This window comes from Mercurialis annua, linkage group LG2 (assembly GCF_937616625.2).
Source record: "Mercurialis annua linkage group LG2, ddMerAnnu1.2, whole genome shotgun sequence".
In the NCBI taxonomy this organism is placed as follows: domain Eukaryota; kingdom Viridiplantae; phylum Streptophyta; class Magnoliopsida; order Malpighiales; family Euphorbiaceae; genus Mercurialis; species Mercurialis annua.
Window position 1 is genome coordinate 9,113,094 of NC_065571.1, and position 112,063 is coordinate 9,225,156.

Genomic DNA, 112,063 nt, shown 5'->3' on the forward strand with positions numbered 1-112,063 from the left:
ATTCTTTAATCGATACTTTGGTTCTTGACTCGTTCTTCTTCGTTTTAGCATCAAATTGAGATCTGTCTCGTCTTAGCAGTAGTAGACATAATCCTCTACAATCCCAAAGCTTCGGAATCGAATTTGGTACGTTATTCTGTCCGTTCTAGTCGCCGTCGTTTCACCGCTTTTGTTACTTTTGGTTGATGTTACTTGTTCCTTTCTGCTGATTGTTTTCTTTCTCTATTTGGGCTGATTATGATGTTCTTAAGCTATAAACTGATTAAGATTGTTGTTTAGTAAATTGCTTTAGTGTTATTTCTTAATGTCGTTTTTTTGGTTTTGAAGAAGCGACCATCTGATATTCATTTCTTAAGAATAAGGAGTGTTATGATCACTTTTATGGGGTTCCTTCTTTTGTTTATGATCCATGTGATTGGGTTCGAACATATTGCGGTATGGCTTTGGAGTTATAGCTGTTCATGTTTTTTTGATTATGTCTATGGCTTCTTGGCGGGTTTTGTATTTAATTCATTAATGGGTTGTTTGCTTACTGTTCTATCGATATAGCTTCTTTCAAATGTTGGCCATTGTTTTTTATTCAAGAGTAGCGACTGCATGTGTTTTGTTCATTATTAGAGAAATAAAACGTTAAGGTGATTTCATGATTTTTAGTTTTCATGATAAATAGTTGGCGGGATTAATATTTTCAAAAGTGAGGTTGGCATGGTGATGAACTATTTCTATATGTTATAGCATGGAAATTTGTTTTGGTTATAAGTTTGATAACCTGTCAATTTTTCATTTGTATGTTGGTGGCAGTGGTTGTTTGAAATGGAAGTGATGGCTAAAGTGTTAATTAGTCACTGATTTATTTTGTTTTAATCAATTGAATTCTCTAAGTTAATCACCAATTAATCACATTTTATCTACCGCTATTTGTTTTTGACTTAACTTTCGGATTTCGTTTCGATTTATAATTTGGCAATTTGATAGTATTATTTTAAATCTAAAAATAATGTTAATTTTATTTATAATTTAAATTATTTTAATTATTATGAATGAAAAGTAAATATTTACTATTTAACCTATAATTTTATAATTACTCGGGTGATAATTATTATTTTGGAAATTTTGGCTAAGTGTGCCAAATTGATTAATTTATAGATTATCTTTTAATTTATTTTCTTAACTTAGTTTAGTTAAGTAATTGCCGGTAACTATTGGTTACTTCTATTTCAAGTTATTGAGTTTCGATTTTAAGTAGTAATTATTATTTTATCAAAAAGTATTATTTAAGTATTATAAACTCTGGTTTATATTTTGATAAAATATTTTGGGTCGGGTTAGACTTGGGTCACCCGACATATGAGGTAGCTTGGTAGTTATTGATAACTCGGCTAACCCAATATTTGAGGAAATTGATTTAAGTTATTAATTATTTATTATTTAAGTAATACTTTTCAGAACGGATTTTAAAGCGGAAACCCAATAGACTTGGCTTATTTATTTATTTGAGTATTGTGTTACTCGTTGTGGTTCATTTTTGACTCGGGTCATTACGTGATTAATTGTTCATTCTATTCTGGTTACGTTTATGCTTAACTGAGTATTGTGCTAGTCTTATGTGGTGTCTAGTATTCTTAGAGTTAGGGGTTGAATGGATTTTAACTTATATATTATTTTAGACCCGTCCACTGCTCGTGTTTCGGAGTCTACGCAGGGTTAGCTGGTTGCCAAAAATCACGTGGATAAGCAAGCTGTGAGTTTGTAGTGCTATTTACCGCTTTATTAAGTACCGCAATTTATTTTAGTATTATAAATGTTTTCGAATTGTTTTAAGCGATTATGGATCTGGATTGAAACGAGCTACTCGATAGGCTTGTATCGAGACTGTGTGCACCGGTAAGTACTCTGGGATCGGCAGACTAAGGTCTTGCTTACGCTGGTAATTTGACGAGGATTTGTTCCTGTCCACTTTGGGTTTTCAGTATGCTATGTCATACTTACGCTGGGATCATTTCAATACTGTTATTCCATAATCATATTATATTAGTATAAAAATGTTTTGATTTAAGGGTTTTAAACTTAATAAATGTAAATAGTATTGCGAACTCATCTCAGTATATCTGACCCCGTTGTTTTCCCAAATTTTCCAGGTTTATGATTTGAAAGCTGGTCCACTCCGATCCTTTTATTCTTCGGAGGTTTATTTTATTTTAAATAAATTGTCAAACTGATTTTTATTCTTAGACCGCAGTAGTAAACTAGAAGTCCATATTATATTAGATGTTTGTCAGATTGGTCTGATTGGCTTTATTTTATGCTTTTGCATACTTATTTGTTTAACTCTGGTTATTTATTATTTAATGTAAGTAATTATATTTCAGTTGTTATATTACTTTGTATGTTTGATTTTTATCCGCAAGGCTTGCTACGGGTTTTGGTACAACCATACCCATACCCTAGCGCCGGTCGCGATCCATGAATTTGGGTCGTGACACTTAACGTGTATCCTATTGAACCTCTGAACTTGTTAAATAATTCTTTTTAACCCCTAATGCGGAGATTGGGTTTCAGACGCGCTGACGTGGCAAATGACCTTTGACCGGGCTGCCAGCTCGTTTGCCACATCACCAAATATATAACGCTTAATATATTATGTGGCCCCTGAATTTATGCTAATTTACCTATTTGACCCCTAAATATTTTGTTTAACACATCACACCTCTAAACTTATGAAATTATATTCTTAACTCATGACTTGAGAGTTTAAAATTTATTTTAATTTACATTTTATTTTTAATATATATTTAGTTTAATTAATAATTAATACTAAAATATATTATTTTTCCATACTTAAATGATACCGTTTATTTTGTATATATTATCAATTCTAATAAAACTCCAACAAAAAATAGTTATAATTTATTAAATAATTATTTTTACTTAATTAAATATTTATTTTTAGTTATTTTAATTTATTTTAATTTATTTTTCAACTGACGGGATGAAATTTGAATGATTAGGTGAGACTTGTTAAATAAATATTATATAAAAATAAAAATAAAAAATAAACAAAAATAAACTAAAATAACTATTAAATTAAATGAAAATAATTACTATATAAAGTATAACTATTTTTCATTAAAAGTTTATTAGAACTGATAATGTATACAAAATAAATGCAAAATAAACGATGTATGTTAAAAAAATATTATATAAAGTATGGAAAATGAATAATTATTTTATATAAAATTATTTTATTAATACTTATTAATTAAATTAAATATATATTAAAAATAAAATATAAATTAAAATATATTTAAAACATTCAAGTTTAGGGGTTAAGAAGGATAATATAACAAATTTAGAGGTCTGATGGGTTGAACAAAAAGTTTAGGGGTCAAATAGATAAATTAGTATAAGTTCAAGGGTCAAACGACGTATTAAACAAATTTATTTTGTCCACCTAAGCTTTGCTTTTCTGCACTGACGCGCCAATTTTTGTTTGAACACACGCGCCAAAGTCAGGTGGACGAATAGGGGTTAAACGTCTATAAATTATCAAATTTAAGGGTCAAAAAGGATTAGTTTAACAAGTTTAGAGGTTCGATAGGTTAACCGTTAAGTTCATATGTTAAATGGTTAAAATGGTACAAGTTTAGGGGTTAAACTATGTATTAAGCCGTTATAAATTCTTAGATTAACTCATACATTTTTAAATAATTTTCTCAGATGGAGTAACTGCATGATTTAAAAGTAGCAAAATCCATCCTAAGGCCCCTTTACTTTATCATTTTTATTTTTTGAAAGTTGCTCACGGCCGAATTCTTTTACTTTCAAAAATCGCATTTTTACGCCCTTACGTGGATGGAAAATGGAAAGTGCGTCTTACTCTCCGTAATGTGAAAGTATAAAAAACATTTGTCTAGTTTTTTTAATTTTGAACCCTCCTACACAATGGATAAAGTACATATAAAATAAAAGGACCTCAAGTGGACTTTTTCCTTTTCTTCTCCACTTCTCCAAAACCAGTATTCAACTTCCAAATTTTGAAAATTAAAATTTCATAATTTTTTATACTTTAAGCCAAAACTAAAACGCCCATAAATTACATTTTCATTCAATAGCTCAAATGGTATAAGCGCTAAGCAGAAAACTGCTAGATCGTGGGTTCAATTCCTCCCACAAACGCTCCTCTCCCCAAAATTATCAAAAAAAAAAAACGCCCATAAATCACATTTTCATTCAATGTAAAAAAAACATAGTAAACTAAAATGCATGACATCTAATTCTAATTTACAATTCTTTGGGTAAGTACTATTGTCAAGAATCAAATTAACAACTACTGAATAAATAAATTAAATAATCGAGCAAAAACAAAACAGCAAAGTAAGCATCGGCGGGATCGTTGAGGATGGCGGAGGCGAAAAGGCGGCCAGTGGCGGAGATTAAAAGTAGGAGAGACACGGTAGGCTCTTTTAGCGCAGGGAATAAAACGGCGGTTGTTGAAATCGGATCGACATCACGGCCGTTGGGTCGGGTATGTTATGGGTTAGCGTGGATGTAAATGTGGTAAAGATGTTGATGACCAGAGTTAAAGATGTCGTTGACCTATTTATGAAAGGTTTAACATAAGAGTTAAATTTTGATTGATAGTTGACAGGACAGATATGGCGGAGATGTTGGTTTTCAATTGGCAGAGGCGGCGGTTGTTTTCAGGTTGGTTTCAGGCACCATAAAAATGAAGCGGAGTTTATATTTCAGTTCGCAGAAGCGGCAGATAAGTTGTTGAGCTGTCGAGGATGGTAGAGGCGATAGGACGACGGAGAGGCGGAGTTTGATTTTCAGTTTGTTATAGATGTGCTTTGGAGAAGACGATGTTATGAATTTTTTTTGAGAAGATGGTGAAATATCAAGTTCCTCCCTCAAATTTTTTTGATTAGAAAAGACATGCATGTTTATGGAAGAAGATGATGGCAAAATAATAATTTTGCCATCAAATTTATTCTATTTTGCACTTTTTATTTAAAGTGTGATTTTGTGTGAAACAAGTCCTCAAAATTAATGACACATCATCGTTTTCTGTTAATTAACGGAGAGTAAGTCGCATTTCCCATTTTCCGTCCACGTAAGGGCCTAAAAATGCGATTTTCAAAAATAAAAGGGCTCGGCCGTGAGCAACTTTGAGGTAAGGGCTTCTCGAATAAAAATGATAAAGTAGCGGCCTTAGAATGGATTTTGCCTTTAAAAATCACAAAACTTAATTATATATAGATGGTGCATCACATGCAAACAGAGTCCATAAGAATAGACGACCTATGACAGAAAATATATATGTGTGAAAATCAAAAGCAGAAAACAAAAATGCTGGTTATGTGAATAGTACTGAAACTTAAATCATATTCTAATTATTATTTCTCAACTAACTAATACTTTTTTTTTCTAATTATTATTTCTCAACTAACTAATAGTTGAATAGTAGTAGTATTGTTATTGAAAAGTAGTATGGAAGGCAACATTATAAGCACAACTTATCCAAGAAATACCACTTTAAAATATAAACTAAAATATATTAATTTGACTGCAAAGTTGAACATCTAACTTAACAAGAAGCATTAAAAACATGGATAAAAATAAAACATTTAATTAACTAGTAGATCCTTATTTTTAAAATAGGTATGGATTATATATTATCAAATGCAGTATGATATAAATGAAAATTGTGTACATGCTATAATGTGAATTTATTTGTCAATTAAAGGCAGCTCATGCTGTGATTTTTTTTTTTTTTGGTACAAGGAAGAGAGGCAAAGCCTAAAACAAACTAATACACAATGTCTCTAGTATAAGAAGTCCCATGCAAATCATGCAAGATCCATGGGATAAGACTCGGGGGAGGGCTATCATGAACTGTTAAGCCAATAATATAGTCGTCGCCGAGCGAAGCGAGATGGTCCGCAGCAAAGTTGGCTTCTCTATAGATATGATGGATTTGGACAATCCAATCTCGGCTTAATATTTCCCTGATAGCTGCCAAAAGGTTCGAAAACTCAGCTGCATCCGAATTGTTGTTTATCTTGTCCACGACCACTTTACTGTCAACTTCCAGGATAACTCTATTCAGACCCATCTGCCATCCAAGCTGGAGACCATGGAATACACCTCGCAGTTCAGCCTCAAGGACTGAACCCTTTCCAATAGTCGTCGAGAAACTAGCAATCCAGTTACCCATGCTGTCTCTGATGATTCCCCCTGCCTTAGCAATATTAGTCGTCGAACTAAAAGCCCCATCGGTATTAATTTTCTTCCACTGTTCGGGAGGGCAGAACCAGCTTATATGAGCTTCTCTTCTGGTTTGATCAGGCCTTCTAGGCACCCGCGCCTCATTCATTGCTAAGGCAATATAATCAACTCTCCTGCAGATATCCTGGAGGATTTGATTAACTGAAGACTGCTTGTTCCCCAATACTGTGGAGTTACGCCAATTCCAGATACACCACAAAGCAACCCCAAACATGCAGTTCCAATTCTTGCTTTGACTAAAATTCGAAGCTTTAGACAAGTTGGATAAGATCCAAGCTTTGAAGTCCAGATTGAAAAACCTGTTTTGTAAATCCTTGTCCACCAATCTATACCAGATTTGTCTCGCATAAAAGCACTGTCTAAGGACATGGTCAACGTCCTCCCTCTCAGCATAGCACCTCGGACAGGAGCTATCAGCAGTGAGATGTCTTCTACTTCTTTCAGCATTACACAGGATTTTCTCATGGAGCGCTAGCCATAACAGATGTCTCATTCGTTCAGGGCCCTTCCACTGCCAAACAGCTTTCCAGCAAACATCATCATTTCTCCAGTCAGCCTTCGCAAGTGCTTCATAAGCTGATTTAGTAGAGAACTGCCCCGACGCTGAATAACCCCAATACATAAAATCACATCCAAACTCAGGCTTCGGAGGAATAAACTTAGCAATTTTTAACACCCATGAATACGGTAATAAATGAGCAAAATTATCCCAATTCCAACAGCCATTCGCATCCACATAATCACTCACTTTTTGATTTCTCAAATGATCCGGAATAGTGGTCAATGAAACTTGGATCAGAGTATTGCTTTCTCCAAGCCAAGGATCAGTCCAAAAACAGACTGTTCTACCATCACAAATGGCCCATCTAATACCCTCACACGCTTTATCCCAAATCTTATACAAAGCTTTCCAAAGGTGCGAACTACATGAGCCTCTCCTGATATTAACAATGCAGTCTTTGTCCACCTTGTATTTGGCTTTTAACACCTGAACCCATAGAGTTTTTGTGTCACTGATGATAGACCAGGCTATCTTCATCAGCAGCGCATTATTCATATCAGACATATTTTTAAAGCCAAGGCCTCCGTGAATCTTAGGTTGACGAACCGTAATCCAATCCACCAGACTAATCTTCCTCTCCTCTTCCGTAGACCCCCATAGGAATTTCCGACAGCTTTTTTCAATTTCGTCACAATTACTCTTGGGGAGCGATAGAGTTTGCATAGCATAGACCGGGATCGCTGAAACGACCGACTTTGCCAAGGTAGCGCGGCCAGCTAACGATAGCGATTTCACCTTCCAATTAGACAAGCGAGTTTTAATGCGGTTCATAATACCCCCAGTATGTCTCTTCGTGAGTCTTCCATGCAAGAGGGGAATCCCAAGATAAGTACCCAGATCTAAAGTAACAGAAAAGTCAAGCTTACCAGCCACCGCATCTCCCAAACTTTTGGAGACATTATTCGAGAACAGCATTTTGGTCTTCTCCTTGTTGATCTTCTGCCCAGAACTAGCACAAAAATTAGAGAGGACCCTGTTAATAACCACGGCCTGATCCAAAGAAGCTTCACTGAAAAGAAGCAAGTCATCCGCGAAGAACAAATATGACAAGGGAGGGCAACCTCTACTCATGACGAAAGGCTTCCATCTCCTATTAGCACAATCTTTATTGATCAGGTGAGCCAATCTCTCGACGCAAAGGACAAAGATATAAGGGGACAAAGGGTCCCCTTGTCTCACGCCACACGACGGGGAAAACGGTTCCAAAGTACAACCGTTCCAGAGAATGCTCATGGTTGGGGTAGAAACACATTTCATAATCACATCCGATAAGTAGCAAGGAATGCCCGCATCATCTAGCGTATCTTTGATAAACTCCCATGAGATTCTATCGTAAGCTTTTTCGAGATCTATCTTAATAGCCATAATACCTTTTTTACCTTTCTTCAACCGCATGGAATGCATGGCTTCTTGGGCCAAAATAATATTGTCTGTGATATTCCTCCCCGCAACAAAGCTCGTTTGAGCCGGATTAATGATAGTTGGCATAATATTCTTGAGTCTATTCGCAATGAGCTTTGTGATAACTTTGTAGGAAACATTACACAAGCTTATAGGGCGAAATAACTTCAGCGAAGACGGGTTCACACACTTAGGAATAAGAGTTAACAAAGTATGATTTACCTCCTTAGGGATAGGCTCCCCGTCGAAAATGCCCTTCACAAACTTGCACAGGCTATCTCCTACTAGGCTCCACTGGCTTTGGTAGAAAAAAGCGTGCAGACCGTCGCTTCCCGGAGCTTTGAAAGGTTTCATGTCCCATAATGCTTGCTTAATCTCCTCCAAAATAATCGGAGCAGCTAGGTTCTCACGGCCAGTGTTATCAATCTCAGGGAAACTCCCTGTAATAGGGAAAGGAGCAGCCTGAGAAGGACTTTTAGAATATAAGCTGGCATAGAAGTCAGTAGCCATCTTCTTCAGAACATCCTGGTTATCAACAAAGGTCCCATCTGAATTTTTTAGCACAAGAATTCTATTTCTCCTCCTTCTCTCCGCTACTTTCTTGTGAAAAAATTTAGTATTTCTATCTCCATCCCTTACCCAATCATTTCTGGATTTCTGAAACCAAAAAAGTTCCTCTTGATAAAGAACTTCATCGAGATCATGAGTGAGTTGGACCTCCAACTCGATAAGCTTTTGAGAGTTATAATGATCCCTAGCTCTTTGAATCCCGTTAAGACGTTTCATCAAAATATCCTTTCTTCTAAAGATATTCCCAAAACCATCTTTGTTCCACTGTTTGGCACGGCTGATGAAGTTATTAACTGAGCTTGCAAAAGAGTCCGAGTTCTCCCAACTCTGACGAACAATCTGCTCAAATCCGCTGTCTCCAGACCAAGCTGCTTGGAAACGAAAAGGTTTACTTCCCATATTCACAAGGCGATGGGTGTTAAATTGCAAGAAAATCGGATTATGATCCGAATGAATTCTCGGAAGGTGGAGAGTATATTGGAACGTAAATTTACTGGACCAGGCTTCATTGCATATAAACCTGTCCAATCTTTTAAGCAAATTACCACGCCTCCAAGTAAACGGAGAGCCGCAGTACCCTAAATCAATCATACCAAACTTATCAAACCAGTCTTTAAAAGCTCCACAGCCTCCAGGTCTGCCAATAGCACCCCCCTTCTTCTCGTTATTGTGAAGCGAAGCATTAAAGTCACCCCCAAGAACCCAAGGGTCCGAAATAGAACTCGCCAAATTAGCCAAATCATCCCAGAGATGCAGACGAAGATGGGCGACAGGGCTAGCATACACCACAGTAAGAAAAAACGAATCTCTTCCTTCGAAAACTTCCATATGAATGAAGTATTTGTTATTCTCTAAAATAGAGATAGATATACCATGCCTCCAAAGGACCCAAATACCTCCTGAAAAACCGATCGCTTCCACTCTATGCGAGAAATCAAAACCACTCTTATCAATGAAAACATCTGCCTTATCTCCACTTATACGAGGCTCAAGAATGCCAACGATATCAAATTTATACTTACTACAAAGACTTTTAAAAGTTCTATTAAACTCCTTCGATCTAGCTCCTTGAACGTTCCAAATCATAATCTTTTTGTTGTCTATCATCAAAAAATTTTGGGATTGAAACAAACTAGACCTGGGCAACATCGTCCCCATGCATCTCAACATCTTCGCTAGAATTGACATCGATAGTCTCAACTACCTCCTCCATCGAGTCTACCTCCACAATATTCATATCATCTTGGTTTCCACAGTTCGACTTAGTGATCAACTCTCCAGTTTTGATTGTATTTCCCGCCGGAGGTCCAGGGTCATCCAACATCTGGCTATGTCTGTCCTTGGAACCATGAGAAGAGACGGCTGGAATGGAATTGTTGTTCTCCTTAGCTGAGGTGTAATATACCGTAACAGCTGAGTGATTTTGCATGTTCAACGACGTATTGGCCTTATTCACAACATAACGACTTTTTCCTGTGTTAGATGGGCCCGTGGCCCTATTAACTGGGCCAATAACGTTACTCACATCCTTTAGAATGTCACTTTTACCTGTAGGGGCAGTAAAGTCTTTTTTTGCATGAGAAATGCGGTCAGTGACCTTGCGAATGGTATGCTGAAAGTTAGGAACCAAATCTATATACTCCTCGCCCACGTTCTGATCTTTAGCTGGGATATTCAAATCTTCATCATTATCTCTTTCCAAAATTTGAAATCTCGATCCCCTCAGATTTGTTCCTTTACTGGAATTCTCCGCTTGGTAATTATTCTTTTTACCTTGGAAATTGGTTGACCTTCCTTTTTTACTGACCATCATCCAAGGCCCAAAATTAGGGTTTGTTTCACCACCAGTAGTAGTCACCGGCCTATCCTGACTCACCTGACCTCCTTCACCGCCACCTTGCGCTGGTTTATCTTTGACAATGATCTCTGGACAAAACTCTTTCACATGGCCAAACTTACCACAACTAAAACAGATTCTGGGGAGACATTCATATTCAACCATTTGAATTTTCCCATCCAGAGAGAACTGAGCTACAAGAGGCAAACTCAGGTCCAACTCTACCGCAATACGTGCAAATTTTCCCCTTTCCGCAGATTCCGTGCAATAGTCTATTTTGATCACTGTTCCCACCATCTGACCAATATATCTGAGAACCTTCTTATTGTAGTAATGGATAGGCATTCCTGGAAGTCTAATCCAAGCTTGAATCTTCTGTATCCTGTCTGCTCTACAATCAAATTTTGGGCTCCATGATTGAACTGATAGGTAATGTCCTAACATGACCCAAGGACCACCTGTGAGGACTGCTTCAACATCTCCACCACTTTTGAGTTTAACCAGAAAATAGTCATTTTCGAGATCGATCACATCGAACCCTTGAGTGAAATTCCACATAGACTCTAGGCGATTACATAGGCTTCTGTATCCAATAGAACGCCCAAGCAGTTTAACAATAACTGTGGCTTTCCACTGCTTGGACAATTCTTCTTGAACACGATTAGAGAAGGTGATAGAAGGCATACTACCTTCTCTGTAGACAACAACATCTGAATCGGAAACCGTAAACTCCTCAAAATCCCCAGCCAAAGAACCTGCTCTTTCCCTGTCAGACTGTAGAACTTTGTCCTTGAAGGACATGACCGGGGGGTTGCTGGACTGAGACTCCCCTTCTCTAAATCTAGCTTTTTTAGTCGACCTGTCTTCCGACGGAGGTTCTCTAGGATCTTTCTCGAGAGAATCGCAGCTCATCTCCATTCTTTTCCCTGAGTTCACTCTACTTCTTTTTTAACCAGCTGATGTTTTCTCTTTATCTTCAAGAAAATACCACTTTCAATAAGAAGAAAATACCACTTTCGAATAGTGTTTGTAGGGTTTTCAATCCTCTTGATTTCAGCTCATGCTGTGATTGATTTGGCTGTGTCGCATGCATGCATATATAATTATATATGGCAAGTGGTGACTTCTAATGATAAGGTAAGATCACACTTAGCTCCTTGTAATAGTGATGGTTTTAGTCGACTGATCAGTAAAAAAAATAAAAAAAATTTACAGAATAATGGAGATAGAGATAAAACATAGATTGATATATATACACAAAAAAAACCATTTAACTTAAGCATGAGACATTTGATTGTACGACATCTTAACATGACGAAAATTGACTATAATCCAAAAAACTCGCTAAACAATCATCGCTAATGAGCTGCACCTGGTCTATAGCCTAACCGAAAACCAAATTATTCTAGTCATTACTATAATTTGTAAAATGGCAGAATCAATCAATATGAAATAAACAAGGAATGCTTGTTTATATAACGCTAAAGATGAAGGGATAGAATCTATCCGGATAGAACTATTAATACTATAATTAATGATGTAGAAAAGACTAATCTACCCTATTTGAAACATCATCATAATAATTGTTATTTTTGCGTAACTTAAAACAGCAATTTATGTGCCAATTTAATGGGTTGATTTTCCCACTCCAACCATTCATAAATACACTCCATATATTTATAATTAGACTAATATGTCCTTCACCAGTTTATATTAATCTAAAAATGTACAGGACCTAAACAACCATTTCTAAATTTCATTTTTATTATAACAGTGGTTCTTATTTTATGCTAAAAAATTATACGTTATAGGAGTATTAACAATTTAAATTTTTCTTTATTTTATTTATGGTCTTCTTTCTTATATTTTTAAAAGGTTCATAACATCTACTTAAAATTTATAAATTTATTTTTAAAAAAATACTAACATATATATACTTTTATCTATATAAAATTTTATAAAAATGGTTGGTTGAGTTTTACATAACATTAAAATGAAAAAAAATCATGCTAATTGTATTAATATTATTATAAATTAATTATCTATTCAGTGACTTACTGGATGTTTCCAAAATAAAATGGTACTCTCGGATCGGGTGAATTCAATAATAGACGATTGTTGGCATTTTAGCCTTCCTTCTCCTTTCAGGGTCTATCTGAATGAGAATTCAATACTTCTTGGTCGGTGGATTGTTAGTGTGGACGATTTGAAAAATATAATTGGAAGATATATATGGTTAGGTTCCATTTGTCTATTGGGTGGAATATGGCATATCTTAACCAAACCCTTTGCATGGGCTCGCCGTGCACTTGTATGGTCTGAGGAGGCTTACTTGTCTTATAGCTTACATGCTTTAACTGTTTTTGGTTTCATTGATTGTTGATTTGTCTGGTTCAATAATACCGCTTATCCTAATGAGTTTTAGGGGCCTGCTGGCACAGAAGCTTCTAAAGCTCAAGCTCCATGTTTTAAAAATACGGTTAACCAACATGTTAACTAATCAATTACGATAAATTGAATCGGATTTTGCAGTTTTTTCTTCTGCTGTACTTTACTTTGTTTTCTCAATTAATTTTAAAAATATACATTTTAAAATCCATTGTACTACAAATCCACTTTTTAATAGCAACGAGAATAAAATTTCAATAATTGAGATAGAATATTTATGTTCAAATTAATTTCAAAAATTAATACCATTGTAATAATTTAAATACTAAATTTGATAGAACTATTATTTTTATGTCATTTTTTATTGAAATGACCCTTGAATTTAATTGGCTTAAATATTTAATCTTTATAGTAATAAAATCATCTAATTTATAGTTCTATTGAAAGTTAAAAATACGAAATAACGTAAAATGTAACGTTACAAAATCGGAGTGCCATTGAAGAAAAAAAGTAAAAATCGGTAGTTTTTCAGCTTGATAGACATTTTAAAACTATAGTAAATTAACTCAAACATTAATCTAAATAAAGTTAAAGTTAATAATTAGCTATAAAAATAAAATGTTAATATGATTTTGAGATAAAATCAGAAATGTTATGAAACTTTAGGAATAAATATATAATTATGAAAACGTCGATTTTTAAGTTATATAATTATAGTTGGATCCATTCTTTTTGAGCTAAAAATAGAACTAATCAAAATAAATTTAGCATATTTGATATAAATATAATATAATTATTGAGCATTTAATGATATTGATCCATAATTTATAGTAAGTAGTACTCCATGGTAAATAATTTGTTAAATCTACTAAAAATAATTTTAATAATTTAGTTGGAAAATTTTAATTTTTTTTAAGATTTTTATCTAAATTATTAAAAGTAAAATTTAGTAAATCAATTTATAAGAAAATTATCAAAAATAAATAAATTTATACAAATGAAATAATATAGTTTTTTAATTAGAATTAATACCATCAGTCTATTTTTTATAAAAGACTTGTTTTTATTAAAAAAAAAAAGATAGATTCTAAATCGGTAAAGAGACACAAAATTTATAGTAGGGCATGTAAAATGCACTATGCTCAACTCACAATAAATAAGGAACAAAAAACGATGGTGCAGAAATCAGAATCCAATTATCTCCATTAATGTCTCAATGCATATACTCTATAAGGGCATAATAGTAAACGTAATCACCAATTAATGTAAAAAGGGCTGTTTGCTGGTCTATTTTATCCTTTTTGTCCGGATAGATTCTATCCTATTATCACTATTCTTTATATAAATACAGTCGGCCCTCTAATAGTTAATATTCTATAAATTAATAATTCTATTAATTAATAGAAAATTAAGAGAATCAACTTCGTTCCACGTCGGATAATTAATAATTCTATTATTTAATAATTAATAAAATTTAAAATATATTTTACATGAATATTAATTATTAGAGAGATTTTTTTAAGAAAATATATAACAATTTATGATTTATTTGAGGCAATATTAACCTTAATTCATAAAGTGGAAGTTAAAATACCATCAGATTATGACTTTCTTATTTTTTTGAGAAATTTTAAAAGAAATTATTAGATAAACAAATTAAAGTAAGTAAAGTATCTCTGGTATAAAAAATATTAAAAATTATTTTACTTTATTCATACAACTTTTTAATAATTATTTTTTGTTTTGATATCAATTGATATTTTTTAAATTAAATATAAAATTATTTCTTTTAAATTGTGTGTTTGTAAAGTGTATTTAGTTAGTTTTTTTATAATATAATATTACCATTAGGTCTATTAATATAGATGCTTTAAAATATCTTTTATAAATTTTTTTATACAAATTCTATAAATTAATAATTCTAATAATTAATAAATTTTTGATCCACCATGTGTATTAATTATCAGAGGGTCGACTGTACAATTAAAACGATAAAATACGAATTAGGGTAATATTGACAAGTTTTTAATGTCAAGATAAGATCAAAAAGAAATTATAAGGTCAGAGTTTTTTTATGGTATTAGACATATAAAATATTGTGATGTTGTCCACTATTTATAAATTTACGTATTCTTATTTCTATTAGATAAATATTTTATTGAGGAAAATAATTTTTTTAAAAAACATTTATATATACATATATGCTTTTAAAATATGAATATATTCTTAAATAAAATATCTTATATACACACAAATATATTTATAATTATAATTATAATTTACAAAAATATATATCATTTATAAACAGATTAATCGGTTAACCGTGATTTAATTTTAAAATTTTAAATCCTAAACCTAAACCATTAACCATAAAATTTTAAAATTACTCTCTCTGTCCTGTAAATATGGAAAGAGTAGGTTCTTTTTTTTTTTCTCACAAAGATAAAAAAAATAGTGTTGATGAGATATAATATTATTAATATACTTTTAAAATATTAATTAAATAATAGTTTCAATATATGAGTTATACATCTAAAATTATATTGGTTATTTGTATAGTAATAATGTTGGTTTGTGTGAATCACTAGTTGATTATAATTTAGTTCAAAAATTCGAAAGGACAAATAACAAAAATTATTATAAATCACCAATAATTAACCATTTTTTTAATTGTTGAGAACAGTTTATCTAGTTTATCTTTACGGGACGGAAAGAGTACAATTTAAACACAATCTCAAACCGATTAAAATTTTCCATTTAAATTGTTCAGTTTTCGTTCTATTAATTGGTTTTTTTTATCCCTCTATATATCACTACAAATTAAAGGTCTTTTATAATATCCTTTTTATCCCTTTTTATTTATTGTTTTTTAACAGTTTTTTTATTCATTATTGTGCATCTGTTGTATTATTTAAAATTAATTTCTAAACATCCATAAATAATATACTTTTCATTAATTATTGTTATTTAATATTTCTGTGTCATATTAGTACACATATTCACTTTTTTTTATTGAATATATATTGACTGATTTATCATTCTTTTATATTTCTTTTAGTGGTCTCCATATATTTTTCAAAACATGCGTAAAGATAGACGATTTGTAAAAGTTCAGTCCATAAATAAAAATAAATAAAAAATATAAGATAGTTTTCAATAATTAAGCACATTCTATATGTTATAATATTAATTTTAATAATTAAAAATGTAAGTTAAACCAATTGAACCGGCTTCGTAAAACTGGTTTAATTTCTGGCCCCATCCTATAAACATTGCATGAAGAGCGTCCACATGTGCAAGCAGAGTTAACTAGTTGCAATGCCAGGTCATCCAACAATGTTATCCTACGTGGCAAGTATTAGGTTTTGACCCATCTTCCTGGGTCCCACACCATTAAATAAAGAAAAAAAAACAAACACTTTTGTCTCGTCTCGCTATCCATTAATATAAAAACCCACCACCTTCACCTCCATCTACGCCAACCAAAGAAACAACAAAACAAAAATCAAAATGGGTAACTGCATACACCGTGAATCCTCCACCCAATGGGGCGGCGACGACTGGGGATCATCACCGGCGCCGCCGTCAGACAACATAGAAGGTCAGCTTCTCGGAGATCTTAACAGAGACTTCACAAAATCTCCATCTGCAGCTACTAAGACATCGAATAAAGAAATAAAGATCAAAATTACGAAGAAACAGCTGGAGGAATTGTTGGGTAGAATTGATACGGAAGAATTATCGATAGAACAAGTTTTAGGTCAGTTGATTAGTGTTAGTAATCAATCGTTTAATGCGCATCAAAGATCATGGAGGCCTAATTTGCAGAGTATTCCTGAGTGCGATTTATTAATTAGCTAATGGTGTTTAATAAATATTTAGAATGTTTTCTGGTAGATCCATGAATTTTCAGAAATTCAATTGTGATGTAATTTTGTTTAGCATGTATAGACCAAGACTGCGTATATATTGTGTATATACATAAGAAGCCAATAATTTAGAGTTTGATAAATTTGCTTTCTATTTCAGCTTCTTTTTTTATTTATTTTTCTTTACCCTCAATGCATAATTATTTATGAATTAGGGGAAAAAATCTCATTTCAAAAGGATTTTGTTACAAAATTACTAATTTTGATTTCAAAATGAATTTCTGTAAGTATTCATTTATAGGCGAAGCTAAGTAAAGAAGAACGGCACCTCGGCGTCCAACATCTTTCCAGCAATCGACTTATTAAGACTATAAGCTATTTTATATTTTTATTTTTGTAATTTCTGTAGTTTTCTTTCTTTTGTATAAGTATTATTATGTTTTTAAACAATCCTTAATCATTATTCATCTCCACCTGCCTTGTGGATAAGGAAATGCATGAGTCGTAATTTGATTGTTAGGGTTGACATGCTCCGCGCTTGTGCATCGAACTGTATTCCTGCAATTTTTTCACATTCTCTTGAAAATTTATCTTTCCCTTTCGGCTATATAATTCCACGATTCTACGGCATTAAAAAGAAAAGAACTCTATATAACTAGTTTAAATTTAAAATGAATCGGCCAACATAATTTTAGAAATAGAACTAATATTGAGGTGAAGATCTAAACCACTCCAAAAAAATTGTGAACAATTGAAAGTGGTAAGTAAGTATATGATGAGTGAGCTTGCAATAAGTGGAATGGGGCATTAAGTTGAACATGTCATGTGCATATGTCATTGTCAATTCAACCACTAAAGAAAATAATGTGCTCAATATCAAATCACATTATAAAACCTAGATGGTTGGATCATATATTATTTTGTACGGTTCAAACTTTGAATACCCAATATTAATATTAATTCAATTACTCCACATTTATTTAAGCCCATTAATGAAATTGAGCTAAGTCAATTCGTGGGCGACTAAATTGGTTGCTGTGTCTCTAAAATGGTTGGCTGGCTCTAAATGACCAACTCACTTTTGATGGAGTAGCAAAATATGAGCGGTGTACATGAAGAAGAAAAGTATGCAAAAATAAGGCTATTAATTAATTATTGGATTTTCTTTTCAAAGAAATGCAATTATGTGAGATTTGTATTTGTAAGGTTAAGCATTCTAATTTGAATTATTAATCTAAAGTTCACAAAAACATTACAAGTTATTCATTAGGTGTTTATTTAATTTATAATAGTGGAATGTCTTTTATTTTTAATTTTTTGGTCCATTGTAAAATATTTATAATAGGTTTAATAGTGCTAACAAGTCAATTTTTTTAATTGTTTTTAGAGATAGTTATCCATATTTTGATACATACATGTATCAAGAAAATCTATAACGTTTGTTTTCTTCTTAAGTTGTTATTTGTTGATTTTGTTATAAATTCATAAAATTATAAATACTTTTTCCCGCTGGAGTAATTGAATGATTTGGAAATTATAAAAACTTAATTATATAGATGGTGCATCACATACAAACAAAGCCCAAAAGAATAGACTAAAATGACGAAGAAAATATGTGTGTGAAAATCAAAATCAGAAAACCCAAAAAAGCTGGTTATATATGTGCTTAGTAATGAAACTTAAAATCATATTGTAATAATTATTTCTCAACTGACTAATTGTTGAATAATGGTACTTTATTGAAAGTAGTATGGAAGGCAACATTATAAGCACAACTTATCCAATGAATACAACTTAACAAAAATTAAAAATTAGTATTAATCTGACTGCAAAGTTGAACATCTAACCTAAAAAGCATTAAAAACATGGGCAAAAATAAAACATATAATTAATTAGTAGATTGTTATATTTTTAAAATATGTGTGAATTATCATCAAATGCAGTACGATATATAATGTGAATTTGTTTGTCAATTAAAGGCAACTCATGCTGTGATTAAATTGATTTGACTCTGTTGCATGCATGCATATATAATTATATATGGCAAGTGGAGACTGCTTATGATAAGGTAAGACTACTCTTAATTATCTCCTTCTAATAGTGATGGTTTTCAAAGTGTAGTAGAATTTCCTACTAGTTTCTCAACTCCTCTCCCAAAATTCTAATTAATACACCAGCAACTAGGGGCGCAAATATAGATGGGGAGTAGAATGGCCTCCCTATCACTATTATGATTGAATTTTGGCAAAAAGTTCATTTTAGTCCCTAAAATCGGACTAAAAAATAAATAAAATTTTAAGGTCGAAGTTGACTCACTTATCACCCTAAAATTGTCCAAAATATAGTTCACATCACATCGAATGTTGCTTTGTTAATTTTTTTCCGTCTAATGATGACGTGGTATATAGGAAAAAATTTCATCCTTAATGTTTAAAATACTTACCAATTTTATATTTATAACTTTTTTAATCATTTTCACCCTTTTCTTCATTTAAATTAAATAATATTTAAAATTAAAATATTTATTACAACAATCGAAATTCAATAAAATACTTCAAAAATCAATCAAATAAATCGAAATTCAATACAATACTTCGAAAATCAATTAAATAAATTTCATCCTTAATGTTTGAAATACTTACCAATTTTATATTTATGATTTTTTTAACCATTTTCACCCTTTTCTTCAATTAAATTTAAATAATATTTAAAATTAAAATATTTATTAAAACAATCGAAATTCAATAAAATACTTCGAAAATTAATCAAATAAATCGAAATTCAATTAAATCAATCAAAATTTAATTTAAATCTAAGAATAAAAGTCTTAGAGAGTTGTTGCTATTTTTTTGCTAAAATATATCTTTCAGATATAACAAATGTGTCTTATAGGGCGATCTACGAATCAAGCCACGCACTTGTTAGCACATGATGCTCGTTTTTTGTCTTGGTTTTCGAACTTTCTCGAATTCTTACGCATGTAACTGTTTTCGCTTATCTTTCTATGAAAGATCGATTTGAGATTCAAAAAATAATAATACGCCCTACAGTTTATTTAGTTGTTTTTCATTTTACATCTAAATTTTTGATTGCTTTTTTTCTGAAATAAAATTTTGCTTTCTTCATTATATTTTGAAATAGTTTTTTTAATTGTCATTCATTATGGATGATAATTGTAATAGTTTTAAAAGTATTTAAAATCTTTGAACTTTTATAGAAAAACTTTCTACAATTTCTACAATTATGGACACATAATTTTTCCATCTTCAAACACATTAAGAAAAGCAAAAATAAAAACAAAAATCTTCACCATGCTTCTATCTATTTTCGAAATAACCAATAATTTAAAGAAGAAAGAGTCAACTCGCCCCTGAACTTATGACACAAGATCATCTAATTCAATTTATTTTTTTGAGCAATTAACCCCAAAACTCTTCATTTTTGGATCAAATAACCCAAAAATTTATATTTTTATTTCAAAAAATAGATTTAGGATAATTATATCATAAGAAGTAGAGAAGTATGTAATTACTTTTTTACATTCCTCATCTCTGATTTGTATTTTACGCATTAAAAAAAATTACAATAATGGGTTATTTGACCTAAAAATGGAGAGTTTTGGGGTTAGTTGCTCAAAGAAGTATAAATTGGGTTAAATGACCCCGTATCACAAGTTTAGAAGGCGCGTTGAACCTTTATCAATAGCTTATATATAACATTATCAATTTTACAATGTACAGAATAATAGTCGAATAAATTAGGTCATTTCAGTCCATAAAGTATCATCATATATAATATTTAAAATGGCTAAATTTAAATTAATTGATTCAGACACATAAATAAAAGGACCGGAATGACCTTTTAGTTTTACTCCAAAAATTAAAAACCCATGGAAGAGGGAAAATAGTACAATAAAAAAAATCCAAAATCCAAAATTAGCGCGCCAATCTGAACCCTTCAAAAACTTAATTTCGTCCACTTCATTCTTCCCCTCTCTCAAAAATGGCGATGGAGCCTCCCTCTTTCTCTCTCGGCTTGGACCTAGAACTTGAATCCGAACCCGAATTCATACCCGAAAACCCACCTCCCACTCAGCTGCAACAACAAGTCCGGCAACACTACTCCGCCATCAATGTAGGTTCCACCTCCGGCCCCCTCTTAAACGACGGAAACGATGATTTCGGGCTGCAGGTTATGGATTCGGATCCGGAAAGCGGACCCAGTTCCCCTCGGGTATTCAAGCGGCTCAGAAAAGGACCCGGATCCGCAATTAATGAATTGGAAGTGAAGAAGAGAGTTAAGGAAGAGCAAGTGTTTTCTGTGAATAATGGTGATGATGACATTGAAGAGTTTTCTTCACAAGAAGATTTTATTATTAAAGGTAATTAATTAACCCTGTTTTATCAATTTCTCAAATGGGTTATGCTCTTAATCTTTGCGGGTCTTTTATTGCTAATTTGTTTTATGCGTGATTAGGGTTTATCTATTGAACTTTTAATTGTAGCTTAAAAAGTTCTTAAAATGTAACTCATTAATTGTCTGAACTCCCTCAAAAAGAAAATTAATTGTCTGAATAAATGATTATTTTAGAAATTGGATTGGTACATATACTGCAAATCATAAGCTCATTGTTACGCACTTCAAATAACTTAAGAAAGGCTTTAGGATAGCATGTCTGATTCTTTTCATTAGACATTAGCTCGATATCTAACTGAACTAACCGTTCTTTCCGAACTTGTTTTTTTTCTTTAATCTATATGCTAGCAATGAGAATGCATGAGCTACTTATTTGTGCTAAGCTAGCTTGAGCTCAAGTGAATTTTGGCTACGGAAATGGTTTCATGATAGGTAACTGTAGGAGTTTAACTCGATCAATTATAACGAAAATAAACTGGAGTTGCAGTACATGTGATATTTGATGTCCCTTTTGACACGGATACGTGATTAGCATTTGCTTATACTGTTCTCATGTTTTCTAAGAAATAGTATTCTACCATTTATGTGAGTTATAGATTTTATTGATGCTGAATTGTGGTTTTTGTAGATTTCTGTTCGTACATGGCTCAACTATTTGCTTGAAATGTGATTTGGTGAATTGGATTTTTCATTTCGTGAATGACTAGACGTTTGCTTACATGAACATGCATAATCTTTGGATATTAACAGACTACTTTGCACCAATGCCAATAACTACACCAAATGCAGTTTTTTTGCTATCAAGTTAACATTCTTTATTTGATTCCTAATTAAAAACCTGTTTTCAATCAATTTCAATATCTCCTTAATTTGTTGTTTTTCTTAGATTAGACTTCATAGCCCAAAGATTTGTATTGTAATTTCAATTGCAGATGCATACCCATCAGCAGAGCACACTTCTGTGTGTAGCAGCTCAAAGGTCCCACTCCGCAGTGTCAGGATTCAGACTACTCAATCATTAAACCAGTTGAAGGAAAAGAAAAAGGCTTCAGATGCTCCATTTTCTTCCTCTTTACAGACAGGGCACAATGGGCTGATATTTCCAAACTTAACTATTAGCCCTCTTCGAAGATTTCAATTAATTGATTCAGACTCTGAGGAGCCTTCTATGATTAAAAACGTGAGCCGAAAGGTTCCAACAACTGATTCATCCTCGAAAGACCATAAGTCTGCTTCATATGAACAGAAGAGAAATTTAGTAACAGAGAAGCATCGAAATGAGGATTTGTGGAAAGATTTTTGTCCAAAGAAGAGTTCTCACGTTCCGACTCCTGTTTTGGATGAGGTCTGTAAAGAATATTTCCAGTCCCTCCGAGACAAGGATTCAGCTCAGAAACTGGGAACTGGTATACATAGAAGTGACAATATAGGCTATCATCCAAATAAAACTACCATCACGGGCTTTGAGCAAAGCTGGAACTCAGTAGACCCTCTTCCTCCAGCTCATCATTACTTCTTTCACCATGATTCAAGGATTCAGTCACTAGTCCGTCGTCGCTTACCTAATTTTTCCCCACTTGGCACTGTTAACAACAGGGAAAATCATCAGCCTAGTGAACCAGTTATTAATTACATGTAATTTGCGTTAGGTTTCCTCTACTTCAGGTTTTTTGTATGTATTTTTACAGCCATTGTAATGTGTACTTGCTGCCATTTCAGGAGCCAGTTCAATGCAGAAGCTTCTAAACAAAAGAGGACTCAGACAAACAACAATGGGAAAGGTTCAAAAGGAGGAAGAAGCAGATCAAAGAAATCAAATTCCAAAGAAGCTCCACAATCATCTCAAGGTTGGGTAGATCCCAAAAGAAGTGCTGCCATTCCAAAGGATGCTGGGAAAAGACGTGTTCAGGCAAATGGTCAAGCTGCCGGTCATTGGTTCACATCCCCTGAGGGGAAGAAGGTAATGGTGAATTACTTGATGATGAAATTTGAACTCTTTTATCAAAGTCTGATATTTGTAGTAATTAATTCATAGCAAATTGGTTCATTTACCATAACTGTTTAAATTCAATTTAACTGTGAATTTTTCAAACCCATTACTCAGTTGACTGTAATTATAGCACAAGCAGAAGGGAAGCTTCTGAAAATCATCTCGGCTTTAAACCTTTTTTACTACAATCCTATATGAAAATGGTAGTGGGGCTGCTATTTTTGTGGCCATAAAAAGTGTCCTTTCAATATTTTGAGTAATCTATGATCTAATCATGTTCATTCTGACTTGAAGCTTTCCTGATCAAGTATTCCTTAAATAACTGTAGGTTTACATCTCAAGAACCGGGCAGGAGCTGACGGGTCAAATGGCCTATAGACATTATAAAAAAGTAAGACCAGGAAAACATCTTGTGTTCGTTTTTCTTTGCTTTAGCTCTCTCTTTCTCCGTAAATTTCTCTCCTGATGTGTTAAGTGATGCTATCCTGATGATATGTTGTTAGTTGGTTTGATTAAAATTCTTTCTTGTTGACAGGAGAGTGGAGGGTCTAGAAAGTCGAGAAAGAAAACGAATGTCAAGAGGAAGAAGAAAGGTTGAAAGTAATGGAAGCTAACATACATACACATACACCTTTTCTTTTCTTGTCATTTGTACTTCATATTTTCCATAAACATTGTAGATTTCAGTTTGTAATGTTGATCCACTGCAATCAGGTTTTGTCTAGTTTTATCTGCCGATGGTGTCCTTTGTCTAGATCAATCAATCTCATTTTCGTTTGCAATTTGTCAATATTGAGGCGAGAAAAGTTCATTGAGGTCAAGTCTTTGTTGAGATAAAGACTTGCAAAAGTTGAGCATTTATCGGAGTAAGGTCTCAGAATCGCAGAAGATAGGTGGAAAGTATTTTCAGGTTTCGCTGTTTGACACTTCTAATATCATAATATCGGAAAAATATGGCGTAGTCATTCTCTAAGAAAAACTAGAAAGGTCCTGCAGAAAGAAAGATTATTTGAGATTAAATGTTTGGTCTATTAGATAAAGTAGTGTTTTGAAAAATTATTGTAATAACATTTATTAGAATTCTGGAGCTTGCAGCCTAATTTTAATCTCTTTAGTTAAATGGAAAAATGTACGTGCAAAAGAATTTCTGACAAATCTAAAAGTAGTTCTTCACTGGGGGTTAACAATTTTTTTTTTGCAGTTTTATTACCGAACTTCAAAATGTAACATATTGTTTACCGTACTATTCAATTAGTGACTCCAACAAAGATGCTTCTGATTTGTATAATTAATATGGAAGTGAGAAAATTAAATCACAAATCATTGCCATGCATGAATTGACCAAATTTGGTTACAAATTTATCACTAAAAATATAGTACGAAACTAATTTGTTATGTTTTGAAGTTCGATAACCAAACTCTAAAAATGAGAAGTATTTTCACTTAATCTAAAAAAGGCGCTTTGAGTAAAAAAAAAATCCATTTTATCTGTAAGTTAAAATCTCTATGCATATTTATACAGTCGACCCTCTAATAGTTAATATTCTATAAATTAATAATTCTAATAATTAATAGAAAATTGAGAGAACCAACTTCATTCCACGTCGGATAATTAATAATTCTATTATTTAATAATTAATAAAATTTAAAAAATATTCTACATAAATATTAATTATTAGAGAGATTTTTAAAAAAAAAATATAACAATTGATGATTTATTTGAGGCAATATTAATCTTAATTCATAAAATGGAAGTTAAAATACCATCAAATTATGACTTTCTTATTCTTTTAAGAAATTTTAAAAGAAGTTATTAGATAAACAAATTGAAATAAGTAAAGTATCTCTAGTATAAAAATATTAAAAACTATTTTACTTTATGAATACAACTTCTTAATAATTATTTTTTAGTTTGATATCAATTGATATTTTTTAAATTGAATATAAAATTATTTCTTTTAAATTGAGTGATTGTAAAGTGTATTTTTTTTTATAATATAATATTAATATTAGATCTATTATTGTAGATGCTTTAAAATATCTTTTATAATTTATTTTTTATACAAATTCAATAAATTAATAAATCTAATAATTAATAAATTTTTGATCTACCATGTGTATTAATTATCAGAGAGTCGACTGTACTTCAAAAGTACATTTTCGATACATTTCTAACTCGGCAATGACAAAGCAGGAACCTTCAAGTGTTACGTGAATTAAAACATTTTAAAAATATTTTTCCCTTTGAGGCCTTTTTAAAATTTTCCCTAATAGTAATATTAACCCAATCGATTACCCACGGTCACTAGGGCGAGATGAGTACTGGTCTATTGACGCTATAACTTACAACAGCTAAATAATGATAAACAACATTAGCACAGGAAATTTGAAAATCATTCAAAATTGCAACCCCTTTGTTTGTACATCAATAAACATTGAAACAGAGTTCAAAACGATATCCTTTGTTAGGTAATCTATCCCAGTAAACGCCTCATAATCCACCTGTGTAATAGCGTGTTCCGCTTTACTAAGCACAGGGAAAACAATACCACTAATATTACTAATAATCTTGTAAGTTGTCAATGGCAAAAAATTGTATAATTAGGCCGTGTGTAGACTGTTCATATTGCAAATGTCTATTAGAGTGAGCTTCCACCAGACCTTCAACACTGCAATCCTATGGTTCGTCTTCTGCATCCTCCACATTCTCCGGTGGATCCTTCTTTTCCAGTATATGCTTACAAACCCTGAAACCAATGCACAATAGAGAAATTACTAAACTCCGAGAAGATGGCTGATTATAATCAGACATAAATGCTGGGAAGAAAACATAACCAAATTGAATAACCGAACCGATAAATGTAATTCAGGTCAGTTTGATATCTTCAAAAATTAAGTTTTCCTGTTTGGTTTTAGAAATAAAGAAATTTCAGTTCACTTTTGGTATAAACCAAACCAAAAAACCAAATGAACTGACCGGTTCGTTCAGTTTGAAATATTTTCAATCATTATAATTTCAGTTGGGTTCGGTTTTGAAAAATAAAAATCAAACTTTCAGTTTGGTTCCGTTTGAACAAAATGATCACCCCTGCTTGAAGCATGCATGATCTATATTTACAGTACTTATATTCTAAATATACAAGTAAAAGAAAATCATGAGAACGTAGAAGAAGAAGAATACGAGTTTAAGTCCTCCGTCCTGCTCTTGATCTCCTTTGACCACAGAACTGGGTCGATGTTCTTGGGTAAGGTATCTTGTAGTTGAGTTCTCTCTCTCAGCCACTGCTCTGCTTTACTGCACTCATTATTGATCTGAAAAGAACAAGGCCACAATTCAGTCATGCAAAATAGGTAAATACCACATTTACAGTTCATCAAATCAATAAACATACCGATTCCGAATCCTCAACTGGAAGAGAGTTAACAGCCTTTCGATAATCCACAATGCAATTTAACAGATCTTGTATAGCTTGTGCTCTTGCTTCTTCATCCTTATACCGGTTCTCAATGGGATCCACCAACTATTTAGAACAAGTATATAGATTAGGCAAAAAGAACAGAAACTTTTTTTTTAAATCTGAAAGACCTAAAAAAGAAATGATAGTTACCTTATTAAGATCCTGCAACTTTGAGCTATAAGCATCCTCAGTTTCATCATCACCATCTTCGTAAAGCCACTCCTCTGTCTCTTGAAAGCTCCTGGAAATACCTTCTCTCTCTTCATCATTGGCAAAGCTCCGATATGTGTTGAAAAGCTGCTCAAATAACATCAAACCAAAACGATATGAAGAAATTTTTAGTAACTGTTATCAGAAGGCCCCTTAAGAACTATCCGTTTACCATACCATATACTAGTGTGACACAGATGCAGTAAAAAGTCAGCAGTCTAAAAACAGGCATGCCCTTGAAACACAAACAGATGTTGATAAAATTTTGAGTCGGTCTATTAGGGTAAAAGATATAGCCATATCATAGAAATCTTGTGCAAACGCATCCACTAAGAAAATAAATTTCTACCTTATTGCGCATATCATAAACATAGGACTCCAAGGCATTCTTTCGCTCTTTAGCTTGTTCAACAATTTTATCCTGCTCAGCCAACTGAAGTTCCTTTTCTTTAGCTTCTGAAAGCTCGATCTCTGTCATTCCACCATAAAAAAACTCCCTAACTGGTATCTCGAGCCTTCGGCTGCCTTTATCTCTGATTGCACCATTAGCCTATAGAAAGAAATGGGGGATTTATCAATTTGAAGATCATGAGGATTTGTAGTTAGGTAATACAACATTATATAGCATAAAAACAAGTATAAGTTTCCATGAGAAACATGACACCTATTGTTGAATTCTCACCCACGAGGCTTGAGCTTTAGCCTTTAAATCAAATGTGCTTAAATGATATCAAAGCATCTTTCACCAAGTAGTCAAGAACTCGAGTCCTAGATGGTCCATTATAGTATTAGGGGTAGCATGTGCTTGTTTATGTCATTTTTATGGAGGTGAGTTTCATATTTAAGAATCTATTATTGCTTGTGTACTCATCAAACAAAATTAATTTTTTCAATCTCGGGGATTCTTCCATAAATTTAAATCCATAGTGAAGATAATTAAACTCAATAAATAGCAAAAAATATCAAATCTTGTACTAAACTGAGACAAAAAAAACACCAATAAATGGTACTTTCTGAGTCCTTAGGACAAGAATAGCAATAAATAAAGATATTACAATGTAATCTAGGGAATTCAACAAATGGTATAGTTTACAGGGAACTCACTGAAGCATCTGATGATCTTAAATCAACTGTCACATCATTCTCATCACCACTTCCAGAATCAACCTCCATTTTGTCCATTTCTGATGGAGCATTAGCCCTTCTAACAGGATCATCTATATGCTTTTCCATCAACTGAAGCCATAATATGATTAGATTAGACCACACAAGAAATAACTCAAAATGGATGAAATTAAAATAAATATAAAATATAAATATAGTTCATATATACCATTGCTGATTCAACAGTTACAATGCCATGAAGATTCAACTGAACATTAACTTTAACCCTTGCATTTTCGCTATGGGAGCCTGGGAAAGGACCAATCTGCATAAAAGTAGTTACAATCAACTTAGAAGCCATACAGTCCATTTATACAAGACATTTCCCATCCTAGCATGAGCTCAGTATAGATTTACGTGATTGATAGGTATCACAGCCAATGTCAAAGGTAAAAATATTTACATATTCCACAAACTCTTATGTACCCTAAACCATTGTATTTGTAAGCTAATGGATCTGTTCCAAAAAATAAATCCACCAATATTTGGATGAGCAATGTCTGATATTCTAGTTTACAATAAGCATGCCACATTATACAATTGTCTTTACAATACATGTTGCCATTTTGTCCATTTAAAAATTAATTTGTATTGTCTGTATCAGACTGTTAAATGAATCATCCTCATAAAAATATTCCAAATCGAATATTCTTTCACCATCTTACAATCTCAATTGATATCATCTCACCTCCAAGCTATAAAGAAAATCAATGAAGATGCAGCCAATCCATGCTAATTTACAGATACTAAAGTATTTTTTGCATCTCCTTTATAATATACTTTATTAGTTGTCAGTGGCTCTTACATAGTCTAGTTGTAGAGTCTAAGATTACAGATGATTCTCAAACTGCTTAGAAATTAAACTCTATTCACATAGCAGTCTCTAGTCTTTTTAATCCATTCACGTAGCATGTAGCCAATTTTATGTTCCTATTTTTCCCCATTAGGAACAATTTCCAAAGAGTTAATTTCCCTATCATTAGAACTCTAGCAAACTCAACGGAGAGATAGTTTTCTTAAGGATCATTACAATTTCTACACTGATCGCGTGTGACTACAAAAACTATCATATAATACTCTGCCTGAGTAAACATGTACCTCATTTTGAGAAATAAGATACAGTATAATGGTCTGTGCACTTACGTTCCAAGGGCTTCCGCATCACATGCATGAGCTAACAGACAAACACTATGCCCAAATCCTGAATTATTATTAAGTTCAAGAATTGGAAGATATTTTCTACTGGGCAAGGAATGCAGATCTAATTCATCTATAAGACTACAATTAGGAGAAAATAACTTAAAAAGTGATGTATGCCTTCATAAAAGGCCTTGTTAGATCTAATTCATCTATAAGACTACAATTAGGAGAAAATAACTTAAAAAGTGATGTATGCCTTCATGAAAGGCCTTGTTGTACAAAGAACATGAAGAGCAGCACTGAATGCGAGTAGAAACTACATCAGTGTCTTAAGGCAATCATGAGAGAAGCTATTCATAGTTATCAACAGGAAGATCAACTGAAAGCATAAAAGCTAGCTATGGCGGGAAGGAGGATAGAACTTTGATACACTTACAGTAAAAGAACTAATTTTCGCGGATACACCAGGAGGCAATTCATTCACATTGGCATAAAATGCTTCCAAACGAAGCAAATTACTTCGTTGAAATGTCAAATTTTTTATACTTGGGATAGATTGGGCTTTTGGAAACAGAATGCCATTTAATCCTGTGCCAACTGGGCCTTCATCTGACGAGAATCCAATCGAAAAAGGAAATGAATCTTGAACCTGCACAAGACATGGACTGCAGTTACATTTCTATTTAAGACCGAGCAATAGTAAAATATACGTTTCTCAATGTCAGAAGATCTTCCTTCAATTATTGCAAATCTTTTTTTTTGGGTATTAATGTGCAGACAAAAAGCCAGATGCTTGTCTATCACACAATAAGATTTTGTAGTTAGCGACTCCAGCAGTAGGAAAGAGTTTGTCATAACAAAAAGCACTGCTTGATAAGCAAGCAGGCCATATGTACAAGGCAAGGGCATCCAAAGTTAATGTTAATCATTACTGACCAACTCGCTTAAGGCTTCAAATAATTGAATTGACCCACTCGCTTAAGGCTTCAATAAATTGAATTGACCAACTTGCTCATGAAAATAGTCAACAGCATAAAATTATTTGTCAATATTTTACTTCAGCTACGCTAAATTGCATGGATATGAGTACACACAACTATCACGAGAATACTCAACAAGCATTATCTTACTGAGATGGAAAACATTATTTGGCACGACAATGCTTCAAGTACTCATACTTCATTTTCCAATATACATACCTCGTATTCTCTCACTCGAAAAATTGGACTAAGCATTGCACACTGTAGGGCACACCCACGTGCCACACATTCACTTGCATTCAGTGTTCGACAGGGTTCTTTGCCAAAAAGAGACGCTAACTGCTTCATAATAGCTGGTATTCTGGAACCTGAGCCAACGAGCTCAATGGCATGAATCTTTCCCACTGATATTCCTGAATCAGCTAATGCTTTTCTGCAAGGAACAGTAATCCTTTCCAATAATCCTGAAGCTAGCTTCTCAAATTCTTCCCTCTTTATAAAACCTTTTACATCTTTCTCATCCATCAAGCACTCAATATTTAGTGGTGCCTCAGCATTTGCACTTAGAACCTTCTTCAACTTCTCACATGCAGTCCTTAACCTTACACATGCTCTGACATTTGTATACACATCTATTTTGTACTGCTCCTTAAATTGTTCTGCAAAATAACTAAACAAAACTTCATCGAAGTCCCTCCCTCCCAAGCTGCTATCAAAAGCATGTGAAAGAACTCTCATATGCCCAGCCTCGAATGATACAACGGATACTTGCATATCACAATGTCCAATGTCCACAAATGTGACATATGTTGGCCCTGAGTTGGAGAGATCTGTTTTGTAAATCCCATAACCCAGTGCTGTTGCAGTAGAATCGTGCATTAATCTCAAAGGCTTCAACCCAGCAATTGCTGCAGCATTCAAGTATGCCCTTCTCTGCAAGTCTGAAAAATACGATGGTATCCCAATGACACAATCTCGAACTGGCATTTCAAGATTTTTCTCTGTTATTTCTTTCAAATGTGAAAAGAGCATTGCCATGATCTGCACTGGCGTAAATGTCTGCTTCTCACCCAAATATTTGAAGTGAATCAAAATGCCACCTTCTTTACCTCCTGAAGTTTCAAATGGTAACATTTTCAGCTCATTTTGCACATCAGGATCTGCAAAATTTCTGCCAATCAATCTCTTCACCTGAGAAATGGTGGATTTTGTGTTCATTGTAGCAGATGCAGCACCAGCAGCTCCAAGAAATCGCTGCTTCTCCCCAAAGCATATAACAGCTGGGGTTTCACGATTTGATTCATCATTCAATAACACGTCAATACCCCGTTGCTTAACAGTAGCAATAACACAGTTTTCATTACCAATATCAAATCCAACTACACTCATTTCAGTTTGCTAATATAATACTGTCTATCCTCTATAAGGCAATAACAACACAACCCCCGCAAAAGAATCAAATCCTCGTAATTTCTCCTCAAAATTCGCTGCACGGATTCAAAAATAATTAAACCAGTTAACAGTCAAACGAAAATTGGCCTCTACTAGGTCAAATTATTATAAAACATAAACAACACTAACTATTTTTTTAAAAATTGATCATAAAATGTAGGCTAATAAAAGAGAAAAGAGTTCAAACTTGTATTCTAAATTCTACGAAATCCAACAGCCTTTCAAGAATTGGTCCATCTTCAAATATTTGAAATTGAAATAAAAACGCCCATAATACCAAAATTTAAGCTTTTCTTCCACATTTCCATAATTTTCTCAGCAGCCAAACAAAAAAACCATAAACAGAGCATGAAAAATATATAGAATCATAGAACTTACATTACAGAGAGCATAAAAATAAATGAGAAAATACCTGATTGATTAAAAAGAATTGGGAAATTGAACCCTAGAGCTTATTTAAACGTCAAAGGGAAGGTTGAGAGACAAAGCCTCTCCTAAAGGTTTCAATTTGTTTACAGGTGCATAAATCTTTTTATTTCTTTTTGCTAGAGATACCTTTTACTATTATTTTCGAAACAACAAATAATAAAACAATTTAAATAAAAAGAAATTTCCTATGTTACTATTTTCTATTTTGTTTTACAATTTTACAATGTCTTTTTGTCCTTATTTTTCTAAAATAAATTTATAAAAAATACTTTTTTTAAAATTTTATAGATATTTTTTCACTTTTTAATAATCTATTTTTTTATTGATATTTTTTGATATTTTTTTATTTTTATCATATTTTTTAATGTAATAATGGTGTATTATAGTGTATATGTTGTGTTTTTTTAATGTAACTATTGTGTTTTGAACAAAGGGTCAACGCGCCCCCTGAACATGTGTCACGGGGTCATGTAACCCAATTTATATTTTTTTAAACAATTAACCCCAAAACTCTTCATTTTTGGGTCAAACAACCCCATAATTATATTTTTAAAACGCATAAAATACAAATCGGAGGTGAGAGATATAAAAAAGTACTTAAATACTTCCATAATTATTGCGATGTAATTATCCTAAATCTATTTTTTGAAATAAAAATAAAATTATGGGGTTATTTGACCTAAAAATGAAGAGTTTTGGGGTTCATTGATCAAAAAAGTATAAATTGAGTTAGATGACCCCGTGTCACAAGTTTAGGGGGCGTGTTGACCGTTTGTTCATTGTGTTTTTATAGTGTAATAATAGTGTATATATAGTGTATTTATACACCATAAACACTACAAATGCATCATAAATATACTAAAAACACGGCAGAAATACACCAAAACATATAGATATACCAAAAAAATACTAGAAATACACTAAATACACTAAAATATACTAGTATTACATTATAAAAACACTGTAAATAAATCATAAATCAATTCGTTCTTTACAAAATAAGTAGTATTAAAATAAATAAGCAAATCTATGAATAAGAAAAAGACAAAATAATTATATGAATAATAGAACAATTTTATAAACAAAAAAAATCATAAATCTGTAATAATTTATTTATAATATGTTTAAATCATCACAAAAAAATCTAAAAACGATGTCGAGAAATTTATAACGCGAACGAAAGAGACGAACGGAAAAGCACGAATGGAAAAGCGCGAACGAAAGAGACGAATGAAAAACGACCGGAAAAGACGAGAAATCCATTGGAAGTAGACGAACAGAAGCGCGAACAAAAGAGACGAACGGAAAGTCAACTGGAAGAAACAAACAGAAAATTAAACGGAAAAGAGTAAAAAAAGATGAGAGAATTTTGAGAGAAAGAGAAAGAAAAGAAAGTGTGGCTATATAAAATTTTAACCTAAAATGAGATAAGATTTCTATATATATAAAGTATTTATGTAAAAAAATTTATTAATAGGGTAGAGTGGAAAATTATAAAAGATTGTCTAATTTGTTGTCAATATGTTTCAAAATGAGATATTTTAAAAATAATCTTTTTTAATAAATAATAATGTATTTTATAATTTTGTGTTTTAAAATTATATTAATTAGATATAAGTAATAAAACATAAAATACAAAAAGTATAAGATAAAAAAAAGCTATTCTTTTGAGAGGAAAAGAAGCTATTTTTTTATTTTACTAATTTTGCATTGCGTATTAAGTATGTGATTCGTCAATTGATATATTAATTAAATTTATTTTAATTATTACTAATTTACCTTTTCTTTTATTATATACGCACCACCATTCCTTAATTTTCGGCCTCTAAATTTCTTTTTAACTCCCCTCATCCCATTCATAACTATACTGAATTTTATGGTGCAATCAGATTGAACTTCCAACATTATTTTAAGTGTGTTTGAATTTCAAACACAAAGTATATCAAATTATCATGAATTTAATATGGAAAATTCATATTTAAAACAATAATGAATTTTGATCAATCAAAGCATGCAAATCAACATAACAATTATGATGTTGATGTTAGATTATACGAAAATTAAATAAAATCGTTTTAGTAACTTACATTTTGATAATTCCACAAGCTTGATTGAATTTTCCATCTAGGCTCCAGTATTTTTACTACAAAAATACTTATAATTCACCACTTTATTTACTACTTTTATATTGTATATATCTTGAGAGAATATTTGCGTTGTAGAGTTAATTATCGATATAACATGAATGCATATATATAAAGAATTAAAGACCGTCATAAATAAATATAACTAAGTTATCATCTTTAATGGACTGTCAACCTTTCATTAAAGGTATTGCCTCATTTTAGTGCAAATTCATATTGTTAATATAAATCGAATCATTTTTTCATAGGCGGCTCGACTCAAATACCAACATTTTCGTAAACAAACTAAGCTCGATCTTAATTTAACACTCATCTATTTAAATGATTCAAATATGAACATAGTGGCGTTTGACTCGTTTACGTTCACAAACTGCTTATGTATGAGCTAATTAATTGTTCATGAACGATCTTGTACATAGAGGTGTAAACGAACCGAGCTGATAGTGAGTAGCTTGGTGTTCGACTGATAAGATCTCGGATCGTGTTCGTTTGTATACTAGACGAACCGAGATCGAGTTTGATTTATGTTTGTTAATTTAAACGAACCGAACATAGAGTAGTGTTCGGCTCATTTAGGTTCACGAACAATTCAATTAGTGGTTAACGAATAAGCTTGTGAACGAGCTCGAATAAGTGTTCGTTTCGTGAACGAGCTCGATTCGTGAATGAGCTTGAATAAGAGTTCGTGAACAAGCTCGTTTAGAAATTCGATTAGGTATTCGCGAACTGACTCGTATAATTTGAATTAATTTATATAAGTATCCTATATAATTTTAAAAGTACATAGGTTTAATAAAACTACAATTTTGACATGATATAAGAAACTATGTGCTAGTGAATTTTAAATGTTTTAGCTGTTAAACGAACGAGCACGCGAACAAACTCATTCGGCACTTATCGAGCTAGTTGGTGAGCTTGTTTGCGAGCACGTTTACAACTAAATGAACGAGCACGAGTTGAACACGAGCCAAACATGAACACTATAAAATCTAAACGAACCGAACATGAACACTCCGTTTTAATCTCAAACGTATGAATGCCTTGTTAGCTAAACGAACTGAACATGAACACTCTAAAACTTAGCTCGGCTCGGTTCATTTACACCCCTACTCATATATGTGTTTATTTAAAAGCTCATGAATTAACTTTTATATGAGCTCAATAAAAAATTCGCGAACTAATTCATATATAAGCTCAATTAACAATTTGCAAACTAACTCATACACAAGCTCGATTATATGTTTGTTCTCATACTTATATTAGATAATACTACATCAATTTTTAATTTGATATAAATATCATATAATTATATTGGATTCATTACATATTAAACCGCCTTTACACTATTTTCACGTTTTTTTAAAGTTGTCAAATACAACCATCAACTTTCAAATTTTGCAAATCTATCACCAGTTTGAAATTCGGTGAATTTGAGTTGACTGGGCAAACAAAACGTGTCATGGCATTTCTTGAGGGTTAACTACATATTAAATCACTAATTTTATATATTTTTTCAATTTTAGCACGACCTTTCAAAAGATTTCATAACTATCACGATTTCTTCATATGTAGATTCCAACGTCTTCTCCCACATTATTTTTCATTTTTCCAGTCAAATCAAAATCGTGAAATTTTAAAACGATGATAGTTTTAATTTTTTTTTAAAAGATAGTGTTTTATATGACAATCTTTTAAGAACATGATTAAATTAAAAGGATGTCAATATGATAGATTTACTAAATAATTAGTCCTAATTATATTTATAATTTATTTATTTTAAGTATAACCATAACATTTTCATTTGAACTATTAAAATTGCGTAAAAAACTATGTCATTTTTTTAGTTCGTCAAAACTAGGAATTTAAAACTCGTGTTCGATCATTTAATTGTTAACAAGTGGAGTTCGTGTGCAATGTATTAGGTACTAACGAGCTTGGTTCGAGCTCACTTTGTTTAAAATTAACACCATTTGAACTAGTAGCAGTTGGGTTTTCCTGCATAATTTTAATGATTCCCAAACCGAATCAACAGACACCCACAACACAGAAACAATACATAATAAAAAACCATCACCCTTTTCTTTCTGCCTGTCTCTGAATTCTGTTGGGCGGCACAGCGGAAATTCAATTAATTATGCTAGTGAATAACGTATTGTGCTAAATAACTATACCGGAAAAATTCCCAGGAAAGATTGGAGGGTCACGAGCGGACCACTTAAGTACCAACCTCCTAGACAGAATTCAACACGATATAACTAACTTCACAATAGGGAATTCCAACTAGCCTAATCGTTAGCGTCGAAAATAAAATTATGGACGGCAGAAACAAAATAAATGACACCGAGAATTTTTAACGTGGTTCACCCAAATTGCTGGATTACGTCCACGGGACAAAGTCCGAATAATTCTTCCACTATTAAAATAGCAGGCATACAAAGAGAGTACTTTTACAGAGAGATCTCATCAAAATAATGACACTCAAGTGTTTCCCACACACCCGTAAACTCACTATTTTTATCTCTCAATTCTCTCACCCCTCACCCTTTAGAGAAAACGTTTCTCTAGCTCGCCTATTAGCCTTGATGCTAATAACTCTCACAAAACCTTTGTGAAATTTGGTGATATTTTTTTCATTCACCTCCTTGCCTCTATTTATAGGCAAGGAAGTGAGTTGCCTCCAAGCAAAATTGCTTGGAGGCCACGGCAATTTGCTTGGAGTAGCCTCCAAGCAATTTGCTTGGAGGTTACTCCAAGAAATGTATTTAATTTTTTTTTTTTTTTTTTTTTTTTTTAAACTAAATGTGGGCCCACATGTGGAGGGACCCACCAACAAATCTCCCCCTCCCGACTACATGGGAGGCACCACCATTCCGGCTGCCTGTCGACAATATTCAAACTTTCCCCGCGGAAGAGCTTTGGTTAACATGTCAGATCCATTTTCATCGGTATGGATCTTTTCCAGCTGTAGCAGTTTCATCTCCAGTACATCTCGAATCCAGTGATATCTCACATCAATATGTTTAGATCTTGAATGAAAGGAGGAATTCTTCCCGAGGTGAATAGCGCTTTGACTATCACAAAACAGCTCGTACTTCGTCTGGTGGAAACCAAGTTCACTTAAGAACTTCTTCATCCATAGCAACTCTTTACAAGCTTCAGTTGCTGCAATAAACTCTGCTTCTGTTGTTGAGAGCGCAACACATTTCTGTAGTCTCGATTGCCATGACACGGCTCCCCCTGCAAATGAAATCAGATATCCTGATGTAGACTTTCTCGAGTCAACATCGCCAGCCATATCTGCATCTGTGTAGCCAACTAACACAGGTTCTCCATCTCCAAAAGATAGACACATTCTTGATGTACCTTGAAGGTATCTAAGAATCCATTTCACTGCAGCCCAATGTTCTTTTCCAGGATTTGAAAGGAACCGACTCACTACTCCAACCGAGTGAGCAATATCTGGCCGTGTACATACCATGGCATACATCAAGCTCCCAACTGCTGAAGCATATGGAACTCTTTCCATCTCCTCCTTCTCTTTCTCAGTAGAAGGGCACTGTTCAGAACTCAGTCTAAAATGATTAGCAAGGGGGCAGCTAACCGCTTTAGCGTTATCCATGTTGAACCTTTGAAGTACTTTCTGAATGTACTTCTCCTGTGATAACCATAGCTTCTTGGAGCCTCTATCTCTGGTTATCTTCATGCCTAGAATTTGCCTTGCCGAGCCCAAGTCTTTCATTGCAAAAGACTTGCTCAACTGCTTTTTCAAGTTGTTGATTCTTGAAGTATTCTGGCCAACGATCAACATGTCATCCACATAGAGCAGAAGTATAATAAAATCCTCATCAGATAATTTCTGCACGAAGACACAATGGTCTGAAGTAGTCTTCTTGTACCCTTGCTCCCCCATAACAGACTCAAACTTCTTGTACCATTGTCTCGGTGCTTGTTTTAAGCCATATAGACTTTTCTTCAACTTGCAGACGTACTGCTCTTTCCCCTTTTCTTCGAAACCCTCTGGCTGCTCCATGTATATCTCTTCCTCCAAATCACCATGAAGGAAGGCAGTCTTTACATCCATCTGCTCGATCTCCAGGTCGAGGCTTGCTGCTAACCCTAGCACTGTACGAATGGATGTCATTTTCACCACTGGTGAAAAAATCTCATCAAAGTCAATTCCCTTTCTTTGGCCGAATCCCTTGACAACTAGTCTAGCTTTGAAACGTGGTTGGAGACCGTGTTCCTCATTCTTTATCCTGAACACCCACTTGTTCTTCAAAGCTCTCTTGCCTTTAGGCAACTTCACCAGCTTAAAAGTATTATTATCATGCAAGGATCTCATCTCATCTTGCATGGCTTCAATCCATTTCTGCTTGTGTTCATCATCCATAGCTTCTTCAAAGCTCTCAGGTTCTCCCCCGTCAGTTAATAACACATACTGATCTTCTGGGTATCTGGTAGATTGTTGTCGAACTCTATCAGATCTCCGCAGAACTGGAGAATCCACATCTGCTGGTGGTTGATGAGCACCATAGTCATCAGCATTACCTGGTTCATAATCAATGGGAGCATCTTGACCACCTATCCCCGGTTGGTCGCCTTCTTCATCTCCAACACGTCTATGAACCGTTGTTGGAGGAATCAATTCCAAGTCTGTTGAATCTCCATCGGATCCCTCAGAAACATTCTGAGCCTTTTTAATATCCTCAATGGTCTGACTTTCAACAAAGACGGCATCACGGCTTCTGATAAGCCTCTTATGGACTGGATCGTAGAATCTATAGCCAAACTGATCTTGACCATAACCCACAAACACGCATTCTCGTGTCTTAGCATCAAGCTTGGACCTCTCGTCTTTGGGAATATGCACAAATGCTTTGCACCCAAACACCCGCAGATGACCATAGGAAACTTCTTTTCCCGTCCACACTCTCTCTGGAGTATCAGACTGTAGAGGGATACACGTTGAAAGGTTAAGCACATACACTGCTGTCAGTAGAGCTTCACCCCAAAACATCTTAGGCAACTTTGCATGTGAGAGTAAACATCTAACTCTCTCCATCAAAGTCCTGTTCATCCTCTCAGCCAAACCATTCAACTGCGGCGTTTTAGGAGGTGTTGTTTGATGCCGAATACCATTATTTTTGCAATAAGCATCAAATGGTCCAATGTACTCTCCACCATTGTCTGTACGGATGCACTTCAGCTTCTTGCTGGTCTGTCTTTCCACCAGAGTTAAAAATTGCTTGAAAACTTCTAACACCTGGTCCTTCGTTTTCAAAAGATACACCCATGTCTTCCTTGAATGATCATCAATGAAAGTCACGAAGTATTGAGCACCACCAAGTGACTTTGGCATTGGTCCACACAAATCTGAGTGAATCAGATCTAAAACATTCTTCATTCGAGAAGGAGGGGTACTTTTGAAAGAAACTCTGTTCTGCTTCCCTGCCAGACAATCAGTACATTTCTCCAGATGGACTCGATCCAATCCATGTAACATATTTCTTTTGGCCAATATCGACATTCCTTTCTCACTCATGTGACCGAGTCGTCTATGCCACAACTCAACTATATCATCATTCTCCACTGTATTGACATCGTCATGGGAGAGCTTCGCCTGCATCATGTATAGTTTTGAATGTCGTTTTCCCCTGGCCACCACCAATGAACCTTTGGTAAGCTTCCATTGGCCATTGAAGAAGGTGCTGCAAAAACCTTCATCATCCAGATTTCCTGCCGAAATTAAATTCAGGCGCATATCTGGGACATGCCTGACATCCTTCAGGACTAATTGCGTACCATTCTCTGTTTCTAGAGAGACGTCACCTTTGCCTACGACTTTTGCAAAGTTCTCATTTCCCATTCTTACAGTGCCAAAATCGCCTGATGTGTAAGATGAGAAGAATTCCCTTCGAGATGAAGCATGAATGGTAGCTCCAGTGTCAATCACCCAACTCGTCTCGTGGATTGCAAGATTGACAATATCTTCATCATGGACTACGTTGAACTCCCCGACAACATTTGCTTGTTCATCATCACTGCTGTCATTTTTCCTCACATCTTTGCCTTTGTTCTTTTCTTGGTCTTGCTTCAACTTTCGACAGAACATTTTGATGTGGCCCTTCTTCTTGCAGTAATGGCACTCAGTATTGGCATATTTGTTTGACTTTCCTCTGCTTTTGTGTCTGGTTTTTGAACCCCTAGCTTCACTCCTCCCTCTAGATTCTGCAACAAAAACATCTGACTGTGATGAAGAAGAACCTTGTGATCTTCGTCTACTCTCTTCATTCAGGATGCCACTTTTAACAGCTTCCATATTGACTACTCCATTTGGTGCAGAATTTGTTAGTGAAATCTTCAAAGTCTCCCAAGACTCTGGTAGAGAGGCAAGCACGAGGAGAGCGAGCACCTCATCGTCAAACTTTATGCTCATACTTGATAACTGATCCACAATCCCTTGAATTGCATTCAGGTGATCAGCTATAGAAGTCCCTTCTCGATATTTTATCTGAATTAATTTTGTCAGATAAAATAGTTTGTTGTTGCCGGTTTTCGACGCGTACAGCTCCTCAAGCTTCTTCCATAATGTCTGAGCATGAGTTTCATTACAAATGTGGTTGTACACATTATCCTCGACGAACTGTCGAATGTAACCACACACCTGCTCATGCTCGAATTCCCATTCTTCATCCGTTTTTCCTTCGGGTTTATTCGTTGAAAACACCGGTAAATGCAGTTTCGTCACAAATAGGAGATCCTTCATCTTGTTTCTCCATATGTGGTAATTTGTGCCATTTAAACTGACCATCTTGCCAGTCTTTGCCTCCATATTTTCGACAAGTGCCCAGTACTATAAATATATCTAATTTATTTTCTGATGTGGAGGATCCACTATCTAGTGGAAACCACAGAGCATACGATAAATAGATATATAAAAACTCAAACCGGCTCTGATACCAGTTGTTGGGCGGCACAGCGGAAATTCAATTAATTATGCTAGTGAATAACGTATTGTGCTAAATAACTATACCGGAAAAATTCCCAGGAAAGATTGGAGGGTCACGAGCGGACCACTTAAGTACCAACCTCCTAGACAGAATTCAACACGATATAACTAACTTCACAATAGGGAATTCCAACTAGCCTAATCGTTAGCGTCGAAAATAAAATTATGGACGGCAGAAACAAAATAAATGACACCGAGAATTTTTAACGTGGTTCACCCAAATTGCTGGATTACGTCCACGGGACAAAGTCCGAATAATTCTTCCACTATTAAAATAGCAGGCATACAAAGAGAGTACTTTTACAGAGAGATCTCATCAAAATAATGACACTCAAGTGTTTCCCACACACCCGTAAACTCACTATTTTTATCTCTCAATTCTCTCACCCCTCACCCTTTAGAGAAAACGTTTCTCTAGCTCGCCTATTAGCCTTGATGCTAATAACTCTCACAAAACCTTTGTGAAATTTGGTGATATTTTTTTCATTCACCTCCTTGCCTCTATTTATAGGCAAGGAAGTGAGTTGCCTCCAAGCAAAATTGCTTGGAGGCCACGGCAATTTGCTTGGAGTAGCCTCCAAGCAATTTGCTTGGAGGTTACTCCAAGAAATGTATTTAATTTTTTTTTTTTTTTTTTTTTTTAAACTAAATGTGGGCCCACATGTGGAGGGACCCACCAACAAATTCTTCATAATATTTTGTTTTACCTGTCTCTCTTTCTTTATCCCCATCAGCTTCTTCATATTTCTTTCATATTCTACCATTTCTTTTATCATCAACTTAATAACCCAATAAAAGAAAATTCACATTTGATAAGTTTAGCTTAGTGGGTATCTGTCAAATTTAATTCTTGTGTTTGGTTTCCCAGAAAATCAAGCATTGCAAGGATGAATGAGGAAAATATCCAAAGCAGCCATTTGCATGCAGAATTTCGCTGGACTTACTAAGTATTTTTTCTTGGTTTGCTTCTTCTGTTCTGGACAGGAGAAAAACATTTTTCTATGTTGTTAATATTTGGTTTACACTTTACAGGTATTTGGATGATGTTGTTTCTTTATTTTTCTATCTGTTTTTTTCTTGGTGACCAAACAGAAAGTTACAGGTTTGACTCATTTTCACGTGAGTTGAGGATTAACTAGTGATAATGGTCAAATAATGTATTTTTGTTGAAATTTTCATTTTTTTGCTAGAAAAAGATTTTAGCTTTTCCTCTATATAGTGAGTAAAAAGATGTAACTGTAAGAACTTGAAGTTCTTAATTTGGTACTGTTAATCATATAGAAACTGATTTTAGTTAAATTCATTCATTTTCTTGCATTTATATACGAACCGATCACATTGTTGCTTATGTTAGAGTCCCACCAAAAATATATTGAATAAATTGATTATTGTACATAGTATCAGATTGTAGAATTTTATAAAATGATATACTTATTCACAATGGACATTCGTATGCAGGGTGTGTTAGCGATAATATTATTGTTGGAGACTCAACTGACAATTTAATTAAGCCTCCGAGTGAATTGATTATTTGACCATTGTTCTCTTGAGTTGTTTTACAATTTTAGTTAACTCCAATGAAGATTATGATTAAAACTTATTTGGGTTGCATCATTATCTGACAAACTACCTTTGTTCTTGTGCAAGGTATAATCTTTGTTTCAAATAGGAACTAATGGAGCATAGTGGAGGTAGTTATTTTATGAGGAATAGGAGACTGGATAGTTTTATCAACACAGACACCATCCAAACTGTGAAAAAAACACCAAAAAAGTTTGCGAGGGAAGAATTTGAACAAATTAGGCCCAAGAGTACTGATGTTTATGTTGATGATGATGGTTGGATTTTTGCGGTGATATCTTGTGTGCGGATTGTTATATGTTTCATGTCAATGATGGTTACTACATTTATTTGGGGTTTACTCATGCTTTTACTGCTGCCGTGGCCTTATGAGAGGATTCGACAGGGGAATATATATGGACATGTTACTGGTAGAATGTTGGTGAGTTTTTTGTTTATTTTTTCATAGTTTTTGTGTTTCAGTTGCATAGAGTTGAATATCACATTAATTACTTAGAAATTAAGATTGCTTATGTTCTTAATCTTTTTACCCTTGGTACTATGAGTGAAATAAATAACACTTGCGTTGCACAAAAATAAAAATGCTGAAACATTTTCAAGGATAAGTTATAAATATAAAATTTTAAAGTTTAGAAGCGTTTTCAGAAATATAAAAGCCGAAATATAGAACTCGTCATGTTTTTTTGCACTATGATATTGTATTATATGGTGTTCTGCATCTTCCAATCTCCAACATCTGCTAGACTGTAGACCAATGTACTACATTTTGTTTTCTTGGCTCTTGCTTACTTGTTGAAAGAGAGACTTGGGAACTAGTTCTAATAGAAGTTCTTTAACATTAGATAGCGGACGATACTGAGCTATATTGTACGGAAAATTATCGAGATGTATGTTTCGGCCTTTCACTTATATTTTCAGAAAAGTTTCTAAAGCATTGAATTGTATGTTATTTGTCATCTATTTTCCTAAAAGTTACAGTTCCGCTGTTCCTGTTTCGGCGTTTTCTGTTTTTGTGTTACATTGGTGGCGAGGCGTGGATATCTAATCACTTTATGCTGATCATAAACTTTTATTTCTTTGACATTGTGGATGTAAATGCGTGCATATTTATGGTAGATGGTTAAAAATACAGGATTTTGGGTGCAGATGTGGATCTTGGGGAATAGTGTAAGGATGGAAGGTGTTGAATACTCAAATGAGAAGGCAATTTATATAAGTAATCATGCTTCTCCCATTGACATTTTCCTTATCATGTGGCTAACTCCCACCGGCACCGTTGGCGTTGCAAAGAAAGAGGTACATTCTCAGTTAATAGGATCATGTTTTTTAATAGTTTCAGCTTCAGAACTAATAGATATAATTCTTAAATACACAGATTATATGGTACCCATTATTTGGACAGCTCTATGTTTTGGCCAATCATCTTCGAATTGATCGCTCCAGTCCAGTTGCTGCAGTTCAATCCATGAAAAAAGTAACTATCATTTCTCTCTCACATTGCGAATAATGTTGTTGCAAGTAAATTTATCGAGTTTAACGTTTAGTTTTCATAAAGACTTCTAAAACTCTGTAATTTATTCTCGTAAAAAATGTAACGCTTTCGATGTGTCATTTTCGTGCTATATAGTTTGTTCACATAACTAATGCTCAAATTTTGATTCTATCAGGTAGCTTGTGCAGTTATCAAAAACAATCTATCTTTGATTATTTTTCCGGAGGGAACCAGGTCCAAAAATGGACGATTACTCCCCTTTAAAAAGGTAAAATAGATTTATTTCATCAAATGTAATGTCCATGAGTGGCAGGCGGTTATTTTCGATTATTTTTATACTTCTTCCGACATCATTTTGCTGCTTTAATCGCCTCATTCCGTCCCCTTTTAAATTACCAACGCTTGCAGGGTTTTGTTCATTTAGCATTGCAAACACGGCTACCAATTGTTCCGATCATCCTCACAGGTACTCACCGAGCATGGAGGAAGGGCGGTTTGCATGTCCGGCCAACGCCGATAAATGTCAAGTTTCTTCGACCCTTGAAAACTGAAGATTGGACAGCTGATAAAATTGACGACTACATCAAATTGTTGCATGATAAGTACGTTGATAACCTTCCAGAGTCTCAAGGGCCTCTTTGTTAATCCTATAGTTGAAGTTGTTTTTTCTGTAACTTTAACAATTTACTAAGGCTAAATGCTTTAATAAGTATGATAGGAAGACAAATTATGTAATTTTAGATTAGTTTAGCTAGTGATGTTTGTAGGTTAAATCATCCATCAATTTGTCAAAAATAGCGAATATACCCCATTTTAACTTGAAAAAGGTGAAGTATGTAGCTCAAACTTCACTTAAATACTGATTTGCTCCTCAAACTTTCTCAGTTACAATTTCGTCCAAAGTTTGTTTGCTAGCAAATTAACATAGAAATTGCATAACCAATTTCAATTAGTTAATTTTTTTTTTGGAATAAATAGTTGATCTTGCTTTTCTTTTTTTATAATTGACAAAAAGAAGTGTTAGATGGGAAGAATCGGACTCAGGACCTGCCTAAGACTTTTACCATTTGAGTTATAACTCATTGATATAGTTGATCTTACTTACATCTTTTATAAACAAAGTAATAAAATGTTTTTTTACCATGCGCTTTTCAATTGAAAAAATATAATAATAATGATAATATATGGGATAATTATTATAAAATTATGAAGTAAAGTCAAACTAATTAAGTCTACCTTTATTCGTTAATTATTACATCGGTTTTATGTTCGTAGAATTGTAATGCGAAGGAGAATTTCCGATTGTCATGGAAATTTGCCTCTAATGAAAGATAATATTTTTTGATAGACTCAATTTATCATGTCATTCGTGAACTGAGTTAATAATATTATAAAATGAGAGTATTTTTGTAACTTCGTTTATTATTTTTTATACTTTTAAATAATGATATTATAAGAATACTGTCATTTTAATGAGATGTTTTAATATTATTGGCTCAATTCACGAATGACATGTTGGGCTAAATCTACCTAAATATTTTTCTGAATGAAGCGAGAGATCTCTATTAATTAGTTCAATAGGTACAAGGACGGAATGGAGTTTACTTTTAATTTAATTTAATTTGTATTAATATAAATTTAATTATAAAATTTTATACTTTTTAAAAGAGTTCGGGGATATTTTTGTACCTTCAACCTTAAAAAAATTAACATATCTATAGAAAATTAAATTTAGGGGCCGTTTGATTCAAGGTTGGGAATGGGAATCGGAATGAGAATGGGAATGAGAAGGAATGGGAATGGGAATGATTGTTTTCATTTTTTGTTTGGTTCAAATTTAGTGTAGGAATAGGAATGGATAAAGTTTAATAAAAAAATTATTTATTATTTATTAAAAATACTTTTTTTATTTTTTTTAAATATTTTTTTATATAAAAAAATAAAAATAATTTTAGAAAAATTTAAAAAAAAATTTAAAAAATAAATTTAAAAAAATAAAAAAATATTTTCGAAAAAATAAAAAAAAATATTTTCGAATTAAAAAAATTATTTTTTAAAAAAAAATAAAAATTATTTTTTAAAAAAATATTAAAAATTATTTTTATAAAATAAAAATTATTTTTAAAAAAAATTAAAAAATTATTTTAAAAAAAAATTAAAAAATTCTTATTTTTTTAATAAAAAATATTAAAAAATAATTTTTAAAAAAATATTAAAAACGTTTTTTTTATTATTTTAAGTATATTTTTTTAAAATAAATATTTTAAAATAGTTTTTTAATAATTATATATTTATTATTTATTATTAAAATATTTGTAAAATTTTGATTCCCATTCCCAAAAGTTCATTCCCATGGGGTAAGGGGGGAATGGGTGATTCCCATTGAGGGGGTAATCACATTCCCATTACCTAGTACAATTTGACAAAACAAACATAAACAATGGGAATCATTCCCATACCCATTCCTATTCCCCCTTTTTATGGCGAACCAAACGGCCCCTTAAAATGTACTGTTTTTCACTAAGAATCTGACTCTCAAGCCACCAATGCTCACGTCACAAAATTCATTTTGCTGTCGACAACACTCTTAAATATCACAGATCGTGTCAACTTAACATCGATAAACTCACAACACCAAAATTTCTATACATTTTTTCTTTTATTTCTCTATTCTGTACTTTTTATTTGGGCAATACATACCAAAATTTTATTTTACTACACAATCTAGATTTCCTTCTGTAAATGCTTTATTAAATCAACCAACTGTTGACTGTATTATTATTAATTAATTTTTGGGTTTTCTCTTTTTTTTTTCTGCAAAAAAAACTGCTACTGCAACAAAGGTATGTTTTTTCTTCTTAGTCTCTAGCTTCTCCATATTTATTTATTTCTATAATTCCAATTTACATAAGTTGGGTTTGTTTTAATTATTTTTACATAAGTTTGATTTGTTTTCCAAATGAAAAAAGTTTTCCTGGCATTTTCTCAGCACCCAAACATTGATTTTAGGGTTTTGTGAGACGGAATTAATGTCAAAGTTGAAGTCTTTTCCACCTTTTCCTTTCTGGGCTGGGTCAAATTTTATGTTGTTTCAGGTTGCTAGCTAGCTGCGCTGTAGTCTGTTTACTCTTAGAAGTAGTTCTAAATGGGTGTTTCGGTTACTTTTATATTTGCATTTTATCATGTGTTTTTTGAATTCTTTGAGTTTCAACATCATGATGGTTTAAATTAAAATAAAATTGTAATTTTTGTTGCATGATTGTGAAACTATGTTATTTCAACTGTTGATGTAATTAACTTGTAAAGTATTTGTAATTTGAACTACTGTAGCTTTATATTTATCCCGATTAGCTCATATATCGGGTACTCGAATGAGATTGTTGTGCTTCTTTTTTCCACGGAAATATTCAGCTCGGGATGATAAGTCGTTAAGTGAGCCCCAATGAGTGTACCCTTGTTTTGACCACCAAAGCTACTGTAGAGTCTGTAATTACTATTCAGGTTAAATGCTAACTTAGTTACTCTAGAATTAAGATCCAGTTTCTCAATGATACCAAATTTAAAACTTATAATAAAACTTTTCCAATTGCCTTGTTGAACAAATATGTTAAAGTAGTCACTTTTCAAAATCGTATAACGATTAACTTAAGATTTGAAGCTCCAAGGCTGTCCATGTTGTATTCTTGCTTCAGCTTATGATTGTCAATACATGTTCTGTAGGATTTTGCTCGACTCTTATAAATAGTTTTTTGAAGCCTCGGATATTAGATCCTGATATTTGTTTGTTATTATCGTAGCACATGCTATCCATTTTTTTGGGAATGGAATAGGATTTTCATTCTGTTTTTAATTTGGTACACTAATTTATTAAAACTTTGAAATTATAATGTTAAATAAATTGAAATGTCTATAATTTTAGTGAAATTTAATGCATACTTATTTTGTATTATTTCTAGGAAAGTTATTAAAGTTTTTTTCATTATCTAAAAAAAAAAATTAACAATTTATAGAGTTGTGGTTAGCTATCAGGTAGTATGTTTCAATAGTTACATAATATTTGACTTGATATCTAAGAGCCGGAGCTTGGATAATTTTTTTAAATTTGCATTGTGAAGCAAATGGAATATTAAAATTCTTAGAGTTGCCAAACTCTGTCGAGAGGGAAGTATGTGCTATTTTGTATTTAGGTATTAGGTTGTTGTACAAACATGCCTAGAAGTGTTCGCATAAGCAAGTGTTGATCTGTTAGATAATGCATTTAATCAGTGCACTGAGCGTCTCTATGAATGTTTTTTTTGCTGCCAGATAAAGTGACAATCACCATTGCTTAATTTTATTATTGATACTCTAATTAAATTAATGTTTTTGACACGTTGCATGAAATTCATGGTTGGTTGTGGTCTAATTTACTTCTTTAAATTCAATGTCAGTAACTCTTTTCACTGCAGTGACGAGGAGCCAGAGAGTAGCTTGTGTGGAAGGCACAGGTAATTAATTATAAATCTATTAGACATGAGCGAAGCAAATCTAGGGAGTAATCCTGATGCATCAGCAATTGTCCCTGTTAAGCGTAAGCGAGGCCGTCCACGTAAGTATCCAAAGTTAGATCGAGGTGTCTATTTTCATGGTCCAAGGAGTTTAAACCCAGATCACGGGGGTTCTCGTGTTCCACCTGGGTTTTTAGGGGTCAGTGAAAATCAGCCCCGTCAAGTAGATCCAGTTAACGATGCAACTGGCGTCATGGTGGGTCAGACAGTTCATGGTGTCATTGAGGCAGCTTTTGATGCTGGTTATTTGCTGACTGTGAGGGTTAGCAACTCGGAAACTACTTTGAGGGGTGTTATTTTTAAGCCTGGACACTATATTCCTGTCTCCACGGATAATGATGTTGCCCCAGGTGTTCATATGATTAGGAGAAATGAGGTTCCTTTCCCAAGAGAAAGCTATGCTCAGGTGCATAGCCATAATTCTCGATCTAGAGAGAGAAATGGAGCTATTCATACAGCTCGAGTTTCTAATTCCGTGGCCTCCAAAGGCAAACATGTTCCTTCTATGGCGACTGATGTTTTTTCTCCTGCGAACTCAAGAGGCAATGTGGTGCCAGTTGTACTTCAGCCGATCAATATATCAAATGGGGTTGCTGGCGAGTCATCTTCAGTCGTAACTCAACCTGACCATGCAGTGGCCTCTAAAGGAAAACAGGAGCCAGATGATTCTCGTCCATTAAATGGATCGACAACGACAAACCAATTTCATTCTCAAAATAATAACCAGGTAACACCTTCAAGCATACCAAGTTTAGCCGGTTCAGCACAGTCGCTGCAAGAGGCTGAAGCTAAATCAATGAAATTAGCTGGTATGCCATTTGAGCAACTGTTAGCCGAGGTCAGCAAGAGAAATCAGGTTCCTGCGCAATCAACAGAGACTGATACCAGCTCAGCTGGTAAGTTGTCTACAGATGACGTCAATGATGTGGATCAGGCGCTTTCTGTTGAGCCCCTGCAAGCTGTACAGCCTGATCTTAATAATCACTCTGCTGTTGCGTCCATGCCTTTGGAGAATTATCGAACTGGTAGAATGACCGAGCTGTTGCAGGTACATAATGCAGATGAATGTTGAATTCAGTAATGTAATGTGCATATAAAATTAATGGCTTATAAACTGATATTTTGGCATTTAAGAAGGTTTTGCAGGAAAAAATCAACTGAGAACCAGGCAGCTCAGCCGCAGTCTGCAACTGCTGATTCTAGATCCGAATGAGATGAATTGAAAATCAAAGATACCGAGGAATGGAGATGAAGACAGTAGTCATTTTTCAAAATGTTCACGGGGCGGGTTATCTTTTAGAAGTTCGTGCTATAGTTGGAAGTTTGTATATTGTAGAATATGCATATGACCTTATGCTTAGATAAATGTTTGGCTCACATGCATTTATCTTTAGTTTGAAAAAACAAAAGAGAGCTTTTGACAGATTACTTAACCCAGCGACCTGCTCACAGATTACAACTGTGCTTTTGATAACTGGCCATAAATCAAAATTACTTGCCAAAACACATGCTTGGATTCTGCACTTGGCCATTTTTTAGCATTGAATTCTTGCTTTTTTATTTATCAATATTGAATTGCTCCGGTTAAATAAAAAATTGAATCCCTATATACTTTTTTATTTTATAAGTTTTTTCCATAACGAAAATATTTTGTGAATATTCATTTAGTCCCAGCATTTTTTTTAAATTATTATTTTCCAGGAAAGAGTTAATGTTTACAAAATTAAAAAATGTAAGGGCTCAATGTTCATGAACTTAAATAGAGAAATTCAAAACTAAAAACAGGACAATTGCATGAGACCAAAATTGCATTATGCCAAGATAAAATGGAAACTTTCAAATGGCATTCTATATCAAAACATTGTCGGTGTTTGTCTGCTTTACAGAAAAACAAAAAGGAAGAGCTTAGCCCCGTATACTGCTGATAGAACTCGAGTTTCATCTACTACATATTATTTCAAGAAACCTATGGATCAAAATTTTATTGTTCAAGGAAAAAATCACGAATTTATAGCAAACATAAAAATATTCACTGGAACTTGGTGGCGAAGAAACCATTACATCCTGGGACTGGAATGGGGCAATTAGCAGGAATATGAGGTTGCAGAAGAGGAATGTGGTTTGGCATTGCAAATGGTTGCTGGACACCCGCCATTAAGGGCGGAGGTGCACATATTGGCGAAGCGTGGCCTGCTGCACTTCCTGCAATCCAAGTAAAACTGGTAAATGAAGACTAACCACCCGGAAATTCATATGCATAATGCATGATAAATAATGATGCTTATATAGGCATCCGGACTGGATCCAATTATTTTAATCTACTATCATTTGACTCATTACATGTGATGCGTGCTAAATAATAATGCAATAATGTCTCCTGAAAACACTAATATGTTACACAAGAAACTAACGTTAAGACCAATAGATTACTGTTCAAGAATCTCTAGAAAGAATGTTAATGCCACATTCATGTTACATATCTTTCTTTTGTTCGACTTATTACATAGAATTTAAAGTTCACTTTAACAAGTCTTGAGATAAAAACGGACATCTTTGAAACAATGGCTTTTACAGATTATGATCATGCCAATGCAACTCAAGTGGGTAAAACTGACTTTCTATTTATACTTATTTGGGGAATTTTCGTCGATTATTAGCTGCATGTAGGCCCCAATACGTGGTAAATATACATCAAAGTAAAAAAGCCTAAGGTCATCTGCAGGTGCAGAATTATCCATGGCATCTAGTAGAAAAATGGACCATGAAAAATTGAAAATACACAAACAAATGAGAACTTGTACCTTGGTGCTTAGGATATTGAACATGATGCGGAGTCAACAGAGGACGTGCAGATACAGGTGAGATACTAGCTGTACTGTGTACCAAATCCTTCAGATGTAAAATGAAAAGCACTCCAGATTATTATCAAGAAAAATATTATAGGATAAGAACCTCATAAAAAAGTTAATAAAATATATATCAAAAGTAATTGTTATATAACAAAATATTATAGGATAAGAACTTCAGGGGAAAAAAATTAACTAACAGAATAAGTAGCTAAAGAGATTGGATATTGGACTAGTAGCTCAATATATGAGGCATCAATAAAATATACTTAAACCAATTTCCATCATGATATCAGATTCCAGATTATTTGGTACAGGCAGTTAACTATTTACCAAAATAAATTTTTATATTAAAATGCAGTTAGTTACGCACATTACACACTTTTCGAAGTAATCAAATTGTTTTTCATATTTTCTTAATATAAGAAAGGCTTTGACTTTAAGAGACCCTTCACGTCAGCCAGACACTAGAGTCTGGCGGTGGACACCTAATAATTTTTATACACCAATAAAGTAAAAACCAAGGCTAAAAACATCACCAAATTGAACTGTTTCAGTACCGGTAACAGTGTATCGGAATCGGACTGAATCAAACTGTATAGGAGCGTTCTAACATGAATTTTATAAAATAACTACCCAAATGAATAGTAAACCGAGAATATTGTTACTTTTGGTACATTAATGCATTGAAAAACTCTAATGAATATAGTATTGAAATAAAAAGGACATAAATAATTTATAGAACTACTAGATTTAATTGAAAAGAACACCAAGTCAAAGATTAAATTCATTTGTATGTTCCGACAAAAAAAAATTCATTTGTATGAGCTGTATCAGAAGACTCAACACTGAAATTTTGTGCTTCTTTATTTAATGTAACAAATCGGGAAAAAACAATTTGGTCTTCAACTGATACGCCATTTTTAAAATCATGGATGTATAAATATCAATAAGAGGACGATGTATACACTTCTTCAATTGTCCTAAGCGCTTTGTTTTGGTCTATTAATACATACTTGAGTTTGTGCCCCAAAATAGAATCTATATGGCTATAGCTAAATACACTATAACATTACGACCAATGATATGCAAAAGAACTAACAAACATCAGATTGCAAGTACTTTTGTGAACAATATATCTTACATGAGGAATTGGCTGCATATAGACAACCTGCCCAAGTCTTCCAATCATAACCTACAGAAAGAAAAAAAAAACAATGTTAAAATTGCATCAATCACCAATGCAGCAGAAAATAAAGCTGGAAGCCTCAAGATGCAGAAAGAGGAAACATGTATTAACTGCAGAATGAATATCACAAAAAATCTTCTTTCACTCACTGCTTGAGAATTTGGAGGCACATATGCCGGTGCAGCCTGTACAGCATGATATTGACCAGCATACCTAAGCTGCTGTGTCCTGTTCCCCATGTGGGCAACAACCTGAATCAAAAAGAACCTCTATGAAAATATAACAGCATCAAAAAGTTAAAAAAAAAAGCAGCGACTCTGCTGAACCGCTTTGGGGATAACACATGGTACTATTGTCTACCATTGGAGAAAAAAATTAAACTAATGGACATGCCTCGAGCAATTATCTTTTGTTCGTAACCACTGAACTAATTGGCCAAGTAAATTGCAAACTTATAAACCTCTTAGACAAGTTGAAGTCTAGCCAACACTCTTAATTTTGAGTATAGTATTCTTCTATCAACTAATGATGTAAATTTTACTGATTAAATTCAGTCCGATGTTCTAAAACTAAACCCCCAAAATGGAAATATTATGTAAGAATATTTTAAATAATGGAAGCTGATAAGGGACAAGTGCTGATACTTGAAGAAGTGAACTAAAGGTAGAGTCTAAATTAACACCAGAAAGTAGTAAGCATATAAGTTCACAAATGCATACCTGTTGTGAAAATTGAGGACCATGGCCTCCATTTACAGTTGTCAAGTTAGCGTATGGATTAAACTTAGCAGTGACTGATGGCCGAGCAACAAAAGGGCCAATTCCAACTTCTGGCCGAGCAACAAAAGGGCTAATTCCGACTTCTGGCCGAGCAACAAAAGGGCTAATTCCGACCTCTGGCCGAGCAACAAAAGAGCTAATTCCGACCTCTGGCCGAGCAACAAAAGGGCTAATTCCGACTTCTGGCCGAGCAACAAAAGGGCTAATTCCAACTTCTGGCCGAGCAGAAACAGCAACAGCAGGTACCATAGGAGAGTTTCCTGGTACATAAGCCATGCTTGAAACTGCAGGTGCTGCTGTATTGGCTGATATTGGAGTTGCAAAAGACGGACAGAAGATTTTTGCTCCAGGATTGAGCTTGAAATCCTGAATTAAAAATATCCCATGTGTTTCAAAATAATATTTCTGATTATCGAAAATATAACAAGATGTCACTAAGTTCCCAAGGCAACAATATTTCACAACAGACTTGTGCAGTAATGATCTAGTGACTAGCATTTAAACTTAGCTCATCCATGCAGCTACTCCAACAAAGGGAAGCAAACACCGGCCTTACCTTAGAGGTTCTAGTGGATTCTAAACTTTGTGGAGTGACCAGCTCTGCTGAAGTAGATAAGGCACCAGAATGTGATTCCTGAGTCACCTCAACACGAGGGCTGGTAACAGTTGATATACTTGAACAGGGAGAATTTCTACAAAATACTCCATTAGGTAACAGTTTCCTTGTTTGTTGTCCTTCCTCACTAGCCTTTGCTTCAGAAAGACACAAGCTCGCTGCATTAAAGAACTAAACCATTAAAACAGGACAAATTGGAATGCAGAAAAGATTATTCTGAGTGTAAGCTCAGAAGTGAGTAATGCATATATATCATAAGAAACGTAGTGATAATCAATCGTGAGAGTTTTAGTAAATTTTCTAACTTGAATGGTAAATCAAATTATTAAATTGCATTTCATTAGAGTCAAATTATAAGATAAACCATGCACACAAAATTATGTTCATCAATTTTTAACAAGGGATTAGACTCTGATATGTAAGTCCAAAGGTCTATTGGTTAATGATTACCATCATCAAGCTCATGCAACAAAGCGTTTAACAGCATGGACTTTCATTTTTCTCTCCTGGCCGATATACAGGTGAATTAATCGAATGACATTCATCATAGTAATCATGTTTTTCCTTGAACCAAAAATCATCCAAATAATCAAATATTGAAGACAAGAAATGATTTTCAAGTCAAATATTTAGCCTAGTTTCGGGGCGTTGAACTTACAGATTGAGCTTGAGCTTTGAACTTCATCATCCTGCATAAAACAGTTCCACAGGTAAATATCTACATAAGTCAGTTTTCAAATCCAGCAACCCTGAATCTTATTAAAAAATCAAATTAGCCTATCATGACTTACATTCATCTCCCTTTCAAGTTGAAACTTTTGTTTGTGATGATCATGCTCCCCTTGTGATCTTTCATCTACAATCTGTCTGTCAAAAAAATAATTGACAGAATTCTTAAAGTTAGAAAGAATTTACAGTTACGGAAATGATTCGAAGAAAAACCATTGCTGAATAGAGATGCTATGCCCCAACCAAGATGATGCTATGAGCAATTATACCAGTGTTTAGGGCAGATCTGCATGCCCTCGTAAAACTAGTGAAAGACAAATAATGCTAAAAAGAACCAAAGTTTGTGTGGTCCTCTGTACAACCATCAACTGATAGACTAAAACTCAGGGAAGGCGAGCGAACTGTACCTTCCAGAAACTGAGGCATCAGGAAAGCTCTGCAACAAGGAAATGTAAATCAAAACAAAACAACAAAAGAAACGCTAAACACATATTTAAAACTTTCCAAATTCCATCTCTCATCTCAGACCATTTGACTGGGTTCATCTTAGGGTATGTCAAGCCTAAGAAAAAATTCCAAGAAGTATCTAAAATGAATAAACTAGTCACCCGTTATAGCTAGTCGATTCAGCTAGTGACAATCCAGAATGTTTCTTAATATTGTATGGATTTCGGTACATCTTCTGATATGCAATAAAAGTTTTAGTTCTTATAGGACCTCCTCTTTCTCGATTAAAACTAAAATTGAAAAATATCTAGCATATATAGAGATAAACCCAACCTTTGAAACGTCTACCACATCTTGCTTCGGGAGTTCAACTTTTGTAGCAATTTCTGATCGATGTGAAACTTTTCTTCCATCAAGCTCCTTCCCAGCTTTTCTTGGCACAAAACCATCAGCAGAAATGATCTTGCTTTTGGCTGAATTCCTAAATTGCTAATTAATGTGAGAACTTAGTTCAATTGTCATAATCAAACAAAAAATATAACTTTGGTAGTTAAAATTTAAGACATCAATCTTCAAAAATATGTAGATACCTAAGCAATCTCATTTTTTCATTACCTTCACAAGCATACATTTCCTTTCATTTGTTCAGAAAAAAGTGAACATTTTTTTTGCATATGTAAACAATCTCATAAGCAACACATGAAAGGAAGAAACCTATATACATCTCATCGTTAACATGCAAAATGATAAAAGGAACGAAAAAAGCCCCATTATAGAACATCAAATTATTAACATAGCCAATCAAAACTTGGAAAATCTATCAGTAATATGAATCCACCATAAGACAGTACCTGTTGTCGTTAATCTTCTTTTTATCCACACCATACTTGTTAGATTCCTTGGCCTCACTATCGAAACTCTCAAAACAATGAACTTTGACAGCAACAGCTTCTACGTGATCACTAGCTACATTTCCATTTACACCATCAGAAGGAAACAGAACTTCCTGTAGACAAAGCCCCCACACTCATCAAATGCCGCATCTCCATATTACTAAAACAACTAACCAAGATCTAAGAAAAATAAACTCACCTTAGCCACAACTTGAACAAGATCACCCGAACGAATCACAAGAGTTTCTATCACACTCCCGTTAACTACATTTGCAACAAGTTTCCCTTTCTTAGCCAATTTTGCTTCCTTCAGTACAATAGCTGCATGAAATAATAGCATAAAAATTCAGAAAATTTCAGGTGGGAAATTGGAAAAGCAAGAATCTTGACGACTTGATAGACAATGAAACAAGACATAAGCAAAACCCAGAGTTAGAATCCAATTTGATCCCATCAACACTAAAATTTAAAACCCAGATACAACTCCCTACAAGAATCATAACCCTTAAAAGATTCTAATCAAAACCAAACACAACCCACAAATCTTAAACTGATCCCAATGAGAAAAAAAGAGCTTACCATAGTCTTTATCAACAGAGGCAGTGTGGAAAATACCAGAATAAACAGAGCCATCTCTGACATGAACATCAACAGGGAGTCCAATTAAACACATGGTAGCAAACAATAAGGATTCACTCAAACATGTCTCTGACTCTACTTCTCTTCTGCTTTTCAATCCCATTTTTAATCTCTGTGTGTTCTTGTGAGTATACATACAATCCCACCAAACACTTGGTGAAAATGTTTGAATGTAAAATATGAATTAGAACGACTACAATAAAGATGGTCTCGACGTTAATAGAATGGGAGATGGATCGTAAAATAAAAGTGAGTTGGTTTCTGCTACTTTTGTTTTTCGGGCTGAAACTTTCTAGCAAATTGTTTTGTCTTTTCAATTTTTTAATCGTAAATAAATAAGGTAATTAATAGAACAAAAGATCAATTCAACCCCTCAAGTTGGCATGAAGTATAAAACAAGTCCATTTAACTTTTGCCATTTTGTATCAAATCTCCTTTCCCTCAGTTGCAACCACGAGAATGGAACACATGCACCATTTTAAAATGAGATTCTTTTTAAAAAAAACCCTTAATGTTTAGTCGATTTTTTAAATTGACATTTAATGATTTTCAAATTTTAAGTATTTTATTAATAATTTTAATTTTTTTAAATATATCGATGTGAAATAAAATTAAAGATATTTTCTACTTTTTTTTTTAATTTTGTTCTTCTTCGCATCTCTCTTTATGCCGCCTACAACACCAACATCGACAACAGTTTGACACATGATACCAACAATTTGACATTGTTGTCGTACGTCGAACTCATTCTTCCATTCATGAATAATTCGGCATTAATGCAAGCGATAGATGCGGAAGTAGTGGCGGCACCAAAGTTAATGACGACGACGGTTGAAGAAAAGAGGTTAATGAGTATTTTAGAGTTAATTAGAGCTAGTAAGGGTTTTAATAAATTATGATTAATTAATGATTTAATCAATGTTTAAATTAATTAGGGGTTATTCAGGTTAATTATGATTAGTTAAGTGTCCCACTTTTTTTTTGTAGAAGGTTGAACTGCTACAGTTCAGTAAAAATTCGGATTTTTGACAAATTTTTGTAAAATTGACTTTTTAGATACTTCGTTTCAATTTAAGAAAGGTAATTGATCCTTTGTTTGTGATTAATATTTTAACAAACAAAGAGCCACATCGGTCCTTGAACTTCCACATCATAGTCATTTAACACGCATTTAACATTTTTTTAAACAATATTAACTTGCATTTAACATTTTTTTAAACAATAAAGGATAACATTATTTTTAGATCAATTAAGTTAAATTAATATAAAATGGACAAATTCAAACACCAGAACACTCAATTTATTGTTAATTGACAACAACATTGAAAATATTATCATTAACAGACTTAAAAATAGAAAAGATTATCCTTAATTAATTAAAATAAGGTATTTGACTTGAGACAATTTAGTATTTTTAATTGTCGATATTACTCGTGGTTGTGACATATTTCGAAATGGATATCTCCATTGAACTAAAAATAAAGAATAGTATTAATTTCTATTGACTTAAAAATAAAAACTATAATTTTAAATTAATTGAAATAGCTAAAGTATGAGTTAAATGGTTCTCTTCTCATTTATATTTTAAAGGGAAAAGGGGCAAATATGCCCTTATCGTTTAGGGTATAGAGCAAGTAGACCCTCTTTGAATTTAGGATCTCAATTAAGCCCTTAACGTTTCAGAATCAGATCATATAAGCCCCTCCGTGTAACAGCGTTAATGAAATGTTAGTTTCTGCCTACGTGGAATGTCCATATCATATCCACGTGGCCAAACGGAAGCAAATATGTCCTTATGGTTTAAAATGAGAGCGAATATACTCCTATAGTTTAGAGTGGAAGCAAATAAACCCTTTATGAATTCTCAATCTCAATTAAGCCCCTGAAGTTTTAAAATCAGCACATCTAAACTCCTTTCTCTAACATCGTTTACGAAACGCTATATGTCATTACATGGTTACGTGGAATATCCATATCATTTAATATCTCGGATAAAAAAATCACATAATTTAAAAATCATTTTATTTTTCAAATAAAAGTTTAGAGACATTTTTAGCCCTTTTTCATATTATATAATTCTCTTCGACTCTTCTCCTTTCTTTTGTTGGTTATCCACCATATTTACCACGTCTTTTTCCATCTGTCACATCAATTTACAACCATCTCTATTTGTCGATTCGAATCTAGGTAGGTTTGAGCTAACAAACACATCATATGTATGTCATCAAATCCAGCTGGGTTCAAAACAGACAACAAACAGACGTAAGCATGAAGTAACAATATAGAGCGTTTCGTTAACAATATTAGACAAAGGGGCTTGGATGTGCTGATTTTAAAACGTTAAGGGCTTAATTGAGATCGGAAATTCATAAAGGGCCTATTCGCTCCTTCCGTAAACCATAGGGACATATCTGCTCCTGTCTTAAACCATAAGGGTAAATTTGCCCCCTTTTAGCCACGTGGAATATGACATGGACATTCCACGTGGACCAAAAATAATGTTTTGTTGACGCTGTTACACAGAGGGGCTTATATGGTATGATTTGAAACTTTAGGAGCTTAATTGAGATTCGAAATTCAAAGAGGGCCTATTTGCTGTATACCCTAAACGATAGGGGCATATTTGCCCCTTTTCCCTATTTTAAAATACAAATAAGTTTTTTAATTTGGGATTCCTAAACCAAAAAGGAACTAGAAGAAACCGAACACACCTACAGCCTACAATATATATAAACCCAAAGAACACTAAATTTAATACTCTCTATACCTCGCAGGTTTTTGGGTTCTCTCTGTATTATCTCTGGGTTTTTGTGTATTAATATTGTTTTTCTTGCCATTCAATTTGCGTTTGTTTTTTAATTTGTTTACCTAGGCTTTCTATAGAAATTTCTTAATTGTTCATAATATGTCGGCGGCCAAGCTTGATGTTTCTTGCGGATGGGAGTTTAGTAATCAATTTCCTAAGAAGCATTATTGCAGGAATGCTGTTCTCGATTTAAGCGAGAATTTGTTTCTTTTAGGTTTATCCAATGTGGGTAGTGCACAAAATTGTAGTTTTGGAAAGGAAAATAGAAGGGTTAAGGATTGTGAAATTGCAAAGCTTTGTGAAGAAGATGGAATTAAAATTCCTTTTCAAAAGAAAAAGAAAATTTCCCCAATTGAGTCTCTGCCTGTAATAGTAAATCCAGGTCATGGATCGAACCGTCCCATGGTTGATCTTACCGAATATGAGGAAGAGGAAGTTAAGATTCCTAATGCAAGTCCTGAAAATAGTGTTATCTCATCAGAATCTGAAGGCCAGGAGTCCAATTCAAGTGATGTAGAGGACGAACCTATAAATCCCGGTGAGGTAAGAATTGATATGCTTCAGGCTTGTAGAAATGTGTTCGAGTATGAAAAGGTTAACAAAATAAATGCAGGTGCGTACGGGATTGTGTACAAAGCCAAAGATAAGAAGACGGGGGAATATGCAGCGTTGAAGAAAGTGAAGTTAGAAGGAATGCGAACGGAGGGTTTCCCCGTGACAGCTTTACGAGAGGTAAACATTCTTTTCTCTTTGCATCATCCTTCAATTGTGAATGTGAAAGAAGTTGTTACAGATGAATTAGATAATATTTATATGGTGATGGATTACATGGAGTATGATCTCCGCGGATTGATGGATTCGATGAGGTATCCGTTTAGTTTAAGCCATGTTAAGTACATGATGCTGCAGTTATTGGAAGGTGTCTCTTATCTTCATGATAATTGGGTGATTCACAGGGATCTCAAGACATCTAACATCCTTTTAAACGATGATGGGAAATTGAAAATCTGTGATTTCGGGTTGTCACGCCAGTATTCGAACCCACTGAAGTCTTACACGCCTTTGGTAGTTACCCTATGGTACAGGGCTCCTGAAGTTCTATTAGGAAAAGGACAGTATTCAACAGCAATAGATATGTGGTCTGTTGGTTGTATAATGGCTGAACTGTTAACTAAGGAGCCTTTATTTCGAGGTGAAACTGAAATTGATCAGCTTGACAAGATTTTCAAAATTCTTGGCACACCTAATGAGACGATTCGACCTGCGAATTTTACGTTTAAAAGGTCGAAAGCAAAATTCATTCAGCAGCCATTTAACATGTTGCGCAATAAGTTTGCTGGTACAACTTTTGGAGGCCCTCCGGCACTTGGTGATTTAGGACTTGATCTGCTAAACAAATTTTTGATCTTCGATCCAAAGAAGCGAATAACAGCGAAAGATGCTCTTCGCCATGACTGGTTTCGCGAGTTCCCTCCTCCAAACTATGATTTCAAGCCGGCGTTACATGTCCAGCGTAGCCGAAGAAATTACCTGTAACTGCTTTTTTTGTTCTTGGAAATGTGAGTGTAAAGGATATGTAGTTTTGTATATTCCAAAAATTTTCTTTCCTGCAATTAATAGTGTAATAATTTGTGGTGCCATAACTATAGTTGTTTTGTTTGTTCTGCTTATTTACTAATTGATTGTGAATTGCATTATGCAGCATCTTGTTTGATACAAATGTGGTCATTTAATGATGAAATGCTGTTTTTGAAGATGAAGGTCATGGTGGATTTGCTCATATTTTCTTTGCTTATTTTGCTGTAGAAATGGCAAAGATAATATATGATGATGGAATACAATTAGCATTGAAATGCTAAAACATGAAAATCATAAAATGTAAATTTTAAAATGTTTGCAAATATATACGAGTGTAGTTTGACTAAGATTCAAGTTGGTACGATCTTTTTTGTCCAATTCTCAAATAGGTAAAAACAATTAAATTACTTTTATAATTATTCTGGGGTACTTTACATTGTGTCTCTAAATTTTAATTCATATTTCGATCGTTCATAAACTTTACTCAATATTTGATCGTTCTTGCTTCAATTGTAATAACGTGGTATGCCAACTTGCATCTAACATAGACGCCTAAAATTGTCATATCGTGACGTGTGGCAAAAATTAAATTTTTTGGCGTTTACATAGATTTTAGTTGTTGGCTTGTCGTGTTATGCCATTAAAATTGATGAAAACGTTGCAAAAATAACAATTTTTATAAATAATTAGAGTATGAATTAAAATTTAGAAACATAAAGAAGAAAAAAACGGTAGTTCATGAACTACTATTGATATAAATCTTGATTTTCTTATTTTTAATATATTTTTATCATTTAATTATATAGTTTATTGAACAAAATAAACGAATAAAATATATTTACCGTGGAAAAGAATAAAATATAGAACACCTCATACCCTGTCCGTTAAAAAAAAAAAATCAACTAAAACCCTAAACCCCCAGCAACTCATTTGCCCAGCTATATTCTTTTGCATCTTCACGAATTCAAAACCAAACAAAGCTCAATCTTTTAACTGTAAGCTGAAATACCCAGCGATCAAAATCAATCAATTTTACAATGAGGATGTCAAAATCAAAGTCCAAAGAGAGAAAAAAGCAAGTCAGAAACGTAGAACAAGAAGAAATCAAATTACTCAACGAATGGATCGAATCTCAGAAACCCGATTCGGGTTCCAACCCGCTAGCTTTACCCGCACTGCCGGAGAAGTCACCAATTGGCCGCCTCCAGGACGGGAGCTTTTCGCGGTATGCAGGCTCCACAAAGTTTAGGGAACTGCCAATATCTAAGAAAACAATGGATGGATTGAAGAAATCGAAGTTTGTTAGCATGACTGAGATTCAAAGAGCTTCTTTGCCTCATTCACTTTGTGGGAGAGATATTCTTGGTGCTGCTAAAACTGGGTCTGGCAAGACTCTTGCATTTGTTATTCCTGTGAGTTTCATTTTTTGTTTTTTTTATTTTGATGTTGGTTTTAGTTGTTGGATTAGTTAATGAAATCTGATTCTATTATGTGTTTTGTTTATGTAATGTTTGATTGTGGGCAGCGGCGGACATAGAAATGATTGTACTGAAAGTTTATAAAATGGGCCAAAATGACAAACTATAAATATTAAGGGTCAATACTAGAAATTTTAAGGCGGAAAAACTAGTGTTAAATTCTATATATTCAAAATAATACGGTAGGCAACTGCCCACCATAAGCTCTTTCCAATAGGATAGTGATTTTAGGAAGAAGTGTTTCTAAGAGGATAGAAAATTTGGATGTGTTGATGCAATTACATGAATGTACATATATTTGGTTCTGTTTTTCTCCGCATAGTTGCCAGTTGTTTTGTATGCTAGGAGAACATGTAAGGATTAAGTACTATAGTGTTCTTATGGAATAGATTGCCGCTGTCAAATTGGTCTGAGTTGTGAAGACAAATGCTGACTGTGAATGAATCTCTTTAAGGCTCCTTTTTGACAATTTATGGGGTTTATGTCAGATTCTGGAAAAGTTACATAGAGAAAGATGGGGGCTTCAAGATGGGGTGGGCAGCATTATAATATCCCCAACTAGGGAATTAGCAGGCCAGCTTTTTGATGTGTTGAAAGAAGTTGGGAAGTTCCATAACTTTAGTGCTGGACTTCTCATTGGTGGACGTAAAGATGTCGACTCTGAAAAGGAGAGTGTTAATCAGCTGAATATTTTGGTCTGCACTCCTGGCAGGTTGCTTCAGCACATGGACGAGACTCCGAATTTTGATTGTTCTCAACTTCAGGTCAACATTTGAGTTTCTTCTCATTTCGTTTATGTACATGAATAATTATGAGTATGTCTTGTCTATTTCTGATGCCTATGACGTCACTAATTAAAAAAATGCGTGTTTTGGTCTGAACATCAATCAGCTTTTGTCATTTTGTTGAACTTAGCACTACCTAGTTATTTTTTTACAGTCAGATTCTAATATTTTGCTTGAGATTTTACTTCTCCGGTCCTTTTTGTATGTCTGACCATTGTTTTTTTGGACACTTTATTATCTTTTTCTGCACAGCTGATTTCGGCGTAATTCTGTGGCTAGGAAACAGGTTTTAGTCCTGGACGAGGCAGATCGTATTCTTGATGTTGGCTTTAAGAAGAGCTTGAATGCAATCATTTCACAGCTACCTAAGCACAGACAAACCTTGCTTTTTTCAGCAACTCAAACAAAATCTGTTCAGGATCTCGCGAGACTTAGTTTAAAGGACCCTGAGTATGTCAGTGTGCATGAGAAGTCTGAAACAGCAACCCCCAATCGCTTGCAGCAAACTGCAATGACAGTTCCTCTTGAGCAAAAGCTGGACGTGTTGTGGAGTTTTATAAAATCACATCTCAATTCAAATATACTTGTGTTTCTTTCAAGCTGCAAACAGGTACGTTTCATGATTTTTTGAAATTAAAGAGGTGGTCTTCGGATGTTAAGGCTTGTCTAGGCCACTAGAAATCTTTTTAAAGTATATTTCTGTCACATTAGTCAATGCTTATGAAAAAAAATTACGACAATTCTGTAATGATTAGTTTTGGAGTTCATTCTTGGCCGGGTCGTTGCCTTCTCCCGCTAACTGATCTCGTAGATTGTACTATCAATGGTCATATGGCTTTGTTGTTTGATTAGTATGGTATTTGCACTGACTTTGTCATAATTACATACTGTTGTATCTGGCATCTTTAGAATTTGGATTTATAGACATGAAAGTACTCTAAATAATTTGGTACTAAATACGATGCTCTCATGATGGGATTGCAAAATATGATGCTCTCATGATGGGATTGCATAATCTGTTGAAACGAACAATCAAAAGCTTGATGGTTTTAATTGTCTCTGTGACAGGTGAGATTTGTCTATGAAGCATTTAAGAAATTGCACCCTGGAATTCCATTGAAATGTCTTCATGGGAGGATGAAGCAGGGGAAAAGAATGATAATTTATTCCCAGTTTTGTGAGCAGCGTTCAGTTCTCTTCTCAACTGATGTGGCTGCAAGAGGTCTTGATTTTAATAAGGCTGTTGACTGGGTTGTCCAGGTTAGCTACTGGCTGTGCACAAAGTTGAGACGCTTAATGATCAATTGATATTTAAATATATTCTCTTTTTCATGGCTATAGGTGGATTGTCCTGAAGATGTTGCATCCTACATACACAGAGTTGGTCGCACAGCTCGTTATCAATCTGGAGGGAGATCAGTTTTGTTTCTACTGCCTTCTGAAGCAAAAATGCTTGAGAAGTTGCAAGAAGCAAAAGTGCCAATACAGTTTATTAAGGTAAGATATCTTGTTCAAGAAATTAAAAAGGATTCTTCAATCATAGATGACGAAAGTAGCTGATTAATTTTCTCTTGATGAAAAATTACTTTTGGAAGGATGGATGCCGTGATGTTTTCAAGCGTTCTAGTAATTACTTCTTTGTGTACTTGATGCTAGCCATGCTTTTGTTTTCTCTGATTTTCAGGCAAATACAAAAAGGTTGCTATCCGTTTCTGGATTGTTGTCAGCTTTATTGGTCAAAGATGAAGATTTGCAGAAGCTGGCTATAAGAGCCTTTATAACATACTTGCGGTCAATACATATCCAGAAAGATAAAGAGGTTTTTGATGTCTTGAAGCTGCCTATAGATGTATATTCTGCTTCATTGGGTCTCCCAATGACCCCTAAAATCCGTTTTCTGAACCAAAAATTAAAGGGAAAGAAGATGTCAGGAAAGACTCCTCTTATTGAATTGGATAATTCAGACAAAGTGAATACTGAGCCAGCAGCTGGCAGATTCAAGGAAGAAAATTTGGAAGAAGAAAATGAAAAGCTAGATATCGGCGATTCGGTAGAAGAAAATGCCGGGAAAGGTTTTCTTCTATCAAAAGATACTGAGCCTGAGGGTGAAGCCAGTTTAAGTGATCTCGTGTATGAATTTCTTTTCTTTCTAGGATAAGTTGTCGAGGAAATCCATTTATGCTTTGCATTTACTTTTTGCTGACCAGTTCATTTCTCATTTTAATTGCTTTCCAGGCCTTCGACACGGGTTTTAAAGAAAAAGAAGTTGAAGATCAATATTCATAGACCTGTGGGAACAAGGGTTGTCTTTGATGAGGAAGGCATTTCACTTCCTCCACTTGCAAGAGTGGCTGGTGCAAAGAATGTTGATAGTTTCTCTCTCCTTAATCAAGGTAAATATCCATTGCATACTTTTGAATTTAAACTATGGATTGTTGTTTTGGAGATTCATTACTGTTGTATTGTAGAGTAGTTCCACTTTGTCTTTCTGTAATTATTTGTTCATTTAACAATCTTGTTGGTGCATCTTGATTTGTCTCTTTAGCGAGTTTCTTGATTGGTATGTTGAATGGTTCAACATTTCGTTTCTGTTCCAAAATGCTTATGAATCTCTTAAAAGCAATTTTTACTGGCTGTTCTTTTATAAAAACATTGTTTCAGCATTTTCCGTTTCCATGTTACATAGCTTGACTGGTTAAATCAAGCGGAGGCAGTCAGGTTGATTAAACCTATTAGATATTCTTGTCATATCCCGAGTCTTGTCTATTTTGTAGGCCAAAAAGAAGAATTTTATAGGAAGGCAAGGGAAGAGTTGATGTTAGCTGACAAGGATGATAAGCTTCTGGATCGCCAACGTCGCAGGGAGAAACGAACCAAAGAGAAGATGAAGAGGAAGAAACATGCACAAGAAGAAGATGCAAATGATGATGAAGATGTTTCCGGATCGGATGAAGATAAGATGAGTGACAGAAAACATAAAAGGTCTAAGATCTATTTTGACAGTGACAGTGATGGCGGCGAGACGAGAGAGAAAACAGAGAATGTAGTGAATACTAATTCCATCTCACTAGCAGAACAAGAAGTTCTGGCTCTCAAGTTGTTAGGTTCCATGCATTCTCAGGATCCATAGATTCATATTCCTTGTAGTTCTTATATTTTGCTCTCAACATTTTTTAAGTTTTTTTGGGCATATGCTATTACTGGTGAGAATATATATATTTTTTAAAACTTACTGGTGAGAATATTAATCCTAGCGAGAAACACAAGAAGCCAATGATAAGGGCATTGCCTTCTGGCTGTCTCCATCAACTATAAATAGCAGAAGTTACGGCAAACCTGATCAAGACCCGTATTAACCCAAATATTTGTTACGGTAACAGTAAGAAATACAGCTATAGACATCGTGAATTCTTACGAGAAGATTCTTCGATACTTGAATATGACAGCCATATACCAAGGACTGAATCAGTGAGTATATAGCTGAGCTGGTATATTCACAATTACATTCTGAAAGTTTTGCAGCAAAAGTTTGAGGTTGAACCATTGCATAGTGGCTCTGCACCTGTAAAGACTGATGAATGTTTATTTTACATTGAAGTCAATTTGATTTTTTCTTTTTAGAAATATTTCTGAAATTCCAAAATTTTAGATTTATAATCATTCTAAAATATACTAAAGCAATATCACAAATTTGAATTGGAACAGAAACACAGGATGACTTCTACAATTGGATAATTTTTTTGATATTAGAATCAACTATCAAGCACATTCCATTTGTGATATAGGATAGAGATTCCTTCGAGCTAATTGAATCCACACCATTCATTACCAAATGAATAGCACAGATCAAACTAAATTAATGAATGGCGTAGATGTTGAAATTGACCCCCTCAAGTTGAAATGAACTTAAGAGAATTTTAATCCATATCGGATAACCTAGAGCAATTTTAAGAAACAAACTCTAAACTTGAACTAATCATTACATTTGTGATATAACCTAGAGCACTTATAAAAATGCTAATGAGAGAAATAGAATGTGACATTTAAAAGAGCCACCCGTCAATTTTTGGCATAAGTCAAGAATTAAAATGTGACATAACTGGATGAATAAGTAAAGCAGACGGATTACTTATAATTTAAGAAATGAAACATCAGCATAAATAGCAAATCCATAGTACACCAACAGTAAGCACAAACAAATAACATAGAAGAAAAAAAGTAAGAAGATCCATTGAACAGCACAACACCAATATCTGGCAAGTTCATGATTATGCCTTCAAACACACTAGTCATCTATAGTCTAAGGCTAAAGACAAAATGGTTTGAAGCCTAGTTCCAAACACCAAGAAGAGCATTATACAACACCCCATGTAGAGCAAACAACTGCAACCTCAATTTATAATGTCGAGGAATTGACCCCGTCTTCGTGTTTCATCTAGCAACAGAATATATCACTGCAGATGATAGAAACATACAGAGTGTTAATGCAAAAACCAAAACATAATAAAGAGAAAACAGTGCCTAACAGAGACTTAGGGCCTACGATAGATAGCAAATTATGGATTAAATAGTAAACTTTGATATATGCAACTTGCCTGTTGTGGCTGCTGGTAAACCTGCTGCGGCTGTTGGTAAGCACCTGGTTGCTGGTAGTTTCCATATCCAGGATAGCCACCATAATACATGTTAGGGTCTTGGGGAGGTGCATATCCATATGCATCATATCCCTGAGCAGCATACCCATAATATCCACCACCGCCACCATTCCACTGGCTTTGATCTGGCTGAGCCTGGACACAACAAGATTGCCATATCGGTAACTTACCAGATACAGGAATATGCATTCACACATTTATTTACTAATTTAAGGCGTTTAGAAGTAAAACCTGCTTGTTTGAAGGACTGCGGCCCCATGAAAGACGAATACTTTGACCTGCTAACTGTGTTCCATTCAAGCTCAATAGAGCTTGCTCTGCAGAGGATCTGAATACATAGTAAGCAAATTACCATATGAGAATAGCAAAATATAACATGTATAACAGCACTATTTCAGAAAACTATTTCTTAATTACCTGTTAGCGAACTGCACAAATCCACATCGCTTGCCAGCAGGTATCTTCACATGCACAAGCTCACCATATTTACTGAACACTTGTCTCAAATAATCATCTGTAACACTTGGGTCAAGGGCACCCACAAATATCTGCATTTAAGATGAGTAACAGATTAATTGCTTAGAGCAAGACATAACCCATGTCAACAGAAAAACAAACTACCCACTGTGGTATTATTGGGATCATTCTCTCCCTGGCTTCCTTGAGTTCCTTGAGTACTCTGGAAGGGTGCTGCAAACCAGGAATATATGTAAACTAAAATATTCATAAATTAAATAGGATAACAAACAAAAGGACAAACATACATGTACAATTTTCAAAGGTGCTCAAGAAAGTTCTTCAATGGAGCAAAGAAGAAAACAAAGTGAAATGTACAAGCTCTAAAACTTAATAGTCATGAAGAAATCAATTATCGATTAACACGAAAGTACACCTCTTTATAAGCAGACGAGCACAGTAATTTCACCTACACAAGGCCATCCGAGTGCCAGGATGTGATCCTCGTAAAGTTAAATTGTTCTAGATATATCTGGATTGGGACCTCGTAAGGATAAGGCAATAAGCATGAAAGACAACAAACTATCAAACAAGTATATTGACTAAACTTGTAGCAGTACGTGAAAAAGATAGGAAGAGTAAAGGGGACCAAGAAAGAAGAAACATGAAAGTAAAGAACTAGAACAAGGAAGAGGCCCATTCCCATCCCAAGATAAGATGTAAAAGCATCTTACTAATAATTTAGAAATGAACAAATAATGAATGAGTATGAAAATCAGTAATTACACTTGAAAATACCAATAAGATCTTTTTTTCCCTCAGCATATATGAAAAGTATGTCAAAGGAATGTATAACAACACCTGTTATGCTATCTCAACGTCAATGCTATTCCCGCTGCATTATTTTGTTGGAAAAGTACGAAAAATAGTAACTCTACACCAAGGGATCACCATGATATTAAGGATCTCATGTCTAGTGCACATGAAAATGAAGTAGTCATCATTACACTGCCATATTCAATCTTCTACACTTCTACTTCTACGCATAATGTCATCATCACTTCTACCACTGCATTAGCTACTACCAACACTCACCTTCAACGCATTACAAATGCAAGCCATAGTACCTACCAAGACTACATTTTCATCGACATATTATCATCACCAATAATATTTGTGCATATATATGCAGTGCATTGCAGCCAATTTTATCCCCTTCACCTTCAGCATCACATCCTATAGTTGTACCAGATATTAGCAACCATTGCCGAGCCATCTACTTAATATGTTATTCCATTTTGAACCTGAACAGCATAAATAGAATGGCCATCTAATTTCCTTTTAATTTATATCATGGACTATATAATCCATTTTGTGACACTACTAAATATATCCTGGTGAAATGATCCTCACTCGGGCAGATGGATTTGAAAATATTACAAACTGAAACTTAAGGTCCACGTCGCAACTTAAGCTACAGGAAAGTAAGTGCATTGTAAAACAAGACTATGTGACACCAAATCTATGACGGGCAATCAAAATATTGGCCAGTCACGTAGAATGATTTCTGTATTTCTCAATTCAATGAGCTTTCAAGCATTTGGAACAAGCATCCATAGCTCACCTCTTTTAAAGAAATATAAAATAAAATTGATAATGTAAAGAAGGTGTTGGCTGTAAGTGAAATGTGCAAAGTAACTGAAACATGAAGAAATGAAGCAGCGGGCTTGACTTGATAAACATAACTTATGGAATTCAAGGAAAGGAAATAAAGTAAAAAATTCTTTGGAAAGAAAGAAAGTACTTGAATGGTAAAATTTGAAATATAAGGAACTGGAAAGGTAATTCTTTGGAAGTAGCAAAATGCCACTTATAAATTTAAGTAACTTTCGACGTAATCAAAACAACTGACCTAAAATGAGGCCACGCATTTAAGTGGAATCATTTCATCTGAAATCAGTTCCAGGCCCCCCATAATGAGAGCCTCTTGGTGTCCTGCTTTAAGACAACATGAGTTTTATATAAGATTATGCATGTTTTAATTAATTAAATTAAATGTGCCCAAGTTTAGAAAGGAAATTATTGGAAGGAAATGACACTTCAAACTCCATCTATCTTCAAGAGCGAAACTGAAAGGACATCAAATTAAGAACACGGTTTGGACAATATCAATTCAAATAAAACATATAAACAAAGTAATACAAGTATTCAACTAACCAGTGCAGAGATGCAGATTTTACGATATACAAATCAAAAAAACAACAGCCAATTCAACAATATCCAATGAAACGTTACATACCTTTCTGAAATTGCTGAACTGCAGGCTTCTTTGTAGCAGCCGGACCAATTCGCATAGCCCTAGTAGAACAATACTGTCCATTCATTTCAACCATAGCTCTCCTTTGTTCATTTTCATCACCAAATCTCACAAACCCATATCCCTTAGTACGTCCTGTAAGCCTATCAGTGACAACTTTTGCACCTTTTACAGATGGGTAAACAGCTCTGAAAGTTTCTTGCAATAAATAATCAGTAACATCAGGAGCTAAATCTCCAACAAAAACAGTATAATCTGGACCGTCATCTTGACGCCTTTCACCAGCCGCAAGAGTAGCCCAGTTTAGCCGAAAAATCTGCTCACTATTAGGCATCTGAGCACCATTATATGTCTGCAAAATCCTTTCTGCTGCTGTACGAGAAGCAAACTCTATGAAACCATAGCCCTCGGGCAGGCCTGTCTGCTTATTTCTAATAACCTTAGCTGATGCAATCTGTCAAAGACACCAACAAAGCAACATGAATTGAAATTCTACAAATGCTAATTCCAAATATACTGCCCTATAATACAACCAAACCCTAATTTTTTTAGCAAATGAGTATTCAAAAAGGCTACACATTTAGTGTTTCATTTAGTTAATTAAGAAATTAAATGCAAAACAGTACAACAAAAAAATAAAAAATAAAACAAAAATTTCCACAAATTCTGTACAAAAATATTCAAATCTCAAACATAATTTAAATTCAAAATTTATTTAGCTAAAGGGTAAATTATTATATACCTCTCCGGTGGCGGCGAAGATATTGAAAATATAATTTTCATCCATCCAGGGCTGCAAATCACCAATCCAAAGCGATTTAATATCGTTCTCACTGCCCTGAGATGCCCCAGCGGCAACAGCGCCGTATTGCGCCGGAGGAGGGACGGGGGGTGGGGTCCATCCAGCAGGCGGCGGAACAGGCTGCGATTGCTGCTGCTGCATCATCATCCACTGTTGCTGCTGATCTGCTGATGCTGCTTGTTGCGGTACACCGCCGGCTCCTGCTCCCGGTTGCTGCATCATGATGTTGACCGGATTGGGGATTAGGTTAATCGATGGGCGGATCTGAAGAAAACGGAATGAAAATTAGGGATTTTGTTATAATGTTTGTTCCCTAATCCCTGACCTTATAATAAGGGTAACGAAAGAAAGGAAGTACTCCGCTGCGTGTAGGGAGGGTTTTATAGTGGATAAACTAGAGCTTGTTTTTGGGCTGGGCCTGTATTAGATTGGGCTTCATGGTCCTCAATGCTGATGAGCTAGGCCTGTGCATCGGTTTGGTTTGAAATCGGCCAAAACCTACCTACTAAAATTTTAATTTATCAAAATTTAAATCAAGTAAAACCGATGTGATCGATTAGCTTATTCATTAGCTATGAGTACGAAACCAAGACTAAATTTAAAATTTTGATTGGAGTTTTTAGAGAATAATCATCCATTCATATTTCATAAATACATAGCTTATAATTTGACTTTCATAATTAAATTCTATAATACATGTATTAAATATGGAGAAAATTACAGAATAATTAATAAAGCGGTACTATTTTACTCAAATACCAACACATTTCAAACTTTTCCCTTTTATCAAATGTGTTTCACATTTAATACCTTAGTTGGATTAATTATTACTTTCTATAACCATTTCTTCTTAAGCTGCCACGTCTCCATCCTCATAAACCAAAAATGTCAACAATGCCTATCTCTAACTTCACTGTTCCTCTCTCGTCTGCCATTGACGGTGTCTAGTTTTTTTCTATCGGCCCTCTTTCTTCGTGTCATTCAATCTCTCTCTCTCTGTCACTGCCGTCGGTGACACTCGCTCCTGCCTCTGTCGTGATGGCGATGCCGATTACTCCTATCTTCGTCACTTGATTCCTCTCCGTCGTCGTCATGGGCTTCGTCCTCGTACACTGTTAACGTCTTTCTGTTTTCCTCTGTGATTTCTTGAACGCTGCTGCTCGGTCAGTCTTTTTAATACACTCAGTTAAATTGATTTTTAGTTTTGTCAAATGTTAAATTGATTTTAGTTTCCAGTGAATTAGAGGACTTATACCCGGGAAAATTTTATTTCTTTGAATTACGACAAAAAAATGGGGCTCTAGATTTCAAAACACTAATCTTGTTTTAGGTATTTTTCTCTCTTTTTAAATATCTGTTTTCAATTCTTTTTACTTGTATGTTGCACTGCTAGCTCAAAATTTCCAAATTTTTAGTGGCTTTGTTCTTCTTTTTAATCTTAGTTTACTTTAAATTACAACTTACTAGCTGTTGTGTATTGAATAATGATGGTGTTGTTGCAAATTTTATTCTGAATTTTTTTTATCAGGAAATGAAACAAGTTAAAACCCCACTTGAAACTCCTAGTCTTTCTGAAGACCCACTTTCCAAAGCCTCTCATGTTAAAGGTTCTCAAGAAAATGGAATTAAGGTTTCTCCAAATGGGAAGGAAGTTGATTCTAATGTTAATGATTTAGCTGGTAAAAAAAATGGGACTGTTCATTTGGATGATAGGGGTGAGGAAATGAGTCTTGAAGACTTCGAAGTTAATAATGGGGCGTCTTCTTTACTGGAGATGCATGGGAGTAAGGGTTCACATGGGTTAGATTCTATTTTAGATGTTATACAACTAGATCAAAATTTGGGTGTTGAATTATATTCTAGAGATGTATCGGAAATGTATCCGAGATGTATGTGATATGTTTCGAGATGTAATTAAACAATTGTTAAAATCTGATTCTATGCAATATAAAAATTGTAGAAGATTCTATATTTTGAATTTTTAATATATTTTAGTGAAAGTATTATATAGTTATTGGTTTAATTTATTGCATATACATTATTATACATATTAGATACATTCATGATGTATACATCGTATATATACACCACCGATACATTGTAGATAAATTGTCGATACAACATAAAATACACCATTCTTACATTGTAGATACATGTTTTTTTTATTATTATTTCAACAAAATGAATTTTATAGATACACCATTGATTAAATTTTTTAGAATCTATCTCAAACTCAGAAGGATTATTTTCAACAAAATAAATTTCAAAATGAACGATACATGTGTATATTAGTGATACATGGATGATACATTTCCGATACATAGCAGATACATCGATGATACATGTTTAATTTTTTTGAATTATTTTAACGAAATACATTTTAAAATGTCATGACTGATACATTATTGATACATCATAATATATTACTGATACATCACAAATACACCATCGATACATCATAGATATAGAGGATAAAAATTAATAATAAAATTTTAATACATTACCGATGCATCATCTATATCTTGCTATACACTGTAAATATATGGCCGATACATCGTAAATACATTATAAATTGAACTAAAAAGCAAAATCTCGTGCAACATGAAAAAATAAAAGGACGGAGCAAGCATCAAATATTTAATAGGAAGACACATTTTTTAAATACATATTAGAAACAATTTATACATAATTTATATATGATAGATACATATATTTTTAATACATAATATATAATATATATACTTTTTTGTAACGTAATTTATGCGTTTTTAAAGCATGTGATACATATATCTTTGAATTTAAAATATATTATACATACACCTCAGATACACATAAATAGTACATAAAATAATATGTGTGTGTATATATATACACACACATATATTTATTTATTTATTTATTTGTTTTTGCTTTTTAAAATATGAGAAAATGAATCAGTGACACAGTTCAGATACATAGCAGATACGTATCAGATACATAGATGATACATTTTTTTATTTTTTTTACATGTTGACACGCGCTGATGCGTGACTGACGCGTGGCAGACGCACGTCAGACGCTTTTCTGACGCGTTTTGACTATTTTTAACACGTTTTTGACTTTTTTTTTGGTTTTGAGTGTGCCATGTGTCTCTTATTTAGTGGTTGGGTAGAAAATGTAAAGTTTCTCCTTATTTTGTCATGAATGTAAATTTTTGATTTGGTGTGTATTTTTGTAAACTCTTATTTAAATAGTAATATTTTTGTGGTTTTCTCTTAAATATGAAGGTTACTATATATATTTTTTTAAAAATGAAAACTTGCTGTAAATAATATATTGAAAAATATTTATTACATATAGAATTCCATATTAAATAATATATTATGTATACATTGACAAATATGATTTTATTTCTTAAAAGACATATTGTTAAAAAAGACATATTGTTAAAAACAGTATATATGCAAGTTTCTATATCAACTCTAAAATTTGGAATTCTGGTCAAATTAACCTTAAAACTCGAAAATTTGGTCCAGCTCAGATTGGACCAATTGAACCAAACTGAATCAACAGTTGAATCGGTATTTACTCCGGTTCAACCAGTTAGACCATAAATCATGTCCAAAATTTAGTTTTATGTATAATTAATTCACCGGTTGAACATAAAACCGGTGGCCTCACCGGTTCGGCTACATATTAGGTTTTGAAAACACTGATTAAGTTATTATCATAGAAAAGGATAATATTTAATCACTTACAATAGTAACTAATACCGATTAAAAGATCAACATGCACCAAAGTTTAGTTAGCTGTGGGTTGGTGCTAAAATCATGAGAAAATGAAGCACTTACAGAAGTTTACAAATATTAACCATCTTATAAAAACATTAATTTATTAAAAACATATGTTTAGAGTCATTGATTCCTTAATAACCAACAACATTTTTACTGAAGCTGCAGGCAAGAACCTGTTCATTCTGCACATATGGCAAAACATATAAATGTTTTCAGAAGCTTGAAACATGAATCATAAAGATTGTGCCAAACATAAGCACAGCAGTTTTTACAAAATGCAAACATTACAATATATTGCACAGAAAACGTTCGAATGCAAAATAGAAAAATCATATTTATAACATTTCGGAAACGCTAAGACGTTGGAGTCGACAAGTTTCAGAGCAATGTAACTACGAAAAATTTAGAGAGCATTACAATAAATTAGCCACCTGCATGAATATCACAGATACACCTATAGATCAGAAAAACATTCCATTAAGGTGAATAGCTAAAAGCAGAAGTAAAAAGATTTTAACATAGAACAGCAAGCAATACCTCTGGTTAGGCAACATCCCATCTGCCGATGACGCGAATCATCATCTTGCTCGTCAGATTGCTCTCCCCTTTTCACCCTTTTCTTCTTCTTTGTAACATGGTTTGTGGATTCGATCACGCTGTTACTTGAATTCTCAACTACTTGGACAACCTGAAAATGAATTAAAATATGCATGACATAGAAATTTAACAGTTTTTTGTAACCAAACTTAATCAGAACCAAATTTTATTTTGATTCGGTTAAAATAGTTAAAAAAAACTAGTTGAGATTTGTATGGTAGAAATTTTGGTTTTCAATTTTGATTTGGTTTCTCTACCATTGATTAACTAAACTGAGAGAGAAACTGAACTTCAAAAACATCTCCATTCTAATTAATATGCATATATGTAAACAGTACATATATAGTTTAGTTATGTAAATATATATATACACATATAAATCTAATTCTATTTGTAATTTTATATATTAACCGAAATAAATGGAACCAATTCGAAGAAAATTGCAAACTTTGGTTAACCAAACAAATTACTTTATCTTTATAGAATGGTTTGGTTTTATACTTTACTGAACTAAGTTAAACCTTTCACACACGTAATTGTCTTTGATGAAAATGAAACCATTTATTTGTCTCGTTTCTGATACCTTTAGTCTGTCTTCATCTTCCACATATGGAAGTAATCCAGTATTCTGCTCACATCGTTTCCAGTTAATGCCGTCATTGGCATTCCTCAAAGCTGCATCAGCAGTAATTGCCATGTCTTGCTCAACTACTTGAGGTTTCTGCATCATAAGCAAGAGCAGTTGTATATATGTTATATAGGTAAAGAAACGAGAGAAAAATGATAATATGGACTGGCCGCATTAATTTAGATCTAATGTTGTATGTCACACTAATGCAGGTCTTTCCAGCATGTTATTAACTACTTTGCACTGAAATGGAAACTTTTGAAATGGGAAATACCGAAATGGAAAATGAGATTAGATTACAAATATAGAGTTTTGGAGTTTCAAAAGCATTTTGAGAGACGAAAATGAAACAACCAAAACGTAAAAGTTGAGAAGTTTCTATGCAACACATATATCTTCATTAATGTCATTATTAGCAGCAGGTATAGCAATTAAAAGAAATATACAAAGGAAACAAGCTATAGTACCTCCGTTGTTGCATGAACAGAACAATTTGATGCAACCTTAAAACTCGTTGTTATCAGGGGACATCCTTCCACTGTCAATGTTTCTAGACAAGGAAATACAAAATGATAACCTCTTGGACAGAAATTGGTAAGACTTGGCAGTTCTTTCATAGTTAACCTCACCAGCTTTGCCATCAGTATCTCTTTTTCGTCATTGTCTGCTTCTTCATTACCTTCAAAAACTTCACCCAGCTGACCCGCTTCTATTAGTTCAAAATATTTTAGGCAAGGAAGACCTTCAGAGATTGTAATGGGGAAGAGTTTTTTCAATCTAATGCATCGGTAGACCCTAATGTGGAGCAAATTAGAGAAGCATACAACTTGAAAATGACACCGTAATGAAACATGATCCCTATTATCATTATCCTGAACAATTACGTGCTCCAATTCTGCGCATCCCGTTATTGTTAAGGTTTTCAGCTGCCTGCCTTCAGAAATCGCAGCTGAACATGTTGAAGCCTGCATAAGAGATGCAAACTCACTTATTGAAGTCTATATGCAGGAAAGGTCATTTGATAATGCTTCAGTTTTTCTGTTTCTGATGAGTGTGCACAGTTATCTATATCTCTCCGAGACTTCAATAAATGCAGACAGTACAGAAAGCAACCAACAGACATGAAATGAATTAGAAAAAGCAGGAAACTAAAATGAAGAGAGGACTGTTTTTATATAAACTGAAGTCTCTTGCTTCCATAATTTAGGCTGAAAATGATGAAGAGTACTTCATTACCTTATGAGGAGTAGGTATTTTGATGATAGAGTCCATAGAAAACTTGGGACATCCCTTAAATTCAACATGTTGCAAATACGGTAATACCGCGGAGCAATTTCCTGAGCTGAAGTAACCAGTCATCAAAGATTTTTCTTCTGATTGGCAGAGCAGGTTATCATTCTCAGGTACGGAAGCCGTGCCATTTTCTCTTTTGCCAAAAAATTGCTTTAATTCAGCCACACTTGCTATGTAGATCTCTTCTAGGTAGAAAAGCTCTTTTGCAAACGACATTGGAAAGACATATTCTAATTCATCACACCCATGTATTTTGAGTGTTTTTAGTTTCCTCAGGCTGAGTGATTCCATGTGAGAACTTGATAATGTTTCTTGTCCCTCGTCATCCTTTTCTGCAATAATATGCTCAAGTTGTTTGCAATGGCTAATATCAATTGTTTCTAGTTGCACCAAAGTATGAGCAAGCCATGGTGAGAAAATAGATGTCAGCCTATTGCAACCATCCAACTTTAAATAAGTCAGACTTTTGAGGTTTACATGGTGAGTGGGACCCTTCCAAATATACTCCAGTTCTGGTAGATGTTCCAACTTGAGGGTCAGTAATCGTGATAGCAATTCCTTCTTGGTTCCATCAAGTTCATCAAGCTGGAATGCCTCTTGTAAACTTTCACAATAATGAACTACTACTTTTTCCAGATTTTGCAATGCTCGCCACAACTTAGCTGGAAATATGATAGTCAACCCATAGGATACAAAAATCTCAAGTGTTTGTAGTTTCTCTAGAAATTTCTGTGGTGGCTCACCGTCACATATTTCTTTCAGACTAGTTTTTCCCAAGTGTATCTGCTGTAAATTACTGAATGCAGCTGGTGGTACTTGCTGGTTCGTCGTGCTGATGAGGCAGTCCAAGTCGCATAAGAAAAAGTTGAGACTAATGAGTTGATTAAAGCCCTTCTGATCTATGTCTGGAATGATGTTTTGGAAACATTCGGCATTGCCGTCCAAACGAAGATCATAAGCATTCAAAAACAACTCCTTACATGAATTCACTATGGAGACACTGCAAGGAAAGAAGTCGATGGATCTAGAGGTTGGATTTCCAGGTCTTGATGGATATTCATCATCGATTATACCATGATTTATTTGGATACGATATCTATTCAAATTGGGGAAAGCAAAGTCCACAGGAATGTGATCTTTTGTGACATACAGCCATAACACAGCCAAATGTGACAGTGAATTCAGCTCCATCAAACTAGCATTGATTGTCTGGTTGCTTGTCTCTTCAATCTGCCATTTCCTAAAGCTGGAGACTCCTATGTATAATTCTTCAAGTTTTGACAACCTCCGAATTGTGTTCGGCAGAATCCTTTCTAGTTTCTCACAACAGGTTAAATCCATTAACCTTAAATCACTTAGTTCACCGATTTCCTCAGGCAATTCTTTAATAGAAGAACCATGGAGGTTAAGAATCTGAAGACTCTTTAACTTTTGCAGTGATGTGAGACAGTTGATCTTGCAATTTTTCAGCCCTAGTGTCTGAAGGTTCGTTACATATTCAAGTGAATGTATGGATATTATCCCATGGGTTAAAGATAAGACTTTAAGTTCTTTCATTCCACTGAAACATGTACTTGGAACATTGACATAAGCTTCATTCCCGTTAGTAGTATCTTCTTCTGTATCACTGGAATCTTCTTCTACCATAAATTTTGCACCTTTTCGACCCAATAACAGTACTTTAAGCTCTGGACAATTCAGACCATCAGCAAGTTGTCTTACATTGCTGTCCATGAGAGAAATAGCTGTATACTTCTTCAGACTTTCTGTCCTTAACTGCTCCTCCAACACATTGCCAGATCTCACCATAAATCCACTCTCCACACTGGATCCAATCCATAAAGCAAAATCACGAATAATGTCATGCATTTTTACATGTTCTTCCTTCTCTGTTTCTAATAGCATACACGAAGCTTTGAGGTCACAGATTGATTCAAACACTTCACTCCTTGTCTCTTCAATAGAACAAGCATCTTCATACAGTCCCAAACCAACTGCATATCCGACCAACTGCTCAATAGGAATTTCATAATCTTCAGGAAACAAAGAGCACATCAAAAAACAGAACTTGGTTTCTTTTCGCTGCAAATAATCAAAACTCAATCTCAGACAAGTATAAGCATTTTCATCTTTGTTAACATCTCGAATGTCCGTAAGTCTCGACGCTTTAAGTTTTCGAGATGCTAATTGCCACCCTTCAAAACTTTTACCTCTTAAAGCCCTTCCCAGTGTCACAATAGCTATAGGCAAACCCTTGCATTCTTTTGCCACTTCTATTGCCACGCTGGTCAAGGTAGAGGATTCATCAGGTAAACCTGCATTCTTTTTGAATAAGGCCCACGCTTCATCATCTGTTAAGACATGGAGTGGAATCTCCTTTTGACATTCCATAGAAGTACATACATGTTGAAGACGTGTTGTGAGAAGAATTTTGAGACCATTCTGATCATCATCAAATGGGATCCCTATATCTTTCAAGTCAAGATATTTCCATATGTCATCTAAGATTATCAGAATCTTCTTCTCTTGCTTCAATCTTTTCCATATTCTGTTTGCTCGTCCCTCTTTTGTCTTCTCTGGCATATACAAAAACAGCTTGTCTGCCAACTGATCTTGTAACTGTATAATGTCTTGAGCCTGTGACACCACAAGCATCAGAACTTTATCAAAAAGCTTCAATTCATTAGCTTGCTTGCCTACTTCTTTCACCAAGGTGGTTTTGCCCACACCACCCATTCCGTGCAATCCTATCATGCGGACATCGTTGTCTCTGAGCGCTTCCATAATCTGTTTCAATGCTTGTTGTGCTGATAAAGATGGCATAAAATCCTTGGATAATAATTCTATGCACGGGAGAGTAGAATGATAGGAGACTCGCTGAAACTTTCCCTTGTCTTGCAGCTCGATGAGATTAGTTGTCCTCTTAGCAATTTTTCTGCTAAGACGGTATTGCCAAATCCAATTAGGACACCAACTGATGAAGCACCTTTTTTCTTTCTCTATTTCGAGTTCCAAGTACCTAACAACTTCAATAGCTTTGCGTGAATCTTCCACCCATGCCTCCACATCTTTTTCAATGTCTTCTGTGTTTCTTATGGAAGCATCAATATCATTCCGCACCCGATTATGTGTCAGAGACAGTTTCTTCTCCTGCTTCTTGAGGTCTTTCACAAAGTTGTTAAAACAGAATGCATATCGAAGCTGGCAAACCACTGGCTCCACCAAAATTTCTGCGATCTTAGAACCGATGGAGATACCAATATTCTCAGCCATTTCCCTTAATCAGATGCTGCAACCCGTATAAAGAATGTGAATTCTTCTGCTGCAACAGTAGACTATCATGTGAGAACCAAGAATGGGCAAAATGCTAAATCACTGGTAAAATAATTTCAAGTGAATGTGAATGACTACGATATGTCTTAAAGTCTTGTTAATCTGAAATTACCCAAGCTTTTGATGAAACCAGAATCATATCCTATTGTTAACAAACCTGCTATGATTATCCAACTACGTTTTTTCAAAAAGGTACTAAACTTTGATTATTTATTTTTCTCTTTTTGTTTACCAGACTTCATTTTTGCGTTCAACGCTGAGTTTTTAATGAAATTCCAAAGTTATTTTTGCTAATATAGCTATTTGAGAGGAATATTCCTAAAATAGTAATAGTGATTATTGATAAAAAAATTGTTAGAACTTCAGAATGCATTTGGTGCATGGTTAAGACTATTAATTCCAAATAGCATGTGATGCGACTGATGTGGAGTATATTCAAAGATATTCATATACAGCCACATTTTTCAAAATTAAACATGAAAGTTAAAATGCAGTATCCAAAAGGAAAAGAATTAAAACTCTGTATACTTCTGTATAGAGATTCAAACTTCTCCCATTGATTCATTAACTAGGTGATTCGAACTATCACTAAATGGCTACAGTTACTCAAATGTGCTGCATACATTGAACAGATTTGCAGTACGAAGTCAGATTAAGAAGCATACAGTAGACTGTGCATTACAGCTAAATTGACAAAATGAAACAAGCAAAACCCTAGACATCAAATTGATTCTATATATAATCAAAAATGAAGAACAGACGGCCAAAAATAAGTAGCTTGTGCTGCACGTACGTACCTGTAGTGAAGGAGAAAGTTGATGGTGATCTGCAGTTGATGAATGAAAATGAAAATCTAAAGAAACAAAAGGGCAGTAGCTATATGCCAGTCTTGAGTGTGACTTGAAGTCCACTGAAGAGTCATTTTTTATTTCTGGATTTAGGAGCATGTGCTCCCAAATTAATTAATTGCGAAACAAGACAAAAACCAGGTCAACCTATCAATTTTTTGTAGTCTATTCACCTAAAAACTTATAAACAAGAAGCTTTCAATTTTATCCCTAAACTGTATTGAGTCACAAATAGGAAAAAATACATTTATGTAGGGATTCAATGAATAAATCAACAAGATACAAGGGGCAAATATGAATTTTGCCCATTTGTGACTCAATTTTGCCCATTTGGACATTATGAAAAATCCACCATGGGATTATGTGTGAAATAAGGACAACAAAGTCAAAAGTTAAAGCAGCTAATCACTAACTTCAAACAGTCACCGCCAATTGCAAAAATCACATAAATTTACCACCAATCTCATTTATTCCACTTTCTTCTTTTTGCTGCAACACCAAATACTGATTAATGGAATCAAAATTAATCCTCATTCTTTTTCTGCTCAATATTTTTACTGTCACTGCTGATTATATCAGACCCCCTCCTCGTAAAACCTTGCGTCTTCCATGGAGTTTCAAGCACCCCTCTCATCCCCAACAGGTTTTTCTTTCTCAATTTCATTGCTTTTTTTCTTTATTCTCTTGTTTTCCTATCTGGGTTCATCATTCTGTTTATAAAGTTGTTTTCTTTTACCATGATCCGATCTGGGTCTTGTTTTTTTTCCAAATTCTGGTTCGAATTAGGTATATGATCTGATTCAATTGTGCCAATTTGTACTTTCTTGGGAAAAAAATTTGCAGGTGCATATTTCTTTAGCTGGGGATAAGCATATGCGAATCTCATGGGTGACTGATGATAAATCTGCACAATCAACTGTTCAATATGGAACTTTACCTGGAAGATACAGTGCTGTATCTCAAGGAGAGAGCACTTCTTATACTTATTTGTTTTATAGTTCAGGGAAGATTCATCACACTGTCATCGGGCCGTTGGAACCCGACACGGTTTATTTTTATAAATGTGGAGGACAGGGCTCTGAATTCCAGCTGAAGACTCCTCCAGCTGAACTACCTATAACTTTTGCTGTGGCTGGTGATTTAGGCCAAACGGGATGGACTAAATCGACTTTAGATCATATCGATAAATGTAAATATGATGTGCATTTGCTTCCTGGAGATCTTTCCTATGCTGATTATATGCAACGGAAATGGGATACGTTCAGTCAATTGGTTGAGCCGCTTGCTAGTGCGAGGCCGTGGATGGTGACTGAAGGGAACCATGAGAAGGAAATCATACCGTTCTTTATGGACGGGTTTCAGTCTTATAATTCTAGGTGGAAGATGCCCTTTAAGGAGAGTGGTTCGAGTTCAAATCTTTATTATTCTTTTGAAGTTGCAGGGGCCCATGTGATTATGCTTGGTTCGTATACGGATTATGATGAGTATTCAGATCAATATAACTGGCTCAAGGTTAGTTGTTTCCTTCTCTCTTTGAATTGTTCTCTACAGCAAAATTTAGAAAATGTTACGAAAGATTAAGTTGAATGAGTGGATCAGAGAATTTTAGGCGTTTTCACATATCATGTGTGAATGATTTGATTTGATGGTCTTATAATAAATTAGCATATATTAACAAACATGTTTGATAAGCTCTCAGAGGGCATTTGGGAACAAAGTCGTTTGCACCTGTGTGGTTGGGTTTATAAGTTTTGTTAGTTGCATAGGGACTGGAATTTTAACGATATGTGCTACATTTGGCGCATTATTTTCTAATTTTTTAGTCCCTAAAGTAATATTTTTTCGGGACAATTAATTGTGAATGCTAGATATCATGTGTAGTTCTGGTGTTCTGTTGTGAACACATACGTAGGTTGTGAGATCTTATTGTGATTTTTCTTTTCGTCTTGTTATTTAGGGGTAGCAAGTTTCATTTGATACACATTAATGAATTTTTTTTCTTATCACCATTTAAATGTAGGCGGATCTTGCTACGGTGGACCGGAAAAGAACTCCTTGGCTGCTTGTATTATTCCATGTGCCATGGTACAATAGTAACAAGGCGCATCGAGGTGAAGGCGATGACATGATGGCAGCAATGGAGCCATTGCTTTATGCTGCTAGTGTGGATATAGTGCTAACTGGGCATGTGCATGCTTATGAACGCACAGTATGGTTCAGAACTTATTCTTCTCATTAATTTTCTAAGAATTCGTCTTATTTTATCTGGTGATCTGTTTGACAGAAACGTGTAAACGGTGGAAGGTCGGATCCATGTGGTGCTGTTCATATAACAATTGGGGATGGAGGAAACCGAGAAGGTTTAGCACAAAAGTAAGTTCTAAGTTTTGGGTTTGAAGATTGAATTTAAAATTGTAATTAGACATTTCATATAAGAAAAATTGTCTTACTAATATTTTCGTCAGTATAGCTTACTCTTTGAACCTTTTATGCCTCGACAGATACGTGAGTCCACAGCCAGAGTGGTCAGTCTTCCGCGAGGCAAGTTTCGGCCATGGTGAGCTCAAATTAGCCAACTCAACTCATGCCTTCTGGACTTGGCACAGAAATGATGATGACGAACCTGTTAGGTCTGATCAGGTCTGGATAACATCTTTGGTCAGTTCAGGATGCATTGCTGAAAAGAGACATGAACTAAGAAAGATTCTTATGGGACCTTAGAGTGGCCATGCACGGTTTTCGCTTTACTAGATGCGGATCAAACAACACTCTAGGATGCAGATCAGCTGGTGTAAATATTTTCATTGCTATATCAGTCATGATAGTTACTCATAGATATAGTGGACTGCTAGAAGTCCCTACTTTTCTGTAAACCTTAGTAGCAAATACATGCTGTCTGACTTACGGTCTGTTACAGGCCCGTCTGTTGTCACCCTTTTGTTTTGCTCTGAAGATACGAAAGCTTGCTGTATTTGTATGTGTACTTGTATTTTATTGTAAGAGAACTCTTATAAAAATGAGATTTTCAGTTTGGTCCATTTAGTATGATATTCTTGCCCACGTTCATCTTATTCCCTTCTCCTTTACTAAAAGAGAAAAATTGATGTTTCTCCATTTATTTTCCTTATGTTTCAGATATAGCTTTAAGAAACCATTGTTCACCTTCAAAGATGGGATTTTCTTTCAATTTCAACTGATGAAGAGGAATGAGCAAAAACCTAACCAAACAATTTTTTTTAATTCAAACCGAATTAATAAATTAGGTTCGGTTGCTATCATCTTTGGTTCACTTTTTCTGTTTAGGACTAAAAAAATTGAAAAAACTAAATATATTAAAATTTGCTAAATATATTAGTAAATCTTGAAATGTCAATAATTATGTTCTACAATGATACAAGATCAACACATTTGATTTACTAGCAAAGAGTATAATAATTTTTAACATGATGTAGATATTATTAGCTGGCAGGGACATTTTTTCCGAAATGCTCCCTAACCTAGGACGACCTCGTGTCGAGTAACATGGAGGAAAGCAGGTAAATTCTCTATATAAGCACAGAAATTCCACAAGGGATGCCGTAACTGGACCTTCTCGTCTCGTTTGGAAAAGCAAACATGGGGACATGGCAAAGGATGAATACTGTCAACTTTGTCTTACAATGATGCGTTTCAAAGCATGGCTCGACTCAATCCACCAGCATCGTTTAACTGCACGTCGGAGCTAGACAGCACATAAACTATGGTAACAGATGAACTCTAAAATTGTCTAGCAGCAAACCTATTTTGTCAATGTTATAGCATACCCAAGTATCTAAGGGTTCATCAAGGCGGCGACTGGATCCTGGTTCTGATCTCTTTTGCCTCTCCAGAGTATAATCTGCTCATCCTTGAATAAAAGAGGAACACAAGGAACCAAATCCTAAATTTGAGAAGAAAAATAGCGCAAAAATTAGAACAAATAAGTCCCGTCCAGAAAATCAATGACTAAGATAAGCATATGAAAACATTTTCTTTTTGACACACCTTTAACTTTACACCAATCTGTTTACAGTCACTGGAGCCAGTATATGTGCAGTCTAGTCTCACAACTTCTTCAGTCTCAAAGGCCTCCCTCAATCTCTCCACGACATTCACATACACACCATTCCTGGCTGAATAGAAGTTGCCCCATTCAGAAAATTCCCAATTCTTGACAAATTCAACAGTTATTATAATATGAAGAATGAGAAGCAGCAGTTTTATCCAAATATTAAGATTTCAAATAGCTTACTGAGTTTCATTAGTGCCGGAGAAGTTAACCCTCTATTTCTCATCTCTTTTGTTTCTTCAAACGTTAGACCATCAGCTACATTCTTAACAAGCTTTGGATATATCGGAGCATAAGGCTTCCACAGCATGGTTGGAATAACAGGCCGGTTCTTGGGATCATAGTTTCGACCACGGTATACAAGAAGGACATTGATATGCCTGTAAATAATCTTCCCACCAGATTTATCCTAGACATCACCAACCACATCAGAATTAATCTCCAAAAACTCGTACAGAAACTAGAAAATCAATCGTAATAAGCCACACACCTCAAGGTGGAAGCACACATTATCCATATCAAGAGTTGGCACTCCCAAACATTTGATCCTCACAGCTTCGGCTCTCTTCCAGTGATTGTGAATATCATCCAACATGTTGTGAGTAACTCCCCCCTTCCCTAACATAAAAAAGGAACCATCAAGACCCGTGAACATCCGATTTCCGACATCAGAAACACCATTTGCTTGTCACCGAACAAATTTCATTTGTTTTTTGTGATGTATGTTGCAGTTAGATGATTTCATTTCTTTCAAAATAACTTATTTTTTAACTAAAATGATTTAAGAATTAACAGCTTATACACTTACAAAAACAAAATGAACTGACTAAATAGAATCCATTTTATATACACAAAACAAACGATAAGAATTTACCTAAATTAATTTGCCTAGAACAATCACTGTGCCTGTACCGCTCCACAAGCTCCTCCACCTCCTCTTCCGTGAGTGGATCACCAAGAATCCGACTCCTCTCCTCCATTCTTCTTTCCATATCCACCTCCGCCTGAACCGGAGCAGCAGTACCCGTCCATTTCCTATCGAGCCGACCCGGTCCGAACGGCGAAAACCGTTTCGGTTCCCGATACCCAATTGGCTCAATGGCTGGATTGGATTCTGAATACGAGTATCTGAAATCAAAAGGAAGGTCCGATTTCAACGGGAGTTTCGGGTCATTATCATCCGAGTCTGGTAGTTCTATTGGCGCCTTTTTCGTCTTCAGTTTGGATTTTGCGGGTTTGGACTTGAGAGTAAAAGGTGGATCATATGGGTCTTGAGAGAGTGTATGATTAAAGAAATAAGTGAAATAATTGAATTGTAAATATTTGGGGTTTTGGGTTAGGGTTTTATGAAGCAAAGAAATAAACTTTACTGGCATTTGGTTAGTGTTAGAAAAAAACCAAAGAGAGTAAGCAATGAACTCCTGAATTTAAAAAAGAGAGCTACATATATGAACCATTAAAGGGCAGAATTAATTTGGAAGAATACAATTTCAAAAAGAATATTGACATTGTATCTCAAATTTCTGTTCTTTTATGCAAAATGGCCCCGTTATGTTTGATTGAAAACGACTATAGACTATACAATTTAAAAGCGCAAACAATGTTTGAATATTTTTTGAAGAATGAGATTAAATCGTTATAAAAATAAAACGATTAGATTTAATATACGAATAATTCAAAGTAAATTACATTATTTTCTTGAAGATCAAGAACAAATTGCAAGAAGAGTGCTTTGATTTGAAAATTGCCCACGATCATTATCACCATGATGGAGAAATTTTGCTCAGTCTCTCATTCTTACATCTCCTTTGATCACCAACCATGGACTCGAAAACATCTAAAAGATTATCCAAACCATCAACATCATCCTCTCCAACTGCTTTCAATGCATAAACAATACTTTCAATAGTAGACAAACAACCCGCATTTGGTTGATGTCTGACTTCATTATACAAGCTCAATTTGTCCAAATCCAACTTCAAATGTGGCACAAACTTCAACCATGGATTTTCTTTATACATTCTCTTTGCTTTAGACCATGTCCCATCCAACACAATCAAGTTCTTTACCTCAAATTTCATTTCTTTGAGCTCACTAACACCAACTGCAGCTTCACTTGGAAATAGAAGTACTGATCCAGATGGTACCGTTACTTCAAATTCTTGATTTTCCTCCAAATCTAGCTTTTTAAGCAGTTTTTTAACTGTAAATCCCTTTGATATAGCATCAACAGCTAAATCAGAAGCTAAAATGTGATTAAAAGCTAGCTTTTCCTCTATATTACCAATTTCTCCATATTTGCTGATGCTAAAAGAAATGCATTCATTATCACTACCCAAACCCGAATCTTCGTAAAGATCCGGACTTTCCGATTCGTTTAAACCCGAACCTGACTTGAGCATCTCAATATCGAACTGGGCAGTGAAATTAACATCAGAAACAGTGACCAGAGTTAGATTTTGAAGTCCTAGTTTTGCTATTCTGACAGAATTAAGAGGGTGTTTTTTCTCTAAGCTGTGGTGAAGAATAGTCACGCCCACTTTGTTTTCAAGACCCGGATTCTGGATCCGAGTGCAGAGGCAGAGTTGTAGTGGTTTGGAGCAAGATGGGCAAGTGGGTCGTTTGGAATTGGATTGGGATACTGCCATTGTTAGGGTTTTAGGAGGGTTAGAACTCGGGCAGTGGTGATGGAGAAGGGGCTTGAGGATTGACAAGAATTGGCCGTTTCGGGTCGGTAATCGGATCCGTGCCATCGGGTTTCAATAGTTCAGTCATAGCCCGTTTAGAGATATAGTATAAATTCAGACAGTTAACCTCACGCGGCGTCGTTTAACGATGACAAAATGAAGAAGAATTTGTTAGTAGAATACACCTGAAATTTATTGTAATGTACACATTAATCTATTTTGTCATCAAATGTTAACATCTTTAACCTTTAAACCGCCGTGGAGAAGATTTATAATTTGAGTTATTTACAAAACGGAAAATTATGATTAAATATAATGTTTAAACAACTAAATGATTCAAATTACTAATATTTAGATGTTAATAGAAAAGAATAATGTGTGCATTTTGAAGGTTGAGTGTTTAACCCTATATACGTAAAATTTTCTTATATCATTATCAGTGCTCTATTAAACTTCTATGTAATCTTAGGGATTAAATCAGTACAAAACTTAATAATAGGAATTCAATGTAGTAAGTTTTAAATATAAGGACCAAAGTGTACATATTATTATTGTAGTAAAAAGAAAGTGCGCCGACCACACTCTCAATGAACCACCGCGCCGTCAAACGGTGTCGCTTCCGAGGACACATTCGCTATTTTAGGATAATCAGAAGGGTAACTACGGAAACAAAAAAAATAAAATAAAGAAAGCGGTTGACTAACTGAACTCCACGACCCACTCACCTGCCACCACCACTGTCACCCAAAAGCATATTCTTGACTCAATCAAAACAACCCAATTCATAATTTGACTCGGACATCTTCTTAGCTTGATCTACACTAAAACCCACATTTTATTTTCCGCAAATCTCATAGTGAACGAAAGAAAATTTGAAAAAGATGCATGATTTTTGCTTGACGATCCCGTATGGGTTAATTCTGGTAGTGGGAGGGATAATGGGGTATGTGAAAAGAGGGAGCACTGCATCGTTAGGTGGAGGAGTGGGTACTGGATTGCTTTTAATTTTAGCTGGGTATATCGGTCTTAAAGCTTTTCAAAGAGGGAAAAATTCTTATCCTGCTTTACTCATTGCCACTGGTACACTTGTTTCTTAATCTTGATTTTTTCGTTTATGTTTGATTTGGTTTCTCTTTATGTTTTCTTTGATTGAATTCTAACTGTGAAGGGATCTTTTTGAAAGAAATGAAATCTTGGTGTAAGTAACTATAACAACATAATAATGCAAGAATTGGGTATGTTTAATTAATTTGAATTCTTGCATATGATTTGAAATTCTGTTGAAAATTAAAGAAATGGGTATAAGAAGAAATGTTTTTCTACTCGGGTATACTGTGTTTTTGTTAGCCTTGTTGTGGTTTGTATTAGTTATACTTAAGTTGCCTTGTTAGCCTTTTGTTTTACTGTTGTGCTAACTGTACATTGTTCTGGCTTTGGAACAGTTTGTGCAGCGGTGCTGACATTTGTCATGGGACAGCGTTATATTCAAACCTCTAAGATTATGCCTGCTGGTGTTGTTGCTGGGATAAGGTAAGAAAAACTCATGTCCGTTCATGCTTAAAATCGCTTATTCAGTGTATGTAGACTCCATTTTCATATTCAATATTTTTGAATGTCTGTTTTGTTTGCTAAACATTTGATGAACTTTGTTGTATTTGTACTTAAAAAGAAATGAATCTCAAAGGAGGGGTTTTACGGTTTTATTGGGGGTTTGAGTAAGGAGTGAGGGAGTTGGTCTTCATTTTAACCTCTGTAAAAAAAATTCATTTGAACTTTCCATGAATTGCTCAATCCATCTTCATCTTCTCTGCAGCAGCCTCTTGTCAATTCTAAGATAATTTTTATTCCATTTACCGTTGATGCCATGCCAGTAAGTATTGGATAACTGGAAAAAAGTGGTCTTAGCCAGTCTTTTTCGTTGAGATGCTATGCGTGTGTATTGATTGTACAGTTTTCTCTGTTATTTAGTTTGATCTGGCTATTGTTGATATATATTAACTTGGACATATAGAGACTCTTTTTTTTTCCTGGAGAAGCGAAATGACAAGAACATCACTAGTCAATCTGTTTACATGTGTTAATGCCATACACAACTTCTGCTTCAAGTTCTCATATGAAGCTAGGATTAAATTTTTAGTGGATCCGTTCGTCTCTCAAACCACAAAAGCATCTTTCAGAAATGGAAAAAACAAGGTAGCATTCCAACTTCAAATAGTTGCCTCTTCCTGCACCAATCATGTGCAAACCCAGCTTGAAGACAAGCATGTTTTGGGTTTCATTGGCCCAAACAAATCTTAAATCATATCAATTTGCGTTGCCTTTTTTTCTTTTTCCGCTGTTGCTATGATTTGTAATATCTACTACCATGTGTGATCCTCAAATTAATTTATTTGAAGTAGTAGTTTGAAGGTTTTCTTTCTCTTAAAAGCCTTACAAATATTATGGATTTCTTTGTTGGTTGAAACGTTCATTTCATTTTTTGTTGAGTATCACACATATCATCATTGTTTTCTTGCAGTGCTCTCATGACTGGATTTTATCTTTACAAAGTTGCAACTGGGGGCAATCACATTCCAGCCAAGGCTGAGTGAATGCGTCCAGATACGTATACCACTACTTACAGGAGATGAATTGGGATATAGAAACTCAGAATGCCTGTATTGGAAATTGTTAGTTGCCTGAACAAATTTGAACTGGCATCCTGTGTCCTTGTATTAGTTTTTTGTATGATACATTTGTCCTTTTACATCAGATATTTTTTAAAAGAGAAACCTGAAACTTACTGTAGTTCTGTTCTGTTAGACATTTTGCTTTCTTTTGTCTGCTTGTTCTTACTGAAACAATCTATTATAGAGTGAGTTTGAACCGGGAAATCAAATCACTGGGTGAAAATACCAGAAGGAAATCTGTTTAAACTAAACTAAAGATTAAAATTGCAGAAAATTGACAGTTTCAGCATCTTTCTTCTTTAAATCAGCATGCCATGAATCTAGATGAATGAATAGGACTTTCCGAACTTCTTTTGTATGTAAGAGAGCTATGTAACATGGAAACATGAAGGCTGAAACAGAAAAATACCGAAATAGTAAACAGTCGAAATGATATTTTTCGAAATGAAATAGTAAACAGTCGAAATAGAGTTTCAAAGTTTTAAAAGCGTTTCCGGCAGTGAAAAAACATAGGATTTGAGAAGTTTAGAGCGACACAATCTCTGTAGTTTTATAATGCGTATGTTGCTGTCAGCAAGTATATCTATTCACAATTTCACATCCATAATCTAGCAGCTATGACCTTAACCATTCACCTGTCCTGTTCAATCAAAATGTTTAAATCACCAGAAACTCCATTACATTAAAAACACAAAAAATGACAAACAGTCTAAAGTATAGCATATTGTATTAAGATACCAATACCAAAATCATACCATCTTTCTTTACCTTATCTGCTGTTCTTATTTGGAAAGAAATCCAGCAAAATATCATCATATATCATCAACTCATCCTCACCATCTTACACTAATCTCAATAAATTCCACAAATATGAGTACTCTTTTCATCATTATAATCTTCCTGATTCCCATTTTCCTTCTTAAAATCAAACAAAACTCATCAAAGAAACTTCCACCAGGCTCACTAGGATTTCCCATAATTGGCCAAAGCCTCAGCCTTCTACAGAACATGAGAGCTAACACTGCTGAAAAATGGCTTGACAACAGAATCAAGAAATACGGTCCAATTTCAAAACTAAGTCTGTTTGGAAAACCAACTGTTTTTATATATGGTCAAGCTGCAAATAAATTTATATTTAGCAGTGATAGTAATACTTTAGCTAATAATCAGACGCAGTCTGTGAAGATGCTTTTAGGTGATCGGTGCTTGTTGGAACTGAGCGGTGAAGATCATAAGCGTGTGAGAAATGCTTTGATGTCGTTCTTGAAGCCGGAATCTCTGAAGGAATATGTAGGTAAAATGGATGAAGAAGTTAGATTGCATATTCAGAACTTTTGGGAAGGAAAGCAAGAGGTTAAGGTATGTATTCTTTTAAAGTGACATAAAATGAACACTTCCTTCATCTGTTTAAAAATCAACATTATTCTTCAATCTTCCTCAATTAACTCACCATGCTCTTGAAAGTAAAACCTCAAAACATGACAAACTGTGTGCCTTAAACGAATACATTTCGAACATAACATTCAGCATCATCCTGCAAAATCCTGACAGGTATTACCGTTGATGAAGACACTAACATTCAACATAATATGTTCTCTTCTCTTCGGAATCGAACGAGGAGCTCGAAGAGACGAATTCGTTGACAGGTTCCAAGATATGATATTAGGGATGTGGTCAATCCCAATAAATCTTCCTTTCACTCGCTTCAACCGTAGCATAAAGGCCAGCACAAGAATTCAAAACATGTTAAAGGATCTCATAAGCGAAAAGAGAATGGAAATTGAGAAAAAGTGTGGTAATACTCGTCAGGATCTCATTACTTGCATGCTAAGCAACTGCAATCAGAATAATGGCGGTGGTGCTGGTGAAATAAGTGAGAAGGAGATTGTGGATAATGTTATGCTTGTTATGACGGCAGGACATGACACTTCATCTGTGCTGCTTACTTTTCTTATGAAGCTTTTAGCTAATGATCCTTCTGTTTATGAGTCTCTTCTTCAAGGTATGATTGCAAAATACACATTTTGCTACTAAGTTATGTTGGACAAAAACTTCTCAGAGCATGCGTTTCGTTTTTATTTTCAGAAATGCTTTTAAAACTCAGAAATTTTATCTTTATAACTTGTTTCGACATTTTTTTATTTTGGCATTTCCGTGTCCCTACTACATAGTAGGATTGTGCATTTGGTCCGATCCGAATCGAACCAACATTTTGTTTTTTAAAATCGAATAGAACCAAAGTATTAAGGAATTAAAATTGTTCAAATCGAACTAACCCAAACAAGTAGCTTCGGTTCAGTTATTTCAATTCGGTTTGCACTAAAACTTAATGATTTTTTTTACGTCCAAAATCAGTCCGAACTGAAAAACCTATTTTTTTATTATATCAAACAAAAATGAACTTAATTTGTCGGTTTGGTTCGGTTTTTGCACTCCCTAGGCAGAAGTGACTAAAATACATCATTTTCTGAACTTGGATTGCAGAACAGGAAGAGATAGCTAAAAGCAAGAAGAGTGGAGAGCTATTGACATGGGAAGATCTTGCAAAGATGAAATACACATGGAGAGTGGCATTGGAGACCATGAGACTATACCCTCCAATCTTTGGTGGTTTTAGGAAAGCTGTTAAAGATATAGAATATGATGGATACCTTATACCAAAAGGGTGGCAAGTAAGTGAAAACCTTCCAAAACTATAACGAACCAAACCGATATTATCGGTTTGCTTCTGTTCTTTGAATTGGTTCGATTTTTGCACATCCTACTCAATGAGCAAAGTAATTCGGTGTATTAACATTGAAATGCACATTTGATGTAGATATTCTGGGTGACCAGCATGACCCAAATGGACAAAGGCATATTTCAAGAACCCCGGAAGTTTGATCCTACAAGATTTGAGAACCCATCTTCAATTCCACCTTACTGCCATGTTCCATTCGGAGGAGGACCTCGGATATGTCCTGGCTATGAGTTTGCCAGGATTGAAACTCTTGTCACAATCCATTACCTTGTCACTCACTTCACATGGAAGTTAAATTCTGATAATTTCTTCAGTAGAGATCCAATGCCAGTTCCAACACAAGGATTGCCCATAACAATTACACCCAAAAAACCAATAACAAAATGATTCTAATTACGTTAGCACAGAAACTTTTCGTTTTCTACCTTCCGTCATTTCATTTTCGAAATTCTGAAACTTTATATTTATAGCATTCTGTTTCATCGTTTCCTAATGATATAGATAACAAATATATCAATCCAGAATCAATTATCATTGCTCAAGTGCTTAAATATTCCACATGAACAAATGTATTCTCCAAAACTACATAGCATTGAATATTAAAACTATTTTCTGCACTATTTACACAATTTCTGACACTAAATTCTACAGTTTCATTGCATATTTACAAGCAACATTCACAACTAGTGTAATTTAGGCAGCTTCTATGCGTTGTACCGTGTGGACACAGAAGCGAATAGCGAGGAACTCAGCTTAAGTCAGTAAAGCTGATTAGCAGGTTTGTGGTCGATAGTATTTTGGAGGCAGGGATGGACACATTTCATTCATGTGGGGATATGGATCTACAGTATTGTATTCTGGTAACTCCATTCGGTACTTGCCTTTAATTTGACAAAAAGGAAGCTTTACATCGTCCGCATCGTTGCACCACTTAGGAAGACGACTTGAGTTAGTCTCAAAGAACTTGAGCGTGTAGGCGTCTCTAATCTGCAAATTTCATCAATTATAAGTTTAATATGTGTTGAATAAAATAGCTTGAAGGAACTCAGATAAGAGCATTTAATCATTCAAATTATAGCTATTTCGATTCTTCCTCCCTAAAAACCAAAGAAGTAGACTCTAACCATGAAATAATTCTGTTTACAAGATTTAACTTCATTCGGACATTGCAATGGACAAAGAAACGATAAAAACAACTAGTTTTAATGTTTATAACAGATTCTTACACAGGCTCTATCCACCACGTTAACCGTGGACAACGTCTATGAAATTGTAACACATCTTTTAATGATGTGAATAAAATGATGTAATTAGTTGTAATTTTTGACATTATATGACGTTTTGTAATTTCATAGGCTGTCCACGAACTATGTGGTGAACATAGTCTATATAAGAGTTTCTCATGTACCAAAGTCAAACTTAGTGCAGGCATATGTGCATGTCTGGGTGATGAAATGATATGGTGTGCATTTCAAGGTCTAATAAAATAAAAAAAGTTATTTTTCTATTCAGAGTGAAATATTTAATAAGTAAAATCACGGGTCTTGAAAAATTACCGTGAATTCAGTCACTTGAATAGAGTTCGCAACTGGACCAAAGAGTCCTGCTTCCTTGTACATTGCCAGAACAAAAGCAATACATGAGGTTGATTTCCCATCACTGTATAACCAGTCATCCTGTTCAGGGATCGTCAACAGTTCACCAAAGGATGACCCACGCTTTTCAACTTCTACCAAGATATCAGAAAGATTAAGCCCCTGGATGACGCGCAAAAATTGAATCAATTCTTGAAAATATACGCTGATAATAAAACCAATATGAAAAAAAAAATTCAATAAAACCAATATATGCATGCACATTTGACAAACAGAACCAACATTCCAGAACTAGAGGATCATCCAATTCATTTGACTAGCTCAAAATTCTGGCCTCGTGGTAAAAAAATCAATGCCATTTAGTTTTTTCATGGCCTAACAAATTCCTTAGGTTGCCAACCAGAACTATGTAACATCGGATGCCATTTTACCCAGAGAAAACACAAAACAACCATTTTCCCATAAATCATCTTTTCCATATGTGGGAAAGAAATTTCAGCAGAACCATATGATCAGTTTAAACTTTGTTCCTATTAAGCCAGATAAGACAAGACTATATCGGAAAATTTGTTAAATACCTCAGTTCCAAGTCGCAGGTTCAAGGCTTCGTTCCACATATTAGCAGCATATGCAGGTTGTAACTGACTCCAAACTGTCATAACAGATGCTACCTGTATAACCATAGAGACAACAATTAACGCTTTCATAAATACAGGAAAGCCATGATTTGCAAGCAGGAAAACTGTGTACTCCAACAGCAAACTCTTACGAGAAACTTACTGAATTTCTTCTAACTGATTAAATTAATTTTATTTCTCTTGATTGGCATCTTTCACAACATTCAAGGACATCTACTACACTAAATCAACGGCATTTCTTGAATTGCAAATTTCACTTTGCATGAAACTGACGAAAGGATGCTTTTCATGCTGAATTATTATAAAATTTGCCTAAGAAAGTTTCTTGTGGATTTCATTTTATTAGCTAAAACAAAATGAAAGATTAAGACATCAGCATCACTCCACATGCTTTCCTCATATGGAACACCTCAAGACATCAATGGACAATTAAATGCAAAATCAAAATTATGAGTCACATTTCCTAGATAAAATATACATAGAAATGCAGGCATGCACATAGCATCTAGGAAAAACTTTCCACTTACGATTTACCATCCAAGTTTGAGCATATCATAGCCACATAATTCAGATGAGAGTTAAACACTAACATAATTAGCTGGAAACTAATTCTGCAATTCAAAACAAATACAAGGCAGAGAAGCAACAACCAAGCTAAAAACACCACCAGAAAATAGTTTATCCATAGGGGAGAAATATTCATACCAGGTGAGCATCCAAGGGTGGTGGATAGTTCTTATCTAAAGTGTCTATCCAGCTAAATATCATGTTATGGTATCCGTAAGGTTGGCCGTTCATGCTTAATGCGTACTCCCATGCAGCAGTCTCATTAAACTTGGCTCGAATGTCAGGATGCAGAGGAAGCAGTGCAATATGTGGATTGGACTCATCCTTAGTCAGCTCAAAATCCCACCATTCATCCCATGGCAACAGAGCAATAATATCTAGTCCCTACAACCAAAAAAGGTAAAGTAACATCCAGTCCTTTATGATCTTATCCCAAAATTTGGTAAAAAAAAATCTTATCCAAAATCATAATTACAAACGAAATAACAATGAAACCTAAATACCCCTATAGTTTCCATCTAATCCAAGAAAACAAAGTCAACTGTGATTTCTAAAGCACATAGATTAGGTTCTAGTCACTGTCTAGAATAAGCAGTCCAAGAAAAAGAATACATAAAAACAGAATCTCCCGGTGAGGACATGAGCTACTTCTTTAGATGTCTAGTTTCTATAACAAAAAAACATCACTTCTCCTCCATGATTTAAGCGATAATGCAAAATTAAATTGAATAGATGTGCATAATATAGAGAATGTAAGACAATTCTTATTATGAATATTTTATTAAGAGTCTCACGTCAAGGATTAAATATATATATCAATTTGAGACCTTTAAATGGAGATATATTGAACCCATAATGCCATGCATTATGGTCCGGAGAAATTCAATGGCGCCGTCACCAGAATACTCCTATATAAATATGGGAAAATATTTATATACATGTAAAATCAAAGAATGTGTATATACGGTGATTATAAGAGGTGCTATAGTTAATATTTGAATCTATTTACCCAACTATTTTATATATATCTAGGCAAGCTCTAAGATTACCTCTTCATTCTCATGTCCTGATTCACCAACCCAAAGTTTTCCTTCAGAATCCTTTAAGCAAACAGCAGTATGACCAGCATAAGCTCCACTCACCCACTTCTCCATAGTCTCAAAACCACCCCACCTCCCACGAATTTTTGATATTGCCAGGAAATCTCCAGATTGAATATCATCAGTGGTGATGTTAGTAACCCAGGGCTGGGGACGTTCTTCAAAGGTAGCACCCATGTGCTTCTCGAGGAACGCAATGTTGGCATTCTCTCCCCATCCGGTATTTGTAAAAAGAGGGAAGACATCCCACAGTGCTTGAAGCGATCCTAGCATCCCAGCTTGCATGAGAAAAATAGATATTCCCCTATTTTTCACCTAATCCCACACAAAATAAGACATCATCTGCTGCTCAAATTTTGCATAAAGATAACTAGAAGTTGTAGCAGGTCATCAATGACCAAAAGTGGAAACTTACGTATTCATATTCAGCTTTCCCTTCCCACTCCTTAAATTCAATTTTATGCTCCCGAGAGAGAAAATAGTAATCCCAAGTAACACGATATGGAGTTGCAAAAACATAAATATCCATGCATGTCCAGCTATGAGCACCATCAACCTGAATAATTTTACAAAACCTTTATACTCCGAGAACTTCACCATCTTTAAGTGAAAATTTAAAGAAGGTACAAAGAAGAAAAAAAGCTAATGAACAGAAGCAAAGCTAAATACAAAAAATAATCATCTTCAATGATTGATACTGTCAATACTCGTGGAGATACCTCTGCTCTGCCCCAAAGAGACATAAAAAAACTTACCACATACCACCCTTGGATATCTCTTATCGCCCAACAGGCCAAAACAGTTCAAACAAATAGAATCAACATGGAGAGTCATTTTTCCTTCTTACTCTCTCCTGACAATCTGATGCAGATTTGATTGATCATATACCGACTAAAGTAAATTCCAAAAATTTCTTCAACAAAATAGATTCAACACTAAGACATTAGGGCACTCAGTGGTTGATTTGCTATGCTAAGGTACAAATTTCCAGTTCGCCACAGCTCGAATATCTCACACAAATAATGTAACGAATACAAAGTCATCTATAATTTCTTAATAACTCTCAGTAGCATAAGTGAATCCTTATATAAAAGTAAAAAGAAAAGAAAAACAACACTCTAGCTCTCTGCCAAACTAGTCAGTCTTTGAATTACAAACACAAACTCAATTCAAATAAGATGCTTTCATTTCATAGCCACCCACCAAAATAAAACTAACAATAATTTAAATTGGCCACTGTTTTATTGAAAATTCGCTATACCCAACATACAAAATCAAAAAATAATCGCAACCCACATCAAAAAAATTAAAATTCCTAACTAAAAAACCAAATCTTTAATGATTTTATTTTACCTTAATATGAAGGGTACCACCACCAAATTGACTACCAGTCTTATTATGAAACTCCATCCAAGCAGTACTATTATAAAAGCAAGCGCCCTTCCATTGAGCAGTGCTGTTCAAAGAATTGGCAGCACCCACAAACGTCGGCAAAAGGTCAACGGCGCTGTTTAAACGATTCAGAATTAGCCAAGAAACTTCTCTAGGAATCAAGGGTAGTAAATCTTGGGGGTGAAATGGTAATTTTACTGCTGCTGATGATGATGATACTGCCAGAAAAATTGAAAGAATAGAACTGATTGTGAAGATTATTGTTAGGGACAAAGATTGTGCCATGGTTGATTGTAGGAGAAGAGGGAGAAGATAAAACGGAAAATAAAAAAAAATTAGGATGAAGTTAAAAGAATTTTAGAACTCTTTGTGCGCATTTTGGCTGTCACTCTCTTTCTAATTTTGATTTCTCTCAATAAAATCAAGAATTTGTCCCTACCCTTTTCATTTAAGGTTTTTTTTTTAGAGTAGATCGCTTTAATCAAACAACATGATCCTCCACTTTTATTTACTTTAACCATTTGATTCCTGTGTTTATTTTTAGTGTTATTTAACTGAGTTAAAAAGTTTAACTAAAAAAAGTTTCAATTTCAATTTCAATTTAGTGCTTGAACTTAATTTTGACACAAATATAAATAAAAGTGCAATGGCTTAATAAATTCGATTTATTTAATTTTTACTTTTCTACTTTTGATTTTGTAGAATTTTAATCTCACTTGAATTTTAATCTCACTTGAGTTTAATATAAGTTTAAGGAATCATTTGACTCAATTGACTAACGTCAAAAATGGATGGAAACACTAAACTGTTAATAGAAACAAAAATGGAGGACTACATCGTTTGATTTTCTAATGGAATGACGAAATTGTGAATTATAACATATGTTGGGACTTAAAGTAATTTTCTCTTTTTTTAATACTAGTTGCATTACGTGCTATGAACGTGACTCATAATGTGGATCGTCAATCTATGTATTGATAGATTCTTCATAACTATACTAATATATTTTATTTATATTCGGTATTAAATTAGTTAGATTTTTTTTATTATAAATAAATAATACTTCAGTTTATTAATTTTTAAATTAGTTGTCGTTCATCAGCAGTGAGAGATTCGTTTCACCATTCATTAGTACCGCAACTCGTTTCATCATTCCCTAGAAAACTTATATTTCATCAGCACCGTTTTTCATTGCCATTCTTTCGTATGTCGTTTGTTTTGTGTTTTTCTTTAAAGAAACAAGGAGGAGCAACATTGGTTCATCAATAGCGAGCGTGGTGTGACAATATTGATTCGTCATTCGTCGCTTATTAAGAAGAAGAAAAGAAAAGGAGAAAGAGGTGGCGTTGGAAACGAGTTAAAGAAAAAACGGATGAAGAGGCGGCGGTAGAGAGAAACGAAGAAAAAAATTAAAATAAAAAAAAGAAAGAAAGGTCCTTACCTTTTTATTTAAAACGAATACAATATTGTAATAAAATCATAAACAAATAATTGAATTTTGAAAATCATTAAATGCCAATTTGAAGAATGAAACAAACATGCAGGGTTTTTTAAATTTTTTTTTCATTTCCTAGAAGTACGTGCGTCTTATGATCAAGGGTGAGACTAGAAGAGGAGAATTCGACAGGAAATGGCAAAAGTTGAAAATTATTTACCACCTTTTATAAAATTGATTCTTTTAATATTTCATATCAACTTGAGGGGTGAATTGATCTTTTATTCGTTATTTAACTTATCATTTCGCATCACAAACATCATTATCTCAAATAAGGCTGCTAGTTAAAGAGTACAAGATACCTTCATATGATCTCTTTCTTCAAAAATATAATATTGTGTTTTGTGTATAAAGATGTGAAAAATTTGAGCTGAATCGAATAATCAAACTAAACTGAAGAAAATCTTTTAATATTTATATTTTTTCGTTTGATTTTTGGTTCTATTAAGTTTTAAACATGAAAAATGTCGATTAAGATATAGTATAAACCAAGCTAAAAAATCAAATTGAACTGAAAAAATCAATCAAACAAACTAATTTAGCTCAATTGTTAAAAAAATTAACTTTTAAAATGTCTAGTCCAGCTTGATTTTTAAATAAAACTTCAGTTTAAATTTGTTGGAACAGAATGCGAAATCTCCAGTTGCTTTAGTTTAGGTATACATGCTAACAGAATTTTGGATATTGACATATATATAGCAATAATAGATGCTTTAAAGCATCGAAATGTTCCTTTATTTGTTTCATATTTCTCTTTATCTTTTGTTGGATCAAGCATGGATATCCCTTAATTCACATTTCTCATTTATTATAATTCAATTTCGTTTGCACATAGCATTCATACAATTCTTATTTCGGTAATTAGGAAGGGAGAGTGTTTATGAGAGGAATTAAACAGATTGGAATTTAAACTTGAGGGGGTCATGTTCACGATCCACAATAAACGGTGTAGATTAATTTTACTAAGACCGTATTTTTTTTATCTACACCATTCATTTTACAATGAACAATATGAATCGTGAACATAACCTCTCAAGTTCATTTTGTATCATTTGAATTATAGCTCATTGATCATTCAGACAATTCTTGTACATATTTTTTTTGTTAGACTAATTGATTTAAAATCCAGATATCTTTTTTTGAAATAAAAAGTTCTATTAATCAAAAACTGATTGATCAGCCAGCACATAGAATTTAATAATCGGAGGGACATGCCCCAACCAATTAGAAAAACTAAAATAGCCATATGCTATTACATGAGATTTTCTATCGTAATTAAAACAACATATATGCATCTCAATTAAGTTCAAGTAGTCATGTTTACAAAGCAAAAAGTTATTGTTGAAAGCATCCATTACAACCTTTAAAATAAGGGAAATTAGACTAGCTTGGCTTGTCATGATAATATTAATTTTAATCGCACGACTGCTACAACTAGCAGTTATAATTTTATCATTAAAGTCCCTAATCACATCTTCCATGACATATCTCTTCTCTTGAACATTAAAGACATCATCTATATTGACGCAAAACATACCGATATTTGGTGAAATCCGTCGTAAGATGGTGGCTTTAATTGTTTTAGAGATCCAATTCGCTTGTATCGTAAAAAAAAATTTCATCTCCAACGATGAAAAAAACTATTCTAATTTCAATTAGAACAGATCTAATAAAATTAAGATATTAAGGTAGAAAATAATTTCTAGATCTAGATCAAAATTATAAAAAAGGCTAAAAAACTGAATTTGAAAAATTGAGAAAGTGATTTTTGCCCAAAAAGGGCCAAAACCCACCTTCCAAATGAAAAAAGGAAAAAAACTTATTAGGATTTGAGAGATTTCTCAAAAAAGAGAGACGGTTAGGGTTTCTTTTATTTTATCTTACGGATATTTAAATTTGTAAAATTAATTTTTCAACATATATTTTCCCTATTTATGAACTTTATTATGAAACTTTGTTCTGTAAAAATTAAATCTATTTATTATTTCAACAAATATGCATAATTTTCTTCTTCATATAACTAAAGAATTATTGATATTTATATCACATTGGATCATATTGGTTTCTGGTTTAGCTAAAAGAAGCTTTCTTAGTTCCGGTTATTCACACTCAAGCGCTCCACTAGGAGTTCCTTGCACACCTCTAGGAAGACTAGGATCCACATAGTTGTCATTTAATTTCTATTAAGTGGTAAATTATAGATATGATACATCTACTTTACATTTTAATCAGCTTTTCATGTTATAACTAAAATTACATTTTAAAATATTTGTTATTTATATTGTAACTACATACAATATTTAGTTTAATAACATTTGAAATGTTAATTTAATTACTTTTTTTGATAATTGAACTTAAAGTGGCCTATTATTATTCTAGCTAGTATATATAGTATTTATCCTAAATATATATTGTAAATTCTTACTCTACATTTTTATTAATTTATTACCAATTTCATATATTTTTGTTTCTTTGATAATTGTATATATTTTTATAATACCCATTCAAACTTCGAGTTATTATTTTTATACTTCATAAGTATTTTTTAAAATTTTAAAAATATAAATTTCCAAAGATAATACATAATATTTGCTTTACAAAATAAATCTCTCATAATAATTCACTTGTAAAAATTTACAAAATAAATAAATAAGAAGAAGAGAAGAATAAGCAGAGAATAAAAAAAAAACAGAAGAAAAGCAAAGAAGGAAGAAAAAAATCATAAAAGGTATTTTAATTTTTAAATTGTAAATATTAAGAGGTTATAAGCGTGTTATATTTTACAAAACACAATATGTTGATCTTTGTAACTCGACTGGTGAAATAATCTCTTTTTTTAAGATTTTTTTTTTTTACCACAGCTCTACTTAAAATCAAACAATCTCTTATATAGATGAGCTACTTTTGTGTTGTGCCTCAATATTTTTGTGTTGTGCCCTCAATCTACCAAATTACATAATTCAAATCTTTGGCATTTAGACACTATTAGGAAAAAAGTAAATCATGTTCTATAATTTTGTCAAACCAAAGTTGAAACTAAAGCTTATTGTATTTACAGCTGATAAAAAAAAACAAAGGCAGTTGATTCCCTTATTTATATATATCATCTCTCTATTTCTATACACATAAACTGATAGAGAGAAATTGTTGATCATGGCAATGGTAATTTAGCAGTTCTTTGGCTCCCTCTCGTATGACGGAGGCAGCGACGGACACCTTTCGTTCATATTCGGATACGGTTCGATTGTGTTATAACCCGGCAAATCCATCCGATATTTTCCTCTAATTTGACAAAATGGCTGCTTTATTTTATCTTTTTCATTGTTACACCATTTTGGTAGACGACTTGTATCGTCTTCGTAAAGCTTCACTTGATATCCATCTCGAACCTGCATAAATTTGTACATATTTAGTATATAGCTTGATCGGCTGGTTAAAGATATGTTTTATTTTTTTATGTCTAGTTTTAATTTGTATTTTTATTACACATTGTTAATTTTTAATTAAAGATGAAAATATTTTAATAGTTAGAGAGAAAGAGAGTTAAAAGACTAACCATAAACTCAGTTGCTTGTATAGAATTGGTGATAGGATGGAAAATGCCAGCAGCCTTGTAAATTCGAATAACATAGGCAACGCATGAAACTGATTTTCCATCGGTATATTCCCAATGGTCTAGTTCTGGAATTGCCAATATATCACTGAAATTTAATCCACGCTCTTCAGTTTCAACTAATATTCCAGGAAAATCGAGACCCTGCATCCGCGATAATTTTTATCGACCGACGAATTCAAAATATTAAAAGTAAATGTTGAAATACGATATACGTACCTGAGTTCCAAGCCTCTTGTTCAATGCTTCATTCCATAACCTGGAAGCTGAATTAGAATTTATTGTATTCCACATTACCATAAAAGCAGCTACCTGTGAGACATTCATAATAATACACTCAATTCTTGATATATACATATTCAATGTAATTTTTAATCGATTAATTAACGCTAATATAGCATATATAACGAGATAAGTTCATTTAACTAAACATGAAAGATTCGGAAAAAGAGTAACCCGGCTTTTAAACTTGTATCTCAGGTCAAACAAGTCATCTTTAACTATTATAGTCAAATAGATCACAAAATTTATATCTCGGGGTCAAATAAGTCACGTATGTGAGGTATATAGATTATGAGTTCCTTGACTCTGAGACACAAATTGATTAAAAAAGTTAATATTGACTGATTTGACAATGAAACACAAGTTTTGAAATTTAATTGACTAACAAAGTTAAAAATGATTTATTTGACTCCAAAACACAAATTCAAAAACTGAATTGACCCTTTGCTCTAAAGATTTTGTGAAGTATTTACATCACCAAGAAAAATGACCAACTATGTTAGTAAAATCTGTTGAAGAACTTAATGGACAAAAATAGAATACAATATAACCATTCAGCTTATTTTCTGTCATGATTAGTCTAAATAATAATTATAATTTATTCATGTTTTTTTACTTATACTTAGATCAATTAAGTCGACTTTACTAAAATATATACCGTTCATCACATAAATAGATATTTATTGCTAAAATTTAATTTCTCGTGATTTCAAAATTTTCACAAAACTCTTTATTTTAAAAATCAAAACCGACCACACCGCGGTTAGATGAACTTATCTCGAGTAAAAAGAATACCAGATGAGCATCGACTCGGGATGGATAGTTTTGTTTCGGAGTATCGATCCAACTAAAAATGACATTATGATATCCATAAGGATTTCCTTTAAGACTTATGGCATATTCCCAGGCTGCAGTCTCGTTAAATTTGGCTCGCACATCAGGATGTAGAGGAAGTAGTGCAATGTGTGGATTGCCCTCATCGTTGCTCTGCTCAAAATCCCACCATTCTTCCCAGGGTAGTACATCAACTACATCTTTTCCCTGCAACTCAATAATTACGTAACGCCTTTTAGTAAGCATGGTAAAAATTCATTTGTCCTGCAAGAAATCCGTCACTAATTCATCACCAATTTATCACAAATTTAGTTTTATCGTAAAATTTATGACAATATTATTCATTTTTTTCACACTTTTGTGACGGTTGTCGACAAATTCTTCGCAATTTTATTATAAATTTTGATAGATCACATTAGTACAATTTTACAGATTTATATATATATATATGGCAATTGCACTAAAATTAAATTTATATATTTATTTTATCTCTCTACTAAATAGATCGTAAATTGACAAATTATTTTTATCTCTTTAATTGAACCAACCAAAATAACTAAATTAACTAAACTCTTAAGATTACAAAACTTAAATGTAGAAATTAGACGGTCAACTCAGCTAATTTACTTAAACCTATGCAAAATGGTAAATAAAAAAATTGGTGAATGCAATTAACCAAATATTTTTAAATTTGAACCGTAGCCAAACCAAAATTATTTATTAAAATAAGTATATTATTATATACTTGTGCTAAACTTTTTTTAATAAGATTATTATTGAAAATTAATTTTAATAATTTTTATGACCAATCTCGATTAAGTTGGAACTCGATTCAACCTCATTAAGAACTCGGCTACAAATTTACCGAGCTCGAGCTTAAGTTTGAGTTGTTTAAAGCTCGAACTCGAACTCAATTAATTATACCCGAGCTCGAGTTTGAATATGCAAATACTCTGCTCATATTTGGTTACATTTCTAAATTGTGACGGTAATTTCCCTCACAAGTTCAAAAAACAGTGACGAAATTTATCTGAGATGTAAACTAGTTAATTACCGCAATTGTACGTCCTGATTCTGCAACAAACAATTTTCCTTCAGGATTTCTCAGACAAACAGCAGAATGACCCGCATAAGAACCTGTGACCCACTTCTCCAGCGACTCGAAACCGCCGGACTGTCCTCGAATTTTCGACAATGCGAGAAAATCTCCGGACCGAATGTCGTCAGGATTGATGTTGGCGGTGACCCATGGGTGGGGTCTCTCTTCCAAGCTCACATTCATGTAATCCTTCAGGAATTGAACATTGGCCTTTTCGCCTTCATCAGAATTTTCAAACAGTTTTCTGAAATCATCTATTGCAACAACTGTATCCAACGGCCCTGATGGCAGCACAAATATTGAAATTCCCCTTCTTTTTACCTGATTTCATTTGACAAATATGCAATTCAAATTTTAGTTAGGATTGATGTTTTAAGAACCAGATTGGATGGTTTGATTCTTTTTTGGCTTTATTGCTTCAAAAATCATCAACTCTCGCGTGTTTTTGGTATTTAACACGAACTTTTAATTTTGACATATAAATACACGAACTATCAATTTTTTCCATATATAACACGGGCACCGTTTTTGACATAAAACAACACCCTTTTTTTTACCTAAAATGGCAATGTTTTATACCTAAAACGACACAGTTTTTCACCTAAAACATAAACTTGGTCATATATGCAAAAAATTGATAGTTCGTGTATTTATATGCCAAAATTAAAAGTTCATGTCAAATACCAAAAACACGCGAAAGTTGGTGTTTTTTTGTGCATTTAAGCCTTCTTTTTTCAAATCAGATTTTTAGTTCAACTAGTTTGAATTGAGAAAAATCATATGAATAAGTTGAACCATGAAAATTGACCGGTTTCTATAAGTATAATTATAGTTCATTTTTCAAAAATACAAAAGTTCATATATAAGAATTAATTATATTTTTTATAATTCTCAATGAATATCGTGAATAGATATACTTACAAATTCATACTCAGCTTTCTCTTGCCATAGAAACTCAACTTTATGCTCTCCTTTTTTCCAATACTCATCATGATGAATATTGAATGGAGTTGCAAATATATAAATATTTGAACAATACCACTCATACCAACGAGCCTCGCTAACCTGATATAAAAAAATAGACCGTTTAAATTTTATATGAAACCATTTATATAAAATATGGCTTAATGATTCAAATACTCCTATTTAATTTTTTAATTCTAAATAAAACCTTTAGAAAATTATTAATTTTACCTTATTTATATTTTCAACTTTTAATTATAATTATTTTTAAAGAATTTTACATATAACAGTTCATCCTTCCGCGTCTGTATCGATTTAAGTGCAACGTTTAAAATTTGGCATATAAGAGAACAATTTTTGATTTTTTGGCAGTTTACAGTCCAAAATTATTATTTAATGTCGATATTCTGGTCATTAAAAACCGCCAAAACAACATCGTTTGGTGAAAATTAGAAACTACCAAAAAAAAAAAGTTTGACCTTATCCTGTTAATTTTGAAAGTTGTGACTAAATCGCTATAAATATGAAATATTAAAATTTTATATATAGATAATTTTTCTAAATTTCAATTGATGTTTAGCCATATGAAAGCCACATTTTTAGATTTTTAGAGTTTCAAATTAGCTTTAATTTAATAAGGCCTAATAGTAAAAAAAACCCAAACCTTTACGACTTGTTGCAACTATATCCAAACCTTTTAATTTTTGCAATAATATCCAAATTGCATTTTTTGTAGCAATAATAGTCAAATTAATGGCTAAACTTGTTGTTTTCAATTAAGATATTAGGCTATTATTATGTTTGATGTATAATAATATAGTAAAAGTCCCAAAACAATGGCAAAAAATTCAAAAAAATTCACATACAAAGTGCAATTTGGATATTATTGCAACAAAATAATGCAAATTGGATATTATTGCAAAAATTAAAAGGTTTGGATATAATTGTAACAAGTCGTAAAGGTTTAGGTTTTTTTGCCATTAAGCCATTTAATAAATGTATCAGCAAATAAATAAAAACAAATTTCATCCGTGACATCGCTTTTAGGTGGCGGAAATCCACGTTCTTTTCAATTAAATTTAAAAGTGAACGTCTCAAAGTTGAAAATGCAAAATATATTAAAATCAGTGTTTCTAAAAATCTGGTTAGAATTAACTGCACACACAAAAATCTAGTTATTTTTAAGTCATTGTACATATATATACATATATAAAACCAAAAAAAAAAGAACATAAAACAAAAGTTGTCTATACATACATGGATATGGAGGGTTCCACCACCATATTTACCGCGGTTATTAAATTCCAAAGTAGCGTGGTTGTTTCGGAAGCAAGAAGCCTCCCATGTAAGGGTATCCTTTCGAGCAGAGACATGCCCTACAAACCCTGGCAAAATCTCGTCAATACGGTTCATATCATTTGGAAATTTCATTTCCAGCAATGACTCAAACATTTTCCTACTGATCTGATCATCATCAGCAGCTAATCTTGCTGCTTTAGTATCCAAAATCAAGAAGAAGAAGAAGATAGAAATGGTGAGGAGTAATTTTGAAAATGGCGCCATGTTATAGAAATGGTTTGGTGGGAGTGGGAGTGAAGAACTCATACCCTCCTTCCTTCCTTATATATAGGAGTGAGCTCGGTTCGGTTTCATATGTAGATTTTCAAAATCGAAGCAAACTACTCTTATAAAATTCAAAATTAAATTTTATTTGTTTGGTGACGGTTATTTCGGGTCTGTAAACTGAAATTTTAATTTGATATAATTTAATTTAAACCGAGAATATGAATTTTTAATTTAGCATCATTAGAATTATGTTTATATATTGTTACTAAATATAATATTTATTAGTGGTGATTTAACATCGGTTTGTAATAAAAGCGCTAATGGGTAATTGATTTAGTAATATATATAAAAACAGAAAAGGTCACAATTTGGTTTTTTAGTTCGGTTAGATTTGATTTTTTGGGTTCGATTTGGTTCATCAAGGTCTAAAATCTAATTATAATCAAAAACCGCACTTCTTAAAATTCTAAACCAAATAGAAGTATGTAAGCTACTTTAACCGATCCATTTTCAATTTTGGTACGATTTAATTATGTTGTTTGGTTCGATTTTTTACTCACCTCTACATATATAAACTCTTTATGTCTTCACCGATAATATTAGAATTTGAAATTAAGATAAAGAGATTTTCATTAAGTTAATAATTGTGATTACATTCTTCTTTATATAGAGAAGAAGATTGACACTTGTCCTATTGCTATTTGCTCTTTACACAACGGCTAAATTGCCTAGAGCTGATAACAGACTCTGCAACTAACTTACTGACTGTTTCTGTAACAAACTAACTGCATGGCTAAATATCCTATTTAGTCCTCTAACTTATTAATTTGATAAAGAATTAAATCTGCTTTCTATATTTAACATCCCCCCTCAAGCTGGACTGTATAAACTTTGTACACCAAGCTTGCTAAGAAAACTGAGAAATGTTGCTGGAGGTAATGGCTTTGTGAAAAAATCAGCCAACTGATTTTCAGAACTAACAAGAAAAAGATGCAGCAGTCCAGATTGGATTTTCTGTCGAACTATGTGACAATCTATCTCTATATGTTTTGTCCTCTCATGGAAAACTGGATTGTGAGCCAAGTAGCATGCAGCTTGATTATCACAGTAGACATTTGCTGGAAGATGATCATTAACTTGTAGTTCTTGAAGTAAGAATGAAATCCACTGAATTTCACAAGTTACATTTGCCAAAGCCCTATACTCTGCCTCTGAGCTTGACTTTGAAACTGTGACTTGCTTTTTTGTTTTCCATGATATGAGTGATTGACCAAGAAATACACAGAAACCAGAAATGGATCTTCTTGTTTCTGGACATGTTGCCCAGTCAGAGTCTGAAAAGGCCTTGATCTTTATTTGATTATCTGCTGAAAAGAACAATCCTTGTCCTGGAGACTTTTTGAGATATCTCAGAACTCTTCCTATTGTAGAATAATGGACCTCAGTTGGACAATCAAGAAATTGAGATAATTGTTGAATTGAGTATGCTATGTCTGGCCTTGTACTGCATAGATATATCAACTTGCCAACCAATCTCCTGTAAGCCTTAATATCTGGATATAATGGTCCATCATTCTTGACTAGTTTTGTAGAAGGAATCATAGGTGTTGAAGCTGGTTTTGAACCTAAGTAACCTGTTTCTGTTAATAAATCCAGGACATACTTCTTCTGACATAAATTTATTCCAGCTTTGGATCTTGCTACTTCAAGTCCAAGAAAAAACTTCAAAGCACCTAAATCTTTAATCTTGAACTCTTTATGTAGATAATCTTTAACTGATTTGATTTCCTGTGTATCATTCCCAGAAAGTATGACATCATTTACATATACCAATAAAGCTGTGAACTTATCTGCTTTTCTCTTTGTGAACAAAGATGTATCTGATGTTGCTTGCTTGTAACCTTGAGATATTAGAGCTTCTGTCAGCTTTACATTCCATTGTCTACTGGCTTGTTTAAGCCCATATAATGACTTATTTAACCTGCAAACAGTGTTAGTGTTCTGACCAGAAAGTCCCAAAGGAATATCCATATAAACCTCTTCATTTAAATCTCCATGTAAAAAGGCATTATTAATGTCTAGTTGCTGCAATATCCAGTTATTAGAAGCAGCTATAGCCAACAGAACTCTAATTGTGGTCATTTTTGCCACAGGAGAAAAAGTTTCAACATAATCTATCCCATTTTGTTGAGTATATCCCTTAGCTACCAAACGAGCCTTGTGCCTTTCCAAGGTTCCATCACTATGATATTTGGTCTTAAATACCCATTTACACCCTATAGGCACTTTACCTACTGGTAACTCAGTTAATGTCCATGTATT

The 112,063-nt window shown here is 33.8% G+C and overlaps 19 protein-coding genes across 26 annotated transcripts; 10 read left to right on the top strand and 9 right to left on the bottom strand.

The window, feature by feature from the left end:
- Nucleotides 1–9,953: 9,953 nt before the first annotated feature.
- LOC126668126 (uncharacterized) lies at nucleotides 9,954–11,576 on the bottom strand. Its single transcript, XM_050361341.1, has one exon. The coding sequence runs from the start codon at nucleotides 11,574–11,576 to the stop codon at nucleotides 9,954–9,956; it is 1,623 nt and encodes a 540-aa protein (XP_050217298.1).
- A 4,980-nt stretch (nucleotides 11,577–16,556) lies between these two features.
- Nucleotides 16,557–17,315, top strand: LOC126668127 (uncharacterized). Its single transcript, XM_050361342.1, has 3 exons — nucleotides 16,557–16,885; nucleotides 16,944–16,974; nucleotides 17,217–17,315. The coding sequence occupies exons 1-3, from the start codon at nucleotides 16,557–16,559 to the stop codon at nucleotides 17,313–17,315; spliced, it is 459 nt and encodes a 152-aa protein (XP_050217299.1).
- Nucleotides 17,316–20,829: 3,514 nt separating this feature from the next.
- On the top strand, nucleotides 20,830–24,111 carry LOC126670788 (uncharacterized). Its single transcript, XM_050364615.2, has 5 exons — nucleotides 20,830–21,296; nucleotides 22,264–22,966; nucleotides 23,051–23,291; nucleotides 23,650–23,712; nucleotides 23,857–24,111. The coding sequence occupies exons 1-5, from the start codon at nucleotides 20,918–20,920 to the stop codon at nucleotides 23,917–23,919; spliced, it is 1,449 nt and encodes a 482-aa protein (XP_050220572.1). The 5' UTR covers nucleotides 20,830–20,917; the 3' UTR covers nucleotides 23,920–24,111.
- A 1,595-nt stretch (nucleotides 24,112–25,706) lies between these two features.
- On the bottom strand, nucleotides 25,707–32,256 carry LOC126669148 (heat shock 70 kDa protein 16). Its single transcript, XM_050362521.2, has 10 exons — nucleotides 32,138–32,256; nucleotides 30,493–31,760; nucleotides 29,730–29,942; nucleotides 28,323–28,418; nucleotides 28,094–28,225; nucleotides 27,339–27,539; nucleotides 26,930–27,076; nucleotides 26,714–26,842; nucleotides 26,503–26,633; nucleotides 25,707–26,068 (listed from the first exon to the last, which is right to left on the bottom strand). Exons 2-10 carry the CDS (start codon nucleotides 31,660–31,662, stop codon nucleotides 25,999–26,001), a joined length of 2,289 nt encoding a protein of 762 aa, XP_050218478.1. The 5' UTR covers nucleotides 31,663–31,760; nucleotides 32,138–32,256; the 3' UTR covers nucleotides 25,707–25,998.
- Nucleotides 32,257–42,016: 9,760 nt separating this feature from the next.
- Nucleotides 42,017–45,271, top strand: LOC126669166 (1-acyl-sn-glycerol-3-phosphate acyltransferase-like). 2 transcript variants are annotated; one of them, XM_050362549.2, is made up of 6 exons: nucleotides 42,017–42,339; nucleotides 42,955–43,309; nucleotides 44,035–44,184; nucleotides 44,264–44,362; nucleotides 44,556–44,648; nucleotides 44,789–45,271. In XM_050362549.2, exons 2-6 carry the CDS (start codon nucleotides 42,983–42,985, stop codon nucleotides 45,023–45,025), a joined length of 906 nt encoding a protein of 301 aa, XP_050218506.1. In that variant the 5' UTR covers nucleotides 42,017–42,339; nucleotides 42,955–42,982; the 3' UTR covers nucleotides 45,026–45,271. The 2 variants fall into 2 exon arrangements, with proteins under 2 accessions (XP_050218506.1, XP_050218507.1); XM_050362550.2 differs by lacking the exon at nucleotides 42,017–42,339 and adding an exon at nucleotides 42,355–42,409.
- Nucleotides 45,272–46,916: 1,645 nt separating this feature from the next.
- Nucleotides 46,917–50,401, top strand: LOC126669360 (protein METABOLIC NETWORK MODULATOR 1). Of its 4 annotated transcripts, none has more exons than XM_050362809.2 (3): nucleotides 46,917–47,223; nucleotides 48,811–49,975; nucleotides 50,062–50,401. In XM_050362809.2, the coding sequence occupies exons 2-3, from the start codon at nucleotides 48,893–48,895 to the stop codon at nucleotides 50,086–50,088; spliced, it is 1,110 nt and encodes a 369-aa protein (XP_050218766.1). In that variant the 5' UTR covers nucleotides 46,917–47,223; nucleotides 48,811–48,892; the 3' UTR covers nucleotides 50,089–50,401. The 4 variants fall into 4 exon arrangements, with proteins under 4 accessions (XP_050218766.1, XP_050218765.1, XP_050218767.1 ...); XM_050362808.2 differs by having other exon boundaries at nucleotides 48,829–49,975; XM_050362810.2 differs by lacking the exon at nucleotides 46,917–47,223 and adding an exon at nucleotides 47,255–47,475 and having other exon boundaries at nucleotides 48,829–49,975.
- A 348-nt stretch (nucleotides 50,402–50,749) lies between these two features.
- Nucleotides 50,750–57,364, bottom strand: LOC126668814 (uncharacterized). Its single transcript, XM_050362001.2, has 13 exons — nucleotides 57,006–57,364; nucleotides 56,626–56,747; nucleotides 56,385–56,539; nucleotides 55,867–56,014; nucleotides 55,494–55,522; nucleotides 55,149–55,224; nucleotides 55,016–55,046; nucleotides 54,298–54,515; nucleotides 53,682–54,107; nucleotides 53,112–53,213; nucleotides 52,918–52,968; nucleotides 51,729–51,816; nucleotides 50,750–51,129 (listed from the first exon to the last, which is right to left on the bottom strand). Exons 1-13 carry the CDS (start codon nucleotides 57,199–57,201, stop codon nucleotides 50,957–50,959), a joined length of 1,815 nt encoding a protein of 604 aa, XP_050217958.1. The 5' UTR covers nucleotides 57,202–57,364; the 3' UTR covers nucleotides 50,750–50,956.
- A 2,377-nt stretch (nucleotides 57,365–59,741) lies between these two features.
- LOC126668815 (cyclin-dependent kinase G-2-like) lies at nucleotides 59,742–61,883 on the top strand. Of its 2 annotated transcripts, none has more exons than XM_050362006.2 (3): nucleotides 59,742–60,409; nucleotides 60,485–61,430; nucleotides 61,574–61,883. In XM_050362006.2, the coding sequence occupies exons 1-2, from the start codon at nucleotides 59,971–59,973 to the stop codon at nucleotides 61,405–61,407; spliced, it is 1,362 nt and encodes a 453-aa protein (XP_050217963.1). In that variant the 5' UTR covers nucleotides 59,742–59,970; the 3' UTR covers nucleotides 61,408–61,430; nucleotides 61,574–61,883. The 2 variants fall into 2 exon arrangements, with proteins under 2 accessions (XP_050217963.1, XP_050217964.1); XM_050362007.2 differs by lacking the exon at nucleotides 61,574–61,883 and having other exon boundaries at nucleotides 60,485–60,737; nucleotides 60,828–61,514.
- A 437-nt stretch (nucleotides 61,884–62,320) lies between these two features.
- On the top strand, nucleotides 62,321–66,942 carry LOC126669894 (DEAD-box ATP-dependent RNA helicase 32). Its single transcript, XM_050363533.2, has 8 exons — nucleotides 62,321–62,861; nucleotides 63,416–63,691; nucleotides 63,999–64,322; nucleotides 64,781–64,972; nucleotides 65,054–65,209; nucleotides 65,397–65,842; nucleotides 65,948–66,105; nucleotides 66,487–66,942. Exons 1-8 carry the CDS (start codon nucleotides 62,487–62,489, stop codon nucleotides 66,840–66,842), a joined length of 2,283 nt encoding a protein of 760 aa, XP_050219490.1. The 5' UTR covers nucleotides 62,321–62,486; the 3' UTR covers nucleotides 66,843–66,942.
- Nucleotides 66,943–67,847: 905 nt separating this feature from the next.
- On the bottom strand, nucleotides 67,848–72,296 carry LOC126667382 (polyadenylate-binding protein RBP45C). Its single transcript, XM_050360337.2, has 7 exons — nucleotides 71,883–72,296; nucleotides 71,123–71,594; nucleotides 68,993–69,057; nucleotides 68,785–68,915; nucleotides 68,599–68,695; nucleotides 68,308–68,502; nucleotides 67,848–68,166 (listed from the first exon to the last, which is right to left on the bottom strand). Exons 1-7 carry the CDS (start codon nucleotides 72,162–72,164, stop codon nucleotides 68,164–68,166), a joined length of 1,245 nt encoding a protein of 414 aa, XP_050216294.1. The 5' UTR covers nucleotides 72,165–72,296; the 3' UTR covers nucleotides 67,848–68,163.
- Nucleotides 72,297–72,742: 446 nt separating this feature from the next.
- Nucleotides 72,743–73,845, top strand: LOC126670252 (uncharacterized). The gene is made up of 2 exons (XM_050363940.2): nucleotides 72,743–73,105; nucleotides 73,471–73,845. The coding sequence occupies exon 2, from the start codon at nucleotides 73,474–73,476 to the stop codon at nucleotides 73,837–73,839; it is 366 nt and encodes a 121-aa protein (XP_050219897.1). The 5' UTR covers nucleotides 72,743–73,105; nucleotides 73,471–73,473; the 3' UTR covers nucleotides 73,840–73,845.
- A 2,079-nt stretch (nucleotides 73,846–75,924) lies between these two features.
- On the bottom strand, nucleotides 75,925–82,527 carry LOC126667981 (probable disease resistance protein At4g27220). 2 transcript variants are annotated; one of them, XM_050361141.2, is made up of 6 exons: nucleotides 82,364–82,527; nucleotides 78,177–81,555; nucleotides 77,408–77,905; nucleotides 76,896–77,033; nucleotides 76,253–76,403; nucleotides 75,925–76,146 (listed from the first exon to the last, which is right to left on the bottom strand). In XM_050361141.2, exons 2-6 carry the CDS (start codon nucleotides 81,504–81,506, stop codon nucleotides 76,139–76,141), a joined length of 4,125 nt encoding a protein of 1,374 aa, XP_050217098.1. In that variant the 5' UTR covers nucleotides 81,507–81,555; nucleotides 82,364–82,527; the 3' UTR covers nucleotides 75,925–76,138. The 2 variants fall into 2 exon arrangements, with proteins under 2 accessions (XP_050217098.1, XP_055960559.1); XM_056104584.1 differs by having other exon boundaries at nucleotides 78,177–81,552; nucleotides 82,364–82,450.
- Nucleotides 82,528–82,817: 290 nt separating this feature from the next.
- LOC126667982 (purple acid phosphatase 18) lies at nucleotides 82,818–85,452 on the top strand. Its single transcript, XM_050361143.2, has 5 exons — nucleotides 82,818–83,057; nucleotides 83,258–83,926; nucleotides 84,435–84,623; nucleotides 84,699–84,787; nucleotides 84,916–85,452. The coding sequence occupies exons 1-5, from the start codon at nucleotides 82,926–82,928 to the stop codon at nucleotides 85,133–85,135; spliced, it is 1,299 nt and encodes a 432-aa protein (XP_050217100.1). The 5' UTR covers nucleotides 82,818–82,925; the 3' UTR covers nucleotides 85,136–85,452.
- Nucleotides 85,453–85,744: 292 nt separating this feature from the next.
- Nucleotides 85,745–88,033, bottom strand: LOC126670153 (CRS2-associated factor 2, mitochondrial). 2 transcript variants are annotated; one of them, XM_050363824.1, is made up of 6 exons: nucleotides 87,376–88,033; nucleotides 86,992–87,119; nucleotides 86,685–86,910; nucleotides 86,438–86,565; nucleotides 86,218–86,333; nucleotides 85,745–86,122 (listed from the first exon to the last, which is right to left on the bottom strand). In XM_050363824.1, the coding sequence occupies exons 1-5, from the start codon at nucleotides 87,875–87,877 to the stop codon at nucleotides 86,226–86,228; spliced, it is 1,092 nt and encodes a 363-aa protein (XP_050219781.1). In that variant the 5' UTR covers nucleotides 87,878–88,033; the 3' UTR covers nucleotides 85,745–86,122; nucleotides 86,218–86,225. The 2 variants fall into 2 exon arrangements, with proteins under 2 accessions (XP_050219781.1, XP_050219780.1); XM_050363823.1 differs by having other exon boundaries at nucleotides 85,745–86,135.
- A 104-nt stretch (nucleotides 88,034–88,137) lies between these two features.
- On the bottom strand, nucleotides 88,138–89,337 carry LOC126670154 (uncharacterized). The gene has a single exon (XM_050363825.2). It carries the CDS (start codon nucleotides 89,252–89,254, stop codon nucleotides 88,262–88,264), a length of 993 nt encoding a protein of 330 aa, XP_050219782.1. The 5' UTR covers nucleotides 89,255–89,337; the 3' UTR covers nucleotides 88,138–88,261.
- Nucleotides 89,338–89,868: 531 nt separating this feature from the next.
- LOC126667863 (protein FATTY ACID EXPORT 5-like) lies at nucleotides 89,869–91,975 on the top strand. The gene is made up of 3 exons (XM_050360975.2): nucleotides 89,869–90,268; nucleotides 90,631–90,718; nucleotides 91,707–91,975. Exons 1-3 carry the CDS (start codon nucleotides 90,070–90,072, stop codon nucleotides 91,777–91,779), a joined length of 360 nt encoding a protein of 119 aa, XP_050216932.1. The 5' UTR covers nucleotides 89,869–90,069; the 3' UTR covers nucleotides 91,780–91,975.
- Nucleotides 91,976–92,078: 103 nt separating this feature from the next.
- LOC126667862 (cytochrome P450 716B1-like) lies at nucleotides 92,079–95,088 on the top strand. The gene is made up of 4 exons (XM_050360974.2): nucleotides 92,079–93,216; nucleotides 93,409–93,859; nucleotides 94,342–94,529; nucleotides 94,676–95,088. Exons 1-4 carry the CDS (start codon nucleotides 92,728–92,730, stop codon nucleotides 94,982–94,984), a joined length of 1,437 nt encoding a protein of 478 aa, XP_050216931.1. The 5' UTR covers nucleotides 92,079–92,727; the 3' UTR covers nucleotides 94,985–95,088.
- Nucleotides 95,089–95,108: 20 nt separating this feature from the next.
- On the bottom strand, nucleotides 95,109–100,314 carry LOC126667861 (uncharacterized). Its single transcript, XM_050360973.2, has 7 exons — nucleotides 99,851–100,314; nucleotides 98,913–99,053; nucleotides 98,447–98,812; nucleotides 97,536–97,781; nucleotides 96,771–96,863; nucleotides 96,154–96,354; nucleotides 95,109–95,584 (listed from the first exon to the last, which is right to left on the bottom strand). The coding sequence occupies exons 1-7, from the start codon at nucleotides 100,172–100,174 to the stop codon at nucleotides 95,369–95,371; spliced, it is 1,587 nt and encodes a 528-aa protein (XP_050216930.1). The 5' UTR covers nucleotides 100,175–100,314; the 3' UTR covers nucleotides 95,109–95,368.
- Nucleotides 100,315–104,395: 4,081 nt separating this feature from the next.
- Nucleotides 104,396–109,752, bottom strand: LOC126670171 (uncharacterized). The gene is made up of 7 exons (XM_050363837.2): nucleotides 109,433–109,752; nucleotides 108,134–108,277; nucleotides 107,168–107,533; nucleotides 106,075–106,320; nucleotides 105,217–105,309; nucleotides 104,941–105,141; nucleotides 104,396–104,773 (listed from the first exon to the last, which is right to left on the bottom strand). The coding sequence occupies exons 1-7, from the start codon at nucleotides 109,736–109,738 to the stop codon at nucleotides 104,552–104,554; spliced, it is 1,578 nt and encodes a 525-aa protein (XP_050219794.1). The 5' UTR covers nucleotides 109,739–109,752; the 3' UTR covers nucleotides 104,396–104,551.
- Nucleotides 109,753–112,063: the final 2,311 nt, after the last annotated feature.

Coding starts and splice junctions, on each gene's coding strand:
- LOC126669894 (XM_050363533.2), top strand. CDS start 62,487: ATGAGGATGTCAAAATCAAAGTCCAAAGAGAGAAAAAAGCAAGTCAGA. Junction 63,692..63,998: donor TTGATTGTTCTCAACTTCAG/GTCAACATTTGA, acceptor GCTAGGAAACAG/GTTTTAGTCCTGGACGAGGC. Junction 65,843..65,947: donor GCCAGTTTAAGTGATCTCGT/GTATGAATTTCT, acceptor ATTGCTTTCCAG/GCCTTCGACACGGGTTTTAA.
- LOC126668814 (XM_050362001.2), bottom strand. CDS start 57,201: ATGTATACTCACAAGAACACACAGAGATTAAAAATGGGATTGAAAAGC. Junction 53,214..53,681: donor GTCCTCAATTTTCACAACAG/GTATGCATTTGT, acceptor TTTTTGATTCAG/GTTGTTGCCCACATGGGGAA. Junction 52,969..53,111: donor TGCCTCCAAATTCTCAAGCA/GTGAGTGAAAGA, acceptor TTCTTTCTGTAG/GTTATGATTGGAAGACTTGG.
- LOC126669166 (XM_050362549.2), top strand. CDS start 42,983: ATGGAGCATAGTGGAGGTAGTTATTTTATGAGGAATAGGAGACTGGAT. Junction 44,185..44,263: donor TTGGCGTTGCAAAGAAAGAG/GTACATTCTCAG, acceptor TTAAATACACAG/ATTATATGGTACCCATTATT. Junction 44,649..44,788: donor GATTACTCCCCTTTAAAAAG/GTAAAATAGATT, acceptor CAACGCTTGCAG/GGTTTTGTTCATTTAGCATT.
- LOC126668815 (XM_050362006.2), top strand. CDS start 59,971: ATGTCGGCGGCCAAGCTTGATGTTTCTTGCGGATGGGAGTTTAGTAAT. Junction 60,410..60,484: donor GGACGAACCTATAAATCCCG/GTGAGGTAAGAA, acceptor AAATAAATGCAG/GTGCGTACGGGATTGTGTAC.
- LOC126670171 (XM_050363837.2), bottom strand. CDS start 109,738: ATGGCGCCATTTTCAAAATTACTCCTCACCATTTCTATCTTCTTCTTC. Junction 108,278..109,432: donor GTGGAACCCTCCATATCCAT/GTATGTATAGAC, acceptor TTTTTATATCAG/GTTAGCGAGGCTCGTTGGTA. Junction 107,534..108,133: donor AGAAAGCTGAGTATGAATTT/GTAAGTATATCT, acceptor AAATGAAATCAG/GTAAAAAGAAGGGGAATTTC.
- LOC126668127 (XM_050361342.1), top strand. CDS start 16,557: ATGGGTAACTGCATACACCGTGAATCCTCCACCCAATGGGGCGGCGAC. Junction 16,886..16,943: donor AATTTGCAGAGTATTCCTGA/GTGCGATTTATT, acceptor GTTTTCTGGTAG/ATCCATGAATTTTCAGAAAT. Junction 16,975..17,216: donor TTCAGAAATTCAATTGTGAT/GTAATTTTGTTT, acceptor ATTCATTTATAG/GCGAAGCTAAGTAAAGAAGA.
- LOC126667862 (XM_050360974.2), top strand. CDS start 92,728: ATGAGTACTCTTTTCATCATTATAATCTTCCTGATTCCCATTTTCCTT. Junction 93,860..94,341: donor TTATGAGTCTCTTCTTCAAG/GTATGATTGCAA, acceptor CTTGGATTGCAG/AACAGGAAGAGATAGCTAAA. Junction 94,530..94,675: donor TTATACCAAAAGGGTGGCAA/GTAAGTGAAAAC, acceptor CATTTGATGTAG/ATATTCTGGGTGACCAGCAT.
- LOC126667863 (XM_050360975.2), top strand. CDS start 90,070: ATGCATGATTTTTGCTTGACGATCCCGTATGGGTTAATTCTGGTAGTG. Junction 90,269..90,630: donor TGCTTTACTCATTGCCACTG/GTACACTTGTTT, acceptor GCTTTGGAACAG/TTTGTGCAGCGGTGCTGACA. Junction 90,719..91,706: donor GGTGTTGTTGCTGGGATAAG/GTAAGAAAAACT, acceptor GTTTTCTTGCAG/TGCTCTCATGACTGGATTTT.
- LOC126667982 (XM_050361143.2), top strand. CDS start 82,926: ATGGAATCAAAATTAATCCTCATTCTTTTTCTGCTCAATATTTTTACT. Junction 83,058..83,257: donor ACCCCTCTCATCCCCAACAG/GTTTTTCTTTCT, acceptor AAAAATTTGCAG/GTGCATATTTCTTTAGCTGG. Junction 84,788..84,915: donor CGAGAAGGTTTAGCACAAAA/GTAAGTTCTAAG, acceptor ATGCCTCGACAG/ATACGTGAGTCCACAGCCAG.
- LOC126670154 (XM_050363825.2), bottom strand. CDS start 89,254: ATGGCACGGATCCGATTACCGACCCGAAACGGCCAATTCTTGTCAATC.
- LOC126670153 (XM_050363824.1), bottom strand. CDS start 87,877: ATGCCAGTAAAGTTTATTTCTTTGCTTCATAAAACCCTAACCCAAAAC. Junction 86,911..86,991: donor ATGTGTGCTTCCACCTTGAG/GTGTGTGGCTTA, acceptor GGTGATGTCTAG/GATAAATCTGGTGGGAAGAT. Junction 86,566..86,684: donor TCCGGCACTAATGAAACTCA/GTAAGCTATTTG, acceptor ACTTCTATTCAG/CCAGGAATGGTGTGTATGTG.
- LOC126667981 (XM_050361141.2), bottom strand. CDS start 81,506: ATGGCTGAGAATATTGGTATCTCCATCGGTTCTAAGATCGCAGAAATT. Junction 77,906..78,176: donor AAATACCTACTCCTCATAAG/GTAATGAAGTAC, acceptor TCTCTTATGCAG/GCTTCAACATGTTCAGCTGC. Junction 76,404..76,895: donor AAGATGAAGACAGACTAAAG/GTATCAGAAACG, acceptor ATTCATTTTCAG/GTTGTCCAAGTAGTTGAGAA.
- LOC126668126 (XM_050361341.1), bottom strand. CDS start 11,576: ATGGAGATGAGCTGCGATTCTCTCGAGAAAGATCCTAGAGAACCTCCG.
- LOC126667382 (XM_050360337.2), bottom strand. CDS start 72,164: ATGATGCAGCAACCGGGAGCAGGAGCCGGCGGTGTACCGCAACAAGCA. Junction 71,595..71,882: donor TCTTCGCCGCCACCGGAGAG/GTATATAATAAT, acceptor TGTCTTTGACAG/ATTGCATCAGCTAAGGTTAT. Junction 68,503..68,598: donor GCAGTCCTTCAAACAAGCAG/GTTTTACTTCTA, acceptor TGTTGTGTCCAG/GCTCAGCCAGATCAAAGCCA.
- LOC126670252 (XM_050363940.2), top strand. CDS start 73,474: ATGAAACAAGTTAAAACCCCACTTGAAACTCCTAGTCTTTCTGAAGAC.
- LOC126669148 (XM_050362521.2), bottom strand. CDS start 31,662: ATGAGTGTAGTTGGATTTGATATTGGTAATGAAAACTGTGTTATTGCT. Junction 29,943..30,492: donor TTCGAGTGAGAGAATACGAG/GTATGTATATTG, acceptor TGTCTTGTGCAG/GTTCAAGATTCATTTCCTTT. Junction 27,540..28,093: donor TAAGATCATCAGATGCTTCA/GTGAGTTCCCTG, acceptor TTCTTTCTATAG/GCTAATGGTGCAATCAGAGA.
- LOC126669360 (XM_050362809.2), top strand. CDS start 48,893: ATGAGCGAAGCAAATCTAGGGAGTAATCCTGATGCATCAGCAATTGTC. Junction 49,976..50,061: donor GAATGACCGAGCTGTTGCAG/GTACATAATGCA, acceptor TTGGCATTTAAG/AAGGTTTTGCAGGAAAAAAT.
- LOC126670788 (XM_050364615.2), top strand. CDS start 20,918: ATGGCGATGGAGCCTCCCTCTTTCTCTCTCGGCTTGGACCTAGAACTT. Junction 21,297..22,263: donor AGAAGATTTTATTATTAAAG/GTAATTAATTAA, acceptor TTTCAATTGCAG/ATGCATACCCATCAGCAGAG. Junction 23,292..23,649: donor CATCCCCTGAGGGGAAGAAG/GTAATGGTGAAT, acceptor AAATAACTGTAG/GTTTACATCTCAAGAACCGG.
- LOC126667861 (XM_050360973.2), bottom strand. CDS start 100,174: ATGGCACAATCTTTGTCCCTAACAATAATCTTCACAATCAGTTCTATT. Junction 99,054..99,850: donor GTGGTACCCTTCATATTAAG/GTAAAATAAAAT, acceptor AAAATTATTCAG/GTTGATGGTGCTCATAGCTG. Junction 95,585..96,153: donor TTCAAGTGACTGAATTCACG/GTAATTTTTCAA, acceptor TGAAATTTGCAG/ATTAGAGACGCCTACACGCT.